The sequence below is a fragment of the Anolis carolinensis genome, chromosome 4 (assembly GCF_035594765.1).
Source record: "Anolis carolinensis isolate JA03-04 chromosome 4, rAnoCar3.1.pri, whole genome shotgun sequence".
Classification (NCBI taxonomy): Eukaryota; Metazoa; Chordata; class Lepidosauria; order Squamata; family Dactyloidae; genus Anolis; species Anolis carolinensis.
In genome coordinates this window covers 29,177,973-29,322,151 of record NC_085844.1, presented here as the reverse complement: position 1 = coordinate 29,322,151, position 144,179 = coordinate 29,177,973, and the positions used below count along the sequence as shown (strand labels likewise).

At 40.2% G+C, this 144,179-nt stretch overlaps 3 protein-coding genes across 4 annotated transcripts; 2 read left to right on the top strand and 1 right to left on the bottom strand.

Annotated features, from left to right (window-relative positions):
- Window positions 1-29,495: 29,495 nt before the first annotated feature.
- On the top strand, window positions 29,496-73,458 carry mtdh (metadherin). Its single transcript, XM_062980152.1, has 13 exons — window positions 29,496-30,204; window positions 45,333-45,437; window positions 47,046-47,130; window positions 48,530-48,706; window positions 51,392-51,460; window positions 65,262-65,507; window positions 66,766-66,852; window positions 67,184-67,282; window positions 68,479-68,606; window positions 68,924-69,043; window positions 69,190-69,306; window positions 70,209-70,365; window positions 71,709-73,458. The coding sequence occupies exons 1-13, from the start codon at window positions 29,728-29,730 to the stop codon at window positions 71,777-71,779; spliced, it is 1,938 nt and encodes a 645-aa protein (XP_062836222.1). The 5' UTR covers window positions 29,496-29,727; the 3' UTR covers window positions 71,780-73,458.
- Window positions 73,459-81,808: 8,350 nt separating this feature from the next.
- Window positions 81,809-143,768, top strand: laptm4b (lysosomal protein transmembrane 4 beta). 2 transcript variants are annotated; one of them, XM_003219520.4, is made up of 7 exons: window positions 81,809-82,069; window positions 106,684-106,795; window positions 111,797-111,870; window positions 115,024-115,146; window positions 121,801-121,899; window positions 129,005-129,100; window positions 139,587-143,768. In XM_003219520.4, the coding sequence occupies exons 1-7, from the start codon at window positions 81,968-81,970 to the stop codon at window positions 139,659-139,661; spliced, it is 681 nt and encodes a 226-aa protein (XP_003219568.3). In that variant the 5' UTR covers window positions 81,809-81,967; the 3' UTR covers window positions 139,662-143,768. The 2 variants fall into 2 exon arrangements, with proteins under 2 accessions (XP_003219568.3, XP_062836225.1); XM_062980155.1 differs by lacking the exon at window positions 81,809-82,069 and adding an exon at window positions 104,921-105,141.
- LOC134298816 (uncharacterized) lies at window positions 132,931-138,547 on the bottom strand. The gene is made up of 2 exons (XM_062980153.1): window positions 136,512-138,547; window positions 132,931-133,300 (listed from the first exon to the last, which is right to left on the bottom strand). Exons 1-2 carry the CDS (start codon window positions 138,126-138,128, stop codon window positions 133,217-133,219), a joined length of 1,701 nt encoding a protein of 566 aa, XP_062836223.1. The 5' UTR covers window positions 138,129-138,547; the 3' UTR covers window positions 132,931-133,216.
- Window positions 143,769-144,179: the final 411 nt, after the last annotated feature.

Below are 144,179 nucleotides of genomic sequence, written 5' to 3'. Positions count from 1 at the left end.
TTATCCAGAATTCCAAAATCCAAAATTTGCAATTGCCTACATGAGTGGCTGAGAAAGGAATTGTTTATATCAGTGGTTCTCAACCTGTGGGTCCCCAGATGTTTTGGCCTTCAACTCCCAGGAATCCTAACAGCTGGTAAACTGGCTGGGATTTCTGGGAGCTGTAGGCCAAAACACCTGGTTGAGAACCATTGGTTTACATTGACCCGATAACCCAGTATCAACAAGAAGTTGCTCCTCGACATTCAGATTATGTCCAGAGGCTTCCAGTTGGTAACATGGGGGATAAAACCAGGCTAACCAGTATTACCTTATGTCAGAAGAAGTCATGAAATGCCCCATAGTTTCTCTGTGTGATGGCATCGAGTCATGTGGATAATGAACTGGTACAAATTATAGCCAGTATAGCTGCCCACACTACTCCAGAGTATGGGGTTGCTGTGGAGTATCACATAAACTCTGGGACATCCCATGACTTCTCCTGGCATGGATGGACACCGGTTAACCTAGTTTTATCCCATATTAACAGTTGGAAGCCTCTAGGTGTCATCTGGATGTCCAGTTTCAACTACTTGTTGAAATTAGGGTGCAGAGTCAATGTAGACAAGCCCTCTCTCTGCTACTCATGTAGGAAATTGCAGATTTTGGAGGATATGGGAGTTCTAAATAAGGGGATGCTCAACTTGTGTTATGATTACAGCAGTTGAAAAGGAAGTTTTCTTACCTTTTTCTACTTACTTATTATTTTTCCTTGTTCTTTTTGTCCTTCTTTTTAAATTACAGTAGAGTCTCACTTATCCAACATAAACAGGCCGGCAGAATGTTGGATAAGCGAATATGTTGGATAATAAGGAGGGATTAAAGAAAAGCCTATTAAACATCAAATTAGGTTATGATTTTACAAATTAAGCACCAAAACATCATGTTATACAACAAATTTGACAGAAAAAGTAGTTCAATACGCAATAATGCTATGTAGTAATTACTGTGTTTATGAATTTAGCACCAAAATATCACAATGTATTGAAAAGATTGACTACAAAAATGTGTTGGATAATCCACAACGTTGGATAAGCGAGTGTTGGATAAGTGAGATTCTACTGTATTACTTTTATGTGATCTTTTACTGTATCTGGGAAATTTAAAATACTAATAGACTGGCTAAAATAATAATTAAAAGTCTCTGCTGGTTTCTTAATTCATTCGGGTGCTACCAACGATCGTATGAAAAATGCCTTTGTGCCAGCCCAGGTACTTCAGTACAAATTATAACTCTGATTACACCAGACAGAAATTGTCAGCCAACTCCACAACAGAACAAGCTGACATCTGAGCTGTTGTAATAGATGTTTTTCCTAAATGAAACTGATTAACCTACAACGTGGCTTAAGGCATGCCAATTTATACAGATCGTTGTTGAATCCTCTCTCTGCTGGGTAAGCATTAAATAAAACTGGGAATATAGATTAAAATCAGAACAGGAATAATAGTCACTCATTGTAATAATAACCAGAAATGTGCAATAAAAGTAGGATTATGTGTCCTTAAGTGATGGCTCACACACTCAGGAGCAAAATGCTACAGCTTGTGAATGAATGGCATTAGTCAGCTCAATTCTGGTAGAAAGAATAAATGAGCTATTTAAAAATGTAAGGATGTGAAAGAAATAGTAGGTTTGGAAAAAAAAGCAATTTTGTAAAATACATAGTTCCCCACAAGCAGGTGGTTCATAATTAAGCATAAAATTAGTATAAGCAGTTAATATAAGAAAATGCACCATTTGATCAAATGGAAATCCATTATTATAATAGAAATGCATCCTTCACTATTTTTCAGTATTTACATGCATTATGTATTACAGATTTGATTAAAAGTATAATAGTAAAAAATGGTTATAATGTGTACAAGGTTTTATTGTATGCTCAGGGGGAAAATAATAACTATTGATAAATATGTTCAATAAAATCAGAGATAATGCATACATGAAGTAAGCAAGCAAGTAAAACTTTATTTCTATCCTGCCCTATCTCCCCATGGGGACTCAGAGTGGGTCATAACATAAAAGGCTAACATTCAATGCCGTATAGTACAATAGATTAAAACAATTCAAAATAATTGGATAACATGAAAACAACAATAATAAATTACATGATGTTAATAAAACAGAAGTTAAAAGCCGTGTCTAAATTCTATTCCTTATTTCATAGTGCTGGAGCCCCCAGATGGTGTAGTGGACTAAGTGACTTGAAGGTTGGGTAGCTGACCTGAAAGCTGCCAGGTTCGAATCCCACCCGGGGAGAGTGCGGATGAGCTCCCTCTATCAGCTCCAGCTCCATGTGGGGACATGAGAGAAGCCTCCCACAAGGATGGTAAAAACATCAAAACATCCGGGCATCCCCTGGGCAACGTCCTTGCAGACAGCCAATTCTCTCACTCCAGAAGCGACTCAAGTTGCTCCTAACATGAAAAAAAAAATCATAGCGCTGGATCTTTAAATATTCACATCTCCATATGCCTGAGTACATAGGAATGCTTTTATTTGCTTCCTAAAGGACAGCGATGGGGCCATTCTGATCTCCTTCGGAAGGGAGTTCCTGAAGTAGGGGACAACTCAGAGAAGGCTCTTATTCCTACCAGCCGGGTTTGAGACAGGGGTGGGATCGAGAGGAGGGCCTCCCCTGATGTGTGCAGTGCCCAAGCAGGCTCATATAAGGATATGTGGTTTGCAGGAAAAAAATATGAATGTGAACTCCATAATAGGGTAATGTCTTTATTAGATCAATCCTCTAAAAACACAGAATAGCATGGAAACCGTTAGGGTCACCAGGCAAATTCCCTAGAAAAATGGGGTATGGGAAATTTTTAAAAGGCCAAAATAGACTTGATCTTAAAGTTCTTAAATCCACACCCAAATACCAGAAAATATAACATCATAAAATCATGATTTTATATGCAATGGCCTAATGACATTTTTTCCAGAATTTTTCACATGTAAAAACCAGAACAACAAAATGATTAAGCCAATTTTTCTGAAGACAATTTTCATTGATGAGATACAAGGTCAAAACACGATAACTTTGACCCTCAATTTATGCAAGATAAACAAAGTTAAGCAATAATACTAATTATCATTAGTTTTAACTTCATAGTCTTTGAAATGTTACCAACTGGATTTTTGGACTACCAATTATTTAAATTCCACTCAAAAAATGGAGGTATTGTCAGATAATGTGGAATGTTCCTAGTAGTATCATTTTTGTAATTGTGATCCTAAGGAATATTACATTGTACATTTACTGCACTATGATTCTACTTTAATCGTCATGGCTGCATTCCATTTGTAGTATAGAGAAAGGGATTTGTAAAATCTCAGCCCAAGCTTTCTATTGCTTCCCCAAACCAATAGATTGGTTTGGGGAAGCAATAGAAAGCTTGGGCTGAGATTTTACAAATCCCTTTCTCTATACTATAAATCCCAGCATTCCATACAATGCCACAATGCCAGTTAAAGTGGAATCATGGTGCTGCAAATCAGTGTAGCCCCCTGCCCATCTATAGCAACAGATATTTCATCTGTTTGGCTGAAATTGTGCTCAGAAAACTTATTACTGTACCATGGTTATTTTCTATTTTCATAGGTGCTGAATCACTATTTGTAGATCCTTATATTTTACAGTCTTTTCCCTCTCATTGTCCTCAATTTTCTTGTCTCCAGGGATTGCTATCTACGTAATCCAGACTGATTTAGCTGCAAAATGTCCTGATTCAGCATTGATCAATTTGGAATCAATCTCAGTCACCATGCTGAGATTTGGAAATTCAAACTTTGTCTTTCTCATGAGGTAATACAAGTGGTGTCTTCTGAAGGTGTCAAAGACACAACTTTTCAGATGAAGAGGTGCAGAGATCTTTGTGTGAAAGACCTCTTTCCATCCTAGATTTCATGGGTACCATTGTTCTGTATAGAGGAGACATGCAGGTTCTAAGGACAACATCTCAAGTATAAATGCAGCAATTGTTGTAGAAGAGGATAATCGCTTCCATAAAAAGAATACAGTGACCCAAATCCCTTTCCTCTGTTTTCTTCCCAGCTGGAATGGCAGTGGCTGGTGGCTTCCATGTCAGTGAGGTGCTCTGTGTTTTAATATGAACTGTAAAGGGAACTGACTAAGATGGTAAAAACCCTGCCATCATCCCCCAATAGATTCAGCACCTTGGAAATCTCCTTTAAGTTTACAGTAAAAGTCAAAGTAGATTTCCACACATATACACTATCCACCAGAAACATGGATTCCTAAACAAATCACTATCTCAAATAGCCAAAACTTAGCTACCGACTCTGGGTGGAGTGGCTGCACCAAGACAGTAGTATGTGATCAGGATCTTGCAAAGGCAGAGAAACAGGCATGCAAAGGAAACTGATGACCTGTGATGCCCTGTCAATAAAGTTCAGAAAGTTGTCTTACTCCAAAATGGTGGAGGACAGCCTACTCCCTCTGAATCCATGAAGCACCTATAGTGGAATTGGCAGAAGAAAGAGGCAGGAAAAAGTGAAAGACCTGGCAAGCAGTTGCCAGGCCCAACTATGCCTTAAGTTGTGAACAGTCCAGCACTAATTTGCATTGATAGGGCAGAAAGAAAGAGAGGCAAATGGTCCTCTAACTAAAGTAGCCTTCCTCCACTTTCCATATTCAGTTACCAGCGGTCAACTGAGGTCCAAAAATATTATGTAGTCTCTTCTAATCTGCAGGTTTGCTGTTCATAGTTTTGGTTACAAATGGTTGGCTGCAGAACAAAAATAAAGTCCAGTACTATATGTAACTTCAGTCATTCACAAGGAAGTCTTGGAATTTCTACTCCACAGATTTGAGGTAGCGGGCGGGCGAGTAATCAGAATTTAATTCTCTTGTCGTGTAAGTGTATTGAGCTGAGATGCTTACTTTGAGAGGAACCCATTAACCCTGCACACTTCACTCCCCTTATATGGAAAATGACACATCTGAATAAGAGAGTTTCCCAAACAAACAAACACCATCTGTACAATTGGGAACTCTAAAAAAATGTGGAAAGTGTTTTCACACAGCAGAAATGCTTCTATTCAGACCTCACCCTTAACTAAGATCTGGATTATCCCAGGCCCTGAGATTTCAGGGTCAAAATATGAAAGTCAGGGAGGACCCTATGTGATAGCACTGAAGGTTGATATCACTGGATGATGTTACAATTGGCAGCCCATAGTGATGTTATTAAGCATTAAACCCCAACTGCACAGATTGCACCATTGAAACAAAAAACTCCACATTGAACAAATGAAGAGAATATATATACATATTCAGTCTCTCACCCTCAGATTTCTCCTACTTACTCTGAAGGCCATAGAAAAGGGACCTGTGCCTGAGTCCTGTCAACTCAACTCTCCGTGAGTTCTTCCTTCTTTGCATTTTGATCCATGGATCCCATTCCCTTATCTAATAAATGGACAGAGCATGCTTGCACAGCAGTTGGTTTAAACCCCCTACCCATTTTTTTCCTGCTGTGGTGGGAAACAGTCTATTTCTATTTAATTTGTCATATTTTGTTCGTATCCTTGCATCTATACATATACATTATCGCATGCAAAATTTACATAAATCTGTGTCCTCTTTGTTGTTATTGTGTCTTTTTGCCTTTGAGTTGATGCGGAAACGGCTGCCCTTAGCAGGATTGGCACTGCTGTGTACATATAAAAAACAAAAACCCACTGTGCAGATGTAACACATCAGGAACTGGGTCTTTCATCCTAAAAGCAACACAGAACAACTTCTCATTTCTATCATTTCAACCTCTAACTGCTGATTATTCATTAGGAGGTTGACAACTAATCATTTGAGGACTCAACTATCAAACTGTGACAGAAACTCTTTTATCATCCATGTAAGGCATCTTTGAGCCTCTTGTTTCTTTCAGCAATGCCTCTTTACTTCTATCTGCATTTACTAAAACTGTATTCAGAACGCTGTTTACCTTCGGCTTAATTTGATCCTCAGGAATTTACATGCAGTTTAGGGTTTCAGAATAAATCCGTCAAGTAACTCCTCGTGACTTTTATGGTAAAAAGCAAGTCAGTTCCCAAAAGACTACATCGGCATAAATGCGCACACTAGTTTTTAAAGACTGCCCACATCCTGGCACTGCGGTCACTCACTTTTTAATGAAGACTAAATACCACAGCATATTTGCTATATACCAGGAATCAAAATGTTTTTGGTATGATGCTAGTTAAGGAATGTCTTTGAGGTATATTAAGTCCCCTCTTAAATTATCCAGTTCTTTGCATTTCAGACAGTCCAAAACCAGGCTGGAAAATTATACCCATCTCAGTCCTAATAAAAGAACGGAGAAAGAAGGGGTTTGAGTATAATTTTGGCAAAAATCACTGCAAGCAGTATAAACATGTAAAACTGGAAATGTTAAAGAGGAAATCCTTTTTCAGAAAAATGGCATTTGGTAGTTCATATTTTACTTAATTTTAAGCAATGAAAAAAGGCGTAATGTTTGCCACCTAACAGTCTTCATGAAACACCACTGCACTTTTCCTTGAGCAAAAGTCTCATATTAGCAAAAAGCTAGTAGAACTCAATTGCCTTATTATTATTATTATTATTATTATTATTATTATTATTATTATTAATTCATTCATTTCTATCCCATTTTTCTCCCGTAGGTGGGATTCAAAGTGGCGTACAACATATAAAATTCATACAAATACATTGAACAGCAATACATAATCAATTAAAACATATCCCGATTAAAACCCAATTTAGATATCAGATAAAACAATTTTAAAACTTACAACAAGCACCATATTAAAGATATCCATAACCTCCAGTCACTGAAGTTATTTGTCAAGTATTATCAAAACATTTATCAGACTGGCAGTGCCTATTTTCATTCGCCTGGGAAGGCCTGGCTCCACAGAAAGGTTTTAATTTGCGAACCATTACGGAGGGATCGCACCCCATTAGGGAGGGAGTTCCAGAGCTGCGGGGCCACCACATCACAATGGAAGCTTTGGGCAGCTTCAAATTTTATTTATTTGTATCTGTATTTTTTTTCCATAATAGGTAGGTGATATCAGAATAAATGGTGATTTTGCTGGTTTAAGAACTGGGGCTCAAACCACTAGGAATGTTGTACCATCTGATATTAAAAGCATTGCTTCTTAATCGCAGGTGTTGAAGGATGCAAATCTCTGTCAAGGAAAAAACCACTGTGTGTGTTTAGAGAAAATTTTGCTTTTTTGTTATCACTCACTGTGTTCCAAGACTCTCACCTCCATCTGATGGAAATAGTATGCCACTCTAGCCATAGGATGGTGATCTCCATGCTTATGGTTTAGGACTGAACTTTATTGACACCATCCTGTGATACTGTCCCCACTGACACCAATACTAAGTCACCTGATCTTTAAATAAATTGTGTTGCCTTGTTTAAGATTTGGTTAAGATCTCACACTCCAGAGTCTGAGCATTTTTACGAAAAGTCCCCACCATTCCCTTGAATTCCTTTGATTTTTAACCCAGGTGACTCCAAAACAATTGTGTGCAGGATTGAAGCCTGCTGTTTGGGCATCTTGCAGCCACAATGCCTCAAAACAACAAACAAGCAAGTCAATAAGAATTAACACATTGACATTTGTTTTCTGGTAAAAAGGTTGCCACTGTTACAGAGAGATCCCCAAGTGGGCATGGCAGATCTCTGTGCAAAGCAGGCAAAGCACCACAGTCTCCTCTCTTTCTCTCTCCTCTTTCCTTCTCTTTTGCTTGTCTCTCTCCACAGCAGTCCATGAACAGGCTTTCACAAATCCTCCATGAGGACATTACAGCCACCTTGTGGTTCAGAGACTTCAGGTTAGAAATCATTTATCTGTTCCTCTCTCTATAACAAATGATGTTCTCCGTATGATAACATTTGATGTGATTTTTCATCCTCTAATGCTCCAAACCTATGAATCCCACTGCCTCTATCAAAAGGATGCCAGGAATCTACCTCAAGCAAAAGAAAACATTAATATAATGCTAATAAATATGCTATTCTCCAGTGCAGAGATCCACATCGTATATTTGATATTTGAGTTTAGAATGGAAAAGGCCCAGACTGAACAAGCCAGAGCAACCTGGTTTTGATTTACTTGAAAACTTCACACTGACCAAACATTCTTTTTAAGCCGTTTCAGATTTTAATATGTGAAGCAGAACAGCTGGCATTCAAATGACGCAGGCCTTATCCCAGGGGTAGGCAGCCATGGAAGATCCAGATGGCTCTCTTGGCCTCTCCCACAAACCACAGTGGGCTCTACCTGGTCATTTCCCCTAAACTAGAAGTTATATTCCAGACATTGCTGTCCCCTCCCCTGCTGTCCGAGAACACTTTAGGATGCAACATTCCTACAACAGTAAAAACACTGAGAATCATATCAACTGGAAAATTCTGGAAGTATGATTCTCCATTTTTAATTCCCTCCACTTTTTAATGTTGAGTTTAGAGTAGAACTGGTATCCAGACATAAGTCTCATGTGACCTGGGGGAGTATGCAATTCCCAGTCCTCGCTAACCCAAAGTAGCATGAGACCTCCCACATCACATTTATTGGAACAGAAAGGCAAGCAGATGTTACCAGAAAAGGTGCAGTTGAGAGTAGTATTTAAAACTTTGGAAAAATTGCACTCACCTCCAGATTTAGCAAGTATCACCAAGACCACAAAGCTAATTCACTTTCCAGAGTACCAACATGGAGTACCAAGGAGGAGTACTGCTTAGCATCTAATTCAGAGGTTCTCAAACCTTTTTTTAGGCCAAGACATCTCTGAAAATATCAAGATAACTGTGGAACCCCTCCCCAGAAAGGAAGCACATAAACACATTTTCAGGTTGTACACAATTCAGCAGATTGCATTAGAATTTGATTACCACCACATAAACCTACACTGGAATGGGGGGGGGGGATACAATTGATACACTATAAGATTAAATTTTATCTAAGAATCCACTGCGACACAAAAAAAAATAAAAAACTGATGGGGTGAAAATCAAATAAAAAATATTCTCTTCCACTGAGATCGGGGGTTTTCTGAAGTGCATCAACAGACTTTAGAACAAGTGAGGAACCCCTGAACTAGCTGAAGGCTAGACATTCTCTCTCGTTTGGGCTTCTTGTTTCCTCCAGCACTGTATGTCTGCTTTTTTGTGCCTTCTATCTTCATATACTACTGAGAGGTCGTTGTCAGCAAACTTCAGTATACATTCAGTCAATCTCCATTTGCTTTATAAAGGACTTTGGTTATTTGTTTGCTTTTTAATTTGCTATGGATCTGGCTACATCCTCATCTATGGAAACTGCATCCTGTAATTCCAGATGTATGAGGGGAGACGGGAGAGGAAAGTATTGTCCTTAGTAATTAAAGGCTCCATCAGAGGTGTGCAAGATGACTTAAAGCAGTGGTTCCCAGACTTTGGTCTTCCAGATGTTTTGGACTTCAACTCCCAGTAGCTTGGTCATCTACCAGGAATTCTAGCAGATGCAGTCCTAAACACCAAACCATTGAATTAAAGCAGAGGTGAACATTATCTGTCTCTCCAGATATTGCTGAACTCCCATGAGTCTTGGCTTGTATAGCCACTACGGAGAAATGGTGGGAAAGGCAGTTTAAGAACATTGGGAGAAACACAGAACTCCCACCCTGCTTTACAAGATAAAATGGAAACTTCGAACAAGCATCATAGAGCCTTTCCAATGTCCAAGTCTGGGCCCCTTTTTCACCATGCAATGTTTGTTGTTGTTGTTGTTTATTCATTCAGTTGCTTCCAACTCTTTGTGATCTCAATAACGAGCCCGTGCCAGAGCTCCTGTTAGCCATCGCCACCCCCAGCTCCTTCAAGGTTAACATACGGTAATGATTTGATTTGACCTATTGAGGTTCTATCCTATACAATTCTTGAATTTGAACTTCTATGTATCTCTCCCTAACTGCAATCCCAAAATTCAAAAGGAGAAAGCCATGGTGATTAAATTGGAATCATGATATTTTATCTGTATAGTGTGAAAGAGGGTCTGACCTGTACATTGTGTCCCCTCTACAATCTGTGTTCCCTACCCCCATGGGTTTTCTTGAGGAAAAATTTATGCCATAGTAAATGAATAGAGTACAGAAGCTCTGGTTATTTACTGCTCTAACAGTGGTATTATTACCCAAATTTTAGTTTATAGAATTTTTTGACACTTTTCAGCTTCAGTTAAGCGAGAAAAAAGCAGGAAACCTTGGTTTAAAACCTTGGGTTAATCAGAACACGAGGAAGCCGTCCTCTTTAAGCCACAAACATTCTTGCCTATGATGGATGGCTCCAATTCCTGAAACCCTGCAGGCGAAGGATACACCATACTCTGAGACAGACTGTTTCTGATTATTGAAAATTCTTGTTCCTCTCCTGCCGGTGGCATGGTAGTTTGTAATGATCAGCCAAAGTCACATGGAGCAGCAAGGAAACAACATAGATCAACCAGGCAGAGCTGAAAGATTTGCTTCCCAGCAACCATCTGACAGTCTTGTACAACGCAGTTTGTCTTTGACAGTAAGTCACAGGAGTGTTCCATTAAGACTTATGCGATGACAGTGCTTCTGGAAGAAGAGAAAAGAGAATAGGGTGGTTTCCCTATACCGGCACAAACAACCCAATTAGCAGTGCAACTCCAGGCACCTCTGCTCAGCTGTAATTCCTACTGAGTTCAACAGGGCTTGCTCCTAGGTCACTGCATAGGACTAAATTAGATTTTAACATTGTCATTACAATATGCACTCCAAAAACATTGACAGTTTGTGCTAGAATGAAAATAAGGTGGATGTCATAAGGCAGGGACATACGACTCTCCCAGTGTTTTAAAATGTGGCATCTCTTGAAAAGAAAAACTACCTTGAGAAAACAGGCAAGGATCAAGAAAATGTACATTTGTTGCAATATAAATTGATTTGAGTAAATTTCACCCCTCCAGGTGTTTTAGACTTCAACTTCCACAATTCCTAACAGCTAGTAAGATGGCTGGGATTTCTGGAAGTTGAAGTCTAGAACACCTGGGGGACCGAGGTTTGCCTATGCCTGGCCTAGCGGAAATAGGGCTACTGGCTTGAGAGGGTTCAGAGGGATACTTGGAAATAGCACAGAGCTTGCAGGTTATGCCTTGCTTACCACCTGGCTGGCTCATCAGGAGGGTGGCTTTGAGTTAGAACAGAAACCAGCCATAAGCTTCTTAAAATAGTGTTTGGTACTGAAACTAGCATGTGTCACTCGTTCAAAATGACTTTCTTGTTGACTAATAGATGCAGCAGATGTTTCAAGTAAATAAGGGCTTTCAGTCTACCCTTAACTGACAAAACTCTGGATTTACCTTGCAGGAAAATGAGAGGCTATGTCCACATATCCAGGGCATTTGGGCCTTTGGTCCGTGGTCATTAGTAACATATGTTTCATTGCCTAGAACAGTGGTTCTCAACCTATGGGTCCCCAGATGTTTTGGCATACAACTCCCAGAAATCTTAGCCAGTTTACCAGCTGTTAGGATTTCTAGGAATTGAAGGCCAAAACCTCTAAGGACCCATAGGTTGAGAACCACTGGCCTAGAACATGCTTTTCTGACAATCTGACATGAGAGACAGACTTTTTTTCCCCAGTATATCGGGGAGCAGCAATGAGTTTGTACCCATCAGATGCAATTGTTTCTTTGCATCCTGGAACCTTGCCAAGGACCAACAGACAATGGCTTAAGGACCAGCACTAGTCCTAGGACTACCATTCTATGCAGCATGGCTCAAGACTAAAACCAAAGTGGGGTTTCAAGCACAAGTCTTTACTTGTGGAAATCTAAAGAAAATATTCATGAAGTTGTTCAAGCAGCAAAAAATAATATAATAATAAAACTTTATTTTTAATCCGCCCTCTCTTCCCATGGGGACTCAGGGCGGCTAAAAAAGCAAGCAAGAAAAAGAACATTTTTTTCCTCCTATTCCTTCAAGCTAGTGACATATCCTACATCAGTGGTTCCCAAATTCTGGCCCTCCAGGTGTTTTGGATTTTAACTTACAGCAGCCTAAGTAACTTTGATCAATGGTCAAAGATTTTGGGGAGTTGATATCCAAAACACCTGGAGGCCCAAGCTCTGTAGTAGATTTAATAGGAGGGCCCAATGGACAACAATGTGTTGATCTTCACCCCCAGAACAATGTACCATTATGCTTGGCAAAATGTGAGATTGAAAGCAGTGGTATAATAAAACCAGGTCTTGCCAGAATCAATGTATCTTTTTTGTTAGCTGTAACTGTAACATCATCTTCCAGATCTACCTCACCAGGTGTTCCAGTTCCCCAGGAGCTTAGTGAAATCTTCAAAGTGGTTTTTGACTTTGAGTCAATGTGGTGTACTGATTTGAGCACTGGGCTAGGACTCTAGTGACCCGACTTTGAATTTCTCGTTCAGCCATGAGGTGATTTTGGACAAGTCACACTCATCCTCAGAGGAAAGCAAAAGCAAGTGCCTTGTGAACAATTTTTGCCAACAAATGACTGGAACAACATTTTTGGCTGTGTGTGGCTATTACCACAAACAAAATAATTATGCCACTTCCACATATGTGTCTTCTTGCTTTTGAGGAACTGGGCTATAGTTAATGAAACCCTTGGTTGAATACAAGTGGGTAAGTCTTAAAGGCAGACCACAACACTCCCAATTCCTTCCCTTTTCATCCTGAAATAGATCAATACAGCCATCTCTTTAAAACCTATTCTTGCCAGAAGTGAGAACTGTGAGAAGAGTTTATTGCTACTGATCAAGGCAGTTGCTTGAATTTTTGGACTCTCTTTGGGAGAATGTAAGGACTGCTGTTGGTGATAACAGAGCTTTGAAAAGGATCGCAATACCTCTGGATGCAATTTGGCAGGAGAAATTGGAAATACCTGCTGACGAATTGGACCAAATGGCCAAACAAGTCTCTTTTCTCTTTCCTTCTACTACAAAATTATGGCCAGTGTCAATCATTATACATGATGGAGTTCTCACTCAACTAAAACCACTGGGAATTAACACAGAGAGGAGAAAATAGGATATCTATTTTCTACAACCTGTTATATTCTGCTACATATAGCACATAATAACTTATTTTGGTTTAGCTCCCTTATTTTATTGTCTGATGCTGTATAAACAATGATTTCCCCAGGGACCTCATGTCTACTGAGATAGATGGATGGAAAAGGACATATATATGCCAAGAATAGACTGATTTATTCTTTGTCTTTGTTTTCTTGAGTCTTATTTTTTGCTTTGGCTTTTTTTTACCAAATAAAGACAAGTCAAACACATCATATGGAATAAAAACATGTAAAACGAATGCACATTTAAAAGTTTGACTGCATCTGACCCAAAAGTTAGAAAACTATTAAAACTGACAATATGTTAATTCTCACTTTGCTGCAATGAGTGCCTTTAATTCATAATTCACAGAAAGCTATTACTGAACGCTGTTGTAAATTGGGGTCTTGAGTGCTTTTATCTGAAGCTAGGGATTAGAGCTGTGTTTCTCTCCAGCTGTTGTTGGACTGTAGCCTCCAACAGCCCTAGCCAGGATAGTAAATGGTGAGGGATTTCATAGAATCATAGAATCGTAGAATTGTAGAGTTAGAAGAGACCTCATGGGCTATGCAGTCCTACCCCCTGCAAGAAGCAGGAAAATCTCATTCAAAGTACCCCTGACAGATGGTCATCCAGCCTCTGTTTAAAAGCCTCCAAAGAAGGAGCCTCCGCCACACTCCAGGGCAGAGAGTTCCACTACTGAACAGCTATCACAGTGAGGAAGTTCTTCCTAATGTCCAGGTGAAATCTCGTTTCCTGTAGTTTGAAGCCATTGTTCACCATTGTTGCCCTGGCGTCCTAGTCACCAGGGCAACAGCAAACAAGCTTGCTCCCTCCTCCCTGACTTCCCCTCACATATTTGTACATGGCTATCATGTCTCCTCTTAGCCTTCTCTTCTGCAGGCTAAACATGCTCTTTAAGCCGCTCCTCATAGGGCTTATTCTCCAGACCCTTGATCATTTTAGTCACCCTCCTCTGGACGCTTTCCAGCTTGTCAACATCTCCCTTCAACTGCGGTGCCCAGAATTGGACACAGTATTCCAGGTGTGGTCTGACCAAGGCAGAATAGAGGGGTAGCATGACTTCCCTGGATCTAGACACTATACCCCTATTGATGCAGGCCAAAATCCCGTTGGCTTTTTTCGCCGCCGCATCACATTGTAGGCTCATGATTAACTTGTTGTCCACGAGGACTCCAAGATCTTTTCCACACGTACTGCTGTCGAGTCAGGCGTCCCTCATTCTGTATCTTTGCATTTCATTTTTTCTGCCTAAGTAAAGTATCTTGCATTTGTCCCTGTTGAACTTCATTTTGTTAGTTTCAGCCCATCTCTCTAGTCTGTCAAGATCATTTTGAATTCTGCTCCTGTCTTCTGGAGTGTTAGCTATCCCTCCCAGTTTGGTGTCATCTGCAAACTTGATGATCGTACCTTCTACCCTTCGTCTAAGTCGTTAATAAAGAAGTTGAACAGAACCGGGCCCAGGACGGAGCCCTGTGGCACTCCACTCGTGACTTCTTTCCAAGATGAAGAAGACGCATTGGTGAGCACCCTTTGGGTTCATTCGCTTAACCAATTAAAGATCCACCTAACCATAGTTTTGTCTAGCCCACATTTGACTAGCTTGTTTGCCAGAAGGTCATGGGGGACCTTGTCGAAGGCCTTACTGAAATCCAGGTACGCTACATCCACAACGTTCCCTGTATTGACCCATCTTTTAACTCTATCGAAAAAAGAGATCAGATTAGTCTGACATGATTTGTTTTTGGTAAATCTGTGTTGACTATTAGCAATGATTGCATTTGTTTCTAAGTGTTTGCAGACCACTTCCTTAATGATCTTTTCCAGAATCTTGCCTGGTATCAACATGAGGCTGACCGGACAGTAGAATCATAGAATCATAGAATAGTAGAGTTAGAAGAGACCTCATGGGCCATCCAGTCCAACCTCCTACCAAGAAGCAGGAAATCGCATTCAAAGCACCCCCAACAGATGGCCATCCAGCCTCTGCTTAAAAGCCTCCAAAGAAGGAGCCTCCACCACACTCCAGGGCAGAGAGTTCCACTGTTGAACAGCTCTCACAGTGAGGAAGTAGTTCGTGATGTTCAGGTGGAATCTCCTTTCCTGTAGTTTGAAGCCATTGTTCCGTGTCTCAGTCTGCAGGGCAGCAGAAAACAAGCTTGCTTCCTCCTCCCTATGACTTCCCCTCACATATTTGTACATGGCTATCAGTAATTGTTTGGGTCTTCCTTTTTTCCCTTCTTGAAGATAGGGACCACATTTGCCCTCCTCCAATCTTCTGGGACTTCTCCCATTCTCCAAGAACTCTCAAATTTGTGGGTTTAAAACCATATTTCATGAACCACATGATTCCCATCATTGCCTATATATTAAATGTTGATGCTTAAAATGGAAAAGTAGGGGCTTCAAAATCAAGGAGTGAGAATACATGGTCTTCCAGAAGTTTTTAGACTGTATCTCCTCATCACTAACTAGGGCTACAGCCCAACACTATCTGGGGGGAGTTCGTGTTTTCTACTTTCTGCTTACATAGTGTGATACACATATCTCTCTGCTGGTTTTATTTTTAACTAAAACAAATTAGAGCTTGGGAAAGTTACTTATTTGGACTAGAACTATGATCACAAATCACATTGACTGGAGAATTCTTGGAGATGCAATCAACTAAAGTCAACTATCCTAAGCTACTTTGAGTTTCCTTTGTGGAGAGAAAAAGCAGATTATAAATAAACACAAACATAACATCAACAATAATAGTAATCTCTAAAAATTATCCTTCCAATACTGTATTCCAATTTGTAGCAAATTCTAAAAAGGAAAGTCAGATTTGCGTCACTCACATTAAGCTTCCTATGTTCTTCATCTGTATTTAATTGTGATTTGGAACCAGAAGAAATTACATTCACAGAGTCCAGTGTCTCAAAAAGTAAGTACATCGGGTTTCAATATTTTGTAAAAATCTTCCAAGTTCTGCTTGAGGCTTTTCCCAGGATAATCTTTTGTTTTTTAAATCTCTGAGAGAAAATTTAGGCTCATTTGTCAATATCTTTGGTAGCAATAGCACATGGTTAACAAACAGGAAGCATAATCCCACAGATGTTCCGAACATTTTCCCATAGGAGAAGAGAACTTTTGTTGCTAAACAGAGACATCACTTATTATTACTTTGAATACTTCCTAAGTAATTTTCCAGGAAAACCATCCACAAGCAAATTTGCAGGGAAACATTCATCTGATATTTTTCACATATAAAGGGAATGAGCTTGCCATTCTTCACTCAAATTTATGGGGAATATGTTGCTGTAGTACATTGTTATCCAATTAGGAAATTCCATTGGCTCATATATTCCAGGCTCAGCAGTTGGAATTTTATTGAATAAGTAATGGCTGACATCTGCTGGCCGCAGATATTTTAGCATATTTTTAAGCCCATAAAAAGGGAACATGACCTAAACACAATTTCAAAATCACAGGGCAAATGAGATGCTTCAATGGAGGGAGCATGTTGCAACTCATAATAATCATAACTTTTCAGTTTCAAGGTAATATAAGTTCAGGATAGGAAGAATATATGTAAATATTTGAAAAGTGATCCAAAAAAACTTAACTGCCAAGTGTTGAGAAACCCTGAAAAGAAGAATCATGGACTGGTGATAATCTTTGCAATTTGGACTTATCTTATGCAAAATGTATGCATGGTGCTTTGGCATAAAATAATATTTATATTATAACATATATATACATGTATAAGTCAATGTCAGGTTTGGAGACCAATATTATTTTTATATGAGCTGATGGTAAGTCGCGGGTCATTCTACACAGAAGGGAGAGCACCAATGCTGTATGTAGTAAAGGTAAAGGTTTTCCCCTGATGTTAAGTCTAATTGTGTCCAACTCTGGGGGTTGGTGCTCATCTCAATTTATAAGCCAAAGAGCCGCCGTTGTTTGTAGACACCTCCAAAGTCATTTGGCTGGCATGACTGCATGGAGCGCCGTTACCTTTCCACCAAAGCAGTACCTATTGATCTACTCACATTTGCATGTTTTCAAACTGCTAGGTTGGCAGAAGCTGGGGAAAACAGCGGGAGCTTACCCCGCTCCCAGTATTTGAACTGCTGACCTTTCGGTCAGTAAGTTCAGCAGCTCAGCGATTTAACCTGCTGTGCCACCAGGGCCCCCCCCCCGATGCTGTACCTGGCCTTTATTGCCATTTCCCACATAGGCATTCAAAAAGACCAGAACAGCAGAGAGGGAATAGAGTGGGTCAGTGCTTCTCTTAGGTTCTCCCAGAATGGACTAAGCTTTGCCTTTATTTACTCGTCTCAGAGAAAAGGGTGGTTCCTTTTTTGAAAAGAATTAAGGTAAAGTATTCACGCTCATCCATGGATAAGTTGACCCAGGTATTTTGAGTTAGTTCTTTTAAGTAAAATTTCTAAAGTTATACATGAATATACAGAGTAATATTTTCACAGCATCTGAAATGCTTTTTTCCTATGGAAAAGAACTACATGCCAATTTTGTACAAAATAGAGCTTCAATTCCAAGTAGTTTATGAAAAATGGCACCATTTTTGAAAAGGATACTGGTGCATAATGTATTTGGTTAGGAAGCTGACAGCAGCGTACCTGAAAATTGAATAAATGACTAGCCAACATGAACAACATGAAATTCTAGTTATTTATACATGTATTTGTTTCACATTTTAATCCTTGCGACATGTATTCTAATATATGTATTTTAGGTTTTATTTTATGTATGTAATTTAATGGTATGTATTTTATGGTGATGTGTTTTAATTGTTGTGCCCCACCTTGAGCCATCATCCTGCATATATCAGACATTCCTTTATTTGGCCTTGAAAACAGGTTCAGATAACTGCAAAATATTTTTTCAGCAGTTCAGATGTAAAATCCAGTTTTCACAAAAATGACTATCACTATTCCATTATTTATATATTTCAATATCTTTTTTTTCAGATAAGATATAATTATATCCATACAATTTTTTTCTGAATTGGTATACCATCTGAGAAATTATTATGACACTTCCTTTGCACGCAATAGCATATGACGATACATTTAACAGAATACTTGTAAATTTGCTAGAACATAACTGCACTAAAAGGTAATGGAGGAATTCAACCATCTGTGTGTGACACCCTGAAGAAAACATTTATTTTAGAGCCTTCGTTTTTAAAAAAAATGTAACAGAAAAGACATACTATTTTCTTTTGGACTAAAAGTATTATGCCATTTGTGATCATTAGTTACAGTAGCTGGGCAGAAATATGGAAAAGCCTGTTCAAACACCTGCTATGTCTTTCCATGGTGATATACAAAAGACAGCTAAAATATGTCTTCTATTAATTGGAGGGCTATACGTCCAAAACATAATTTTACTAATTGCAATGGAAATTGTCATATTATACAGTAAAATACATACATTATATTTAAGCTTTTGTATTGTAATGTATTATACGTATTATATTTAATACCAGTTTGAAAATGTTTTTTTTATGGACTACGGCTCCCGAAATTTCCCAGCCAGAATGAGGCTCTGGGAATTGTCATACAAAAAGGTTTTCACTGCAAACAACAACAAGAATATACTTTATTTATATTCTGCTCTATCTCCCCGAGGAGACTCAGGGAGGATTACAAATACACATACGGAAGCATTCAATGTCATTATACAATTAACATGGACAGACAATGCACAACACACAGAGGTAAAGGCATTTCCCATCTTATTTCCAGCATCTTGGAGGCTGTGCTCAACCCTGGCCACGAGGGGGGGGGGTCGCTCCATCTTCCATGGCAAGCAGCTTTGTCAAACTTAGACGTCCTCCTGATTGGTGTCCTTAAAGAAATCTTTTATTACCTCCCCGCTAAAAGCGGTACCTATTTATCTACTTCCATTTCTGCTTTCGATCTGTTAGGTGGCCAGGGAGCTGGGGCTGATGGCAGGAGCTCACCCCAACCCGGGCTTGGTGTACTTTGGCAGGGCCCATGTTCATATAGAAGCATCTAATAAATTTGGGGGAAAGAAAACCTGGCACGGGATCTCAGCTTTTACTAATCACTGAGTTGAACTAAGAATGCTCTCATCAATCATGTCTAGAAATGCCATTTGCAGGGCATCACTATGATTTTAGCTATATCAACAACACTTAACCTGTTCTGAAATTTACCGGTAAGCAGAACTTATGCAAATGGAACAGTGTGAAACAGGTGTGCTTCCCTATCCCTATCTCTTAAAACTGAGGGGCTGGGGGTCCTTTGCATTTATCCATTAACCTGTATCTATTTAGAAATTCCTCTTGTCATCATCTGCTTCCTTGCCTCTCAACTTTTGAACAATAGTTCAAAGAGACCAAATTAGCATTAACAATTCACATTCACATTCCTAAGTCTTGAAATCTCAGAATTTTTAACATGGATTAATGAGCTGGTAGCTTAATAGTCTTTTAGGATAATGTATGAATATGGACAGACACACCCTATTTCCCTTGGAGATGAACACATACTTCACATTGTCACACATTATATTTTATATTTTGCTTTTAAATTACATATAAGGGATGACACATCTTATGACAATTGTAGATGAAACAAGCACACAGGCATTGCAATACAGGATGCATCTACACAATGTACCATTATTGCCACTTGGCACCACTTTAATTGCCCTAGCTCAATATTGTGGAATCCTGGGAGTTGTAGTCTTACAGGGCTTTTTGCCTTCTCTGCCCAAGAGTGCTGGTGACTTACCAAACCACAGCCCCCACGATTCTATAGCATTGAGCCAAGACAGTTAAAGCAGTCACACTGCATTAATTCTACAGTATAGCTGCACCCACATCCATTATATACTTCTATAAGATACATTTATCTCCTCTGACATGAGCAGTATCAATTCAATACAGCCTATTTAATGTTTAGAGAAGATGTTCCTTCTCCCTCTTACCAACACTGACCTTAGAACAATTCAAGCTTGAACTCTCCTTAGAAGCCAATATGATTGAACTGAGAAAGTACATTGAGCATATTGTTGTTGTACTATCATCAGCAGCAGCAGCAGCAGCTTTATTTATACCCCGCCTTTCTCCCTGTGGGTATTCAAGGTGGCTAACAATCACACGTTTGGTCATAATTTAAAACAAAGCAAATACAAAAACTAACATTTATCTTAAGAAGACATGGGTCATTAAAAAGGTAGAAGGCAGTACAAAAAGAGAAAGACACCTTAAGAGATGGATAGATTTTAAAAAGAAAGCTACAGCCCTGAATTTGTAAGAACTGAGTGAGTGTTTTGTTTATAAAGTCACCATAATGTTGTTGAGCCACGCTTTCCCCAGATTTAGAGACTCGATGGAAGATGTGTAATTTATTATAATAATGGTTCTCAATCTGTGGGTCCCCAGAAGTTTTGGCTACAACTCCCAGAAATCCCAGCCAGTTTACCAGCTATTAGGATTTCTGGGAGTTGAAGGCCAAAACTTCTGGGGACCCACAGGTTGAGAACCAATGGACTAGAGCAGTGGTTCCCAAACTTATTGGCCTACCGCCCCCGTTCCAGAAAAAATATTACTCAACGCCCCCTGGAAACTATTTTTTTAAAATTTTTAATAGCAATTAAACAGAAAGATAAATGTATTAATGCATATGGCAAATGTACCTGTGGCCATCACTGCCCCACCAGGGGGTGGTAGCGCCCACTTTGGGAATCACTGGACTAGAGGTTCAGGAACTGACCTAGCAGCAGCCCAGATAACTATCAGAATTTGTGTGTGTGTGTGTGTGTGTGTGTGTAGATAGATGATTCTCTTTGTCAACAAAATAAGCTCAGGATATTTATCCATTTAACTTGAGGTTGAGTCTGCCGCTCCCATGGAAGGGGGAGCCTAATAGATATGAATTCATTAACTCTCTATGCTGGCAGCCAAGGTCTTGATAGTCAAAAGTCACCACCTTTGTCTTTTGGGTCGTGCACTTTTGTCTCATATAGAACAGGACTTTTAAGTTAATCAGGGACTGATCAGCATAGCCACATCACAATCTCCACGTAGATTGCTCACTCCCAAGTGGCATCCCTGAAATGAATTGGCTCTTTAAACTGTCCAAGCACCAGCTGTCTTTCTTCTTGCCACAAAAGTTTCCTCCTGCAGACTGTAACGTCATGGGAACCCCTGGCCAATTCAGGCACAGATCCTAACCCACCTCTTTTTTCAGCCCATCAGGAAAGGAAGCAGGAAGCTGTCATGCTGAATAGCTGTCAGAAATATATAAGATATCATGTATTTTTCTGTGAATTTATGCCTGTACATTTTGAGACAAATTGCTTGTTTGCATCCTATTTGGCCAAATCATAAGCAAACCTTTGTAGCTCAGCCTTCAATCCGGAATGCCTGTACTCTGTTCTGGTTGCTCTGGTTTAGTGAAGGCTCACCAGGCACGGATTTCCCTAGATGAATACACTACAATAAATCAAATTCAATTTGATGGAATTAACAACAAATATATAAAAGCATCATAGAAAACAAAAATTATAATAGCAAACACAAGTATGATCTTTTAGTCTCAGACCAGAGTGCAACTCACTTTGGTTTCTGCACCAAATACAGGATTTCCCCCAAAGTTAAATGAAATGCCATGAAACAAAATTAAAGAAAAAAGGCCTGTAACCCTGTGATAGAGGGTATGCATGCAATAAACCAGTCTCCCTGCTAATGGATGTATCCCTGTGAACAGGTATTCCTCAGATCAATTCTTGACAATATTGCCACAGATTGCTCACAGCATATGAGTATCTAGTTAGATCCGCTTCTAAAACCATACATGCCGCAAACAGACTTTGGCTTTATTTGCTTTCAACACTTTAGCTTAGGGTAGGTTATTACTTATCATTAGGACTTAAGTCAAACAAAGGAAGCTTGAGAAGTAAGATTATGTTAGCTCACTAAGTAAATATTAAGTGTGTGCTGCAATAACATGCAGTAATATTTTACAATGCAAACTTACTCCAGGATGTAGAAATAAGTCACTTTCTTTTCAGTGTAGCTTACTCCCTTTTAAGCGTATAGAACAAAAGGACTGCATTCTTACTCTGTGTTAATGAGAAATAGTATAGCATTTAGAATATAGGTCATAGCACATCATTAGTTCTATACACCTACCAGTATTTTCAAGATACAGTAGAGTCTCACTTATCCAACACTCGCTTATCCAACGTTCTGGATTATCCAACACATTTTGTAGTCAATGTTTTCAATATAACGTGATATTTTGGTGCTAATTTTGTAAATACAGTAATTACAACATAACATTACTGCGTATTGAACTACTTTTTCTGTCAAATTTGTTGTATAACATGATGTTTTGGTGCTTAATTTGTAAAATCCTAACCTATTTTGATGTTTAATTGGCTTTTTCTTAATCTCTCCTTATTATCCAACATATTCGCTTATCCAACATTCTGCCGGCCCGTTTATGTTGGATAAGTGAGACTCTACTGTACCAGTATTTTCAAGTTCTATACATCTACCAGTATTTTCAACACAAGAAAGTGCTGCATTGGTTTTCTGTTTGTGAACCCTGGTCTTCATGTTGATCACTAAAGTCCCAATTTCTGGATTCAGTTTCCCTTTCTCAAGCTATTAAGACAAATTTGAATCTTTATTATGTTTTCTATGGTGATATTATTCAAAGTAATGGTCTGCAAACTCACGTTGGTCTGCCACCATTGACTGCCCATCCTCGCGAGTCAAAAAGAAAGAGAGTGTTGTAACCAGTCCCTGGGACAATTGTGTCACCACCACCACCCCACCCCCCACCCCATGAATACAGCTTAAAAAGAACTGTTTTATAGCATTTGGTCCCTCCCTGCTTTGTATATCTGCAAATCTGATGAGCACAGCCTCTCCTTTGTTTCCCCAAGTATTCTCTTAAAATGTTGGAAATTAGAGAAACCCTATGGCCCTTATCCCATGTGTGTGTGTGTGTGTGTAGGAGAAGGGAGCTAATATCATGTAACCTTGGTGTGATGATGATGATGATGATATTAATAATAATAATCTTTATTTATATCCCAGCACCATCTCCCTGAAGGGCCTCAGCGTGGCTTACAAAGACATTCCAAGGTACACATATAACATGCAGCAAGTAAAAATTGGTATATAAGTATAAACAAGTCACATAAAATTATAATAACCCTTGTCAACACATATAACACAAAATCAAAATAACACAATTTTAAAAACATCAGTAAATAAAACTTGCTGCCATCGATTCAGAAAGTGCCAAATGTCAACTTCATATGGGCCCATTCAATCTACTCAAGGGCAAAAGCCTGTTTGGACATCCATGTTTTCAGGCTGGAATTGAAGGGTTGAAGGGTGGGGGCTAATCTAATATCTTTTGGGAGGACATTCCAGAGCCGGGAAACCACCAGAGAGAAAGCCCTCTCTCTCGTCTCCACCAGCTGCATTTGAGATGGTGGTGGCACCGAGAGAAAGGCCTCCCCTGTCAATCTCAAAGCCTGCGCCGGTTCATAGAGAGATGCGGTCATGACGATAGGTTGAACTCAAAGCGCACTGGGTTTTATAGGTAACTAGCTGTGCCCAGCCACGCGTTGCTGTGGCGTTGTCTGGTGGTGTTGGTGAGAAATTTGAGTTAGTGGTGGTATTGAATGTCTGTTGTATGGTTGTCTTTATGTTTAGTATGTACAGTAGAGTCAGGCCTCTCTGAGTATACAGCTATACTTTTTCTATGTGAAAAAGATAAGCAAACACTCTAAAGGTTCCAAACATAAAAAGAGATGTGACATGTAAGGGCCACAGAAATAGTCAGGCCTCTCTGAGTATAGAGCTATCTTCTTTCTATGTGAAAAAGATAAGCAAACACTCTAAAGGTTCCAAACATAAAAAGAGATGTGACATGTAAAGGCCACAGAAATAGTCAGGCCTCTCTTAGTATACAGCCATCTTCTTTCTATGTGAAAAAGATAAGCAAACACTCTAAAGCAGGGGTCCCCAAACTAAGGCCCGGGGGCCGGGTGCGGCCCTCCAAGGTCATTTACCTGGCCCCCGCCCTCAGTTTTATAATATAATATTTTATATAATTTTAATAATATAATATATTGTATACATATAATATTGATAATAATACCATATAATAATATTAATTATATGTTATATATTACATATAATATTACAGTATAGTGGTATAGTTCAATATAGTAATATATAATGCTAATATTGTGCTATGCTAATAATATAATATATTGTATGTACATACAGCTGCTCTGAGTCCCCTTCAGGGTGAGAAGGGCGGGATATAAATGTAATAAATAAATGTAGTAAATGAAAAAATAAATAATTAGACTTAGGCTCGCCCAAAGTCTGAAATGACTTGAAGGCACACAACAACAATCCTAATTAACTTGACTATCTCATTGGCCAGAAGCAGGCCCACACTTCCCATTGAAATCCTGATAGGTTTATGCTGGTTACAATTGTTTTCATTTTTAAATATTGTATTGTTCTTTCATTGTTGTTGTTGTTGTTTTGCACTACAAATAAGACATGTGCAGTGTGCATAGGAATTTGTTCGGGTTTTTTTTCCAAATGATAATTCGGCCCCTCCACAGTCTGAAGGATTGTGGATCGGCCCTCTGCTTTAAAAGTTTGAGGACCCCTGCTCTAAAGGTTCCAAACATAAAAAGAGATGTGACATGTCAGGGCCACAGAAATAGTCAGGCCTTTCTGAGTATAGAGCTATCTTCTTTCTATGTGAAAAAGATAAGGAAACACTCTAAAGGTTCCAAACATAAAAAGAGATGTGACATGTCAGGGCCACAGAAATAGTCAGGCCTTTCTGAGTATAGAGCTATCTTCTTTCTATGTGAAAAAGATAAGCAAACACTCTGAAGGTTCCAAACATAAAAAGAGATGGGACATGTCAGGGCCACAGAAATAGTCAGGCCTTTCTGAGTATAGAGCTATCTTCTTTCTATGTGAAAAAGATAAGCAAACACTCTAAAGGTTCCAAACATAAAAAGAGATGGGACATGTAAGGGCCACAGAAATAGTCAGCCTCTGCAAACATTAGGATTGTATGATGTTGTTGTTATTATTATAATTGAGAGGCTGGGTGGCCATCTGTTGGGAGTGCTTGGATTGTGTCCTGCATGGCAGATCGTGGGAGGTGTTCGCTGGCCCTGATTGTTTAGTGTCTGGCATTCCCGTGTTTTAAGAGTGTTGTTTTTTATTTGTTGTTGTGATTTTAAGCTTGTTAAAATATTAGGAGTCAGATTGTGTTGATTGTCATGGTTCATAGCATATATTTAAAATATAGAGTATTAAAATGGGTTGGATATTGTAGAAGGTTGGAGTGGAGATAAATGGTTTGGATGATGGGCGGGCCCTAGGACCCAGGGGACAGCTTTTTCCCATTCCCCGCCTTCCCTGTTGCTGGCGGCCATGAGGGCTTCTCTTTTCCCTCCCTGGCATGGCTCCCGATGGGGCGTTGTGGGTTCTCTCCATGTGGAGGTGCGTGAAGTGATTTTGTGTTGTTTCAACCTTAAGGCGTGGATGATGAGTTGTGTTGTCCAATGTCGAGGTTGGGGGGCCCGTAGTTTAGTTGCTTTGCTCGGTGCCGCGATTCCATCACTCTTTTATATATATAGATAACCTGCACCTTGAATTGAGTTGGAAACTTTAGTTCTGTAGCATTGCAAATCACTATATTCCGTTATTCATTACTTATCACATGTTGTCTGAATTTGCTGGTTCAACCATTACTAACAGTTTTCATCCTTATCCCATGAGCGAGTGGATTTTCCATTCTCTTCCCTTTTTAAAAAAGAAATTAGGTATCACTGTACTTCGACATCCTGAGGAATCAAACTTTCACGGTATTGAAATTTGCATTTTTAAAGGATAGAAAAAAAGCAGAAAACCTTGCTATTATAGGAAAAGAAAAATAGTGATTTACTAAAGTATGGGTCTAAAGAAGTATCAAATTAATTCAGGACAAAACAGGGTTTCCTGCTTTGTCTTGAATTAATTTGGTTTTACTGGAGATGTCGTTTGGACACCTTTGGTAAAACTGTGGGAACTTCTGTGTAATGGACCCTGTCCAGATAGGCCCTAAGTTGGGCAAACCTTTAATAAATATACAAAAACACGTTGAAGTTTTTACTGCTTTAGCTTCTTCTAAAATGCATGTCAGGGTGATTTCTTTTTCTTTCTTTAATCAGCCTCCACTTTTGTCATGATTCACATTTTGGCAGCCCAAAGTCACACAGAGGTTTCAATATGCAATAACTGCTTTATGTTTTGCTTTTAATTTACAGTATCATAGCATCATATATAGTATAGCTAGGGAATAAAATTACATAACATGTACAATCTTTTCAAAAACATTTTCAAGAAGTTATTAAAACATCAGGCACCTTTGTGACTTTTGACCCACACTTTTCGATATGCCAGAATAGCTGGTAAGGCAGGTCAATCTGCTTTCTCCTTTCCTTGTTGTTTTGCTCTTCCCGCATGTTGAGTAAGTGACTATAGAAGCAGATGTTATCATGTACAGGTACACTAGGATCACCTAGAACAAAATCTCATTCTCTCTCAGGTCAAGCTTAATTGCATTGTTTACTGCAGACTGGCTGCTGCACCTCAACACTGAAAACCTGCCTTTCTCCAGCCCTATTTCACCATCCTCCCAGTGTCATTCCTGCAAAAAACCTTCCAGCTAAGACAGAGGACAACAAAAATGCAGCTGGGTTGCTATTAAAAGGCTTTGTAAAATGGAGTTTGTCAGAAGTTTTGTTAACTGAGGTGTACCTGCACATATGTATAAATTTAGTATATTCTCCAGAAGTGCCTTTTCATACCTTTCACACTAGGTGTAGCTCTTTGAAACCTTTCCCCAAATTTCTGGTAAATAAAACCTGTATCCTTTGCTTACTTCAGCTGAATATAAAAAGTTCCACTTTATCATAATACTCTACGTGGACATTTATATAATCTTAAAAGAAATTTAATAAGGCCTAAAACCAATTTCTAAGTCCAAAGTAGAGTAGACTGACTGTAGCAGTTAAGACTTGAGAAGCCAACATTTATCTAATTTTCTTTAATCCAATTGGTCTGTTCTAATTAAAGATTGCCAATTAGATTTAAGTCCACAAAATAGTAATATTCTTCATTGCCATGATATCCTCCTATGAATATTAAGCTATTTTAAAGCGGGGGCTAAATATTCTAAGAACACCATATCCTTCTGATCTTGGAAGCTAGTTTCCAATCTTTTAAAAATTCTGTACTGATTTTTTCTCTAATCAAAATTGAAAGGTTATCTATTTCTGCTAGTACATTAATTTTTAATGCCAGTTCTTCCATAGTTATTAGTATTTTCCTCAAATTTTGAGTATACCACAGTCTTGTATCCTTACTCATACTAAGGCAGGAAATCTGGCTTCCGCTACAATACAATGAAGATATATTTCATGGGATCTCTCCAGTTGTCCCATAAATCCCAAAACAAACAGCTCTGGAGTGACATATACCCTCAGATCCTTTGAAGATGGCAGCCACAGATGCAGATCAAACGTCAAGAAAAAATGTTGCTAGAATATGGTCATACATGGAGTGTATAACGTCTGGCTTATTTAAGTTGCTTTTTATCATTTTCTTGAGTTTGGTTTTGATTTGTTATGTTCTCCTTGGCATTTAATGTTTGCCATTGTGTTTTATTTTGTTGTAAGCCACCTTGAGTCCCTTTGGGGAGGTGGGATATAAATAAAGCATTAGCCTGGAAACCACACAACATCCCACCCCTGGTTTTAGTTGCATTTGTCAAATATAGATTTGAACCCGGAACTTTTCTATCTTTGCACAAGTCCATCACATACAATAAAATTTCCCTTTTGCTGCTGATGTTCCGAATATACTTTTAAAGCCCCCTTATACACTCTAAACAACTTTTTTGGAATTTGTGGCAACAGTACAGGATTTTAAAATGTTCTATTTAGCGTATACATTATATCTGCTACCCAGATATGGATTTTCATTGTGGCTCTTTCTTTTCTTCCTCCACTTCCCTCATACACCTTCCTCATTTTTCCTTCCTTCCTTCTTTCTATCCTTTTTCTTACCTTCTTTCCCCCCTCTATCTTCATTCTTTTTCTTTCCACATATGGTCCAGATCCATCAAGCCTTGTAGGAGCCTTTGCAGTTACCAAACAAACATGCAACATACATACGTTGACTTTTATATATGCAGGCAGCCCACAAGTTACGAACAAGATTTATTTATTTACTGTACTTATACCCCGCCTTTCTCACCCCCAGGGGGACCCAGGGCAGCTTACAAATTATGGCAATAATTCAATGCCAGATAATAACAGTATCAGTAAACCAAGATAAGTTCTGTAGGTTTGTTCTTACGTTGAATTTGTATGTAAGTCAGAACAGGTACAGGGTTGTTGTGTGTTTTCTTAAGCGGCTGAGGGGAAAAAGGAAAGGGCCTGTTAGGAATGGTGGGAGTTGAAGTCGAAAACACCTGCAGGCCCCAAGTTTGCCCATGCCTGCTATGTAAAGTTGTCCACAGCTGCATGGTATATAGTAGACTCCAGGCATGGGCAAACGTCGGCCCTCTAAGTGTTTTGGACTCCAACTCCCACAATTCCTAACAGCCTCAGGCCCTTTCCTTTTTCCCCTCAGCCGCTTAAATCTTGTTCGCTTAAGCGGCTGAGGGGAAAAAGGAAAGGGCCTGAGGCTGTTAGGAATTGTGGGAGTTGGAGTCCAAAACACCTAGAGGGCCGACGTTTGCCTATGCCTGGTAGACTCCTACAGAGTTGAAAGGATCCCCCTTGTCCTTTGCTGAAGGCCGCCTTTGTTGTATTTTGAGAGTATTCCTTACCTTTGAAAACTACAAAATTCATGGGTTTGCCACAAACTGCATACGTTTTTAAAACGGGTCTCTACACTTGCCACAAAGATACCTTGTCAATCTATCTACACTCATCCTGTGATTGGTGAGTTTGCGAGGAGTAACCCCGCCCTTCCCCCCTCCTCACTGCCACGTAGGGATTATTACCCCATCGCCTCCCTTGCCTGGCCAATCCCACACGAGGAGTGACGTACACCCCTCCGAGCCACGCCCCCTTTTGCTCTGACCACACAGAGCGGGAGGACTCCCGAGATCTAGCGCATGCGCAATGGGTTTCCCCAACCAACGGCTCCCTGCGTTGCACGTGACCTGCCTGAATTATACACGTCCCGTCGGCCCATGCGCGAAAGAAACCAAGAGAGAGAAAGAGAGAGGGAGGGAAGGAGGGAGAGGCGCGCGCATGCGCTGTAGGGACACGGCCGTGGAGGGGTGACGTTGCGCTCTTAGGCCGAGAGGAAGCGCATCCTCGCTGAAGAGAATCCTTCAAAGGAAGGGAAAAAAGAGGGGAGGCTTCGGCCTTCTCCGGCCCGGCCTGCGGAGATGCTCTCGGCGTGACGTGGTGTGAGTTTCCCCCTCGCTTCCTCCCTCCCCGACTCGAGCCATGGCATCCTCGCCCGGCTGGCCCGAGTCTGTGGCCCGCCAGGCCGAGGAGGTGTCGGCCCGGCTGAGGGAAGTCCTGTCGGCCGGCGCGGGCCTCTTGCGCACCGAGCTGGGCCTCGAGCTCCCGCCGGCCTTGGAGCCTCAGCGCCTGCCCGGGTGGCTGCTGCTCCTCGCCACGTCGCTCCTGCCGCTGCTGCTCCTCTTGGTGCTGCTGTGGGGCCTGCGCTGCGGCCGCGGAGGGAGCGCTCGGCCGAGGCGCCTCCGGAGGACCACCGCCGAGGAGGAGGAGGAAGACGAGGACGAAGAGGAGGACGACGACGAGGAGGAGGAAGCCGCGGCCACCCCCAAAGCGGGCCTGGCCAGAGGCGGAGGCGGCCCTCACAAGGGGCCCCCCCTGACAGGCCCGGCGGGGCTCCTGCTGAAGGCGGACGAGCAGAAGAAGCGGAATAAGAAGAAGGCGCCCGAGAAAGCGGGCAGGGTGAGTGAGTGGGGAAGACTCATATGGTGCCCCGCGTTGATTGGTTTCATATCTGACATTTATATAGAATCCTGGAGTTGGAAGAGAGACCCCCCCCCATGGATCATCTAGTCCAACCCCATTCTGTCATGCAAGAACACAAACAAATATTATAATAATAATAATAAAAACCATGAAAATTAACAAAATCTGGCTATCAGTATTAAAAACACTAAAATCGGAACGGTAAATAAAGAACAACACTCTGAAAACATAGGAATTCCAGACATGAATCAGTCAGGGGCAGCTAACACCTCAGAACAAAGGATTCCCCCAGGCAGGAATGAAGCTTGCAAGGCCATTAATGCTAACCATTCCTCACAACCTCTGAGGATGCCTGCCACAAATGTGGGCAAAACGTCAGGAGGGAAAACCTGTAGAACATAGCCATACAACAGGAAAGACTCGCAGCAACCCAGTGATTCCGGCCATGAAAGCCTTTGACAATTCACCAATCAAGGTGATTAATTACAACATTCACACTGACCTCCCTCGCTGGACCTTCCACATATATATAGATCTCCCTTGCTTAGATTTCCAATATACCTTACAACATCAGAGGATGCCTACCATATATGTGGGTGAAACGTCAGGAGAGAATGCTTCTGGAACATGGCCATACAGCCTGGAAAATGCACAACAACCCAGTGATTCCAGCCATGAAAGCCTTCGACAGCACAGTAATAATAATAACTTTATTTTTGTATCCCGCCTCCATCTCCCTGAAGGAGGAGATGCAATACAAAAAGTAAAAACAATAGCACATAAAACAACAATTTAAACTCAGAACAGCACCCGATAACCTATGGTGACAACTATCGTACAATATGGCCAAACTATAAACAAGAACAACGGAATGGGATAGTGCAAGTTGTAGCTAAGAAACAAGGGCATGGGATGAAAGTGCAGTGCTGTGTCATTAATTGCAGACCATTAGGGCTAGGCATTCACAAAGCCTTGTTTAAACATCCAGGTCTTCAAATCCTTCCGAAATGAGGACAGTGTGGAGGAGTGCCTAATCTCCCAGGGGAGGGCATTCCAAAGCTGGGGGGCCACCACCGAGAAGGCCCTCTCACTCGTCCCCACCAACTATGCTTGTGATGGCGACAGGACCGTCACAAAGCACTCCCGACAGATGGCCATCCAGCCTCTATTTGTTTAAAAACCTCCAGGAGAAGAAGACTCTGAGGAAGCAGCATCTTCCTACTTCACACAGCTCTTAGCCTTCAGGAAGTTTTTTCTCCCCTAACATTTTTTTTGTGGGGTTTTTTGGTGTATTTTTACTCCGCTGTATCTTAACCCCGAAGGGGACTCAAAGCGGCTTCCAAATTGACATTAAAGAACATATCCCCATATGAACCATCTCGGAGTTCAGGATCATCTGGGGAGGCCCTGCTCTCGGTCCCGCCTCCTTCGCAGGTTTGACTGGCAGGAATGAGAGACAGGGCCTTCTCAAAGGTGGCCCCTCGGCTGTGAAATTCCCTCCCCAGGGATATTAGATTAGCCCCCTGCTTCCTGACCTTCCGAAAGGTCAGGAGGAATCGCCAATACTCCAGAATTCAGAACTATCTTAATAGATTAGAGAGATGGGCCAACATTTAACAAAATGTAGTTCAACAGGGACAAATGCAACATATTCTGCTTAGGCAGAAAAAATGAAATTCAAATATACAAAATGTGGGATGTCTGGCTCAATAGGAGTATATGTGAAAAAGATCTTGGAGTCCTCATGGACAAGTTAAACATGAGCCAACAATGTGATGTGGCAGCTACAAAACAATTGGGATTTTGGTCTGCATGAATAGGAATCTAATGTCTAGATCCAGGGAAGTCATGCTACCCCTCTATTCCACCTTGGTCAGACCACACCTGGAATCGCTGTGTCCAATACTGAGCACCAATTGAAGGGATGTGTCCAGAAGAGGGCACCTAAAATAATCAGGGGCCAAGAGAACAAGCCCTACTAGGATCGGCGTAAAGAGCTGGGTATGTTTAGCCTGCAGAAGAGAAGGCCGAAAGGAGACCTGATAGCCATGTATATATATGTGAGGAAGTCAGGGAGGAGAGAGCAAGCTTGTTTTCTTCTGCCCTGGAGACTAGGATGCGGAACAATAGCTTCAAACTTCAGGAAAAAATTCCACCTGAACATTAGGAAGAACTTCCTCACTGTCAGAGCTGTTCAGCAGTGGAACTCTCTGCCCCAGACTGTTGTGGAGGCTCCTTTGGAGGCTTTTAAACGGGCTGGATGGCCATCTGTTAAGGTGCTTTGAATGCGATTTTCCTGGCAGGGGGTTGGGCTGGATAGTCCACGAGGTCTCTTCCATCTATGATTCTATGAGAGACCCCCCCCCATGGGTCATCCAGTCCAACCCCATTCTGCCATGCAGGAACACAAACAAAACACTCCTGACAGATGGCCATCCAGCCTCTGTTCATTTAAAAACCTCCAGGAGAAAAAAGACTCCACCACACTCTGAGGAGGAGGCATCTTCCACTGTCAAACAACTCTTTAACTTCAGGAAGTTTTTTCCCCTTAACATTTATTTATTTATTGTATTTTTACCCCACTCTATCCGAAGAAGACTCAGAGCAGTTTCCAAATCGACAATAATTCAGTGCCACATTAACATAAAACATACAAAATTACAATATATATTGATCATTAAAATCATGAAAATCATAAAAGAAACATATATGCTTTGAATAAGTTGTTAAAACAGTGCACATAGATCTGAAATCATGATCCAGAAGCCATTCCAATCACATTGCATTAACGTCATAGCTGCATATAGCCCTGTGCTACTCTCCAAACGTTTGGTTCCATAGTTAGGTTTTAACTTGCTTTCTGAAGGACAGGGGGGAGGGGGGCCAATCTAATTTCACTGGGAAAAGAGTTCCACAGCCAAGGGACCCCCACTGAAAAGGTCCTGTCTCTCGCCCTCAGCGCCCGCACCTGCGAGGAAGGCGGGACCGAGAGCAGGGCCTCCCCAGAAGATCTTAGCACCCGGGATGGTTCATAGGTGGAATCTCTTTTCCTGCCATAGGTGGAATTTAGGTGGAATCTCTTTTTCTGCCATTTGAATCCATTGTGTCATAGTCTCCAAAGCAGCAGAAAAAGAGCCTGCCCCCTCCTCAATGTGACATCCTTTCAAATATTTAAGCGTGACTATCTTGTCTCCTCCCCAAATGGGAAGATATTGGATCCCTTATTTATTTCATTCCAAAAACATTGCAAAAATAAACAAGTGTAAAACTGATAAAATAAAGGGAGCACATGCAGCTACATAATTTTAGAACAAAAAGGGCAACAGCACTGTCAGTAGCTTTAAACAAGAGGCAGGGCATTGTAGGCAAGCATTGAGATGCTGAGTTGTTTGTTTTGCTCCACAGTTGCACAAGGTGGAGGATTCTTCTAGGTAATGCCATTTTGCCATGTTGTCTTTTGATCTGCCAACATTGGATCCCCTATTGATGGGTCTAATCCAGGTATGGGCAAACTTCGGCCCTCCATGTGTCTTGAACTTTAACTCCCACATTTCCTAGCAGCTAGCCTAATCCAACATCCTTTACATTTCTATTCATATAAAGTGGATTAAAGGTCACAAAGACGCCTGATGGCTTAATAGCTTTTTGAAAACAATATACACATACAGCAACTATTATCTTTATATGTACTATGCTACTATAAATTAATAACAAATAAAGGGAGTTATTAAATATTGAAACCCCCTTTGTGACTTTTGGTCTATTCTGTATGTTAATAGTTTTTTCTTGAGCGAAGAAGCAGGTAACAGGGAGAAGCAGGTAACAAAATAGACTCTCAGATAACTGGAACTAAAGTTACTGGAACTCTCAAGCAACCAGCAAAAAAAAAATCAAAGAAACAATGCTTCACATTTTACAAAAGTTGTATTTTTATAACATAGGCAGTTCCCAAGTTATTTAGACAATAGATTCTGTAGGTTTGTTCCTAAGTTGAGTGTATATGTAAGTTGGAACAGGTACATTTTTAAGTGTGATTGCAGCTCGCTCTATAGATAGATAGATAGATAGATAGATAGATAGATATTAGTTTTTTCCCATGAAAACTCTTTCAAAAGAGAATTTACCCTCCTTGCAATAGATTTCTCTCACTTCCTATCGTCTCACCCGCGTTCTTAGCTATGAGTTGTTTGTAAGTCAGATGTTTGTAACTCAGGGACTGCCTGTACAGTAAAACTGTTACATTAAGTTAGTCTTTGTTTGCTTCTAATTACTGTATTTCAGTATCAAATCAATACAGAGTTTATGGTATGATGTAGTATGGGATATAGTATTAGTATAGATTATTTTTATTGAAACAAAAACAAAAAATGCTGAAGCAGCCAGAAACTACATTTATCTGACCAGTCCCCATGACTGCTGGTTAACTGACAATCTACTGCATTTTTATTATCATACCTAAGGCCCTGACCCAGCATTTTCAACATATCTCAAGTCTTTTTTTATTTTCACACAGTATCTTCACGTTGACATACCAGCTGGATATGTCAACGTGAAAGTATCCAAAATGCTTGAGGCCAGAAGTATTTTGGGTTTTTGAATATTTGCACATACTGGCATTAGTGTTGAACTATGGTATGACTCTGGAGGTCATATTTCCATTCCCTACTTGGCCGTGGAAACTGAATGGGTCACTGTGGTTGCGTAACACACTCTCAGCCCAAGAGAGCCCTGTATTAGGATCACCTTAAGTCATTGTGAGCGGTAACGTACAATTTTGTCAGAACTTGGCAAATTATTCAAGGTCTCGTTTTAGTACTTCTGTAAGTAAATTGTTTGAACTCAATTGCATATGCGATATAAGGAACCCTATGTTGATTTCATCTTTCGTACACAGAGAATGGAACATGTGAAGCAATAGTCCTTGGAGGACTCCAAGGTCATCTTTCTAAGTTTAGTGTACTTAGTGCCTCTGCATTTTTGCTGGTGTTAATCTTAGACATACATTGACTTATATGCTGTTCAATTCAGTGCAACTTTGTTCAGATTAAATATTAATTGAGTTGGTTAACTCGGCCATATTTTCACACAGATTTAATTGAGTAGAGTGATTATTCTCTCTGAGGGCTAATGTGCTTTAAGTTCTCAAGCCATGGTGATCACTCTGTATTTGTAGAATAAAGATGAAAGTTTGTTGGCTTTTAAAAAAACCTCACAGTATCATCTCATTGAAATATGAGTGGAGATTTCATTATTTTAGGAGTAGCATAAAAATTCAGAATTTTTTTCTAGGTATGTGGAAAATTCATGCTTAAAGGTTTAATGTTAAGTTAGCCTCCATAATTTATTTACAACTCCAGACAAAAATTATAAGCCGAATATAAATTCTTTTTCGGGCAGTGTGACAAATGCTGTTCAGGAAGATCAAGCACTTGTAGTACTTTTTTATCTGATTAGATTTCTTCCCATTATTCTCAGAATTCAGGATGGCTAACAGTGTATCTAAAAACACTTATACTTAAAAGTTGGAGCACAACTTTAAGAAAAATATTAATGAAGGGCAAACAGTACGTGAGCTGGAATTTATGTGTAATCTGTTAGAAATATTAAATATGACATTATCATTCTCTCTGGTTTGCTTTTAGCTTTGTGTGGTTTTGGATGGACTTTACACACTTAACTGGTTGAATGGGATCAAAGTATTTAAATGAGACCAAGTGTTTTCCTTAAAGCAAAGTATAATATTAGGTTCCTTAAACCAATGCAAGGAAAGGTAATTGTCTACATCACGATTGAAAAGTTCAGACTCAGTGCAAGTACTTTGAAATTGTAAGTTTCTTTGAAAGACAAGTTTTGCAGTTTGGATATCTTTGTAAGACTGCCTTTATTATGATGACCAAGTGGAACCTGTGAAGTCCACACCTTTCAGCTATTTCCTTTACTGGATGTTAGTCAATGTCTAGTAATCAGAGTTATCAAAATACGTTATATATTAACCTTCCCCCAACTTGCTGCTCTCCATATATTTTGTACTTTGTCATAAACTCAGCACCATAGCCAGTGTTCTGGAAGTCTGAGAGTTCAAAAAAACATCGAGGACACTAAATTATTTCATTGGAGCAAACGTCCATCAGTTTTTAAGAGACTTGACAACCATGTTTCTGAATAAATACAGGTTTTATTTATTTATTTACAGCATTTATATTCCGCCCTTCTCACCCCGAAGGGGACTCAGGGCGGATCACATTACACATATAGGCAAACATTCAGTGCCTTTTAACATAGAACAAAGACAAGACAAACATAGGCTCCGAGCGGGCCTCGAACTCATGACCTCCTGGTCAAAGTGATTCATTGCAGTGATTCATTGCAGCTGCTCTCCAGCCTGCGCCACAGCCCGAGCCCAATCATTCCAGATATCATTCCTAAGGGACTAAAGGTGAAAAATCAGCCATGGGCAACATATTAAATAAATGATTTTTGATAGGTTTAAACTCTCCAGAAATCACAGGCCTTTGCCTTTAAGCTCCTATACTTGCCAGGATATTTTTGAGGCTACCATCTCTCAAATAGGTCTTCCTGTGAGATTTGGTCATTTTTGGAGATTCTGCTTTAGGTGGAATGGTTCTCAATGACAAAGATGTGATGGAACGCCTTCAGATTTTTCAGGAGAAACTTTCTTGCAGTTGATCCTCTCCCAACTCCCCCTGTTTTATTTGTTTTTTCCCTAAGGTCCTGTTTCTTCATTCCTTATTGCTGTTTTTTTTAATACCATATTTACTCAAACCTAATGCTCACCTTTTTTGGCTAAATTACCTAGCCAAAAGTGAGGTGTGCATTAAATTCGATAGCTTGTTAGAATTGTGCATATAAACCCACCTGCACCCATCCATCTGGCCTAGACTGGTGAACTCAACAGCCTCAATCTGATGGAGGGGCACAACTGTCCTCATTCACAAAGCCATCAAAACTTCCCCCTCTGTTTTGAAGACCTTGTGAATGAGGCTTTAGTTGGAAAGCTCCCGCCCCGCCAGTTTGTCAGGCTGGCGAGTTTGCCAGCCTCGGCCTGATGGAGAGGCATAGCTTCCCCTTGCCTGTCAGCTATTCCATGATGGACAGCAGAATGGCCAACAGGAAAGGGGAAGCTGTACATTACATTGAACACCTTTTTTTCAATGTGAACCTTCTAAATTGAGGTGCACATTACAATCGATAATTATTATGCATTATACTTGAGTAAATACTGTAATTTCCTTCTCTTATATAATTCCTCTCTATTACCTATTTCTGCTGTTTTTATTTCAAGCCGGATACCTGCAGTGAGAGATTCCACAGTCTGTCTGAGGGTTCCCAATGACATTTTTGTGAGCCTCAGACCACTCCAGTCATGCTTTCAAAAATGTTTTCCATCCAAAAAAGAAAGAAAATAAGAAAGCCCTTACAAGTAGAGAGTTTGGATAGAAATGAGGCATCAAGCCTCTCTATGCCATGTTTTCTTCCACAGCTCCCAAAATGAAACCAGAATTCTGGTTTTGGTCCTCCTGCATTTTTAGGACTTTTACAACCTGCAGTACATTCTAGAAGCATAGAAATGGGGCCCATAGCCCTGAAATTTGTCTTACCCTATTTAAATCTTATATCTGACACTCCCTCTGGCCCTTTCTGTACAGTTTTGCCTCTTGACATTAGTTTTACATTTCTTGTAATGTTCTCTCCTCAGATAGCATGCTAAGAAAAATAGCAATCTTAGAATCTTTCCTTTCTTGCAGGAAAAAAAGATTTCTCTACTTTCTAAGATGCTGCTATAATATTTCAGTGAAGAGTTTATTGCAGAATTGTATTCAAAGCAGCCAGGACTTTCTAGAATCTTTTTTCATTGTAGCCTGGATAGAGATTGCCATTGTCATCAAAGATCCCAAATCATTCAATTATAGAACTGTCCCTAATAATGTTGTAGCTAGTGAACAGGACAAAAGAGGAGTTTATTGATCCCTGAAACAAATATTCTCCCAATTCTTAGATTTTGTTATTTTCATGCTGTTCAGTACACATCTATTCAAAGTAGGCACCATTGAATTTAGTGAAACTGAATTCCAGGTAAGTGACTACGTTAAGGTCGTCAAAATGAGCATTAGGAAAGAGAATTTCTTAAACCAGGATTTGTAAAGGTATACTATTAGTGGAATTGTGATTGTGGCCAGAAGGTGGAGATAATGTGGTCTAAATGTGCTCACTTCTTGTGCCGATTTCATCTCATAAATGATCCCATCCCATTTTAGTTCTTCTAGTGTGTCTGAGGCTTTTCACTGTTGTATCTTTTGTTGCAGTATTATTTATTTACTTCTGCAGAATAGCTCTTTAGCTCTTAGTTTCCTAAGAGGCTTCTATGCAAAAATTGTATTGATTTTTTTGAAGAACAGTGCACATTTTGACCCTTTCTATATTTTTGTGGGTTATTTTCCTTCCCAACTCTCTGATATCACCAGTTCTAGGTCTTCTTCATTTTTGTATCAACAACACATAGACTTCTTTCTTCTAAAAGCCTACATCATAATTTGTTTAGCTTCCTAATTGTGTATTAAAAATATGTGGTAGCAAAAGAGTTTAAAATATTAATTAAAATAGTTCAGATTTAAGAAAGCAAGGTATCAGTATAAGATTTGAAAATTTGTTTGGTAAGCATTAAGGATATCCCGGGCTATAATTTTGTCATGCTCAAATTGGCAATTTGTGGACCAATTCTGGTCCATGAGCTTTTAGCTTTTGGTTTGTGGAGAGTTTCCAGGAAGAAAAGAAAAATGTATTGTTAGTGTGTTTGTATAATAAACACTAACTTATTTCCCACTTTCTACCCAGGATTGAGACCCAAAGTGTTAGCAATGTAAAAAACAAAACAAAAACAATGCACTAAAACAATAGAAGGTAAATATTAAAAAAGAATTAAACTAATTCAATTATTAAAACAATTCAATTGAAATACAATTATAATAAAATAAAATAAATTCTACTAAAACAATGCAGCATCCCCAGCATGTTTATGTTTTAAAAGCCTTCCTGGATAAAAATATCTGCCATCCGAAGGACAAGTAAGGGATAATTCTTACTTGTTCCAGGTTGTTCCAGAGTTCAGGGGCAGCCACTTAGAAGTCTCTCTCATAACCCTACCAACCATACTTGCAATTGTGGTAGGACTGAGAGAAGGGCCTTTCCTGTTGATCTCAGAGCCAGGGTAATACAGCCTGCCAAATAGGCTGGACTTGAGCCATATAAAGCTTTATAGGTCATCAGCTGTACTTTGAATTGTTCCCAGAAACAGCCAGTGGAACTGATGCACCAAGGGAGTTACATGAGTCCTGTAGCCAACCCCAGTTAACAATTTGGCTGTAACTCTTTGGACCAGCTGAAGTTTTCAACACTCTTTAGCTAACTTGAGTTCTTATATTGGGAGAAAGGTGGGATAAAAATAAATAAATAAATAAGGATATCCTCAAGTAGAGCATGTTACAGTTATGCAAATGGATGTAACTAAGGCATGTACCACCATGGCCAGGTCAGGTATCTCAAGGTTTTAGCCAGTGAGCACAAATCTAATACCATTTTTGACATATAAGGGAAAACATTGCTGTTCCGTCACATCAGACAGCCTGAGAAGCATTGCTTTACTTCTTTTTGTACTTTTCATTCTGCCCTGTATGTCATATTGGTGGGAGATGTAGCATTGTAGTTCCTAACCTGCTTGCTTTTGCAGTAGTATAAGCAAGGCTTAACAGTCAAAGCTCCTATAATGGGATTCTTCCTCTGACACAGGTTCCTCCCAGTCATTCAACTCATGTGCATGAACTCATGCTATATATATTAGTTTGTGGATATGAAAAGAACCAGTTATTAAGGAGTGGTTGTATCATGTTTCTTTTTAATATCTTTGTATAGTACCTTAATAGAAAGGCCAGATAACTTGCATAGTTTATCTGGAGATAACTGACCTTGTTTGTGTTATGTATGAGAAATGGGTGTTAAGGACATTTAGGAGTGCAGCATTTTGTGTAAAGGTTACATTCCTTCCACCATTTAAATCAAGGGTTGTAGGTAATCGTAGAAGGGGGTGTTTTGCAACAGTGGCCATTTTCAGCCTCTCATGTTGTAAAGTGAGAATTTGAAATGACCTAAACTACTGCAGTTATATTTAGAAACTTGATTTTAGGACACTACCAACTTGGGAACCCCTATATTTGAAAACACAGCAGTTTTGAATTTATAAAGCTTCTTACAGTATAAAAATGTTGGAGGAGTATAGGAAATAATATCCTTTTGTTAGAAAAGTGGACATGAGTTAACTGTTTAGGATTTAACAAACAACCTTAAGTTTTCTACAATCCTTTTTGAAACAAAGAAAGAAAGAAAGAAAGAAAGAAAGAAAGAAAGAAAGAAAGAAAGCTGCTATCAGAAAATGGGTGAAAATGACTGTATCAGTTCCCTCAAAGTATTTTGAAAATGCACATCAATTATTGAACTGTTCATTTTAAAACACTGAAAAATCTATTGAAAGGATACAGTTTTACTGTTCATTCTCTCTTTAGAATGCTCATGTTCTTTTTGGAAACAGATATCTAAATAGTGTGTTTCCATCTTCATAATGTTGTGAGTTTTCACTTTTCTATTTACTAAAGATTAAAATAGCAAGCAGAGAGAAAAAAACGCTTACCTAGCAAATCAAGGCTGCAAAGGAACATGTTGATACATTTGCTAGGATTTGACTTAAGGGATAGGGAAGGACCCATCCTCATTCTAGCCCTTCTCATCATGTAGAGCAGTGATTCCCAAAGTGAGTGCTAGCGCCCCCTGGTGGGCACTGCAGCGATCCAGGGGGGCAGTGATGGCCACAGGTACATTTGAATGTTTTAACTTTTTTGTATTACCTTTCTATTCTGAGTTCAAAAAATAGTTTCATAATTTCAAACTTCAATGTTTCTAATGTACACCTTTCTTTACTATATTTTACGAAAAGGTAGAAACATTAATACATATAACTTTCTGTTTAATTGCTATTAAAAAAATTTAAATTAATTTCCAGGGGGCGCTGAGTAATATTTTTTCTGGAAAGAGGGCGGTAGGCCAAATAAGTTTGGGAACCACTGATGTAGAGCATGAGGTTACAAAACACCCTCCAGGTGTTTGGAACTACAACTCCAAGAAGCCTTAGCCAGCCTTTGCAATAGTCAGAAATTCTGGGAGCTGAAGTCCCAAACAAACAAAAAACATTAGGAGGAATTTAAGTAAAATATTCTGAAGATTTAGATTATTTAGATTTAACTCAGATTTATTCCGGGTAGCACTTAAGATGACTAGATGGTGAGATTTATATACTGAAGACACAATATAAATATGCATGATCCCAATTAATTCTTTTAATGTATGCATTACGCAGTGTGTATTTATATAGCTTTTTAAAGTACATCTGTTTATAAGCTACTTATTTTTCACAAATGTGCCCAAAGCCTTACAACATAGTGAAATAGAATTCAAAATGAATAATTATAAAAAAAAATCTGAAAAGTTGATTTGAGACTCTTTAAGAGAGAATAAGCAGAATAATAACAACAACTGTGAAACCCTCACTCAAATGTTCTCTTAGGCCTGAAAGAGCCTAAATGTCAATACTGAAGAGGATTTATCGGGCCTGCCCAGCGATTTGACTTCTGATGTAGGTGTGACAGTAGAAATTTCCCAGACCAACACCCTGAATCCATACTTTGAAGGATATAAACAGTATTGCTTTGAAGGATGTAACCAGTACTATTAATTGGATTTGGAAACATACTGACAACCAATGTAGGTCAAACAGCATTAGAGTAATGTATTCCAAATAACATGCTCCCATTAGCATGCTGCCTATCCAGCAGTTTTCTAGTGCTGAACATTTTTCAAAGGCATCTTCACACAGTGATGAAATGGTTCAGCCTGTATTGATGGCCAAATCTGCCTGAGGAAATATCCCAGATGATATATCAGAAAGGTATGCAGAAGTGGTCCTGGCCCTTAGCAACAGCCTTGACTCTTCATAAGTGATGATACATAGTACAGAACATTTTCATACACTCCATCTTTGTTCTGTTTATGAATCTGTAAAAAATACATAGAAATGGATTTAGAGCTCAGGCATACTGATACTGGAATCAGAATATGGTTGTATAAGTCAAAATCAGCTAAGCTTTGGTGTCTCACTGACCTGAGTAGAATCCACAAGCATATACTTAATTCTTTTCTGTGCTATCAGAAAATGTTAACTAGGTCATGCCCATTGTTGGTGTGCATTGCTGAAGCTCATTTTTTCAGCTGTTAGAGATGAATTCAGTATTCTTGTGGCTACTTAGTTACTTGTTACATTTACATAAATTGTTATCTCTAGTCACTGGCCATAATTCCAAATGCAAGTTGTTGTAATGTAGGCATTGTTCTCTCCAGTCACTGCCCAGACCCAAAACTCCTTAGATTTCACAACATTTTGATATAACATCACAATTCTTTCTATATCCAGTTGGAGTCATTCAATATTTGTGTGAATTTATCCAGCAGAAGATGGAAAGTAAAAAAAATGCTGTGGTTAATCGCAGGGCTTTCAAAGATACACAATCTTATAGAAGATCATTCTTACAGGGAACTTCTCTCACACCCAAACCATTCATTTGGAGCTTGGAAAGTTATATCCCAAGCTAATATGCACTCAGTTGTAGCTTCCTAGCCTTGCTGTTCTTTTAATATCTGTATTTTAAAAACATTCTTAATCTAAAAGTTGCTACCTTCATTGTCCAATTTTCCCCAAGATCAATTGGAGGAGTTGAGGACAGGTCACTTAAGGTGCGATGTGGTCAAGGGCGGTAGGAAACTTGGTGGGGAGAATATGCAATGAATGGCTAGAAACCTGCATTCCAACCTGCAAGGAGCTGACTTTTGTATCCTGATACTTATTCAAGCTTTAATCAGGTTGTGGAGCTGGAACCAGAATGGCTTCCTAAACAGAAACTAGAAATGAATCTATAACTCTTGGGATGGTGTGGTTGTTGATGACCAGAGGTAGGAAAAGAAGAGGAATACAGGTATCAAGGACAGAAAATATCTTGTTGCCTGCCATAGCTTGGCTCACACTGGTAAAACAAATCCTAGTTTCTTTGATTTAGCCATATCTGTACCCAGTTCTCTATTCTATGTGTTCATTGTTCCATGCATGAACAGGCAGGCATCTGATAAAGGAGGACTGTATTGGAAATAACTGCACCCAGTCTCTGGGCACATATCCTTTTAGAAATAAATGGCAATCATAACCTTATTGAAAAGGGGAAAAATCCAAAAGACAGCCCGAAAGACATACCACAACCCTGGAAAAAATCTGTTTGGCAAATGTGGATCTCCATAAACATGTGGAGAACACATTTTGAAAACCACTAGTCAAGAAAAGCATGACCTTGTTAAAAGTCAAGTTATATAAGCATTCATGTAATGGCACACAGGTAACTCAGCTATTAAACTGAAGAACCATGTCTTTGAACTGCCAAGAACGAAGACATGCCACTACAAAATATATTTGGTTAGCAGAGGATGGTTGTTTCTTTGAAGTTGAAATTGCAGTTGCAATTGTAATTTCCCAAAAGATATACACTCCCTTGAAACCTCTTAGTTTAAAATATGCACACAGAGATTTAAAAAAACAAAGTTTTCTTTGAAAAATAACATATCTTGTTTACTCACAAACATCTTGTATTAATTCACCATACAGGCACATTTCTTATTTAAATTCAGTTATAGATAGGATGTAGTTCTCTGTATGTTGAGTACGCAGGGTATCAGACTTAATCAATACTCCATAGTCTTTAGGTATTAACTGAAGTCCATAAGTCATACTTCTGTACTGAAGTCCAAGCAACAACATGCATACACCTCCACTGATGTGTAAAGCAGACTGAATAAAATGGAGCCCTGAGTCTCAACATGCCCAAAGCAATTACATGTCTAGAACCCCTCCCACACTTCTTGGGAGGAGAGCAATGGCCAACCTTGATAAAATAGTGAAGAGCAGAGACATCACACTGGCAACGAAGGTCCGCATAGTGAAAGCAGTGGTATTCCCCATAGTAACCTATGGATGCGAGAGCTGGACCATAAGGAAGGCTGAGCGAAGGAAGATAGATGCCGTTGAACTTTGGTGCTGAAGGAAAATCCTGAGAGTGCCTTCGACTGCAAGAAAATCCAACCAGTCCATCCTCCAGGAAATAATGCCCGACTGCTCATTGGAGGGAAGGATACTAGAGGCAAAGATGAAGTATTTTGGCTACATTGTGAGAAGACAGGAAAGCTTGGAAAAGATCATGATGGTGGGGAAAATGGAAGGAAAAAGGAAGAGAGGCCCACCAAGGGCAAGATGGATGGACGGTATCCTTGAAGTGACTGGCATGAACTTGAAGGAACTGGGGACAGCGATGGCCGACAGGGAGATCTGGCGTCGACTTGTCCATGAGATCACGAAGAGTCGGAAACGACTATGTGATTGAAAAAGAAGAAGAACCCCTCCCACACCAAAGAGATACAGTTAAACTGGCAACTATCATTTAACAGTCTTGTTTTGGCATATAAATTATTAAATAGTGTTAGTTGTATTTATTGTAACTGTTTCCACTACCTATAAGGAAGGGACAGATAGGATGTTTTATCTTTCTTAGAACAGAAAATCCAAGCAGACTAAGCAAGTAATACTCCAGATGCGTGAATACTCCAGTACGACCTCAGTATCCACTGGAGTTTGGTTCCAGGACCCACCAACCCCCCCATGGATACCAAAACCTGTATATGCTTGAGTCCCATCATATACAATGGTGTAGTAAAACAGTGTCTTTTGTAACAAAAAGCAAAATCAAATTTGCTTTTGGGATTTAAAAAACCTACTTTTGAGCCATGGTTGGTTGAGTGCATATTCTGTAAACACAAAGGGTCAACTGTATACCTTCCAACTGGTGTAAACTGTGAAACATTGACTGGTATGAATAAATCTAAATACTTGAATTGCGGTTCTATATTTGCTGTCTAATTACACATGATTTTATTTTCTTGAATTCTAGCTTAATGGTCAACCTGCTCATGAAATTTCTGAAGAGGAAATAACGCCTACAGTTCGGAGAGAGAATCTAAAGCAGCCATCAGATGTGGAAAAGAAAACAGAAAAGGTTAGTTACTAATTTGTAAGTGATGGAAATCTGCAGATAATATTGGTTCTGTTTTTGTAATGGCTGAAACAAATTTTAGACCAAAATAGCAAAGCATTTGGCTAACTATAGTTGTAAATCACTACTTCTGCCACTAATCCTCCCACCCCCAAGGACTGGTACCAGTAAAATCCAACATGACTGCAGAACAAACTCTTGTGTATCCAGAACTATGCGGCTTTTCCTGACTTCACACTAATTTGAAATGGATTTGTTAAACAAGGGGGCATTTTATGCTTCCCAAAGTTAAAAAAGTTTTATTGTGATTGCCTGGGCTTGGCCCCATGTTAGCCACTCTGAGTCCCTTTGGGGAGATGAAGGCGGGGTATAAAAATAAAGTTGTTGTTATTATTATTATTATTATTATTATTATTATTATATAGCAACAGTGCTGAGCAGAAGGCACTTTGGGATATGGTCTGCTTATTCTCGGTGATCTGTAGTAGACCTGTCATTTTTCTCAGTTCCCAAGGGGGAACTAGTGGCCCTCCCGTTCTGTTAAAAAGTACTCCTATCCCTCACAAGTGGTGACATGTGTTGATACTAATGGAACAGAGTTTAACAAAATCTGAAATAACAGTCCAGATTTAACAAAAATGGCTACAAGATTATTTTATTTCTAAATTAGGCTAATTTGCATGGTAATATTTGTCAGTGCATTTTAGACTTTAGTAGCATATTTATGTTTGTCTGTACGGTAAACCTTCTTTGCCTAAATCCATCTGCTGGATGTTTCAAAAATTGAGGCCCTTTCCACACAACTGAATCAAATCCCACATTATTTGCTTTGAACTGGAATATATAGCAGTGTGGACTCAGATAATCCGGATCAAAGCAGATAAATATTTATTTATTTATCATTTCAGAAGCAAACCAAGGGTACAAGTTGTAATGTATTTGAAAACACAAAGTTTTTTTTAAAAAAACAACAACTTGACATTATACTAAATGTTCTTTGACATTTTCTGCCTTGATATTCTGGGATATACGGCTGTGTGGAAGGGCCCTGAAGCATTTTGTTAGTATCCCCAAACTGTATCAAAGTGTTTCAACAGATTTATTTTTTTTATTATAAACATATTTTCTGGCACGCTGTTGATTAGCCCCAACTAGACAAGACCTATTAAATCAATTGTTCAGTGGTGACTCAACACAGAAGTAATGCCATCGATTGAATGGGTGTACTGTTGTCAGGATAATTACAAAATTTAGGCCACAAACTGGGAAAAGGCCTAAAATATATAATTATTGCTATTATAATCACAATTATTATTATAAATATATTTAAAATTAGAAAGTTATTTTGATAAATGTGTTATTAAATTAAAGCTAATTTCAGTAATCATAAATATTTAATTGTATATAATTCAGTATTTAATCTGAGCTCTTCCTTAGGGTATTTTTAGGCCCCAAGACATATTTGTACTACTCTACAGAAATCACTGCTAAATTGTTAATCTAAAATGACACCTATTAAATTTAGCTTGTGTTCCACTGTAAATCTCATGTCTAGCCTAAGGTATTTTAATTGCTTGAATACTGAGAGAAGATTTTTGTCTGCTATTTCAGTCAAAGAAGAATAAGAAGAAACAAAGAGGAGATGCTAAAACGGTTCAGGATCAATCACGTGCTGATGGAAAAGAAGCTGATGAAGGTATTAAAGGGGTGGGGAGGATTAAGCATACTGGTCTTTATCCATCTCCTGTTTACTGGATGACAGTGGGAAGAGAACTGGAGTTTGTATTGACATCCCTCCACCTTTCTTTCTAGATGTCAGAACTGTCTTCCCCACTGTACTAGAGGAGATCTCAGAGTTTTCTGAGGCAACTTTAATAGGAATATAGAGGGCAGTCAAGGAATTGGGAAAATATAACATCAGTATGCCATATGTACCTATTCATGGGCATAAGTTGTATGATAGGTTATACTTCCCCAGGAGAATTTGAGCACAGCTGGTTCCATCTTAAACCCAAACTAAAATATAATTAAATAATGAGTAACATCTAGAAGCACCTGTAGTTTCACTGTCATAGATATCTCAAGAATGTACCCCAAATCAACAGTGCTAGGAAAATCCAGTAAAAGGGAGTGTTTCAACTGACGGTAGATATTTCAAGTTTTGCCCCATTTTTCACACTTAAAGTCTGCAGCTGGAGTAAGGCTATTCAGAAATGTATTTTGAAAACACAAGGACTATATATGGAAGCTGGAAGCTATGGGGGTGCTCTTTTGTATAGCCAACACAACTTGTAGCTAATCAGTGAAAGTTCAATTTATCTGTGCATTTTAACTGTATTATACCCTGCCTCAAACTGTAAGGAGTTGGTATTATTATGTCAAAGCAGCTTGTCTACCATTTGCTGATTGACCATGTTGACAAGCTCCCCATGGTTCCCTTCTATATTCTTTATTTACTTTATTTTTAACTCTCCTTGTCTCCCTATACAGGAACTCAAGGAAGCTTAACAATAAATATAAAATAATGCTAATTAAAAACAATATGAATCTACTCACACACACACACATATATATAGACAGAGAGTTACTAAAACATTAAAATGTATTTAAACTGTATACAAGCAATCTCCAGGTTGCAAACATCCAGCTTACAAACAACTCATTATGACGAATGGGTGTGAGATAACAGAAAATGGGAGAAATCTATCCCTAAGAAGGGAAATTCACTCAAAAGAGTTATGGGGAAAAAGTGTCTCAACTGAAGCTTTCTTGCCAGTCCTTTTTTCCACAACAAACCATTTTTTTTCCAAAATCCAGTTATCACAAGAACAGAAAGTGAGGTGAAATTTTCTGAACTGGGCACAGACAGCAAAACAAACATCACAGGGATGTTAACCCTTCCCTATGATATCCAAAGCTAAGAAATTGTGTGTGTGGCTGGAGTGACACTTAAAAAATGTACTTGTTCCGAATGACATACAAATTCAACTTAAGAACAAACCTACAGAACCTATCTTGTTTGTAATGGGACAATTTGAAAATCAAACTGGGGTAGGTTTCTTTGTGGGATCTAATATTTTCCATAATTCTTTTAGGAGCTTGGGAAACAAAAATCAGTAACAGAGAGAAACGACAGCAGCGTAAACGTGACAAGGTGTTGACTGACACTGGGCCAGAATCAAATATATCAGCTATGGAAAATTCAGTCTCTCTTTCCACTGAACCACTGACTTCTTCTGCATCCTTTTCAGTTGGTCCTAGAAAAAACAAAGGTAAGTATGTGTCTTTATGTAGTACATAGCATTTGTTTCTTCAGGTAGGGCAGTTATTTGTTTAAAAAAAACCAGCAAAGCAGTTTTAAAACATAACATTTCAACTGTTTGGATTTGATTAAATATGTTTTAAAATTGTTTTGTGGGTTGACAAAAACATTGAACATAAGTTTCCATAATTGATGAGGTTGACATCCAAGGAGGAGGGATAATCCAGCCTCAAAGAAACACCTTCATTTCTGTTTGTTTTTTAAACTGTCTTGCCTTGAAGAAGGAAGATTCCCCCTCATAAAGGCCCTGCAGACTAACTCAAGCAAAGAAGTCAGCCATAGCAGAGCACTTGATGAACCAACCTGGACACAGTATACTATTTGAGAACACAGAAATGCCGGACCATTTTAACAGCTATCATGTCAGACTACACAGAGAAACCATTGAAATCCACAAGAAGCATGTGGACAATTTCAACAGAAAGGAGGAAACCATGAAAATGAACAAAATCTGGCTACCAGTATTAAAAACCTCTAAAATCAGAACAGTAAATAAGGAATAACACTCTGAAAACAGAGGAATTCCAGACATGAATCAATCAGGAGCAGCTAACACCTCGGAACAAAGGATTCCCCCAGGCAAGAAGAAGCCAGGACATGAAGCTGGCAAGTCCAATAATGCTAATCAATGTGATTAATTACAACAGTCACACTGGCCTCCAACAGACAAGAGTTCTCCCACCCTGGACCTTACACAGATATATAAACCTTCCTTGCTTAGTTTTTCCAATATATCTCACAACCTCTGAGGATGCCTGCCACAGATGTGGGCTAAATGTCAGGAGAGAATGCTTCTCGAACATGGCCATACAACCCAGAAAACTCGCAACAACCCTGTGATTCCACCTCCCTTCTTTCTTTTTCTGAAGGCAAGTTAATTAACAAAATCTGAAATGAAGCTCTTTAGAGGAAGGAGGGAAGATACTCAATTTCAGGTTTTTACACTGCCTTGCCTTCAGAGAAGGAAGGAAGGGAGGGAGGGAAACAGCCCCAAATGACTCTCTGACAATTATGCAAGAAACACAAAAATGCTAATTTTGCCATCCCCAAAATGGGGGTATGACTATTACATGGTGGCCACTATTATGCAATGAAATACATTAGATATGTGTTCATCATGGATATCATGTACTCCTAAACTCTTAATTGGCAGACCAATCTCAAACGGGATGCTGAAATCATCCAAGATCAAAAGTCTGAGCAACTCTTAACACCAACTCCAAGACCAGTTTGAGAAATTTAGCCAGGAAATCTAACAGACCACAGTGTGGGCAGCTCACTAACAGAATCCCCAATCTGTCCCTGGTCTTCAGGCTTAGATATACACTTTCAATGTAATTCACATGCCTCATAGATAATATCTTCAGATTAATATGGAACTCTGCTCTGCTCCCCTGTAAGCTACATTCCCTGATCTGCTCACTAACACAATATCCACATCATGCTTCTACTATCTCTCAGCTAAGTTTCTGAAAAGCATGCCAAGTAAGCCTTCTCATCTGTAAGGGGATCATAGATTGTGTGTACTTTATTTTTATCTGACCTGAAATTGTATATGGGCAAGGTGAGGTTTTGTGGGTGAGTTGGGTCGGCCTCTAAATTCCTAAGGATGGGAAGGATGACTGGAAGGTAACACAGGTATTAAGCATCCCTCTGCAGTGACGCATCGCCCTGTCATCATCATTTCTCTCTATGTCCTGGACAACTTATATTGTTGTTCCATTTTCTTTACATATTATTCTCATATCAACAATAACCAAATGCCAATAAATACAGATCACACAGTTAACTATAACACATTAAAACAGTTCTAAAACCTCAGAACGACTCCAAATTTGTAAATATCAGGTTTATAAAACTGAACATTTGGCTAGTCGAGCATAACATTCACACTAAGATGAAGTCTTATAGCTAACTAAATGTTATTAAGCTGTTCTTCCATCACAACCTGGTGTTACAGTTGCCACTCTCACTGCCAGTTGGTTTATCTATAATAAATCATATATACATATAGGTATCCAGTCACAAAAATTATCTCACAATGTACTGGTAGGATTCCATATATTCCATACATCAATATAATGCTCATGAGACACAATTAAAATCCCTCTTACTTCAGTTTCAGACACTCTTAGACATCTGGTTGTAATCTCGATATCCCAGTTTTTCCTCTATAATTCCATGGCCTTTGCTTCCAGCTTCCCATCAGTCACTATGCCATTTGTGGCTGTAATAAGACACATTCAGGATACCAAACAAGTGATTTCCTTTCCTTCTTCCCTGAGCTTCTGCTTTGGTTATAAAGCTGCTTGACCATGCCTCTGTAAGGGCAGTTGGTGCTTGCTACGAGCAAAGTAGCTAATCTTATAGGTTCTTTTCTATTCTTCTTGCCAACACCAAAATACTGTATTGGACTTCTGCTAGTGATAAAGCTGACAGTAATTATGGGTTTTTTCTGGGTTTTGTATGTTTCTTTCCAAGCCTTTTTTTAAAAAATCTTAATCCATAGCACTTGGACTGGACATTTATAGGATGCTTTGGATTCTTTGTCTATTAGTCTGTCGACATAAACAGTGGATTTATTTACATATTAGCAGGCTAATTGATCACTAATCTCTCTTCTTTTCTTAATCAGGTGATACAGTTCTGAATGTTCAAGTTAATAATTCTAAATCTGGAAAAGGTGATACTACTCTTCAGCAAGGTGAGGCATACCTACTTTGCATAATACTCTCATTGAGGTTCTAGTACAAGTATTTTTATTTGTACAAGTATTTCTTTGTACTCACTTTTACCTAATTACGAGGATCAGCAACATCCAGCATGGATGGCTTGCATAGCTGTAGCACGCTTCCTTCCTAGCTTACTGTTATGATTGAGCCTCATGGCTCTGTTACTGACAGACGTGGGCGTAAGACTCCTCGGGAGTCAGATACTCTCGAGGAGCGAGAGAGAAAAAGACTGCGAGACATATTTGCAGCACCATCTGACGAAGAATCTTTCGAAGGGTTTACGGAGAGAATGGAGGAGGGGCTGGTTAGCTCAGAGGAGGATGAGATGGATTGGACTCGGGTAAGGGAGGAATTGGGGGCCACTGGCCATGATGGGGCAGAAGATGAATGGGGACCTTCAGGATTAGACCCATGGCTTAGCTGGAGGGATGGGACGGGATCCACAGCTGGAGATGCTGTTGGGCGTAGTCAGAGGTGTTCCAGCTCTGACGAGGAAAGTGATGAGGAAACGCCCGGGTTAAGGAGGACAGCTGACAGTGATGAAGATTTGTAACTGGCATAAAATGGGGCTTGGGAGCAATTGCAAATTGCGTCAGGCAAGGTAATCTGGGCAAACGCTTGGGATCCGTGTGTGTGTGGGACGCTTCCCTGAAGACTTGTGTACTTTCCTGTGCTGAGACGTAAGTTGATTGGAATCCAGGGTCAGACGGCGGGAGGGATTGTGTGGGCATTTGTTTGTGCAAACCTGTGCTTACTCTTATTAGCTTGACCTTCCGTCGTCTTTCTGACGGACGCCATCTCCTGCTTTGAGAACCCGGACTGAACTGACCACGGCTTGTCTTCCCCCCTTCTTGGACTTGGAAAAACTACAAACGTCTGCTTCTGGCTTTGATCTACGGAACGGAACTGGTCTACTCTACTTCTACAATCCTTGGCTGAATTGCTCGTGTTGGAGATCTTGTCTACTGTGTGTGTGTGGGAGCGACGCAAGTTACTCTAAGCACAGTGCTGGCAGCAGAGAGGAATCTGCTGCCAATTAGTTGCATTCTTTGTATCTTTTGTTCCTTGGCTTTCGTTCTGTTAATACCTAGGCTGAAGCAAGCAGTTTGTTTTTACCCGGATTAAACTCCGGTTTAATCCGGTTTATCTTTTGAACATTTACTTTTGTCCCCTTTTTGCTCCTAAAGGCAAAAATTGCCTGGCCCTTGTGTTTTTACGGGCATTTTTGAGTTCTGTAATCTAATAAACTCTGTTACTTTGAATCTTGTGGCGTTCTGTCCTTGACAGATTGCCTGACGCCCATAAAAAGTTTATTGCAGCAATAAACCCGTCAGGAAGACGATGGATGAGTTAAGAGCCAAAGTAGACCAATTGCAAACGGCCTTTACCGTAAGCCAAACAGCTTTTGCTGTGAAAGGACATGTTTTGACTCCTGAACGCTTTGACGGAACCAGGTGCAAGTTGCCAACCTTTTTGGCACAAGTGGAGCTTTATTTTTCCCAGCTCAGTGCTCATGCTTTTCCTACTGACACTAGCAAGGTGGCTTTTATTTTGAGTTTGTTGACCGGTCCCGCAGGACAATGGGCCACTAATTTAATTTTGGGAAATGACCCAGTCAAGGACAATTTGAATAATTTCAAAAAGTTGTTAACTGATACTTTTGGGGATCCTCTCCGCACGGAGAACGCTGGGTGGGCTCTGTATCGGTTGAAACAGGGAAAGGGGACTGTTTTGGATTACTTAAATAAGTTTAACCTGTATCGCCACCAGCTGGATTGGGGGGAGAATGCATTCATGCTTTTATTTACTGCCGGGTTAAGTGATATGCTCCAGGATGAATTAGCACGCTTGGAGCCGGCTGAAAGCTGGGACGCCTTAGTAGCTAAGGTGCTGCGTTTAGACGCAAGGTTCGAGGCTCGTAAACACTCAAAAGCAATGTGTGCGCCACCCATGCATGTAACCAGGGCACCTGTGGTGATGGGGGAAGAGCCCATGGAGCTTGGGGTCTTTAAAAAACTGTCTACAGAGGAAAAGAGCCGTAGGAGGCAGCTGGGCTTGTGTTTGTACTGTGGGAATGCTGGGCATTTTGCCAAAAATTGTAATGTGAAACCTTCCCAGCTTTCGGGAAAAGGCCAGCCCTAGTGCGACGTGAGTCCAACGCACTAGGGCTCCTCAAGCAGTCAACTGAGGGGAGGAAGCATGTTTTCGTACCCATTACATTATCTGTTGGGGGAAGGGAACTTGTTTCTACTCTGGCACTGCTGGACTCAGGAGCTACGGTCTCCTATGTAGATATTGAGTTTGCTAAGAAGCATGGCATTCCTAGAGTGCGCAAGGCATGCGACGTGTGGGTGGAGGGAGCAGATGGGAGACTGCTGGAGACTGGGGTGGTTAACCAGGAAACCTCAGCAGTAACGTGGGAGGTGCAGGGAGTAACGGGAACGTTTGTGTGGGATATTACGAGCTTGCCTCGATATGATGTGATCCTGGGGATGGATTGGCTAGCTGTAGTAAACCCACAAGTGGATTGGGCAACACGTAAAGTGATCTTAAAGAGGCAGGATTGTTGCACTCTAAACGTTACTCATGCTGATATGGAGGGAGTGCCTGCTGAGTATGGGGAGTTCTCTGATGTATTTTGTAAAAGAGAAGCGGACAAATTACCACCGCACAGGCCATATGATTGCGCCATCAAGTTGGCAGAAGGTGCGAAACTGCCAGCAGGGAGGCTGTATGCCTTGACTGTACCGGAAAGGCAAGCTTTGCGGGAGTTTTTAGATGAAAATTTAGCCAAGGGGTTTATTCGCCCATCTAGTTCTCCAACTGCGGCACCAGTATTCTTTGTAGCCAAAAAGACTGGGGAACTTAGGCTGGTCTGCGACTATCGGATCCTAAACAAATACACCATTCGGGATAGGTACCCGCTCCCTTTAATCTCGGAACTGTTATCAAGGGTGCAAGGGGCTAAGGTCTTTACCAAGCTTGACCTGCGGGGGGCCTATAACTTAATCCGTATACGGGAAGGGGATGAATGGAAGACGGCATTTAACACGTGTTTCGGATGCCACGAGTTCCGAGTCATGCCTTTTGGGCTTTGTAATGCTCCTGCGGTCTTCCAGAGGTTCATGAACGATGTGTTCAGGGACCTAATTGACCAATTTTTAGTGATTTATTTGGATGATATCTTGATTTTTTCTAAGGACGAGAAAGAACATCGTCAACATGTCAAGCAGGTTCTGCACCGACTGCGGGCTAATGGGCTTTTCGCCAAGGCTTCCAAATGCGTCTTTCATGTGCCTGAAGTGGAGTTCCTAGGTCATGTAGTGTCAGGTAGGGAACTTAAAATGGACCCACATAAGGTTGACGCCGTCAACTCATGGCAGGAGCTGAAAACTAAGAAGGATGTACAAAGGTTCTTAGGTTTTGCTAATTACTACCGGGAGTTTATTCCGAATTTTGCAAAGCTCACGGTACCTTTGACGCAGCTTCTGCGCAAGAAACAGCCATTTGTGTGGGGGCGGGAAGCTCACGAGGCGTTTCTACAACTTAAGTCTAGTTTTCAATCGGACAACATACTAACCCATCCTGATGTTGACAAACCGTTCGTGGTAGAAGCGGACGCTTCTAGCTACGCGTTGGGGGCTGTATTGTCTCAGAAGGATTCCTCAGGGACCTTGCGTCCCTGTGGATTTTACTCGCGGCAACTAACACCCTTCGAGCAGAACTATACCATATGGGAGAAGGAGTTGTTGGCGATTAAGGTGGCGTTTGAGGTGTGGCGGCACTGGCTTGAAGGGGCACGGCACCAGATCGTGGTCAGATCTGATCACAAGAATTTAGAGCACTTGCAAACAGCAAAGAAGTTAAACCAGCGTCAAATCCGATGGGCTTTGTTTTTCTCCAGGTTTAACTTCAAGGTGCAGTTCGTAGAGGGGAAGGCAAACTTGCGGGCCGATGCTTTATCCCGCAAGCCGGAGTTTAAGACCAATGAGCAGGTTGTATGTCAGACCATCTTGCCTACTGCCTCTCTGTGTGTTGTAGATAATGAGCTCGGGTTACATGACCAGATCCTTGAGGCTCAGAGGGATGATGTGTGGACACAGGAGCAACTGATGCTGCTCTCAGCAGGTAACCGTACCATACTGCCGCATCTACAAGATCAAGACGGAGTATTGGTACGCAGGGGGCAGGTCTACGTACCAGTGGGGGCCCTCAGGTTGGAGGTGATTAGAGCCCACCATGACGAACCCATGGCTGGGCACTTTGGCAGATTCAAGACCGTGCAGCTCATTACCAGGAGCTATTGGTGGCCAAAGATGCGGCAAGACATTTTGCGCTTTTGTGACAGCTGCGCCGTTTGCCAGCAGAGTAAGACGCCTGTTGGGCGCCCTAGAGGGTTGTTGTCGTCTTTACCTGTTCCGGACAGGCCATGGCAAATCATTTCCATGGATTTCATTTCAGATTTGCCTAAGTCTGGGGGTTATACTTGTATTTGGGTGGTGGTGGATTTATTTAGTAAACTGGCTCATTTTATTCCTTGTTCAACCATTCCGGCGGCCCCTACGTTGGCCTTACTATTTACTAAGCACATCTATCGTTTGCACGGAGCACCCGAGGTGATTATTTCAGATAGGGCTCCGCAATTTGTGTCACGCTTTTGGAAACATTTCCATGAGTGCTTGGGGACTAAGTTAAACGTTTCTTCAGCCTTTCATCCGCAAACGGATGGACAGTCGGAACGGGTTAATGGGCTCTTAGAGCAATACCTGCGTTGTTTTTGTTTAGATCAACCCACGGCTTGGGTGAAGTGGCTACCGGTGGCGGAATTTGCTTACAACAATGCGGTGCACACATCTAGTCAGCATACGCCATTTGAGCTAACTTATGGTTTTCACCCACGGGGAGGTGTGGCGCCGTCGACCAATGTGGTCTCTTCGGACCCTGTGTACCGCTCTACGGAAATGGCTGCATTGCATGATGTTGCCCGTCGCTTACTGTTGGAAGCTAAGGCAACGCAGAAGACTCAGGCTGACCGCCACAGGCAGGCAGGGGAGGAGTTGGAAGAAGGGGATTTGGTGTGGTTATCTTCCAAACATATTAAACAGGCTGGGGGAAAGTTTGCGCCTCGGTATTTGGGTCCCTTTCCTATCGTTAAAAAGATTTCTTCCGTTGCGTTTCGTTTGCGTTTACCGTCTAGTTTAAAGGTCCATCCAGTCTTTCATCGTTCGCTGTTGAAACTTGATACCTCTAGTCGTCGTGGTGCTATAGCGGAGGGTATCACTGCCACTTCTCCGCCATCGGGGGAGGAGGCCTTTGTGAGAGGGGATAGTGTTATGATTGAGCCTCATGGCTCTGTTACTGACAGACGTGGGCGTAAGACTCCTCGGGAGTCAGATACTCTCGAGGAGCGAGAGAGAAAAAGACTGCGAGACATATTTGCAGCACCATCTGACGAAGAATCTTTCGAAGGGTTTACGGAGAGAATGGAGGAGGGGCTGGTTAGCTCAGAGGAGGATGAGATGGATTGGACTCGGGTAAGGGAGGAATTGGGGGCCACTGGCCATGATGGGGCAGAAGATGAATGGGGACCTTCAGGATTAGACCCATGGCTTAGCTGGAGGGATGGGACGGGATCCACAGCTGGAGATGCTGTTGGGCGTAGTCAGAGGTGTTCCAGCTCTGACGAGGAAAGTGATGAGGAAACGCCCGGGTTAAGGAGGACAGCTGACAGTGATGAAGATTTGTAACTGGCATAAAATGGGGCTTGGGAGCAATTGCAAATTGCGTCAGGCAAGGTAATCTGGGCAAACGCTTGGGATCCGTGTGTGTGTGGGACGCTTCCCTGAAGACTTGTGTACTTTCCTGTGCTGAGACGTAAGTTGATTGGAATCCAGGGTCAGACGGCGGGAGGGATTGTGTGGGCATTTGTTTGTGCAAACCTGTGCTTACTCTTATTAGCTTGACCTTCCGTCGTCTTTCTGACGGACGCCATCTCCTGCTTTGAGAACCCGGACTGAACTGACCACGGCTTGTCTTCCCCCCTTCTTGGACTTGGAAAAACTACAAACGTCTGCTTCTGGCTTTGATCTACGGAACGGAACTGGTCTACTCTACTTCTACAATCCTTGGCTGAATTGCTCGTGTTGGAGATCTTGTCTACTGTGTGTGTGTGGGAGCGACGCAAGTTACTCTAAGCACAGTGCTGGCAGCAGAGAGGAATCTGCTGCCAATTAGTTGCATTCTTTGTATCTTTTGTTCCTTGGCTTTCGTTCTGTTAATACCTAGGCTGAAGCAAGCAGTTTGTTTTTACCCGGATTAAACTCCGGTTTAATCCGGTTTATCTTTTGAACATTTACTTTTGTCCCCTTTTTGCTCCTAAAGGCAAAAATTGCCTGGCCCTTGTGTTTTTACGGGCATTTTTGAGTTCTGTAATCTAATAAACTCTGTTACTTTGAATCTTGTGGCGTTCTGTCCTTGACACTTACACTGTATATTTTTAGTTTCTCTGTTTTGTTATTAGTCCGATTTACATTCTGCACCTCTGACACTAACCTAAATGCATTATACAGACTTGACCCTTGTCAGTTCGTTTAATTCAGAGACAAAAGTTAACTTTATTAATAGGCAAATGTATGCAGCCCGACCTTTTAGCTGTTGACGTGGAATTAAGTCCATCTCAGTTCATTGGAACTTCCTCCCAAGTATTCATAATAGAACTTGAACTGTCAAGGACAGAACGCCACAAGATTCAAAGTAACAGAGTTTATTAGATTACAGAACTCAAAAATGCCCGTAAAACACAAGGGCCAGGCAGTTTTTGCCTTTAGGAGCAAAAAGGGGCAAAAGTAAATGTTCAAAAGATAAACCGGATTAAACCGGAGTTTAATCCGGGTAAAAACAAACTGCTTGCTTCAGCCTGGGTATAAACGAAACGAAAGCCAAGGAACAAAAGATACAAAGAATGCAACTAATTGGCAGCAGATTCCTCTCTGCTGCCGACACTGTGCTTAGAGTAACTTGCGTCGCTCCCCCACACACACAGCAGACAGGATCTCCAACACGAGTAAATCAGCCAAGGATTGTAGCAGTTGCGTAGACCAGTTCCGTTCCGTAGATCAAAGCCAGAAGCAGACGTTTGTAGTTTTTCCAAGTCCAAGAAGGGGGGAAGACAAGCCGTGGTCAGTTCAGTCCGAGTTCTCAAAGCAGGAGATGGCGTCCGTCAAGAAGACGACGGAAGGTCAAGCTAATAAGAGTAAGCACAGGTTTGCACAAACAAATGCCCACACAATCCCTCCCGCCGTCTGACCCTGGATTCCAATCAACTTACGTCACAGCACAGGAAAGCACACAAGTCTTCAGGGAAGCGTCCCACACACACACGGATCCCAAGCGTTTGCCCAGATTACCTTGCCCAACGCAATTTGCAATTGCTCTCAAGCCCCATTTTATGCCAGTTACAAATCTTCATCACTGTCAGCTGTCCTCCTTAACCCGGGCGTTTCCTCATCACTTTCCTCGTCAGAGCTGGAACACCTCTGACTACGCCCAACAGCATCTCCAGCTGTGGATCCCGTCCCATCCCTCCAGCTAAACCATGGGTCTAATCCTGAAGGTCCCCATTCATCTTCTGTCCCATCATGGCCAGTGGCACCCACTTCCTCCCTTACCCGAGTCCAATCCATCTCATCCTCCTCTGAGCTAACCAGCCCCTCCTCCATTCTCTCCGTAAACCCTTCGAAAGACTCCTCGTCAGATGGTGCTGCAAATATGTCTCGCAGTCTTTTTCTCTCTCGCTCCTCGAGAGTATCTGACTCTCGAGGAGTCTTACGCCCACGTCTGTCAGTAACAGAGCCATGAGGCTCAATCATAACACTATCCCCTCTCACAAAGGCCTCCTCCCCCGATGGCGGAGAAGTGGCAGTGATACCCTCCGCTATAGCACCACGACGACTAGAGGTATCAAGTTTCAACAGCGAACGATGAAAGACTGGATGGACCTTTAAACTAGACGGTAAACGCAAACGAAACGCAACAGAAGAAATCTTTTTAACGATAGGAAAGGGACCCAAATACCGAGGCGCAAACTTTCCCCCAGCCTGTTTAATATGTTTGGAAGATAACCACACCAAATCCCCTTCTTCCAACTCCTCCCCTGCCTGCCTGTGGCGGTCAGCCTGAGTCTTCTGCGTTGCCTTAGCTTCCAACAGTAAGCGACGGGCAACATCATGCAATGCAGCCATTTCCGAAGAGCGGTACACAGGGTCCGAAGAGACCACATTGGTCGACGGCGCCACACCTCCCCGTGGGTGAAAACCATAAGTTAGCTCAAATGGCGTATGCTGACTAGACGTGTGCACCGCATTGTTGTAAGCAAATTCCGCCACCGGTAACCACTTTACCCAAGCCGTGGGTTGATCTAAACAAAAACAACGCAGATACTGCTCTAAGAGCCCATTAACCCGTTCCGACTGTCCATCCGTTTGCGGATGGAAAGCTGAAGACACGTTTAACTTAGTCCCCAAACACTCATGGAAGTGTTTCCAAAAGCGTGACACAAATTGCGGAGCCCTATCTGAAATAATCACCTCGGGTGCTCCGTGCAAACGATAGATGTGCTTTGTAAATAGTAAGGCCAACGTAGGGGCCGCCGGAATGGTTGAACAAGGAATAAAATGAGCCAGTTTACTAAATAAATCCACCACCACCCAAATACAAGTATAACCCCCAGACTTAGGCAAATCTGAAATAAAATCCATGGAAATGATTTGCCATGGCCTCTCCGGAACAGGTAAAGACGATAACAACCCTCTAGGGCGCCCAACAGGCGTCTTACTCTGCTGACAAACGGCGCAGCTGTCACAAAAGCGCAGAATGTCTTGCCGCATCTTTGGCCACCAGTAGCTCCTGGTGATAAGCTGTACGGTCTTGAACCTGCCAAAGTGCCCAGCCATGGGTTCGTCATGGTGGGCTCTAATCACCTCCAACCTGAGGGTCCCTACTGGTACGTAAACCTGCCCCCTACGCACCAATACCCCGTCTTGATCCTGGAGATGCGGCAGTATGGTACGGTTACCTGCAGAGAGCAGCATCAGTTGCTCCTGAGTCCACACATCATCCTTCTGAGCCTCAAGGATCTGGTCATGTAACCCAAGCTCATTATCTACAACACACAGAGAGGCAGTAGGCAAGATGGTCTGACATACTACCTGCTCATTGGTCTTAAATTCCGGCTTGCGGGATAAAGCATCGGCCCGCAAGTTTGCCTTCCCCTCCACGAACTGCACCTTGAAGTTAAACCTGGAGAAAAACAAAGCCCAGCGGATTTGACGCTGGTTTAACTTCTTTGCTGTTTGCAAGTGCTCTAAGTTCTTGTGATCAGATCTGACCACGATCTGGTGCCGTGCCCCTTCAAGCCAGTGCCGCCACACCTCAAACGCCACCTTAATCGCCAACAACTCCTTCTCCCATATGGTATAGTTCTGCTCGAAGGGTGTTAGTTGCCGCGAGTAAAATCCACAGGGACGCAAGGTCCCTGAGGAATCCTTCTGAGACAATACAGCCCCCAACGCGTAGCTAGAAGCGTCCGCTTCTACCACGAACGGTCTGTCAACGTCAGGATGGGTTAGTATGTTGTCCGATTGAAAACTAGACTTTAGTTGTAGAAACGCCTCGTGAGCTTCCCGCCCCCACACAAATGGCTGTTTCTTGCGCAGAAGCTGCGTCAAAGGTACCGTGAGCTTTGCAAAATTCGGAATAAACTCCCGGTAGTAATTAGCGAAACCCAAGAACCTTTGTACATCCTTCTTAGTCTTCAGCTCCTGCCATGAGTTGACGGCGTCAACCTTATGTGGGTCCATTTTAAGTTCCCTACCTGACACTACATGACCTAGGAACTCCACTTCAGGCACATGAAAGACGCACTTGGAAGCCTTGGCGAAAAGCCCATTAGCCCGCAGTCGGTGCAGAACCTGCTTGACATGTTGACGATGTTCTTTCTCGTCCTTAGAAAAAATCAAGATATCATCCAAATAAATCACTAAAAATTGGTCAATTAGGTCCCTGAACACATCGTTCATGAACCTCTGGAATACCGCAGGAGCATTACAAAGCCCAAAAGGCATGACTCGGAACTCGTGGCATCCGAAACACGTGTTAAATGCCGTCTTCCATTCATCCCCTTCCCGTATACGGATTAAGTTATAGGCCCCCCGCAGGTCAAGCTTGGTAAAGACCTTAGCCCCTTGCACCCTTGATAACAGTTCCGAGATTAAAGGCAGCGGGTACCTATCCCGAATGGTGTATTTGTTTAGGATCCGATAATCGCAGACCAACCTAAGTTCCCCAGTCTTTTTGGCTACAAAGAATACCGGTGCCGCAGTTGGAGAACTAGATGGGCGAATAAACCCCTTGGCTAAATTTTCATCTAGAAACTCCCGCAAAGCTTGCCTTTCCGGTACAGTCAAGGCATACAGCCTCCCTGCTGGCAGTTTCGCACCTTCTGCCAACTTGATGGCGCAATCATATGGCCTGTGCGGTGGTAATTTGTCCGCTTCTCTTTTACAAAATACATCAGAGAACTCCCCATACTCAGCAGGCACTCCCTCCATATCAGAATGAGTAACATTTAGAGTGCAACAATCCTGCCTCTTTAAGATCACTTTACGTGTTGCCCAATCTACATGTGGGTTTACTACAGCTAGCCAATCCATCCCCAGGATCACGTCATATCTAGGCAAGCTCGTAATATCCCACACAAACGTTCCCGTTACTCCCTGCACCTCCCACGTTACTGCTGAGGTTTCATGGTTAACCACCCCAGTCTCCAGCAGTCTCCCATCTGCTCCTTCCACCCACACGTCGCATGCCTTGCACACTCTAGGAATGCCATGCTTCTTAGCAAACTCAATATCTACATAGGAGACCGTAGCCCCTGAGTCCAGCAGTGCCAAAGTAGAAACAAGTTCCCTTCCCCCAACAGATAATGTAATGGGTACGAAAACATGCTTCCTCCCCTCAGTTGACTGCTTGAGGAGCCCTAGTGCGTTGGACTCACGTCGCACTAGGGCTGGCCTTTTCCCGAAAGCTGGGAAGGTTTCACATTACAATTTTTGGCAAAATGCCCAGCATTCCCACAGTACAAACACAAGCCCAGCTGCCTCCTACGGCTCTTTTCCTCTGTAGACAGCTTTTTAAAGACCCCAAGCTCCATGGGCTCTTCCCCCATCACCACAGGTGCCCTGGTTACATGCATGGGTGGCGCACACATTGCTTTTGAGTGTTTACGAGCCTCGAACCTTGCGTCTAAACGCAGCACCTTAGCTACTAAGGCGTCCCAGCTTTCAGCCGGCTCCAAGCGTGCTAATTCATCCTGGAGCATATCACTTAACCCGGCAGTAAATAAAAGCATGAATGCATTTTCCCCCCAATCCAGCTGGTGGCGATACAGGTTAAACTTATTTAAGTAATCCAAAACAGTCCCCTTTCCCTGTTTCAACCGATACAGAGCCCACCCAGCGTTCTCCGTGCGGAGAGGATCCCCAAAAGTATCAGTTAACAACTTTTTGAAATTATTCAAATTGTCCTTGACTGGGTCATTTCCCAAAATTAAATTAGTGGCCCATTGTCCTGCGGGACCGGTCAACAAACTCAAAATAAAGGCCACCTTGCTAGTGTCTGTAGGAAAAGCATGAGCACTGAGCTGAGAAAAATAAAGCTCCACTTGTGCCAAAAAGGTTGGCAACTTGCACCTGGTTCCGTCAAAGCGTTCAGGAGTCAAAACATGTCCTTTCACAGCCTGAGCTGTTTGGATAACGGTAAAAGCCGTTTGCAATTGGTCTACTTTGGCCCTTAACTCATCCATCGTCTTCCTGACGGGTTTATTGCTGCAATAAACTTTTTATGGGCGTTGGGCAATCTGTCAAGGACAGAACGCCACAAGATTCAAAGTAACAGAGTTTATTAGATTACAGAACTCAAAAATGCCCGTAAAACACAAGGGCCAGGCAGTTTTTGCCTTTAGGAGCAAAAAGGGGCAAAAGTAAATGTTCAAAAGATAAACCGGATTAAACCGGAGTTTAATCCGGGTAAAAACAAACTGCTTGCTTCAGCCTGGGTATAAACGAAACGAAAGCCAAGGAACAAAAGATACAAAGAATGCAACTAATTGGCAGCAGATTCCTCTCTGCTGCCGACACTGTGCTTAGAGTAACTTGCGTCGCTCCCCCACACACACAGCAGACAGGATCTCCAACACGAGTAAATCAGCCAAGGATTGTAGCAGTTGCGTAGACCAGTTCCGTTCCGTAGATCAAAGCCAGAAGCAGACGTTTGTAGTTTTTCCAAGTCCAAGAAGGGGGGAAGACAAGCCGTGGTCAGTTCAGTCCGAGTTCTCAAAGCAGGAGATGGCGTCCGTCAAGAAGACGACGGAAGGTCAAGCTAATAAGAGTAAGCACAGGTTTGCACAAACAAATGCCCACACAATCCCTCCCGCCGTCTGACCCTGGATTCCAATCAACTTACGTCACAGCACAGGAAAGCACACAAGTCTTCAGGGAAGCGTCCCACACACACACGGATCCCAAGCGTTTGCCCAGATTACCTTGCCCAACGCAATTTGCAATTGCTCTCAAGCCCCATTTTATGCCAGTTACAAATCTTCATCACTGTCAGCTGTCCTCCTTAACCCGGGCGTTTCCTCATCACTTTCCTCGTCAGAGCTGGAACACCTCTGACTACGCCCAACAGCATCTCCAGCTGTGGATCCCGTCCCATCCCTCCAGCTAAACCATGGGTCTAATCCTGAAGGTCCCCATTCATCTTCTGTCCCATCATGGCCAGTGGCACCCACTTCCTCCCTTACCCGAGTCCAATCCATCTCATCCTCCTCTGAGCTAACCAGCCCCTCCTCCATTCTCTCCGTAAACCCTTCGAAAGACTCCTCGTCAGATGGTGCTGCAAATATGTCTCGCAGTCTTTTCCTCTCTCGCTCCTCGAGAGTATCTGACTCTCGAGGAGTCTTACGCCCACGTCTGTCAGTAACAGAGCCATGAGGCTCAATCATAACATGAACTGTGAAAAAAGAAAACAGATTTCTTTTTCACACAATAGCTAAATTCACTGTTCTCTGAATTGCTAGTTTATGCTTTGAAAAATATAGCTAAATGCAGCAAAGGTAAGTGTGAACTGAGTGATGGTATGTCCATTTAGTTAATATTGCAGCTGTCTCCAAATATTGGACCCAAAATGTCTTGAAATACATCTAAAACAATCATAATAAAAAATTATTGAAGAAATTAAATAATAAGTCTATTAAAAACCCCACTCATTTAAAACAAGTTTAAAACATGTAAAGCACAACACTTAGTAAATACAACCACCCTAATGCGATGACTCTCTCTAACAATCAGTTAATAATAACATCCAGTCTGAATATAACAGCCTTTGCCTCCTGGTGAAAATAGAGCAAAGGAAGGCTAATCTAGACATCTGCAGAAGAGAGTTTCACACCATTGGAGCAGACAATAAGAAAGATATTTCTGTTTATTAAGTCAAGATATTCATGTTTTGAAAGCAGACAGTGTGTTGTTTATTGTAATAAGATAATCAGATTCTAAAAATAACTAGACAACATTGGCTAGGAGGAAACTGGTATTAGCCGTTGCTTTTATTATTTTTAATGAGTGTATTAATATATTATAAATTTCCCCTTTTAAAAGTGGAGAGTAACCTGCTACAGTTACGTACCTATGGTATTGCTTGTGTTTGTGTTCAAAGTTCCTTCTGGACTCAATGAAGGCCCCACAGTAAATGGAGGCAACTGGAATGAAAAGCCTGTAAAGATTTCTCCTCAAATTAACACAAGTGAAGAGAAATGGACTCCAGTGTCATCTGCAGGTGGCAAGAGGAAGAATGAGACATCAGCTTGGGGAAAAGATACTGGAGATAATGGAAATGGGAAGGATTGGGGAGTGTCTCTGGTGGGCAGAACCTGGGGTGAGCGCACTTTGTTCCCTGGTATCGGTAAGTTGATATGTTTGTTTCTCCCGATATTTATTTTCTGTCAAGAAGACCAAGGGTAGACATATTTTTAAAACCTGAACTTTTTAAATACCCTTCCCTTGTGCACTCAGCAGTGTTATTTTTACAGCCAGTTGTCATCCCACTTAATTTCAGTAATAATTAGAAACGCTTAGTCCTTTCATAAGCATCAGTTATGCTGTAGAAAGGTATTTGAATGTCCATCTGTAGGTTTGCACACACCCAGAAGGCATTTTTACTTTTCAGCAATCGGGAGTTCCCAAAACTTTTCATGTTATTGCCACTCATCTAAAAAATGTTCTTTATGTCTTTGATCATGGCCTCCAACTCTAGCCCAGTGTGAGATGTACAAATAACTCATCTTTATTGTCATTACTAGGAAAGGGACAAAAATGTAATATGTAGATTTGGTGTGAATGTGTGTTCACAGGGTTGTTGTATGTCTTTCGGGCTGTGTGGCCATGTTCCATACCTCACAACCTCTGAGGATGCCTGCCATAGATGTGGGCGAAACGTCAGGAGAGAATGCTTCTGGAACATGGCCACACAGCCCGAAAGACATACAACAACCCTGTGATCCCGGCCATGAAAGCCTTCGACAACACAATGTGTGTTCAGTTTGACTGTTTCTGTTGTAAATTTGTTTTTATAGGTTATTGTTTTACATATGTATATTGTTTTGTATTGTCTTTTATATAATGTTGTAAGCCACTTTGGGTCCCATTTGGGGAGAAAAGTGGGATACAAATAAAGATTTATTATTATTATTATTATTATTATCTCACATATTCACCCATGTTCATATAAATACAATTGGGGTTATTGTGATTGGTTTGAAAAGTGTCTTTTTATTTTAAACAATATCCAAAAAGTTTTGTAAATGTCTGGGATGTTGATAAATGTTGACATTGCAATTCCAGAGTGCTATTCCACTGCTCGGTTTTAGTCCAACAGAATGTCATAGAATGATTAATGATACTGACCAACTATAACAATATATAGTAAGAAAGAAAGTAAATTTGAGACCTCGTTTTGTTTGGCATATTACTTTTGCTAAAAAGAAACAAAGTTAAAAGTCATGGATGCAACACTGCAATTGTCTTTATACTTCTGTAATGAATCTGCAATATTTTGGATCCAAAGTTCACATGAAAAATGATTAAGCATTATCTTACAAATGTGTTTAAGTTTTAAAAAAAACACTTGTATCTCTTTTTGTTTTTGCTCTATCCCCCAACAGCCTGGTCTGGAGTGGATGGAAGAATAAACACACCTGAACAGAGTTCTCCTTCATTTTCTTCTTTGGGATTAAATCCTAAAGTTTCTGGTATGTCTTTATAAAATAATCTGCTTGCACTGTGCAGTATTCATGTTACATTATGTTGTAAATTTCATTCCTGCTAAGTGTAAGAGTAGTTGCACTTACATTGGACAAGACTTAACAATACACAAACTTCTGGTGTTGGTGGTCACAGTAAATGCTAAATAACAAAATGTCAAACATCACTATTGTTTTATCAAGATGAATTTGGAGTTTTTGAAGGAATTTCTTTTGGCCATCTCCATACTGAGCTATTTCATATGAAATAACAGAGCTATCAGCACTGCATTATTTCTGTAAAACTTCACAGTGTGTATATATTTTTTGTTCTTTTCAGGATCCAGCAGTGAGCCCGTTTCCCAGCCTGGAACTACTGATTTTCAGTGGGATTTAAACCGTAATCAGGCACATGTTGATGATGAATGGTCTGGGCTAAGTATGTACCTTTTTCATCTTTGTCTAATATGGTTTGACTTGCAGCTTAAAGATTTGTCCTCATCTCCCTGTTCCCAATAAATTTAAGTTTTTTCATTGGAGAGAAGAGTTTTATAGTACCTTAAAGACTAATGTAGCACAAAGCTTTTGTGGTACATAATTTTTACTATATGAATTGAGGTTTGTTGTTGTCAACAATAGTGTTATCCTGGTTAGCAAACAATTTTTTTTCAAAATATGGTATTTTTATTGTTGGTGCTATTTAGCAATTTTCTATTGTAAGATGATGCTGATGTTCTACAATAAAATCTAAGAATAGGAAATAGTTCATGCTTTATAGATAACTTAGTGGGCATTTTTAAAATCTAGAATCCAAGTATTTCCCTTTAGACTCGACTCTTTCCTCTTCATGGGTAGTAGTGTGGGACTGAGATCCAGAAGAGGCTTCAACTAGAGAACTAGTTAGAAATGGTACTTTGGCAGATTCACAGACTCCAACACCACCTTCCTTCCTTTAAAAAGCTGCTTTAAAGGAGGCAGAAGGAAGAACCCATGAATTCCCTACCTTCCTTTTACCAAGGGACAAATCTGATGAACAAAAGTCTGTCTAGGTTCAGCCATTGTAATTTGAGGACAGTTTCTAAAGACAGTTCCATGGTTTCCAATAAACATAACTAATTTGTGTTCTTGATCACTAACATTAATGACTACCTTAAAATACCTTTTTATTCTAATAATTCAAATCATTTAATAATTCTAATAATTCAAATCAGAAATAATTCAAATTGTTTCTGACATGGTGACCATAAAGCAAACCTATATAGTGGTTTTCATAGAAGATTTCTTCAAAGGGGATTTGCCTGTGGCTTCCCCTGGTGGAAAGGGTGTGACTTGCCTATGAAAAGGATCCTGGTTGCTGGAATCGTAATCCAATGCTCTACCACTACACCATGCTACATCCTTATTCTAATACAAATACTTGTTTAAAAATATTGTTCATTATTTCAAAAAAACCTTGGAAATCCACATCATTATTTTGAATTGTATGGTTTAACCTTTGTTTTATGCACTAATAATAGATAATAGATATTAAAGACATATATTCTGAAACTATATATTTAATGCACATGAGAATTTTAAAGTTTAAATCTGTATTTATTTGACTAGATTATCTAAAACTTATTTAATATTTCACAGATGGGCTTTCTTCTGCTGATCCCACTTCTGATTGGAATGCCCCAGCAGAGGAATGGGGAAACTGGGTTGAAGAAGAAAAGTCTCCTTCCATTCCACAGCTTGAAGAAGGATTGTCTGAGGCTCAGAAGGTATTTGAAGAAGCTTGAGTAAAATGAACTATTACTCAGATCCATAGTGGCAGTTCTTACTGTACACAAAGATAAGGGTTAAGAAAAGATACTTTCATACAACGTGGCTTCTTTCTTCCCTTACAACTGATTTCAACTTTTGGTAATAAAAGAAAACACGAGTTTAGGCAATATCAAATGCATGCTGCTTCACGATGTCAAGCCTGTAATTGAAATAGATTTCCAAACTAAATTGCATTTAATGTCATAATTGAAAGGAAATGTGATATATCCTGGTCAAATATAATACCCTTTTAATCTTTTGGGATTTGTGTTAGGCTACAGATGATGAGAAAGAGAAGACAGAACCAACTCTGCAAAATACTGCAAGTGGTAAATCCAAAAAGAAAAAGAAGAAAAAGAAAAAGCAAGGGGAAGAGGCTACCTCTCCTGTTCAGGTAAAATAACTTAAAGATTAATTTCTGCAGATTTGCTGAATGTTCTAACCCAGAGAACACTCAGCAGAGAACCAAGTTGCATGCCCCAACTTAGAAAATAAGATTTGATCAAATTATTCTGTCGTGTAATTTATTCATTCACTTAGGATGCTGAAGATCCGGATAGACATGCTGGAGAAGAGTTTTCAGAAGATACCTCACAAGTTCAACAAGAGCAGATACCTTTCTCTTTAAAAACCATCAGCACTAGTGAAAAAGCTGAGGTATTGATAAATAGATCTAATTGAACATAAAACCTATATTCGACATTTACAAAATTAACAGAACCGAGGGGCTGAAAGTTAAATTTTACAGATGTTAAATTCCTGTTCTCAGGGCCTATTTTGAAATAATATGTAATGGAGAACCACCATGAGTATGTCCATAGTTTATTCCGCTGGAGAAGTGCATATTTGTGTTTGGAATTTCTTGTAATGTTTACAGAATTAAATAGTTTTCCATTTATGACATTCCTAAGACCCTGAAGAAGTACTTATTTGTGTATTTCCTTCCTAATATTGTAGATTTCAAAAAATGATTGGTCTTTAAGTCTGTAATATTGAAGTTTAGCATAATTTATTCTCACATATGCTTTCATTGATGAGACAGATTTTGCATATGAAATAATTTTATGTTTCTTTGTCATTTTAAATGTTACCATTTGAGTCATAAGTGTTGTTCAGCTCTGATCCTTTTTTTCTGGCTAGAACCTTAGAAAATTTACAACAATTAAAAGACAATGGGGTGTTGTGTGGCTTTATGGCCATATTCTAGATGCATTTTCTCCTGACATTTTGCCTGCATCTTTGGCTGGTATTTTCACAGGATCTAATAATAGTAAAGCAAGTGTAATGACAAGTATAATGTGAATGGATACATTTTTCCACTTCTGTGCTGTTCTTGTATTTGGTGGAATAATTTAGTACAACTTTCCCAGTATCTGGCATAAAGCATTTTTATAGTCATCTGAAACACTAAAAAGGGAATCTTGTGACAATCTGTGTGTATTAAACATTTGTGAAATATGCTCAGTTTCATCAGAGGTGTTACCCTAAGTTAAAAAGCACCTAAACCAGCATGCTCCATTAAACAAACCCACTGAAGTGTGTCTGTATTTTTTGTTTAGCCTGAGGAGATGTCCTCATTTGCAGTTTCTACTGAGCCATCTGTAACTGTATCAGAGAGTGAATCTGACAAGATACCTTCCCAAGTGCCACAGATGTTACAGGAGATAGAAGTTCCTATTTCTAACGTTAAGCAAAACAGTGTGCCTCCACCACAGAGTAAGTGTTATGTGTTTATAAAGCATAGTCTTGAGTATTTGTAACCACCAATCAACTTTGTAGTGCATGTGCTAGAATTTAAATGTGAAACTCTTCAGGGTGGTCTCAAGAAGATTTAAGGGCTGCTATCTATATTTTTCTTATAGCACTAGTGTAGGAAAAATATTGGTTTGCCTTTGAAGGATATGTGGCATTGTACCTGAGGAAAAAAGTTTCTGAAGTGAAGTTCAGAAAGAGATAATGTTTCAAGTGTGTCCTTTTTTTCCGGTCTGGTACCTGACGTGGCTCATAACAGATTTAATCTAAAAATGTTTAAATGTTAAAACAGCATTATTTCCAAACAACATCAAATAATTTAAAACATTGCAGTAAGGTTAGGTGAAAGTACAAAATGCATGCACACATCAATTATTTGCCTGCTGAAAGGAGGAATTAATCTTAGACTCCTGGAGGAGCTCCACAGCTGGTGAGAATATGAACCAAGCTGTAGAGATCTTACAGGTTATAACCAGTATGTTCATATGTTTTCATTTGAAAGTCCAATCGCCAATTAAGCTGGTTTTATAAAAAGCTTGTAATAAAGAGCTGCAATCTGGCTGCAGCTCATGGGGACAGCTAAAGTTTCTGGATACGTTTTAAATTCACTCACATGCAGAGCACGTTGTAGTAATCCTAATAGAATGATATTCAGGTATGTGCCACTGTAGCGTGAGCCAGTATAAGAAGGAACATGCACAGTTGGTGCACTAGTTTTAACTGCAAATGCGCTTCTGGCCATTGCCAAGACCAGCACAGGGTGAATCCCTATATAAAATGTTTTAAATGGGTGAGATTATCTCCATGTAGAAGGGAAAAAAATGTTACTTTAGACCACGGATGGGCAGACTTTGGCCCTCCAAGTGTTTTAGACTTCAACTCCCACAATTCCTAGCCGCCTGTAAAGTTTTTACTAGGTGGCAATTTCTCCTTTTGACCCTGGCTCTTGCCAAGTTTCTCTCTGAGGTAGACAGGATAAGACAACTTCCTGTATTACACCCAGGTTGAAACTTGCCTTGTGTATATTTGCAGTGTTTTTATTCTTGTTCATATGCATCTAGCATTGCACTCATTCTGCTTTTAAGTGGTCCTATCAGTTTATGAATCTGCTGTGCACTTTTTCTGCTGAATAAATTGGGTCTTTGAACCATAATAAAGATTGATTGATTGATTGATTGGTAGTACGATTTCACAATTCCTGGTGTATTTCCTGTGACTCAGTAGGATGAAATGTATGGAATGGACTGCGCATGAATAACATGTACAATTCATACTTTCCTTGTTTGTTTGTTTAAAAAAAACTTTAGCCAAGTCTGAAGAGAGCTGGGAATCCCCGAAACAAATCAAAAAGAAGAAAAAAGCCAGAAGGGAAACATGAATTTTCTGAGATGGACGTGTGTTGCAGAAACACTTGTCGTGAAGATTATGCTGTTTATGCAATAATTTGTGAACCTGTACAGAATTTTATATAAATTTCAACAGATTTTTTAAAAAACAAACTGCTTTGAAAACAACCTTCTTTAAGAACAGGAACAGAAGGAGATTGAGTTGGTGACATACTTTTAACAGGAAATCTGACAATACTGAAGATGCATTGAAGAGTCTGTATTTTCAACCAGTGGGGAAAATAATTTTTGAAAACGTTGGTATTGCAACAGTTATCTCTCTTATTTCATGTCAGTTGGATAAAATTGATTGGTCTTAAATTCCCTAACTGTCTTTAAACCTAGTGTGTCTCTTTTGAATGGTGCCCATTCTGAATTTGTTTAATGTATAAATCAAAGTCTGGTTAGTAATCTGCCATATCTTTCTAATAATTAAAAGTATAAAAACTTAAAAAGTTGTAAGTGCAGAGAGTGACAGGGATTCTGGAAGCATTTTCTCCTGAATAGTGACCTGATTTGAATGGTAGTCTTCTTCAGAGATGGTGTGTACCAGAATTGTGGCTAAAACCTTTCAGCAAAATTATTTCTCTAGTTTAAAAAATGATGATGATGATGATGATTGTGGTTTAGATGCAGAACTGATAGAAACTGGTCAGAACTTCAGCATGATTCATAAAGTTCCTCCTTGATAGTCTACTACTTGAATTAGTCAGATAATATATTTTAAAGAAACTGGGCAGGATGCTCCAGATCTGCATCATGTTTTATTCTTTTTAAAGATAATAGGTTCGTTCTTGATAATTTTTCATCTCTATAATTCTTAAAAGTCATGTTTCATTTCTCTTCTGCCCACTTTCCTATTATAATTCCCCTTTTTGGTTGATTTAATGTCTTTTTAAGAAAAGTAACTTCCATAAACTCTTCAAAGGTGTAGTGGAGATGAAAGAGAAATAATGGCTTCAGACAGCTTTAATTGATATTGAGACCACCTGTATCAGGAAGTGCTTTTTTACTGCCTTAACCTATGTAGAATCTGCATCTAAAGTTCTTAAATGGGATATATGTTGTTGTTGTTTTTTGTATTTTTAAAAAATCATGCAAGTATAATAATTGTAAAACAACTTTCCTCTTGGAATAATTGATTACAATGGGAGTTGAGCTGCATCATTGCCAGGCACTGTGTAATTACATCACATCAAGCAGGCAGGTATCTATCTATGAATAGTGCATGCTCAGCCATGTACACTGTATATAGCCTTTACAAATGTTTGTGTGTGTTTAAAGGACCATAATTAACATAACTTGGTGAACATCTATTAAAGAGAAGCCATGATTATTTGATGTAATTGGCTTAGCATTTTTCTTTTCTTGTGGCAGAGAAGTTGTAACAGCTGTAACCAATGGTACTTATTGACTCTCCCATAATGTCTCATTGTATACATCTGAAATTTTGGTAAAATTAACTTGCAATGCAAGAACAATTAAAGCAACAAACTGGATTTAGTTGTATTGAAGACAAGCCTTATTAATTGATAGTGTTCCTAATGAATACTAATGTGCACAGGTATTCCTGTTTCACAGGAACATGGCAGATGTTTACATGTTCAGATGTTTTTGTTTAATTCAGTGACATTTCTAAATTGATTTTGTTAAAATAAAGTGAGCAAATTGATAGCATTGTGTTATTTATGGGAAGAGAGTTTTACTTAGTACTTTTAACAAGAAATAAGATGTCTATGAAAATATGAGTACTGAAATACAGTTTTCAACAGTGTTTTTAAAGAGTATTGAATATGTGAAATTATGTCTTTTTGAATAAAGTATTTCCCTTCTTCATAGGCAGTGACAGATTTGATATATTTCCAGTATTTAAAAAAATATCCAATTTATCAGATAATAACCTTCCAAAAATTAGGAAAATAGTAAGCAGTTTTCACCACAGCCATAAAACAGGAAGTTGACAATTCTTTTGCCTCTCCTGGTGGAACTAATTATGTGTGCATACAATAGGGCCCTTAAATAGTATTTCTTCATAAGGGCGCTCCATCATATCACTCCTCTGTGGAAAGCTGCATAGTAGTAAATATATATATATATCCATAATGGTGTCATGTTAGAAGCAACGGTATGCTGCTGCTGCTAAGTGATGTCAAAGCTAATTTCTGATATAATACCTGCAAAAATTAACTCTGCTTAAACCTGCTCCTATAGGCTGCATTTCATGATGTCTGTGTTTCTTGCCTTGAACAGTTGATACAAAAATTGTTTATATTGCCTAAGAAATGCTTGGGAGTAATTTGATGGTCTCCCAGTCTTTAAGAAGAAAAACTTTATCAGGCCAGAATATTTATGTGTATAGAAACTGGATGATAACAAGTATGGGATACTTTCATTTTTTAAAAAAAACAGTACTTTCATTAGTTATCTAATTTTGCTATTGTTATATCCTTTGCAGGGCTAAGTGTGTCCCAAGTGTCCTAGGATTCATGAGTTTTCACATTGGCTGTCCTTTTGTACCTTTAAAGTGTCCTTTGACCAAACCCATCAAGATTGTGGTTTCACTGATAATGGATAATAAATGGCAGCCTTTGGCTATACAGGTGGTACCCAAGTTACAAACATCTGACTTACAAATAACTCATCGTTAAGAACGGGGGTGAGATAGCAGGAAATCTACCCCTTGAAAGGAAAATTCACTCCTGAAAGAGTTATCATGGGGGAAAGGTGTCTCAACTGAAACTTTATCACCAATCCTTTTTTAAAATCCAATTATCTACAGAACCTATCTTGTCCGTAACTTGGGGGCTGCCTGTACTGATACCCCCCCCCCATATAATGAAAACGTTTAAGCTTTCTCCACTTTGAACTACAGATTTTGCCCAAATCTTTGGTACTGTCCATTTGTTGTAGCTGGGGCTGAAACTACATCTTGGTCATTCTTGATTAAAATACAGTAGAAGTCTCGCTTATCCAAGCTAAACGGGCCGGCAGAAGCTTGGATAAGCGAATATCTTGGATAATAAGAGGAATTAAGGAATAGCCTATTAAACATCAAATTAGGTTATGATTTTACAAATTAAGCACCAAAACATCATGTTATACAACAAATTTGACAGAAAATGTAGTTCAATACGCAGTAATGTTATGTTGTAATCACTGTATTTATGAATTTAGCACCAAAATATCATGATATATTGCAAACATTGACTACAAAAATGGCTTGGATAATCCAGAAGCTTGGATAAGCGAGGCTTGGATAAGTGAGACTCTAGTGTAGTAATAAATATCTAGTATTTTCTCATAAGGCAATTGAGCAACATATGAAAAAGTAATAATTTCAGTCCAGAAAGCATGGTGTTGCCACACAATTAGGAAAGCTGACAAGCCAACAGTTGTTTTTTTGTTTGTTTTTTTAATGCAATAAAGCAAATTTCTATTCAGAATGTGGATAAAATGGGAGACGACTAAATTGCACAACTGAGGTTGACAGAAAAAATCCTAAATAAGATGTTAGTGTATAGTGGAAACCAAGAATATGAAACAACATCCATATTTGCACACAGTAGTTGACAAAAGCTGCTGCTGTTATAAAAAAAATTTGATTCACTTATATCCTGCCCTTCTGATAATGGCACTCAAGGCAGCTAACTATAATTAAAATAATCCAAATTAAAAACAATAGAAAAGCCAGAATAAAAGTCTAAAAAATAATTAATGTATTACAAACACTAACATGCATAAAAAGACTTTACAAGCCCTAGCAAAGCATTAAAAGCCCAACCTCGTTAGTCTGAAAAAGTCTGAAGACATAAACATGTTTTGCCCACTAACAGAAGGAGAGGAGGATGGGGTCATCCTGGTCTCTAGGGAAGGAATTCCAAAGGCCCGGAGCAGCCATTGAGAAAGTCCTCTCCCTTTTTCCTAACAAACAAGCCTGGGAAGGTAATGGGACAGAGAGAAGAGCCTTTCCAGACTATCCTAGTGGGTTCGTACAGGGAGATGTGGTCCTTCCAAATAACCTGAACCCAAGCCATATAGGGTTTTATGGGTCGAATTGACCCCAGAAATAGACCAGTAGCCAATGAAGCTGTTGCAACCATCGAATTGTGTGCTCCTTGTAGTCACTCAAGCTAACAACTTGGCAGCAGCTCTTTGGGCCAACTGACGTTTCCGGTCTTTTATAGTAGGGATGAACTACTGTTTGTAAATGTTTCATCTCTGCTGTTCCCATAATTCCCTACTATTGACTCTTTTTTCTTACAGCTAATGGTAGACTCACAAATCCCCCCCCCCCCCCCCCAATGACTACATGGTGGTAAGAATTAGCCCAGCTAAATCTATCTCCGAAATGAATGCACAGAACGTTTTCCAAAGAGTCATGGGTTTTGTAATTTTTGAAATTGTTTGTATGCACCCCTTTACAAAAAAAATGTGTTATGGAATTTGGATAGTCATTGCATGCTTTAATCTGTCATTTTTATTTAATAGTTTTCTTAGGAAATGTGTGTAGTTCAGACATGTTTGTTACAGAGTTGGTACAAAGTGGATTGAAAACTGTATTTCTGATTTTTATTTTAATTTAAAAGACTTATGGTAGATAGACATTATTTAATTTACTAAGGAATGTGTACATTAAAGTAAATTTTCAAAACTTTGCAGAAATATCTTTTTAGTGTCTCTCTTTTTCCCTTTTACTAATGTTTACTTCCTTATGCCTATTAAATTCTATCCGGCCTAGATCTTTAAGCTTTCCATGTCTAGAGGCCATAAATAGAGCCCTGTATTGGTAGTGATGGTCAACCATATTAATTTTCACAGAATACCCAGCATCACTTTGCTTAAGGGCACTGGGGTAAATTAAAATAGAAGCAAGTGTCACATCTTGGCTGTCCTGACAAGACCTTAACTTCAGGTTACAACATCAGTTCCGTGTTTCAATTTGTTTCTTGTGTCTTACAGTGTATAATAGGCCCTCCACATTTACACTTTTAACATTAGTGGGTTTGATTATTAAACCTGTTATTATCAAGATGAAGAGAGCGATCATAGATGCTTAAGCTTGTAAATAAACAATGTAATTGCTTGGTTTCCAATAGGATCATCTTCTCATGTTCCATCACTGTTGGCCTTTTAACACGTTTGGGATCCCCCAGATGTTTTCCCTATTCCAATAACTTGAATGCTTTCTCTGCATTTTTCTTCCTTCTTCCTTTTGGAGTGATATATTAGCAGGTTATCTTCAGGACTTAGTTTTAACCTTATTAAAACCCATACACTTGAAACAGCTTGTGTGCAGGTTTATAGATCTTGGCTATAAAATAGCAAATGAATTATCTGTCCTCTGGATTGTGTTTTCAAGAGCATCTTCTCCCATGACCTTCACCTTGATTTTAAGTAACTTGAACAGTTTTGTCTTATTTCCACATATCTGGACCGAGGCAAGTCTTGTGAATTTTCGTAGGACGAACCTACATTAATACGCAGAGCTTCTACCTATTGCTACTGTCAAAGTGCATCTTTTCATCTTATGTTACAGCACATGAATCCCATTCCACAGCCAAGGATAACCAAAAGATATCTATCTCAGAAGTTTTGGCAATCTGGTATCCATGTGACAGTCAAACTGAAATCCTACCATGCACTCAATTGGGAGCAAGTCCTGTTGAACTTAATGGGACTGCTGTTTGCTTAGACATGCATAGGATTCTGTAGTAAATTTTCCAAGACAGCAAGCACACTAAAGTGATGCACCACATTTTGTCTGTATAGTTTTAAATGGACATTGAAATGTTGCCAAATAGAATGCTATTTCAGTAGAATTAAAATGGAATTTATAGCATGGAGTGTAGTAGATCTTTTAAAATGAGAGATGGAAAATTAGATGGTTTTATTTTAGCAATCAATCTTCCGTCATGAAAGGCTCCTTGAATGGAACCGGGAGGAGAATCAGCTAACAATGGAGGAAAGCCAAGAGCTTTCTATAACGAGGGAAAAAAGCATTAGCCGGACCAATCCATTCAGTCTTGAGGAAGCTTCATAGTAATTAAATACGTCAATCTGGCTTTAGGACAGGAAGCTGTAGTGCCTGTCTTTGACCTTGAGTTCTTGTCTGAATTTATTGGTGCTGCAGGGAGAATATAAAAAGTTAATGTATTTCAGCAATGCTTAGAAAATTCAAAAGAAAGCTTCATATGTGCGGCAGGTTTGTGAAGTTTTTTACTCTTAAGAGAAGATGTACATTCAAGTACTACTGGATGGAATCCTACTGTTGTTCCTATTTTACAGATATAGAAATGTGTCAAACTGTAACTTGCCAAGGGCTACCATAATGAGACAACATTTTAAGTTCACTGAGCACAGAAACATTTGTAATGATTATGAAAATAATACCCAAAAAAGTCTCTGATGAAGTGCATGGAGTCCTGAAGAGGAAAATTGTGACAATGTGTTTCAAAATCCTTGTTTCTAAAGAGGAGAGTAGCTATGGTTATGATTAGGACTTCATGGGAATAATTTCTGTTGTATGAACATTCCTGTGTAGTGACCTACTTAGGTGCATCTGCACCAGGCATGAGCAAACTTCGGACCTCCAGGTGTTTTGAACTTCAATTCGCACAATTCCTAACAACACTGTAAAATTCATACACTTTGACGACATTTTAATTACCAAGGCTTGATACCATGGAATCCTCGGGTTTGTAGTTAGATGAGGCACCAGGCTCTTTTGCGGAGAAGGCTAAAGACTTTGTAAAACTATTAACTCCTATGATTCCATAACATTGAGCCGTGATAATTAAAGTACTATCAAATTATTAACTACAGAGTAGATGCATCTCTTGTTTTTATGAAATATAAAGTCAGAAAATACATCAAAGTGGGTAGAAAATAAATGTGAATTTGCACAGACATGGGACCATGTGTATTACATAGTCCCATGTTTGGGACATTTGTGTCAAAATCTCAATTGTTACTCATAGCTAGAATGTGTTTACTCTGCTTGAGATGACAACTAGATTTAAGTTTTGGCCTTTGAGATTCTTTTCCTTTCTAGATCAGGGATGGCCAAACTATGGCTCAAGCCACATGCAAATCTTTGGCATGCAATGTGTAGCTCAGGGAAAAGCATTGGCTTAGGTTTTTGCGTTACAATTCATATAAAAGGTACACATGTTTCAAAATTTGTAATTATTTACTGAATGCCTCAGGAGATGATAGACTAGCCTTTAAACAAATGTTGGGTGACTACTATCTTTCCAGAATTGTTTGGTTGTGTATCTCTGTATGGCTGTAGGTTGGACTAGGTGGGCCTTACACTCCCTTATAACTCTATATGATTCTTTGAACTGCAAAGTGCAGGTAGCTTCCCCAACACAGAGATGTGCATGTCATTAGATGCCCTTCCAGATGCCTTTCTGCCATATACATTCTAAGAATAGATAACTGATATAATTGTAGATATAATTGGTAGCATTGCCACCAAATTCATTATTAGCTCCTCCAGCCTGAATTCATTTTGCGTCTCCTTTTAAGCGATCAAGGTCAGAATCACCACAAAAGCATGCCTATGGAGGCACCTCCCAGTCAAGACGCCACATCACTCTCGCCATTCATTGCAAATGCAGTTACGTTTCTACAGCAATTCAATTACGTCCACAGCCAGGAGGGAACGAATCCATATACGCACAGCAGTGGGCTGTAAAAGGGATAAGCTAGGCTGTGACTTAGCAGGAAAGCACTGAACAACAACAATCATAAATAATAATTGTATTTCTTACCCGTCTCTCATGGCTCAAAATGGGTTATAAAACAAACATAACAATCAACAGAGCAGCAAATCATAGACGCACAGAGTTGGATACTCCAAAGAGCCATCTAGTCCAACCTCCTGTTATGCAGGAATGCAGAATCAAAGCACTCCCGACGAGTGGCCATCCAGCCTCTTGCAACATCAATAGACTAGAATTGCATACAAATACTTTTGATCTCACTTATAGCATTATGATTTAGTTCAGGCATAGGCAAACTCCGGCCTTACAGGTGTTTTGAACTCCAACTCTCTGTTAGGAATTGTGGGAATTACAGTCCAAAACATGGGAATTTGCCCATGCCTGATCTAGCTTCCAACTATTCCCACCAGAGTTCTACAAATCTTTGTGCATAGGATGAATTAGAACAGTGTTTCTCAAACTGTGCTCCTCCAGATGTTTTGGGTTTCAGTTCTCAGAAATCCCAGCCAGTTTGCCAGCTGTTGGAATTATGGGAGCTAAGTCCAAAACATCTGGAGGAGCACAGTTTGAGAAACACTGTTCTAATTTGTGTTGTCGAAGGCTTTCATGGCCGGGATCACAGGGTTGTTGTATGTTTTCCGGGCTGTATGGCCATGTTCCAGAAGTATTCTCTCCTGACATTTCGCCCACATCTATGGCAGGCATCCTCAGAGGTTGTGAGGTATGGAAAAACTAAGCAAGGAAGGTTTATATATATCTGTGGAAAGCCCATGTTGAGTCAGCTCCACTGGCTGCCGATATGCTACCGAGCCCAATTCAAAGTGCTGGTTTTGACCTACAAAGCCCTAAATGGTTCTGGCCCATCTTACCTGTCTGAACGTATCTCCCCCTATGAGCCTTCTAGAACTCTTAGATCATCGGGGGAGGCCCTGCTCTCGGTCCCACCTGCCTCGCCGGTAAGGCTGGTGGGAACAAGGGACAGGGCCTTCTCGGTGGTGGCTCCTCGGCTGTGGAACACCCTTCCCAGCAACATACGGCAGATACCAACTCTCCTAGGCTTCAGGAAAGCCTTAAAGACATGGTTGTGCACACAAGCTTTTAATGAATGAGAACATGGACTTTACATGACCTGTACGAAGACTTGAGGATTCTGGATGAATGGATTTTAATCTTGGACATTCTTAAATTTTTATATAATGTGACTTTATTTTGTAATGGTATCTGTTTTATATGAACTGTTGTTTTGTAGATTGTTTTATATGAATTGTTGTTTTTACATTGTTTTTAGGCATTGAATTTTTGCCTATTTACTGTAAGCCGCTTTGAGTCTCCTCGGAGAGAAAGGCGGGGTAAAAGTGATGTAAATAAATAAATAAACTCCCAGGATTCTATAGCACTGTACCATGGCACGGGATTGCTGTGAGTTTTCTGTGCTGTATGGCCATTTTCCAGAAGCATTCTCTCCTGACGTTTCGCCCACATCTATGGCAGGCATCCTCAGAGGTGGTGAGGTCTGTTGGAAACTAGGCCAGTGGGGTTTGTATATCTGTGTAAGGTCCAGGGTGGGAGAAAGAACTCTTTGTCTGTTGGAGGCAGGTGTGAATGTTTCAATTGGCCATGGCCACCTTGCTTAGCCCCGGTGGAGAAGTACGTTAAAGCGCTGAGCTGCTGAACTTGCAGACCGAAAGGTCCCAGGTTCAAACCCCGGGTAGCGGCTTGAGCGGCCGCTGTTAGCTCCAGCTCCTGCCAACCTAGCAGTTTGAAAACATTTTAATGTGAGTAGATCAATAGGTACCGCTCCGGCGCTCCATGCAGTCATGCCGGCCACATGACCTTGGAGGTGTCTACAGACAACGCCGGCTCTTCGGCTTAGAAATGGAGATGAGCACCAACCCCCAGAGTCAGTCACGACTGGACTTAACGTCAGGGGAAACCTTTACCTTTACCTTTTACCTTGCTTAGCATTGAATGGCCTTTCAGCTTCGAGGTCTGGCTTCTTCCTGCCTGGGGGAATCTTTTCTTGGGAGGTGTCAAACTGCATTTCTTATACAATGTGTGCACGCATCTAGAGCGACTTCCACCGCAGCAACACCCGAGTGCCGCACAACTGGTCCAAAGCTAACTTGGAAGGGCGAGGATTTTTTTTTTTTTTAAAGCATCCGGTGGGTGGAGCTACCACATAGGCCCCGCCCACCAAGGGGGGCGGGATCTTTTCCTTGCACTCGGCCTGGTTGGGCTCGAAGGCTCCGCCCCTTTTGCGCCAAGGAGGGGTGAGGCGGTGACGTCATGGAACAGAGGTCTGGTTTTGCCCCGCCCCTTTCTGCTCCCTCTCAGCTGGTGGGCCGCGCGCCTGGCTCTGCTCATTCCTCGCCTTGCTGCGTCGCTGCGCGGTCGTTTCCTCTTCCTTCTCCTTTGGGGAAACCGCGCAGGCTGGAGGCCCCTCAGGCGCCCGCGATGAAGCTGCTGAGCTCCCCTTGGGCTCGCTTCTACTCCAACAGCTGCTGCTTGTGCTGCCATGTCCGCACCGGCACCATCGTCCTCGGGATTTGGTACCTGGTAAGTAAGCTGAGCAGCGAAGCCCATCCCGCCTCTGGGGAGGAAGCAAGCCCTGCACAAGGAATCCATGTTGGGATTGCTTTCGCTGCCTGGGGTCGATGCAACGGAATCCTGAGAGTTGCAGGTTGGTGAGGCCAAAAGAGAAGGCGGAGAGGCCTTGCAAAGCTACAACTCCCAGCATTCCATAGCAACGAGCCCTGGAGATTAAAGTGGAGTCACGTGGTATTAATTAATCCTGCCCTGAAACATTGCCACCGGGGCCTCCCATGCATGATGGAAGGGAGATGTTGGCAAGCTGGAATGTGCGACTAAGATGATCAAGGGCCTGGAGAACAAGCCCCATGAGGAGCGGCTTAAGGAGCTGGGGATGTTTAGCCTGCAGAAGAGAAGGCTGAGAGGAGACATGATGCAGATCAGGTATAAATATGTGAGGGGAAGTCATAGGGAGGAGGGAGCAAGCTTGTTTTCTGCTGCCCTGGAGACGTGGAATAACAGCTTCCTTCTGAACATTAGGAAGAACTTCATTATGAGAGCTGTTCAACAGTGGAACTCTCTGCCCTGGAGTGTGGTGAAGGCTCCTTCTTTGGAGGCTTTTAAGCAGAGGCTGGATGGCCATCTGTCAGAGGTGCTTTGAATGTGATTTTCCTGCTTCTTGACAGGGGTTTGGACTGGATGGCCCATGAGGTCTCTTCCAACCCTGATTCTATAAATCTATGATACCCACATAGAAGGGAAGGGTGGCAGGCGCATCAAAGAGGTTGAGGCCAGGGCAAAGGGGCAGCAGGGTGGCAAAGAAGAGCCAGGAGAGGCGGCCCCAGGTTGTGCCCTCATCCTGATCCCCTTCTTGCACCCCAGCACCCCAACTGCTTTCTTGAACAGCAACCCAAAGCTTACATGTTACTCTGCCCAAAGAGAGAGAAACGTGATGATATAGACTCATAGCGTTGCAAGAGACACTAAGAGCCACCCCCTCCAAGCCCTTTCCATGTTAGGAATTAATGCACTCTTGACAGAGGGCCATCCAGCCTCTGCCTTAAAACCTCCAGAGAGGGATAGTGGAAATAACAGCACCCAGTCTGTGGTCATATATCCCTATGGAAATAAATGGCAATCATAACCTTATTTGAAAAGGAAAAATGATGTCATGCACGTTTGGCAAATGTGAATTCCATGCACATGTGGAGACCACCTTTTGAAAACCACTATTCAAGAAAAAGCATGACCTTGTTAGAAGTCAACCCTCTGAACAAGTGATATTCATAAGCATTCATGCAATGGCGCACAGGTAACTCAGCTGTTAAACTGAAGAACCATGTCTTCAAACTGCCAAGGACAAAGACATGCCATTACAAAAATATATTTGATTATCAGAGAAGGGTTGTTTCTTTACAGTTGTAATTGCCCAAAAGATATACACTCCCTTCAAACCTCTTAGTTAAAATATTCACTCAGATTTAAAAAAAATAGTCTTCCTTGAAAAATAACATATTTTGTTTACTCATAAATATTTTGTATTAATTCACCATACAGGCACATTTCTTATTAAAGTTCAATTACAGATAGGATGTAGTTCACTCTGTGTTGACTACACAGGGTATCATTCTTAATCAATAGTCCATAGTCTTTAGGTATAGTTTTACTCACTGAAGTCCATAAATTATACTTCTCTGCTGAAGTCCAAACAGCAACATGCATCCACCTCCCTTGAGGTTTAATGCAAACATGCATCCACACAGAGATGTGATGTAAAAATGAACACAAAATAGAGTCCTGAGTCTGAACATGCTGAGTTCAATCACATATCTATAACCCTTCTCACACCAAAGAGTCAAACTGGTAAATCAACATACACATAGAATACAGGTTAGGAAATATATACATATAAATAGTGAAAGGTTTGGGAGGTTGCTATTTCCAACAAGCAGCCTGCAAGGCTGTTTATTCCACTATTGGATAGTGGAAGTTCTTCCTAATATTCAGGTTCTGTTTGAATCCATTGGGTCCAAGTCTCAAGAGCAGCAGAAAACAAGTGTGCCGCCTCCTCAATGTGACATCCTTTCAACAATTTAAACATGGCTATCATGTCCCCTCTCAGCACTCTTTCTCCAAGTTAAACATACCCAGCTTCCCAAGGCATCATAGGGCTTGGCTTCCAGACATTTGACCATTTTGGTAAGTCTTCCTGGGACACAGTCTAGCTTGTCAATGCTCTTCTTAAATTGTGCAGCCCATAACTGGACACCAGAGCAGGTCCCCAGTATGGCAAAAGGATGCCATCGCATTGAGAGGAGGAGACATTGAGTTTTTAAATACTTAAGGCCTGCCATAGGGAGGAGGGGGATTTAAACTGAACATTAGAAGTAAAAGCAGTTCAGAATGGAACCAATGTCCCAGGTGGAGTCTCCTTCTCTGGGTGTCTTCAAAAAAGAGGCTGGGCAGCTAGGGATGCTTTACTGCAGTGGTTCCAAAACTTTAGTCCTCCTGGTGTTTTGCATTTCATCTCCCAGAATTCTCAGTAATTGGAGTGTCTGGAAGTTGAAGATCAAAAGACATGAAAGTTTCGGAACCACTGCTTACAGCTGCAGGTCTTGCAGTGAGTAGGGGCTGGACCCAATGAGTCCACACCCAACTCTGTTTGCTCAGCTGTGCTCTCCCGCTCAAGGACACTGTAAGCTTAGATTGCACTAGCAATCTAGTACAACGAGAGGAGGGCAGGATGGGGAGCAAGAGGAGCCCCAGAATTGGCTCTTGTTTTCCAATATAATTCACCCTCTTCTTCCTGTGTTGCCCAAGGAATGAAGGAAGAGAGAAAGAGAAAATTCCCAGATTAGTCAGAGAAGCGCCCCACCCACTGCATTGCCATTTGCATGTTCATCAGATGTATAGGGATGCAGCATTCATATTGGGGTGGTAATCCATAAATCCTCCTGCCCACAACTAGTGTAGTTCATCTTCCTTCTGGTAGTTTTCAATTCAGTGGGGTGGGGAATTGACTTCAAGTGCTGACCTGAATTTTAAAGAGACTACCCATAGTGCTGAAATGCTGTTCCCCAAATCAGATTGGAAAACTCTTTTAAAGTTCAGACTAAGACTAGGAACAGATTCATTTCCCTGCTGATGTAGTAGCCACTAGTGATTCCATAAGTGTTGATGTATACAGCTCGGAGTGTGGAGTGGTCAGCATCTATTGGACTGATCCCAAATCTCTCTGGATTGGTTACTCTTCAGAAATGTGGGGTTTGCCCTAATAATTCATGTCATCCATGCTTCTGCATCAGCTGTCTTGGCCTCTTGATTTGGGATGTTAATAATTTCCTTTATTGTTAATGCTCCTCCTCCCCCAAAGAATTGGGTAATTTCTGTTGCTAGGATTTTCTGTCTTGTGTCCCCAGAAAGCTGTTTTTGACTGCTGTATTCTGCACCCCAAACTATTGGCAGCAGGTTGTTGCTCCTCAGAGAGCTGCTAGATTTCAAAGCTGGCTATTTAACACCATGTTCCTTATATCCTGTGCTTTTTCATCCTAGTGCTGTAGATTCCTTCAAAATTGTTGCAGTAACAGAAATACGCTTACGAACCCATTTCCATAGAACAGGTGCAAGGGAAGGGGGAGTGGCCTTGCTGCTTGTTAGGGTGAACTAATGAGGTGCAAGCCTCGGCTTCTGTGTCTGTTAACATTTGTAGATACAAGGGAAGATTTATGGGCCAGAAATCAATGTGTAAATGTACATGAGAGATGGTAGAGGAAAGCAGCATTTGTCAAGCCCCATGACTTTTAATCAGAGCTTGGGAACTGCCATGCTGGTGGGTGGATTCTAGGAGCTATAATCCAAAAAACAAAAAAGCTGTGTTGTAAACCCATTAAAGATCCAGGACTTATTTTTTTTGTGCCTGAGGTCATTGTTCTGGAGAACGGATGACCTTGCTGCCTATTTAAGAGTGCCTAAATCATTATTTAAACATTTGCAAGGACACGCATCTAGGAACACAGAACTGCCTCCTCTCTTCTGCCTTCACAGGGCGTACCACCAGCTAGGCCAGTTATTGTCAACTTGCTTCTCCAAAGTTTCAAGCATTTTTGCCTTCCTTTGTATTCCTTGAGGGTTTCCCAGCTGAGTACTAAAAAGGCTGTATCCTGCTTAGCTTCTGAAATCAGAGGCCATTGGATGTGTCCAGGATGGTGTATATTTTCACCTGCATTGTGCTAATCTTGAATGTAATGGAATCCCCTCACCCCGTTACTCTATTTGTTTTTCTATTTGTTTTGGTTGTGGCTTGTTTCCTCAAGTGCAAGAATATGCAGACTGGTAATTGGGTGTGATGTGTGTGTGTGTGATATTTGCTGTTCTCTCTTGGGCAACAGTTGGCTTTGCTGCTATTAATGATGAATGTTTCCATTCTGGAGTAATGCATATACAGTACTTCACTTTGCAACAAAATGAAGCAAAGAGTCTCAAAGCTTCATAGATCTCTTAAAGTGGGTGTACATCCAGTGATGTCAAGCACTATCCAACAAAGTCCCACCACCTTTTCACCTAGAATTCATAATCTGTGAACATGATTCGGCCTCTTCCTTCCCTTCCTTTCTGCCTCTGTAGCAATTCAGTTGGCCGTCTTCTTTTCCTGCTGATGCTCCCTTTCAAATCTTGGCCCATTGACTTTTTTCATTATGCTTCCTTCAGCAGCTTGTGTTGCTTTTCAGAAGAGTGGTTATTTTCGGAGAGGTAACTCTCTAAAGAGATGTATTATTAGCAAAGTAATTCTCTATAAGATGCGGTAATTCCCTTTGGCTGCGACAATTTATAAGCCCTTGGGTGTTTTTCTTTAAAGATGGGCCATTATTTGGAGTACAGCATGCAGACTATACAAACAGTATGAAATACTGTATATATAGATCCAGTTAACATATCTATCAATTAATTCAAACCAAAAAACTGAAAGAAAAACTCTGAACTTCATCATATCTCTTTCATGCAATAGAAAAAGTAATATGGTAGAGAATATACATTTATTGACAAATTGGGTTGCCAGATTTTCCTTATTCTAAGGCAGGGGTCCCCAAACTAAGGCCCGGGGGCCGGATGCGGCCCTCCAAGGCCATTTACCTGGCCCCCGCCCTCAGTTGTAGACTTAGGCTTGCCCAAAGTCTGAAATGACTTGAAGGCACAATACCAACAATCCTACTTGATTATCTCATTGGCCAGAAGCAGGCCCACACTTCCCACTGCAATCCTGATAAGTTTACAGTATGTTGGTTAAAATTATTTTTATTTTTAAATATTGTATTGTTCTTTCCTTTACCAATATTGTAAATGAAATATTGTAAATGAATGATATGGTAATAGTGTAATATATTGTGTATACATATAATCTTGCTAATAATATTATAATGTAATACAATATAATATTTATTTATTTATTTATTTATTACAGTGTTTCTGCCCCGCCCTTCTCACCCAATAAGGAACCCAAGGTGGCTAATAATAATAATACAATATAATAATATTGTATAATATAATAATATTAATTATATATTATATATTAAATGTAATATTGCTAATAATATTATGGTATAATGGTATAGTACAATATAGTAATATATAATGCTAATATTGTGCTATGCTAATAATATAATATATTGTATGTACATACAACTTGCAAGCCACTCTGAGTCCCCCTCGGGGTGAGAGAGGGTGGGGTATAAATGTAGTAAATAAATAAATAAGTAATTGTTGCTGGGTTGTGTTTTTTTTTTTTTTTTTTGCACTACAAATAAGACATGTGCGGTGAGCATAGGAATCTGTTTGTCTTTTTTTTTCAAATGATAATTTGGCCCCTCAACAATCTGAGGGGCCATGAATCGGCCCTCCACTTAAAAAGTTTGAGGACCCCTGTTCTAAGGTATATCCTTTATTTGAGCACTGGTAAGCTTGTTCCTTATAAGTCTGATGGGGTTCCATATAAGAGCAATATCCTCTTAGGGTTAGAAAGCTTTCTGTTTTATATAGTCTGAACAAGATGCCAAAAATCTCATATAATGGAGTGTGGACACTTCTCAAAGACATAAATGTATATATCATGCAATTTAGTAATGTGGACAGAATGTTAATTTTTCGGATACATACTGGCAGTCCCCAAATTATGAACAAGATAGGTTATCTAGGTTTGTTCTTAAGTTGAATTTGTATATAAGTACTTTTTTAAGTTTAGCTCCAGCCAAAAATATATATTTGTTAGCTTTGGATAGCATAGGGAAGGGTTAAAACCCCTGTGGTGTTTGTTTTGCTGTCTGTGTCCCTGGTCAGGAGATTTCACCTCACTTTCTGTCTCTGTGATTATTGGATTTTGAAAAATTTGGCTTGCTTTGGAAACAAGGATTTGTGATAAAGCTTACATGGGGACACTTTCCCCCATGATAACTCTTTCAGGAATGAATTCCCCTTCCCAGGGGTAGATTTCTCTCACTTCCTGTTGTCTCACCCCTGTTCTTGGGAACTGCCTGTATATGGAGTCAATACTTCTATTTAATATTTAGGTAGAACACAAGTCTGTTAATACTGGTTATCAACCCTGTATGTCTTGCATTTCAACTTGCTTTTTGGAAACCTGGAAACATTATTGACAAGCTTTAGTGAGAATGGATATCTGCTTGCACACTTGGCCAGATGCACAGTCTTAAAAGATTTATGGCAGGAATCTTCTATACACTGAGCCATGACCATTCTGGCTTACTTGGCACCTTCTGCGTTTAGACAATTTGGAGATTAAAGACAAGGTGCTTAACCAATGAGTAATTTTTGGGAAGAATTGAAGGATACATTAAGTAATGTCTTCCAAGAACCACTTCCAAGTCATTAGAAGTATATTTCAAGAACAGATTAATACTGATAGGTTTTAGAAGACAACAAACATTTAAGAACTCATGGTATAGCTAAATTGAGAGTAAACCGTGTAGGTGTTTAACTAACTCCATTGCAGTGGAAGATAAATGCCAGCCTAAAATACCATGAATTAGTCTGTGAATCATATGTTCTTTTTTAGCAAGTGTAAAAAGGAGATGTTCAGCATGGTAATTTTGGGACTGGAGGTTTTCAGGGAGTGAGAAGATACACAGAAAAGGTGGGGATAGTCTAATGATACAAATGAAGAGGCTTCAACAGGAAGCACTAAAAGTGGCTTGGAAGAAGGGCAGATGTTAGGAGATAAGGTTGTGAAAAGCTAAGGAAGGAAGTTCGTGAAGAATTGTTGAGGGTTGGAAAAAGTGAATCATAAATATGGCTTGTGTTGTTGAAGGCTTTCATGGCCAGAATGGCCAACTCCGGTTGCTCCTGACACGAAAAAAAAAAAAAAATGGCCAGAATCACTAAGTTGATGTGAGTTTTCCAGGCTGTATGCCCATGTTCCAGAAGCATTCTCTCCTGATGTTTCACCCACATCTATGGCCAGCATCCTCAGAGGTTGTGAGGTTTGTTGGAAACTAGGCAAGGGAGGTTTATATATCTGTGGAAGGTCCAGGTTGGGAGAAAGAACTCTTGTCTTTTTGAGTCAGATGTTAATGTTGTAATTAGCCATCTTGATTCACATTTAATGGCCTTACAGCTTCAATGTCAGGCTGCTTCCTGCCTGAGATAATCCTTTGTTGGGAGGTGTTACCTGGCCCTGATTGTTTCTTGTCTGGAATCCCCCTGTTTTCTGAGTGTTGTTCTTTATTTGCTGTCCTGATTTTAGAGTTTTTTAAATACAGGGAGCCAGATTTTGTTCATTTTCATGGTTTTCTCTTTCTGTTTAAATTGTCCACATGCTTGTGGATTTCCATGGCTTCTCTGTGTAGCCTGACATGGTGGTTGTTGAAGTGGTCCAGCATTTCTGTGCTCTGAAATAATATGCTGTGTTCAGGTTGGTTCATTAAATGCTCTGCTGTAGCTGACCTCTCTGGTTGAGTTAGTCTAGATGTGGGCGAAATGTCAGGAGAGAATGCTTTATGCATTTATGCAAGAGGAATAAAATGGAATAGAATACCCAAGAGGAAATTTTAAAGCTATAATAGAATTTTTTTCATAAAGGATGAGGGGGGGTGTTGCAGTCTATTGCCGCATAAGTAAGAACTCAATGGCACCTTAACAAACCCATTTATTTGCAAAAGCTTTCACAGACTCCAGCCCGCTTCATCAGATGCATTTGATAAAGTGGGCAGGAATCTCTGAAAGGTTCTGCCAAAAAAAAAATAACTTTTTAAAAGAAAAAGAACGATGGTCTTAAACAAAGGGCCTCACATGGGTGAGAACACGATGGAACTTATTTTTCATTTTTTTTTCTAACAAGCTATAAATAGGTGTAAAAATGTGGGAGGCTGAACAAAGGAAAGTTGCTTAACAGTATTCAAAGAAGCTGCTTTGTTAATTGTGACTTTAGGTTTTTCCCCTCGGACAAAGTAACAAAAGAAAGATTTTGGAGACAATGACTCACAGACAGAGGTGTCTGAGAAAAGTCATCTACGCAATTTTGTTTCTAAAATGTGCATGGATTGTACATACTCTAATTTGTCCTTCAAGATCAAACTACAGCCTTTTCAAACTGCCTGGTTGTCACTTTCAGATTTTTATTGGGCAGAATGTGAGAACAAGTTGCAACAGCATAGTGGTTCTTCAAGTTCTCTTGCATTCATTCTAATCTATGGTGTGCACTTGTGGAATAAAAGAATGATTGCATTTTTAATTTGTTGCATTCACATAACCTACCTTTTTGGCTGAGCTTAGGACACAGATAAAATTACAAGTCTAAATCAAGAGCTTTGAAATGTTACTTTTTGGAATAGTAACTTCCAGAACACACACACACACACCCTTCAGTGTGTGGTTGGAGCTTTCTGATAGTAATCCAACACACACACACACACACACACACACACACACACAATCATTATCTACTAATGATTAAAACACATAAACAAAGCAATGCTTCCAAGCTCTCTTGCCTATATAATCTTACTTGGGAATACTGTATGTGCATTGATTTCTGAGAGATTTATTTATTAATTATATTGATATTCTTCCTTTCTATCAGAAAAATCCTTTTCTTATTAACCAAGGTTTGAAATAAATTGGGAATCAATATACCCTAGATTAATTGGAAGCCCAATGTCATATTGCAATTTGAAGGGGGTACTATGTGTTGGAACAGACCCAGTTTCTGTTACAACCTGGCATACCTTTCCGGCTTTTAATGAAATGTACTTCCCAGAAGTCAAGAATGGCATTTTTTGAGAGTCACAATTAAGTCCAAGTAGTGCCTTTGTCACCTGCAATAGAAGATTAAATCAAGCTGGGAGCCAAGTGGCATAAGACTTTGCATTTCAGGAATGAGATCATGGATCAATGCAGATTGCAAATGAATTTATTCACTGAAGTTTTTTTTAAAGTAGATTTTCATTACAGGAAATTCTGCATAAATATTTGCAATGATATACTTAGGAGTATACTTAAGCCAAAGAGTTAGCATGGTGTAGTGGTTTGAGCATTGGAATCCAACACAGGAGAATAGGGTTTAGACCAGGCATGGCCAAACTTCGGCCCTCTAGGTGTTTTGGACTTCAACTCCCACAAATCCTAACAGCCTACCAGCTGTAAGGAATTCTAGGAATTGAAGTCCAAAACACCTGGAGGGCCGAAGTTTGCCCATGCCTGGTTTAGATCCCCACTCTGCCTGGAAACCCACTGGGTGACTTCAGACAAGTCACACAATCACAGAGAGACAAAGGTTCACTCCCTCTGAGCAGATCCTGTCAAGGAGACCCCATGACAGGTTCACCATAAGTCAAAAAGGACTTGAAGGCTACTACCATACTTTAAGCCTGCAATGAACCAGCATGGTGTGGTGTTTGAGCATTGGATGATGACTTTGGAGAACACAGTTCAAGTCCAACATTGATTATGGATATCTCCTAGACGACCTTGACCAAATCTCAGTCTTTGGTCTCAGAGAAAGGCACAGACAGGTCCCCTCTGAATAAGTCTTGCAAAATCACCACTTGGGGTGTAACTTGAAGGCACACAACAATAGTAAGCCATCAATGATATACCAGTACAGCCTTTACCCAACTGATACCCCTGACATTTCAACGCCAGTTCAAATTATAGGAGAGGAGATTCCACCTGAACATTAGGAAGAACTTCCTGACTATAAAAGTTGTTCAGCAGTGGAACACTCTGCCTCGGAGTGTGGTGGAAGCTCCTTCCTTGGAGGCTTTTAAACGGAGATTAGAGGGCAATCTGTCTGATTGTGCTTTTCCTGCATCGCAAGGAATTGGACTAGATGGCTCATGTGGCCTGTTCCAACTCTATTATTCTATGATCCCATCAATGCGTATCAGGCTGTTTGATAGAACCTGCAGTCCAGAATACCAGGGAAGGGATGTCAGGATGGGTGCGAAGCATAGAAGTCCTGTAGAAGGTTTAGCATCTCAAAAAGCATTCATTACACTACAAATTGAATAGTAAATTGCTCCATATTTGCATAGTTGAATTTTTGATTAAATCTAAAATCATTAATAAGACACATGCATGATTGGGATTCTTCTGGGCTGGAATGGCTTTCTGTTGGGGTACTTTGATTGTGCTTTTCCTGCATGGCAGGGGGTTGGACTAGATGGCCAATGTGGTCTCTTCCAACTTAATGATTCTATTATTCTACTTCTACATCTGCTTCATTTTGTTAATGCACTTCTGTTGCAGCTATAAAGCCATAATTTCATATGGAAGAGATTTTCTGAGGGTTTTGCTAGAGCTGCATTTAGATGAAGTCTCTGGCCCAAAAATAACTGCCCTTGAAACCTCTTTCTAAAAAGCTTTTACAAATATTTATGAATGAATATGTCAGAAATGAAATAGAGAGATGATGGCTACATTAACAATGCACTCGTGTCATGGTGGCTGATGCTAAGAGTACCTTTTAGTCTGGAATTCATCTCCTGTGAATATTAATTCATGACAGAATAATGGAAGTGAGCCATTTTGAAATCTGTAGTGGGTTCTTCCTGATGTAAATGGAACTTACAGGTACAGTAGAGTCTCACTTATCCAACATAAACGGGCCGGCAGAACGTTGGATAAGCGAATATGTTGGATAATAAGGAGAGATTAAAGAGAAGCCTATTAAACACCAAATTAGGTTATGATTTTACAAATTAAGCACCAAAAACATCATGTTATACAATAAATTTGACAGAAAAAGTAGTTCAATATGCAGTAATGCTATGTAGTAATTACTGTATTTATGAATTTAGCACCAAAATATCACGATATATTGAAAACATTGACTACAAAAATGTGTTGGATAATCCAGAACGTTGGATAAGCGAATGTTGGATAAGTGAGACTCTACTGTATTTTATATATAAAAAAGCATAAGAAGCCATTATCTTGCTCCTGCATGTAGAATAATCTTGTTCTTCATGTAAAACCATTAATTCATTTACTAATGCAACCTGACTAGTAATAGTACCTGCTCTGTTTAGCCTTGTGTCCTAATAGTTGTACAGCAACAAGTGCTATCTCCTTTCTGAGAGAAATTAGATACCATTTTCTTTACTCTTGGTTACGTCTGCTGTGCGCACACAGACAGTTGCCTTGAGCAGAATTTTCCATTAAGTGAATGTCTAGAGATGGCTAGTTCACCAAAGCGTTTGTATTTTAAGTCTGTGTTTGTTGAACAGAGACCAAGGCTTCCCTGGGGTGAACGACAATCCAAGAAGCCAGGTTCTCAAAGGAGAATTGTCTGTTTTATAAGGGAGCATATTTTAGATTGTCAGGCAAAGTCCATTATACAACACCAAAGAATAATAGTATGTTACATCATATTAGATCATACTGTTCCCCTTGTATAATCTAGTATCAATGGCTTTGACGGGCAGCAGCTCTCATGCAATTTCAGGCTACCTGGTCCTTTTAAGAAAAGGTTGAACCTAAACCTTCTACATATGCCCCACTGAATGTACATTGAGCAATGGACCTTCTCACCTCTATTGATCACAGGATGATTATGGAAAATAAAGAATGTGATGGAACCCTCACCAGCCTGGCTCCCACAGTTCCAACTCTTGGATTCCTGCTGCTCACTTTGCCCTTTTACCTTGAGATTCCTCCTTGAGACTGACACTTCGCCCTCAAAGTGACCCCTGCTATAAACAAGCAATTGTGGGTACATTATGTGAGGCATGACCAGTCTTCTTGTCAATTCTTAGGAAATACATCCAGATAATTATAGAAAATAAAATCAGATTTATTATAATACAAATACATTAAACACAAGATCCCAAAATTCTTTCCTGAGTTATTGAAATCCCCAAATGCTATTCAGATCTTCACAGTGTCCCTGATGGTCCTAATTCTGTTTCATCTTTTCCCTACCTGATTCCTATCAGACTCTTTAGTCAGAAAGCCTCTACCTCCCTCAAAGGCCCCTTTCATGACATTCCCTGAACTGTGTTTGGCTGGTTCTTTCCAGGCTTCCCCACCTTCTCTCTTCAAAGAGGAGAAGTCCACAATCATTATTTTCTGTTCCCAAGTTTCTAATTCCCCTGAGTTTACCCTATGGTTAACACAATTTTTCTAAATAGTATCATGATACAAAGGCAGGGTCTGGCAACATATTTTTACACATCTGAGGGGACCAGGAAAGCATCAACTTATCAATTTATCATTTCTTATAATTGTACAGAGAACCAGTTTTTCATGCACATCTAGATAATTTTCCACCTGATAAATGATGAACTGTTATCCAAATTCATTGCTGCTTAGGTAAGATCCAGTGAAGTCCTTCTACTGGTGTAATTCTTTCCATCAATGGAATTAAGGAAGGGGGCAGTCTATTTTTAAAATTGGTTTTAACCCTAACTTTAAAGGTACTGTCCAAAGTGTTGATCCTGTTGTGTGATAAGGTCCAGCACATTGGTTAGCTCTTTACAATCTGGACTAACTTGGAGTGGGTCCACTTTCTCGTGGGCAAATCCCAGCTGCTACTGTTTCAGATGCAGTCCTTTGGTGGGATCCTTTGAAGCAAATCTGGGTGGGGCTTAGGAAGCTGTGGGGCAGGGGAGAGTAGGAAACTGTCATGTTGAAGAAGCAGACTTCTTCTGCAGTGTTTGATTTCAATTAGTTTATAGAGACACCTCTCTTTATTGGCCAACGTAGTACAAATTGTGTCTAGGACTTTCACAATTGCCCAGGCTGTTCTGTCACTGCCTTCATCACCCACCCAAATCCCTCCTTCCAGCTGAACCAGGTGTGAATTCCTCTGTATACTGGCTTTTTAGTATATCCCATGTAGAGCACTGAAGATCATGTTGCGCTTATACCCTTTCATAACCCAGATTGTGGCCAATCTAAGGGACAGATAAGTCTCCCTTGTGTCACATACCTCTTAAACCAAGATGATTGAGTTTGGAAAAATTACTGTGGGGACTACACATTTTGGAACACTCAGGACAGCATAACCAATAAACATAGTTTTTTTTTTTACAAGATCTTTCCCATGTGCAGTGGAAGACTTCTTTCCAATGTTGGTGTAAAGCTGAAGTGCAGACTTGGCTGGCTTTGCATGTGGAGCAGATTCAGTTGAAGTCTTCTGCTTGCTTTTTTACTTTGCCAACCCTGAGAAGGTTGTTTAGTAAAAAGATTCCTTGTCCTTGACTGTTTCCACATTAATGAATTAACCTTTCTTCAGTCATTTACAGAGGAGCACAGAGAGATGTTGCCAGCACTATTTAAGATTAGTTTAAGGGTCCCTATTCTGAAAGGGACTTCTAAGCAAGCTGGTATTATGAAAGGATATTGGCTGCAGAAATAGGCATTGCAAGGTAATATGGTTCAAGCAGTAATCGCTCTGTGGAACCACCTCAGTAGAACAGAAAGAGCCCTGGTCTTATACCATGGATGAGAATTGTGAAGCCCCCCACAGATTGTTGGATAGTTTTTCCAGCAGCCCCAGCCAAAATAGCAGATGGTGAGAAATGCTGGCAGCTGCCATCTAACATCATCTGGGGCACACAATTACTACCCCATCTTAGATCCAGTCACTAATTCCAATAGTTCAGTGGATCTACTCTTATAAGTCACAACTACTATAAATTACATTGATTCAATTGGACTACTCTAATTGGGACTTGATGGCCATCTGTCGGGGACACTTTGTGCTTTTCCTGCATGTCAGGGGGTTGCACTGGGTGGCCTGTGAGGTCTCTTCCAACTCTGTAAGTCTATGTTTTTAGTACTTGGATTTGGGTATCTAGAGTTGAAGGAACCACAGCTGTTTAGGGTTATTTTCCCTTCTGGATCTGTGGAGTCTGTCTCAGAGTTCATTTAAAGTGTGAAAGGAAGATATGAGAGTCCAGTGGCTGAACAAGTAGATCAATTATTTAGGTGGATATCATATGGATGCAAGAACAAGCTTAGGATTCATGTTGCAGAGCTTTTCATTTCACAGCTACTTGGATCCTTGTGTGTTGGGGTGAGAGGTTGGAGTGGTAGGAAAGGCTTATGATATTGATCCAGATAGATACAAAGTACAAAGTTCTTGATTTTTGTGTAGTGGTAAGTTGACAGCATTGTGCATTTGGGACTTGTTAGTCTTGTTAGAAATGATTGTATTAGTACTGTGTATATTTGTGTATATGTTTTTTAAAATGACCAAAAATTGTCACCAAAAAGACAGGGCCAACCTATTCATGGATGGAAATGCCCTGTGCTCCCTACAATATCTTTTAAGCCTGAATAATATTTTGAGGGCTCGTTTATGAAGGCTTAGCACTATTTCAGACATCCCCAAATCTGAATATCAGAATACAGTAAGACTTCCAGGAATCACAGAATCCATATCTACGGTTTCACCTGACGGAAATGGTCTCTCTAGAAATTTGCTAGATCCTCCAGGTGATTCTATGGTATATTTCCTCAAGAAGTTATCATATAGTTGTGTTACCTCTCTAAAATTCTCTAATTTCTTCAATTCAACTGATGGTATGCCAGGTCCAGAAGTCATGTTATTGATTGGTATGCAGTTGAATCCACAATTTCTGATAACCATGGTCTGGCCAGAAATGCGTCCTCTATGGATTTCTTGTGTGTGTGTGTGTGGGGGTCTTACTATACATACAGCAGCAGCACATGCCAGCCACCTGAGAGTACAGACCTGATATTTTCTGTATTATTGCTTCCATTTATATATCAGGACCATGGAAATCTATTTTGACAACTCATAAATGCATGGATTTGTTATTAAATGTTCTCCATTTACAAAGCAGAGTAAGAGTTAGCCTTTACTCTGCAAAGTTTGCGAGATAATGATTTATAATTCATTCTTTGTGTTTGCATTTCAAAGAACTCATTGTGATTATGTTAACAATGATTAAATATTTATTTTGGCAATTCACTGTTGAATATAGTCCATCCTGATCCTGCCAAGAAAGACTCACTGCAACTGTCTCTAAAATCTTTGGTGATTCAGAAAATTTTCTGTTAAGCAATAAAGCTTCATATTTGTGCCAGTAGCTGGCTTTAGAACTTAAGAAGGACTCAGGAAGTCTTAAGAGTTCTACTTGGATTCCTGTTCTTACTAGTATTGTTTTTTGTTTTGTTTTTTTTTTACAATTGTTTGCATTAAAGTTTTTATTGTTAGTGAATAAATGGAAGTAACAATCTTATGTCATGTCATGGTCATTTCATCTTATAAGTTTAAGCATATGGAAAATCAAAACTTGCTGGGAATTGGGTAGAATGGACTTAGATGGTAAAGGACTTTATTGGAGGTCCTACTGATTAGTAACAGTCTCCTCCTCCCACTTAGAAGTAGTGTGCAGATTTTTAGAAGTGGGTGAAGACATAGAGGATAGAAAAGCTTATGGTGGTGGTAATAACAGCAATTGTCATCATTACCATCTCACTTTTATCCTAGCCCTGGGTTACAAAGCAGCTTAGAAAAGTTAAAATTGATACATTCAAAATTCAGTTAAAATCTAGTCTTCACCTGCCTTGGGAAGGGTAGCAAGAAGAGTGCTGGTATTCCTTTTGGTTGTTTATTTATTTGGTAATATTTTAACATTTTTATTTATTTTTATTATATTATAATGTATATCCTTCCTTTTCCCTAATCTGGGACTCGCGCATATACAGTAAAAGTTTAAAATATAATTACAGTAGAGTCTCGCTTATCCAACATAAACAGGCTGGTAGAACATTGGATAAGCAAATATGTTGGATAATAAGAAGGGATTAAGGAAAAGCCTATTAAACATCAAATTAGGTTATGATTTTACAAATTAAGCACCAAAACATCATGTTATACAACAAATTTGTCAGAAAAAGTAGTTCAATGCACAGTAATGCTATGTAGTAATTACTGTATTAACGAATTTAGCACCAAAATATTACAATGTATTGAAAACATTGACTACAAAAAGATTGACTACTAAAAGGCCGACTGCGTTGGATAATACAGAACATTGGATAAGCGAATGTTAGATAAGTGAGACTCTACTGTAGATTGTCAATAGAATTAGGAGTTGAAAGCATGATTGTTAAAAAGAAAAACAACAAATGAAAACAGTATGACATATTATGGAAAGAGCTTTCCCACTAAATAATCAGTCCTTAAAGACCTGCTGAAATAAAAGTCTTTACCTTCCTATGGAAGGGTAGCAAAGAGGACAACCTGGGAGCAACAACCAAAAAGGCCCTCTTCTGTGCTCTTACAAGATATATCTGTGAAGGTGGTAGAACAGCAAGAAGGGCCTCCCCATAAGTCCTCAATTTGTGAGCAGGTCTTAGTAGATAACATGGCCCTTCAGGTAACCCGAAGCTCTTTAGAGCTTTATACTCCATTACTGGTGCAGGTCTATTTGTTTTAGGCCACTTGGTGATAATCTCCCAAGACTGCAACTCTCACTGCAGCATCAATTCTAAGCGAGCAACAACCCTGATCTTGTGTTCCTGAACCGAAGGGGGTTCACTGTTAGTCTGAGCAGATCTTTAACACAAGATGGTTTCACAAATGGAAAATGTTGCATTAGAATTAACTTTCTGTTGCAGGTTCTTTCTTCAACCCTATGCTTCCTTCATACCATCAGAAGGCTCAGAATCCAACCTTAACAGTGTTAGGAGGTCAAAAAGGCAAGATTCTGAAAAGGATTTCTTGATTTGTCTATGCAGCATTTGAGACATACCAGAGCTTGGAAATGTTACATAATTGAATGTAGCTTTCCAAATCCCTCAGTCAGCACTGGAGTTGAAGTCCCCCAAAAATGAATTTTTGAAGTTCTTGTTTTTGAAATTTTTGTTTTTCGATTCTATTGAATTACTCTCTTCAGAATCTTAAAACACAGAAGATAATACTTTTTTTCTAGTTACATTTGTCTGTAAAATTACATTCACCAGCTTTGCGGATGGTTTGAAGCCAGATGAGCCTGTCGGATAAATGGGAGCATGTCAGTTATCACTTTAGGGATTAGCGGACATGGAGCAACTGTGCTGTCTGTCATGCTAGCTGTTTCTTTTCATGTAATTAATTGAGGAAAGTGGGTGGGTGGTAAGATAGGCTCCACTGCTACCAAGCTCCATCTCATAAATGCATTGCTGACGGGACTTTCCCCGGGGATTGTGTAAGCACTGCAAAGAATTTCATTATAGCAAAGTCCTGCTTGGCATAATTAAGCCACGAGCTGAGATGCTGAATTTAGGTTCCAGCTAGCAGAAATAAAATAAAATCTCTTGGATGCCTCATATTGCTTTCTCCAAATCAGCTTAGTGTCTCTGGTAGCTTGCATGTGCACAAACCATTGAATGTGACATGGAAGGATTGTAATGAAGTTCACCATAGGACTAAAACCCTTTGTTAGGTAGTAGTGGAGGTTAAATAAGAATCCACACTGTTTATACTTTTTGCAGCTTTGTTAATCAAGTCCTGTCACTCAAATGAATTCTGTTTATAGATGCCTAAGTTTGTTTGTTGGGAAATATACTTTTTAATTCTAAATATCTGACCAAATCAAGGAAATTTTCTTAGGCCAACCAGTAGGGCTGTTCCTAAGCATGCTTCTACACTGCTATTTAATGCAGTGTGGGTTTTGCACAATGTATGCAGGATGTGATTTAACCTTGGGTAAGCTGCTTAATGCGGCTGCACCTTGTGTTAAAAAACACCGAGAAAAGTCCGGATCCTGCGCTAGGAGTTGGATCTCTCCTGTGTTGGGGGTGTAGGGGCAGCTATCCTGAATTGGACTCGCTCTTCCCAGGTTCTTTGCCAGTCACATGGTACAGAACCAAGAAAGAGAGACTGCATGCCATGCAGTAGGTGGGTTTTGTATCTTCTCTTGGGGAAAATTGGAAGGTGGAAACAGGGGCCATTCCCAGCCATGCCAGTGTCCCACTGCTTGGCAGTTCAGGACACTCTTGTCTGGACACAATACAGGCCATAACCAGCGTCTTTCATGCCATTTCCAAGCTGCGTTATGTACCTGTGTAGAACCGCCCTCCGACTTGGCTATTATGATCCTAACAAGGGCTATCTGCTTCATCCAGCTCCTTATCTGCTCTCTAGTAAATAGGTCCATTTGCTCTTTACACTCTGGGGAAAGAAGCAGTGTATTCAAATAAGCCTAGAGTATTCCCGCATCCCTTGCCATGCACAAAATGCTTTTATTTTAGACAGGGATACCATTATGTTTCTATTGCATCAGGCACAACGACAACAACACAATGCTTTAAAAGTGGTGTCTTATCTTTCTGTACACTGTTTTCCACTATATTGTATCTCAGATGTTACAGAGTATCTCTTCTTGTACTCCTGCTTCTCCACGAAATTGAACTTTGGATAAGATTGTCCATGCATGCTTGGGGGATTCAATATAAGAGTTAAGGCCACAATTCTTCCCACCTATCCCTCTCCACACACAGAAATGCCCACCCACACATCTGTTCCTGCTTCTTATCAAACTTCTCCCAGCTTCTTATCTAAAGAAGTCTGTTTGTAAAAGAAAATCAAAACTACTCCTGCTGCAACTTTGTCATTATCTTCCTCCTCTCATCTTACATCAAAGCAGATTATAAAGAGTGCTGTCATTTGCATATCAGAAATGTGGTGCGCTGAGGATTGTTTCTGAGCATAAAACTGAGCTGTGTTATGAATGTTTTTAGGGGAAATGTCCATATTGGTGCCATTCACCTTCAGTGTGCATGGTGGGGCAAAATGTGTTTGCAGTGTGAGAAGTAAACCTACTGCCATAAGAACTACATGGCAAAAGTAAGCTAAAATGAGTCAGTATGCATATTGTGCGCACTGACCCATCTAATAGACATTATCTACCATGCCTACATGTTCAGGATTGTTAGGAATGGTATTTCTGTGGATTTTGCCATGCTCTAAGGATATACTTAGTACCTTGAGCTGTATACGAAGTAGTCATTCACATCTAAATTATTGATAGTGGACTCAGAAAGCGATGTTTGATTAATTTAGAGCAGAGCTGGTCAGCTAGAATTCCATGAGTCGTATCTTATGTCCAGAGCAATTTAAAAAAAAATCTAGCTCCCAGTATCTCTAGCATGTTTAAATGAAAGGATAGGAAAGTGTTTCAGACCATTCACTTACAAGGCAATTGATGCTTTTAGAGGTTAGTATAAGAGACCATCAGCAAGTCAGCATTCTAATGTTATATCTGTCTTGTTTCAATGCCAAAGCTGTTCAGTTACATTAATGTTGCATTAGATCCTGCCCTGCTCAGAGATTTGGGCTTTGTAGCAAAATACTAATCTGAAGAACAAAGCAACTCCCAGGAGAACATAGATTTTTGGCATCTTAGATATGGAGCTTGCACATTTTGTTACAAGCTCCACTTGTTGCCACTTCCTAAAAGGATTACTTCAGGTGATGATGCCAGCTAGCCAACTATATGGCCTCATCCAAGATAATTCATTGTCTCCTCTTGATTTCCCCCACTGTTGCTCTTGCTTCATAGGCCCCTTCCACACAGCTGAATAAAATCACACATTTTCCACTATGAACTGGAATATATGGCAGTGTGGACTCTGATAACCAAGTTCAAAGTTGATATTGCGGGATTTTCTGCCTTGATATTCTGGGTTATATGGCTGTGTGGAAGGACCCTAAGTCAATACTGCATGGCCATATGAGTGAAATGGTTTAGCTAGGTCTTACCTGGATACCAGACATGCCATATATGGTTCAGATTCCAAGCTTCCACCATCTCCAAAGTTAAGTCACAGCTCTTGTAGTAGCCAAAATAAGGCGGATATGTCGAGGCACCCTTCTGTGGAATTGCTCTGCAAGAAACAAGCATAAGGAAAGGTAGAACAAATAGTGTAAGGAGCGACACATTGTCAAGGTGTAAAGTGAGGTAAGGAAAAGAAGTAGGTGGGAAGGAGAGTGATGAAGAACTAGAAACATTGGATCTATATGGCATGAGAGGTGGTGGCGGCTCAAGATAACATAATGAATTTCCAAACCAAGCCAACATTTGAACCGAGATCTTTGTATTCCAACACCTTAAGCATTATTCGGCACTGCTGCTCTTAGACCAGTTGTACCTGTAAACATAATAGGAAGGTTGAAACATAATGGACAAAAAAAGGAAAATGTAATTTGGCTGAATTGGCATTAGAATGCAAGTTAGAATAATTTGTATAATTAAGATATGCAAATTAGGTGTCTAGATTTCAGGAGGTAGAATATAGCAAACCTAGTGGCTACTAGACATGCAAAGACCTTATTGGATGAGGTTATATCCCAGGAATGGGCAAGCTTTGGCCCTCCAGGTGTTTTGGACTTCAACTCCCATAATTCATAACAGCCTACAGGCTGTTAGGAATTATGGAAGTTAAAGTCAAAAACACCTGGAGGGCCAAAGTTTGCCTATGCCATTTATATACCCTTCCTTGGAGATATATATATATATATATATATATATATATATATATATATATATATGCATGCTCAAATAATGTTGCCCACAAGCATGTTGATTCAAACTCTGATCTTCTCAACTCCATTTATGTCAGTATCCACTACTTGCATTTATTGTTAGTGTGAATGAGGTATGCAGCTTTGTCTGTTTGCCTGTAATGGGAAGCAGTTGGAATAGAGTCCAGACTGACTTTGCTCAATTTCAACCCAAGCCGGAACCTACTTATTGCTTTGCTTCTTTCTTTTTTTCCTTTCATTTTTTCTGATCAGCCAGCCTAGAGGCAGGACATTCCTTTTTTTAAAAACTTTGCATATCCTGTACCTTGCTGAGACTTAGAAGTTGTGTTCTTCTTAGTTTCAGATTTGTAACTTAAGCATTTTGCAGAGGATGAGCAGAATTGCTGAACTATATGCGAAGTGATTTGCTCAAGCTTTATCCTTTATGTAACCACAGCAAGGAGTCACCTTATTTTGCTTGGCATGCAGACAGCTTTGGGTCAGGCACCCTCCTTTAATCCATTATGTGCTAATACCGTCTGCTGCTGATTTGCTCATGCGCTCATGTCTGCTATTTCTATTCCTGGATATTTACCATTTCTCCCCTCTCCTCTAATTTCTAGATAGATAGATAGATAGATAGGCAGACAGAGACAGACTTGATGTTGTGCCATTGTAGAATCCATACAGAGACTGATGTTTTTAGCAGATATGCTAGCTGTTTGCTTTTTGCTGTTGTTATCTTTATTAATATTCCACTTCAAGACATGCAAATATTAGTTTGGTCCTGCAATGTGGAGATTACTACAAGAATTATTAATCTTTGCCTGTGGGAATAAAATAATGGACTAAGGTTTAGCATCCCTTATCTGGAATCCCAAAATCTGAAATATTGTGAAACCTCAAATTATCTGCATGGGTGACCTAGGGCTCTTCCGCACACTCATATAACCCAGAATATCAAGGCGGAAAATCCCACAATATCTGCTTTGAACCGGGTTATATTAGTCCACACTGCCATATATTCCAATCCAAAGCAGAAAATGTGAGATTTTATTCAGCTGTCTGGAAATGGTCTGAGAGAGTGACATCTTTGCTTTCTGATAATTCGATGTACACAAACGTCGTTTTGTTCCATGCACAAAATCATTGAAACACTGTACATAAAACTAACTTAAAGCTATGTGTGTAAGGTGTGTATAAAACATAAATTAATACCATGTTTATACTTGGCTCTCATTTCCAGTACAGTATATATTATTACATACATGTATTCAAATACAGGTAATCCAAAACTCTTCTATTCCCAAGTTTGGTGAGGCACCAGAGAAGGCTAAAGACCTTGGTAAAATTATACCTCCATAGTATTGTGCCATGGCAGTTAAAGTAGATTGAAATTGTATTACTTCTGCTATGTGGATGCACCCCAAATACCTGTGTACAGGAGTGAAAGTGCACAATAAGAAGCAGAGGACAGAAGCCATGTCCACTGCCACGTCATATCCCAAATAAATGTCTCCTCTGCCATGTAGTGTCATATGGCCTTGGGAGCACATGTGGGCAAGATGGCCTTGGCATTGGAGCCAGTCCTTGACCTGTAGCCATTCTCCTAGAACAGACATAGGTACACTTTGGCCCTGCAGGTGTTTTGGACTTCAACTCCCACCATTCCTAACAGCCTCCGGCCCCTTCCTTTTCCCCCTCAGCCGCTTAAGCGGCTGAGGGGGAAAAGGAAAGGGCCTGAGGCTGTTAGGAATGGTGGGAGTTGAAGTCCAAAACACCTGGAGGGCCCAAGTTTGCCCATGCCTGGCCCAGAAGCAAAGAACTCTGAGATGGTTGGTCTGGTCTTACTAGGCCTCATCCCTCCCCAGCTGGCGCATTGATGGTTGCCTAGCAACCACAGAAGACAAGGCCCCCTCAACGCCAGCTCTTCTGCATTGCCCAGATTAGTATCCTGTGAATTGAAATTCAGAAGAATATCAATTAGGATTATTATTTCCTACCCCCTCCCTCTTGGTTATTCAGCTTCCTAGATCTGAAATAAGCTGTAAATGGGGGATGAGGGGTTATAATCTACATGGACAAGATTCTTGAAGCAATATGCATTGAGGTGACTTGCAGTATGGCTGGCAGAAGGCATCTATCTGCCATCAGAATCTGTCATTCTCATCATCATTGATTTCATTGATTTCTTCTTTTTCCTCCTCCTCTTTATCAATTTTTTCTTCCTCTTTTTCCTCCTCCTCCTCGTCATCATAATCATTGTCTTCTTCCTCCTCCTCTCCATCATCATCATAGCTTCCTCCTCTTCATCATAATCAATTTCTTCTTCATTGTCTTCTTCCTCCCCCTCTCCATCATAATCAATTTTCTTCTACTCCTCCTCTTCCTCCTCCTCTTTGTCATTATCAATTTCTTCTTCATCATCATCATATTCCTTTTCCTCCTCTTCATCATCATATCTTCTTCCTCTTCCTCCTCCTCCTCATCATCATCATCAATTTCTTCATCATCATCTTTCTCCTCTTCATCATATCTTCTTCCTCCTCCTCTTTATCATCATTAGTTTCTTTTTCATCATCATATCTTCCTCCTCCTCTTCATCATCATCAGTTTCTTCTTCTTCCTCCTCCTCCTCTTCCTCTTCATCACCCCCAATTTCTTGTTCAACATTATCTTCCTACTCCTCTTCATCATCATCAATTTAGTCTTCATAGTCATCATCTTCTTCCTCCTCTTCATCATCATCAATTTCTTCTTCAACATCATCATCTTCCTCCTCTTCATCATCATATCTCCTTCCTCCTCCTCCTCTTCATCATCAATTTCTTCTTCATCATCTTCCTCATCACCATTATTAGTTTCTTCTTTTTCATCATGTTCCTCCTAGTTTTCATCATCATATCTTCTTCTCCCTCCTCCTCTTCTTCATCATCATCAATTTCTTCATCATAATCTTCCTCCTCCTCTTCTTCATCAATTTCTTCTTAATCATCCTCTTCCTCCTCCTCTTCATCATATCTTCTTCCTCCTCCTCTTCTTCATCATCAGTTTCTTCTTCAACATCATCAACTTTTTCTTCCTCATCCTCTTCCTCTTTTTCATCATCATCAGCTTCTTCTTTTCTTTATCATAGAGTATTGTTTTTCTTGTTGTTATTTGTTACTTGCCTCTCTTCATGATTCGAGGCAGTTAGAAGACATCACCATGAAATACATACAATAATATACATATATCAAAACACAGTACTATAAAAAAATACATATATCAAAATACGTGGTACATAGATTAAAACACAATAGTAATAGAATGTAACTTTAAAATTAATCTTTTAAAATTGACAGGGTAGGCATTGGGGAAGTGATGAAAGCATCTGTGCATACATCTAAATTTCACAAATTTTATTTGAATTATCATTGATGATCATCAGCCTCAAGGCCATTGGATTTTCTGTACATTCACCTCTTGACCCAAGGTTATGTATTTGGCAAGAGGAGAAGGTGCTGTTACTAATGGGGAAAGATGGAGGAAAAGTATAATTAAGAACATTCATGTGCTATTTTGGCCTGGTTATTTCCATTCAATGTAGATAGATAGCAGTTAACCTCAACACAGTTACGGTCATTCATTTTCTGTTTCTTTCCATACCTAGACCATCAATGCGGTGGTACTTCTGATTATACTGAGCGCCTTGACAGACCCTGGCCAGTATCATTTAACAACAACCGAATTAGGAGGTGACTTTGAATTTATGGATGATGCCAGTAAGTATATATCATGTCGTTGAGTGATTTACAACCTAGTCACAATTTAATTGAGATGGTATTGTGCCAAGACAGCACTCCCATGGCTGAGCTTAACATTGACACACACACAAACCTTCTCTGAAAAATCTTTTTGACATATAAATATGCATTAAATGTAATATCTATTACCACCAAGTTTTAAAACTGGCTGTTAACAATAATTAACCTAGATAATCGGTCTGGGTTTTATAGAGTATCTATTAGAGAGGCATATGGGTTGATCATCTCTTATCCAAAATCAGAAATTGTCCACATGGGTGGATCTGATATTATTATTATTATTATTATTATTATTATTATTATTATTATTATTATCATCATATCAACAACAACAACATTGTCAACTCCCCTGTGGCGCAATAGGTTACACTCTTGTGCTGGCAGGACTGCTGACCAACAGGTCGGCAGTTCGAATCTAGAGAGCGTGTGGTGAGCTCCCCTCTGTCAGCTCCAGCTCCCCATGCAGGGACATGAGAAAAGACTCCCACAGAATGGTAAAACATCAAACATCCAGGCGTTCCCTGGGCAACATCCTTGCAGATGGCCAATTCTCTTACACCAGAAGCGATTTGCAGTTTCTCAAGTCGCTCCTGACACAGAAAAAAAAATCAACATTATCACCATTTAGTTTTATCCTATCTTTGTCCCCATAGTGACTCATTGCTACAATAGTGATTTTTCAGGTTTTAAAATACTTATATTTGCATATATTGATATAACAGTATATTACAGTATATATTTAAATTACAGTATATATTTTTAAAATTTATATACTGTAATTTTATATTGTATTTAATTGTTTTTAACTGATTTTATGTACTGTTGATTGATTTTGTATAGGCATCTAATTGTGCCAGTGTTGTAAGCCGCCCTGAGTCACTTCGGGTGAGAAGGGCGGGATATAAATATTGGAAATAAATAAATAAATAAATAAAATAACGAGATGTCACTTATACATTATATATATATAGCCTAAATATAATTTTATACCTTTAGTACTTTTGGGCATAAAACTTACGGTTCAACATACATATGTTTTATGCCTCAAAGTATTAAATGTATACAATTATATTTAGGCTGTATATAAAGGTATAAGTGACATCTCGTTATATCAATATATGCAAATACAGGTATTTCAAAACCTGAAAAAAATCTGAAATCTTAAACACTTCTAGTCTCAAGCACTTTGAATGATTGTTACTTAACCTGTATTTGAATTATAGTGTGCAAATGTAGAACTAGGAAAAGCCATCTCTGATTATTCTTTGCTTAGGAAAATTTTATGAAATTCGTGAATTTGCCATAAATCATCAGGTGACTTGAAGGCACTTGCATACATAACATAGCAAACTGAGTTAGATGTACAGCTTTAGTTATAACTTAGTGTTACATATACTGTACAAGTTTCCTTTTTCCAGATTCACTTTTAGGATGAGACAACAACCTTTTGCGTATAAGTTTTCAATTGCCATTTTTTTTCTGAACTGAAAACTGGTTAACCTTCATTATGGCTTATGGCAGGAATGGGCAAAGTATGGTCAATTTGGCCACATGCAGGTCCCAGGGCTTCCTATGGTTTTTGCATCTCTCTGTCTAGTTTATATTGAGAACAGGCTTTTTTTGAAATAGGAATTGAACAGGAAGTGACTTCTGTTAACTTCCGCAAATATATATATAGGTGTGGTCCCCAGAAACAGATGCAGTGTCGTTTCTGTTTCTGGTCCCAATTCCCAATATCCATTTATTTAGTGAGGTTGAGAATCTTGGCTTTTCATTTTTAGGTCATCTGTCCGCTGGTATTTGTTCCAAGACTGTGTGTACAGAGCACAGAAAAATAATACTGCTGTAATGCTGTTTTTGGCTGAAGTATCTTGCTTTGAGTCTTATGCCAAAAGAGCAGTGGGACAGTATCATAACTGGCTGAGGCTTTAAGCTTTCAAAGATGGGAGATCAACTTTCATGTTCAAATACTCACTTCAACCATAATAATCTGCTTTATTTGGATGTCATTTGAATTTAGGTTTACACACCCACCCTCTATAGAGCATTGCATATGAGGATTGGGAGGCATATGCTCTTAGCGCACAGTGAGTCATGCTTTCCTCCATGTACAATATCTTTTCACATTTGTTGTTTTAAAGTTAGTTTCATCTACTCCTTGAGAGTAAGACTAGGCCATATATTTTATAAAATAGTAGTACTTAATAACAACAATGAAAACAAGAACTTTAGCTTTTGTACAGTTGGTCATAGATATTTAAAGCAGACCCATATAAGTTCCCAAATATTTTGACTGGTCTCTAAATATATTACAATCTAGAACAAGCATGGGCAAACTTCGGCTCTCTAGGTATTTTGGACTTCAACACCCACAATGCTAACAGCCGGTAAGCTGGCTGGGATTTCTGGGAGTTGGAGTCCAAAACACCTGAAAGGCCAAAGTTTGTCCATGCCTGATCTAGAAGCTATGTGGATTGTATGTGTCTTATTCTGCTTGGAAGCAGAAGTGATTTGGATTTCAGATTTATTTATTTGGATTTTGGAATAGTAATACTTTCCATATGCAGTAGAGTCTCACTTATCCAACATAAACGGGCCAGCAGAACGTTGGATAAGCAGATATGTTGGATAATAAGGAGAGATTAAGGAGAAGCCTATTAAACATCAAATTAGGTTATGATTTTCCAAATTAAGCATCAAAACATCATGTTTCACAACAAATTTGACAGAAAAAGTGGTTCAATATGCAGTAATGTTATGTAGTAATTACTGCATTTACAAATTTAGTACCAAAATATCATGATGTATTGAAAACATTGACTACAAAAATGCGTTGGATAATCCAGAATGTTGGATAAGCGAGTGTTGGATAAGTGAGACTCTACTGTACATACATAGTCAGATATCATTGAGGATGAGACCCAAGGCTAAACATGAAATTCACTTATGTTTCGTATACACCTTAAACACATAACATAAAAACCATTTTATACAATATTTGTAATAATTCTGTACATGAAACAAAGTTTGTGTACATTGAACAATCCAGAAGCAAACTTGTCACTTTCTCAGTCTTCCATATAGACAGTTTTGGAGTATTTTGGATTTTGGAATTCTGAATAAGGGGTGTTCAACCTGTAGTATTTTTTCATAATTTGTTGCACTTGTATTGCTGTTACAAGTCTTTAAAAGTTGATCTGTTGTTTATTCATGAAACAATGGCTGCACATTAACCAGATGAATCTATACAGAACTTTAGAAAAGACTACAGTTTTGAGAATCTCCCACAATGAGTGACCATTCAAGCTGGCAGATTCTGGTGATTGTAGTTCAAAAATCAATGCCTTTAAATTCAGTTCAAAACATTGATTTTTATAGTTCAAAAATCAATGTCTTTAAATATATCAGGCAATCTTTGTTAAACCAGTTCTCAGACTGAAGCAGGTAATGTTTCTATTAAGAAACAAAATAAATTGCACTGAGAACCTGTTTTCTAATATGAGATTTGAGAATTATCAACTTTGTTGTAATGAAAAAAATATCTTCATGAGTGCCATAGTTGAAGCACAAGAACTAGAATAATTAATAAGAGCAAAGTATTTGGAAGTGAGGTGGACCAAGGCCAGAAGAATTGGTATCCAGATCTGGTATGAGTCAAAAGTGAGATCAATGCAGTTAGGTCAAATCTAAAGTGTAGATCAGAACTTAGACTACAATTGTATGATCTCATAACTAGCAGCCATGATTGCTGGGGAAGAGTGAATGTTGAAGATAAAAAATGAACTTTTCTTAACTGTGATAAAGATCCTGTTCTGGCCAGAAGTCTTTGTGGTCCTTCATATCTTGGAAGAGTTGGACACACAATTGCAAATCAAGGAACACAGACTCTCTGGTCTTCCAGCAGAGGTTGCTCATGCATCAGAAGAGGGCCGAGGTTATATAAATAGACTCATTCAAAGTTTATGACAATATCAAGTGTTGTCCAAGGCCAGTTCTTGAATATTTTGGCAGCAAGGGAAATAATCTTCTTTAAGGAGATTGATATGCCCAGAAATATAAATACAGACAGTCTCTGAGTTACAAACATCTGATTTACAAATGTTAAGAACAGGAGTGAGACAACGGGGAGCAAGAGAAATCATTCCCGGAAGAGTTATCATGGGGAAAAGAGGTCTCCACTGAAGCTTTCTCTCCCATCCTTGTTTCCACAACAAGCCACATTTTTTTTTTCAAAATCCAATTGTCACAGGGACAGAAAGTGACGTGATATCTTCTGAACAGGTGCACAGACAGAAAAACAAAAACACAGGGATGCTAACCCTTCCCTATGCTATCCAAAGCTATATATATGTATGGCTGGAGTTAAACTTAAAAACATACCTGTTCTGATTTGCAAACAAATTCAACCTAAGTATAAACCTACAGAACTTTTTTTCTGTTCATAACTTGGGAACTGCCTGTATGTACTGAAGCACACTTTGCTTCTTGCTTTCAACAATGAAGTTATAATTTAGGGTTTAAAGCCAGTTCATTAGAAGCCAATAAAGGTCTAAGGGTTTCCATGCTACCTTGAAAATTTTAAGGATGATAATGTAATGGATAGTAGTGGCCCAATAAAAGCACCAGATCCTGTATGAACTTGGAAGTTGAGTAAAGTCAGCTCTAGTTAGTACTTGGATGGGAAACCACAAACAATACCAGGTTCTGTAGGCTATATTTTGGCAGAAACACCTCTTAAGTGTTCCTTGCTTGTGAAATTCTTGTGGTTGCCAAAGGTCAACTGGCAATTTGAAGACACATAGACACACCGGTAATGTAATGGAAGATGTCTAAAAACATGGATATTTTTTCACTCACACTGTTTGACTGGGCTTTTTTAATGGATGTGTTCAGATTCCCCACCTTGACAGACTTTCTAAATTCTTAACATTACTGCTGTGACTTATTTATTTTTTTCAGACATGTGTATTGCCACAGCAATTTCTCTTCTCATGATTCTCATCTGCGCAATGGCCACATATGGAGCATATAAGGTAATGCATTTCTTATTTTGCCTTAACCATCTTGCATAAACATTAATAAATAGTATTTGTAGATAATATAAATGAGGAGTTAAGGGAAAATAATAAAATTGCTCTTAAGATGCATTTGTCCTATTAAGTTGCTTAGAGGGTACTAGTGGAGAAGGCATTATCATGGTAATATAAACAAGTGCACATATGCAGATGATGCAATTTAATAGTGCCTAAACCAGGCACTATTAGTGCCTGATGCAGTGGGTTAAACTGCTGAGCTGCTGAACTTGCTGACTGAAAGCTTAGCAGTTCAAATCCGGGGAGCAGGAGGAGCTCCCATTGTTAGCTCCAACTTCTGCCAACCTAGCAGTTCGAAAACATGCAAATGTGAGTAGATCAATAGGTATCACTTCGGTGGGAAGATAATGGTGCTCCATGCAGTCATGCCAGCCACATGACCTTGGAGATGTCTACGGACAATGCTGGCTCTTTGTCTTAGAAATGGAGATGAGCACCAACCCCCAGAGTCGGACACGACTAGACTCAATGTCAGGGGAAAACCTTTACCTTTATATAGACCAGTGATTCCCAAAGTGAGCGCTACCCCCCCCCCCTCCGGTGGGCGCTGGAGCGATTCAGGAGGCGGTGATGGCACCTATTAGGACACTGGGGCAGGGCCAGAGGAGAGCGGGGCCTCTTCCCAAGTGCTGGAGACAGGGCTGAGCACCTGAGGCGCCTGTTAGGACACACAGGGGGTGGAGCTAGAGGTGTGGGCATGGCTTCTTCCTAAGAGCCTGGGACAGGGCTGAGAATCTATACCTCTCCTGAGGCTCTTGTTGGGACACAGAGGGCGGAGATAGGGAATGAGGGCGGAGATAGGGAATGAGACAGGGCTGAGCCTCTATACCTCTCCTGAGAGGCCTTTTAGGACTAAAGGGCGGGGGTAGGGGTGGGGGTGGGGCCTTTTCCCAAGAGCGCGAGACAGGGCTGAGTCTCTGTATACCTCCCCTTAGGCGCTTGTTAGAACACGGGGGCAGAGTATAGAGGTTCAGCTCCTCTAGCTCCGCCCCTCCTCTAGCCCTGCCCCTCCTCTAGCCCTGCCCCTCCTCTAGCCCCGCCCCCTGTGTCCTGGCAGGCGTCGCAGGACAGGGATAGAAGCTCTGCCCTGCCTCAGAGCTCGTAACTCCACCCATCCCAGTCCATTTGTGGCCCCGCCCCCTCCCCTCCCAGCCCTGCATCTTGGACTAGGGAGAGGCTCAGCCGGAGTCACGCCCACCCCTCTAAGCCACGCCCCCTTTCCAGGGGTGCTAATATTTTTTCTGGAAAGGGGGCAGTAGGCTAAATAAGTTTGGGAACCACTGATCTAGACCAGGGTCAGGCAACTACCTCTGCCTCCATTTTACTCTGCAGTCCCTCTTAAAATGGCAACTGGCGTCACATTATCTGCTATGTTGTTTTGAGTGGATGTATCAAGCAAACCTAAGGTAAGCGTAGTTTGGGTCAAGTGGTGTTGGTTAATGTATTTTCATGCATTTGGTGTCAGGACCCAGACTGCAGAGCACCAATAACCATGCGCAGAGACCAGAATCTAACTAATATCTTTATTAAGGAAATATATAAAGTCAATAAAAACAAGTGTAGAAAATAGTTCAGAAGTAGACCTTTCAGGAAAGGTCAAATATAGTCCAGAGAAATAATGTCCAATATGTGATATTAGAGTCCAAAGTTATAATCCAATAACCGAAACACACACTTTGCCAAGCAAAGTGTGGGGAAATGACAAGGTCCTTAGGTCCATAGAAACTTGACAATCCGGCTGGAAAGCAAACTTGATACTTGGCTAGAACAAGACTTGAAACAAGGCAACAAGAGTAAACAAGATCCGTGGCAAACGCGGGACAAGGCAAGGCTGGAAACTTGATCCGTGGGCAAACGCGGGACAAGGCAAGGCTGGAAACTTGGTCCGGGGAACAGGAAACTGGAGTACGAAGTCTACACACGATCTCACTCCTCCAGCTGATGAATTGACTCCGCAAGGATTTCTTTGCGGGCAAACACCTATATAGGATCTTGTTTTCCCGCCAAGGAACACTTTCCCTGGGGAACAAGAAACGAAACCCATACTGTGTCCAGATGCATGACTCCTTAAAGTTTCCCAAGGGAAACAGACTTAATCAGCTAATTGTCTGGCAGCTATCCTGGCGCTCCTGCGAGTCGCCTCCCGAGCGCTTCTATCTTGATTATAATAATCCCGGCGAGAAAATGGGGGAGATTTCTGCTCAAGGCTTGTTTGGCTGACTTCTTGTGGCCAAACATCTTGCAGGTGCAAGGGCTCCAATTCTGGCTGAAACGGTGGAAAACCCAAGTTTTCCTCTTCATCTGCCACAATAGTACTAGGAACGGGACTACATGGCCCATGAGTCATCACATTTGGGGGGATTGACTGCACAGTTCTTAACCAAACGTTGCCTTACAAACTATTAGCACTCCATGAAATGTTTAAATTGCCTGACAATCATGCTGAATACTTCTTTTAAAAATTGGCAACTTGTGGAGGCTATTTGGGAATTTCAAGGACTGCAAAGTGGCCTTCATTGGTTTCATGCAGCCCATGAGTCACACTCTAGCCATTGTGGCCTAAACAATGTAGGTGATCAATATCAGATTAAGAATTCCAGTCCAATCCTGTTTTCTGTGAGGGCACAAAAGCTCTGTGTAGTTGCAACCTTTTGCATGGCTGAAAATTCAAAATGATGGAGTGGGGAAAATGTGTCAGCTTAACACAGGAAAGCTCTTTTGGGGTTGGCAAAACTCTTGGTAGCAATTGTAACATACTGTGTGGTTTTGAATCAGAGGTAGGTAGGTTCAACACATCATGGGGACATTTTCCCATCCATTGGATCTAGCCAGAGTCCTATCAATACACCCATCTAGGAAGGGAGAGAGAATATATTTTATTAACAGAAATGTATCTTTTTATCAAAATAAAAGAAGAGATCTGGGGAGTCTGCAAGGTACTCATGAACCTCAAGAACATTCTGTTATGTAACATGTGCTCTGTGCTTATGACATGAAGTACAGTCCACCAATATCTTTTTTCAGGATTATGTCATGAACATATTGTAGCTAAGCATTAAGATTTCTCCCTCTTCCTCTCTCTTACATATATAGCAACATGCGGCTTGGATCATCCCATTCTTCTGTTATCAAATCTTTGATTTTGCACTCAACACCCTCGTTGCTATCAGCATCCTTGTGTACCCCAGCACCATTCAGGATTATCTGCGACAACTGGTAAAACGTTTTGTCATTTGTTCAAAACCTTTGCTTACAAACGTTCATCCTGTTTGGATTCCAGAATAGCATGCAGTCAAAATGTATGTCCTCATGTAGAATACAATCATCAAACAGCCAATCAAATGGGTTTGATCTAGGCTTAGTTTTATTTGGAGTGAGCCAATTAATATCGATTGGATTAACTTAAGTAACTATTGTTATGTTTCACTAAGCCTGGTTCCAATCCAGTACTTAAAAGTATTAATAATGACAGTAGTTTTAATGTGCCTGGGCTGTTTAGGCACAAAGTAAGCCTCTGCCAGGGAGAAAATAGCAGTGATCCCTAAGCTAATTGACAAAGCTTGGGGTAAATGGAAAACCAATTTATTTATGTAAGAAATACTCATTAGTACAAAAATGAAATGCCCAGGTCATTGCAATATACTGAAGATTGATTGGGACTGGTAATGAGAATGGAAATACTGTATATTATGTGCAAGCAGCAAATGGAGAGTTGCAAATGCAGCTGCATTTCCTCATTGACTTTCTCCCCCTCTTATTTATCATAAATGTCTTGTATATGGCATGTATTAGATAATACACAACACATTCCCCCTCCTGCCATCAGTGTCTGGAGCTGGGATTCTGTGATAATGATGTCATATGTTATCATGGGAGCAGGAATGGATTAATTCAAGAGAGACACAATACTGCTAGTGTAAATGGTCTTGTCTTTAGTTTTGGTTTAACACTTAATTGCCACCCTGCTTCCCATATGTGGATTTGCTAGAGCCACAACCTAAAGAATGGTGAATTAGGTTTTACTGCATGAGAAAACATTACAAGAAAGAAGTGAAGTTACTTTTGAAAAATCATACAATACTAATCCCTGTTTCATCACATCACATACAGCAGAGCTGAAGAAAATGTGAATAATTCACCCCAAAAATATTTTGAGATGCCAGGACTTCCTACCCCTCCCCCCCCCCAAATTGTTGATTTTCTTTTTATGTAAAAAAAAATGCCCCTTCTCCCAAATGGTACAGTTTTGCTGTGTTTTGCTCTGTATTTTGTTTTTAGTCTTGGAAGAAGCCCCTTCCCAACACTAAATAAACCACAAAGTCACTTCCTGGTTAGAAAAATGCCCTTTCTGGATCTAAAGCAGTGGTTCTCAACTTTTGGGTCCCCAGGTGTTTTGGCCTACAACTCCCAGAAATCTCAGCCATTTTACCAGCTGTTAGGATTTCAGGGAGTTGATGGCCAAAACATCTGGGGACCCACAGATTGAGAACCACTGATCTAAAGCAAGACATGAGGAGGACATGACATAATTGGCTCTATGCTAAGGAATGAGAGCCTTTTAGAACACATGCACAAGTGAAGTGGGTTCAAGTAAGGTGGTCCAAGCCCCCACCCCCAATCCTTAATGGTTGACAACTCTGTTCTGACAATTGACAACTTACCCCTTAGTTCTCTGCCACATTTAAGTCCCACTCTTTGTGGGGAGTGTGTTTAAATTCTTTCTATTGAAGTAAGCTGAGCAAAAGGAGGAGAAACTGGGGCTTTTTAAAAGCAGTTGAAAAGTAGAGTAACTGAGAAAGTCAGGTCTGTTCCTAACAAATTTTGACAGTTAGAAGGTATTTGCTGTATTTCACACAGGGATCCTGTGATCTTCTTCCAACTTTTTTTTTGTTTAGGGGTAGGAGTTATGTGGCCCTCCCAATTTTTTTGAACTGCAGTTCTCAGCATTCCTCACAATTGGCCGTGCTGACGGAGGTTGCTCGCAATTCCTTTCCAGCAATATCTGGAGAGCAGTACAATTTCTACTTCAGCTGTAATGAGTAAGGGCTCCATAACACTATTTCCATTCATTTCAGTCTGCCTGGAGCAACTGAGGCAACTGCCTGCTAGCCTAGGTTGAAATGTCATGAGGACCATAAACAGAAATATAACATTTCTTAAGTGTTTTTGCAGAATGGACTGATATATTCTTTCATAATTCCCAGAGAGCCAAATTTTACTCAAGCCGTTTCCACACTGCCATGTTTCCAGGCTTGTGGGTCAATTCCTTATTACTAAACAGTAGCAGAGTTCAGAGTTTATGGATTTATTTTGCCTTAGCATTTAGCAGAGCTTTGCTGAGAATGATACATAAGGATCACATCGAGGTAACCTCCATTCTGTCAGCAGAATTGCCATGACCTAATATGGTACTTGCTCTTTCAATTGCAAGCCCCAAGTATATTGTCTCTTTTGCTGTGGCCAGTGCTGTTCATTCCACTTGTGCCTACTTCAGCTAAAGAAGTGAAGGAAAAGGTCAGGTGCTCTCAATATGCTATCAAGAACAGCTTTTTCAAACTCAGTTAATCTTCAGTTGTGTTCAGCTTCCAATCTAATCATTCATAGCTGGTACAATGCTGCTCTGGGCATGTGCTTTTACAGGAAAACCAAAATCCTGATTTTGGAAGGCTTCCATTTTGAGATGCAAAACTCATGGCTTGCATAACAAAATGACTAATTTAATCATATATCCCTGGTGTGTCAATCATTTTGAATAATTAGGCACTTCTTTATGTTTGAAACTTAACATAAACTACATTCCAGAGTGTCCCCAAGCTTCCTCAGTAGTCATTTTTATTTACCAGTTTGACCATTTAAAAAAATGGGGTAGAAGAACAATATAAATAGTCACAATGCGATAATTACCCCGATAATTGCTTTTAGCATAATCTGATTTAGGACATTCTGGCTGGAATCCTGTTGGATGAGTAGACTAGTGTATAAATAGAGGTACAAGCTGCTGCGCTTTTTCAAGCATTGTGTTAAGTCCAGCTGTTAATGCATCCAGTTGTTGTGCAAATGCACACACACCAAGGCAACCTCACAGGGATGGCTACCTGGACTGCCACAACTCAGGCATTTCCCAGGCCAGGCCAGCCACAATGCCTCTCAGGAATCCCTCCCCAAGAGAAACATTATTTGGGCCTATATCACCCAAAGCAAGAGGAGGGAGGAAGAAGCAGGACAGAGGGGTTTACAGACTGCTCCCCCAATTTAGCTAATGGGACTTCTTGTGCTTCCATTGAACCTACCCCTTCTCTCACTACTACATCATCTGTTCTTAAAATAGCACAGGCTTTGTAAAAGTGGTTGTATGTTTGTTGCAATTTTTAAAAAATTGCAAGCATGGAGCTTTCCAATTCATCTGCCATCCTAACAGCTGCATAGAACAGTCATGGGCAACTTTAGCAAGGGCAGGAAAGTTACTTTTTTGTCCCCTCCCCCCCCCCCCCCCACACACACACACACATATAGCAATTTAAACAAAACAAATTACTGTGAAACAGAATGAAGGGAGGCTGTGATCCTTTTAAAAGGTGAACCACGGCTTTCAGGAGAAGTAATGCGCCATTTCAAAAACAAGAAAAGATCCAACCTGGGCTACAGAATCAGCTGTGGGGGCCATTTAGGCCATGCCTTATTTGCCCATAGAGTTGATGCATAGTTGTTTGGGCCAGGGATGTCAAACACTTTTCAACTGAGGGCCACATCAGTCGTCATCGTCCTCCTCCTCCTCTTCTCATTATAGTTGCCTTCAAAGGGTTATTTGTAATTGTATAAATTGTATAAATGTAACTATATTGCCCTAGTATTGAAGACTCATGGGCTTTGCGTTTAACATGTGTGGTTTAGGTTCAGCAGCTGCCTCTTGGTTTCAGAATATGCCTTGGAATAAAGGAATGAGCTCTCCAAATTCTGAATTTCCCCATGGTTTTTCAACAGCGTTGCAAGAAGATAACATTAAACTTGTCATGCAACCTGCCATGTTTGATTTGTAGAGCGAGCAATTAGCTTAGATTTAAGGTTCACACATCCTTGAGTCAATCTGTCTCAGTGACTGTGTTAATAATCAGTGAAGTGTATTAATTAACAAAGGAAGGCATTGCCAGGAAGGGGGACCAGACTGACATTTTCCCTCTGCTTCAGTGCTGTGAAATGAAGACAACTACCTTTCTGTAAAAGCAGATATGTGTTCAGTTCACAACAAAACAAAAAGTGATCAAAATATAATTTTCAGCACAAGGACAGAATATTGTTTAAAGAAGCCAAAGGCATTGTTGCATAACATTTATCTCCAATCTGTTGTGTGCCATCTGGTGGGATTAATCAATCGGAATACTTCAGTGCAATTGCAGATGAAGAAAAAGTCTTGCATGTAGCCAGCAAAAAATAAATTCATGGAGAAGAGTATATTTGTCATGGTTTACACCTCTGTGAATTTGACAGCAATGCCAAGGAATTAATACTATTTTCAGAATATTGGGTGGGGGGGGGGGGGGGAATTATTTATCTCACTGTCCTTTCTAAAAGATAATAGAGCATGTAGGTTTAATAAGAAAGTGGAGGGAGTATAGAACTATTGGTATATGGCTATATGAGTCTCTCTGGGTTATGACATTGCTCTGGTTCCTATCCTGTCAAATAAGAAGATGATGCTTGTATCTATAATGGGATATCACAGATATCCAGTCTTTTTCCAAGAAATATAAAATCAGACACATTTTTATTTTCATAGCAGTTTTGCATGGGGGAGGGCTTAGCTAGGATTAATCGCATCTCCCTTTATAGAGCAACTTGGACACTGCGGTCATCAGAGGAGGTCCTGCTCTTGGTCCCACCCCCATCTCAAGCAGCTGGTGGGAATGAGAGAAAGGGCCTTCTCCATGATTGCCCCCACCTCTGGAGCTCCTTCCTTTTAAGATTGGAATCCATCCAGAGTCCCTTCAGGAGATAGGGCAGAATATAAATAATAATAATAATTATTATTATTATTATTATTATTATTATTATTATTATTATTATTATTATTATTATTATTATTAGCCTGATATGGTGTGACATAGGGTTGGTAGCTGAAGGGGAGTCTGAACCAGGGCAAGCCCTGCTGTACTCTGCCATTTTAATCATTACACCACACACATACACCAAACTGTACCTCAATCTTTACAACCTGAGAAACATTTAAGAACCTTTTAAAAGCTTAAATCAAGAGTAAATTTGTATTTATTTTATTGGAATTTCTTCAATTATCTTTCTAATGATGCTAAAGTTCTAATATGGGCCGTCACACCACAACAGCCATCTTCTGCTGTCCCATTATCTAAGGGCTTGGGAAATATTTCATTCAAACATGAGTAGTTTTTGAAAAGCTGTAACTAGGATTTCAAAATTGTTTCAATGTTAGATGCCAATAACTTAATTTTGTATGGATTATCATCTTTCACTATTGTAACTAATGATGTGATCTCTTCAGTAACTATGGTATTTAATTCAATGAATTCATTTTAGAAAATGTTCTTAAGTAATAGACAAGCATGAATACATTTCTGAGCAGAATCTAGTTCTGCACACCAAATGCCATGTAACTTGAGCATCTGCCCTTTCAGGGTTTCTGCTAATGGAGTATCCGTAGTTGGTAGCTGGATTTATGAATTTTGACTGAGGGTTCTCTATTTACTTGTGTTTTAATGGCCAGTATCTCTGTTTGTTTCCTAACCTACTGACTTGTCAAACCAGGTACTAAAATTTAGTTTCCCTAGCCAGGTTATCTTGCTTTGTAAAAATGGGGTATACCTAAAAGTTGGGGTTGGGCAAAAATCCATCTCAAAACCACAACTAGATATGAAATCATTGGGTAAGGCCAAATGATCTTGTCTACCTCGTGAAACTGCTGTGAGGTTTAAAATGAATAAATATGCTAATCTTGACATGAATGTGTCAGTGTCACCTCAAGCCAAAAGGATGACTAGTTTCTGTGAGCCAGAAAGCAGGAAGAATGATCCAAGTGGTTTCAAATAAAAAAAATTACAGGATATTATATGTATATGTATATTACGGTCAATAACCAGCACCACAGAACAAGATGATGCCGCTTCTTAAAAGGAAGGGGACACCAAAGCAGTTTTGAACCAAGGGTTTTACTCTCTTTGATGGGTGGGATTTGACTGTTGGCCAGTGGGAGATATACACACATTCTTCTCTCTTTGCCGTTGTGAGGCAGAGGGTGCCATTATCTTGTTATTGTAACATGTGGTTTCTGCAGATGCATTGATAAGCAGGGACAGGTCATGCAGGTACAGAAACTAACTGGATACACCCTGTTATCCGTTGAGGATCAAGCCCCTGAAAACAATCTTGTTTACATGAATACAGTTTTGCTTGCATGGGTTGCTTCACTGGCCAACACCCATTTTGGTGCCTAAACTGTTAGACCTGGGTATATTATGATTCCAAAAATGACACAAGTTTTCCTCTATCGGGTCAATTTTTTGAGATACAGATCATATGCCATATACCAGTCTTCATCTGCTCTCCCATAGAAAATCACGAAAATCTAAGAAACTAGATCTGATACAATCTATATGATTCAAATAACCCAAAGAACAGGACTAAAAATAAAGCACCAAGAAAAAAAATGTTGTGTTGTGTTATTGAATGGTGATCTGAAAGCATATCTTCCCAGTTCAGCTCTCAAATATATATCCAAGTAATAAACAAACAATCACATCTTGTATCTGTATGTACAATATTAAAAAAACAAGTGAGCATATATATGTGTGCATGTCAGGAAAACTCGTGATTACTAACAATATACATTTTGATTTTTCACAGCCAGCTAACTTTCCCTACAAGGAAGAAATTATGTCCATGAATTCCACCTGCTTAGTTGTGATTATTCTTCTTTTTATAAGTATCACATTGGCTTTCAAGGTAAGCATTTCTCTGTCAAGATCAAGATGCGAAATTGGTTTGAATGTTTTCATTTATGTTCCACACAATAGTTTTTGTGAGATGGAGAAAACTGTGAAAGGAGAAAGACATAAAGTGAATGTTACTTAAAAACTAGCATGGCTAACCGTTGGCTTGATTCCGTAGGACATTGAAAGCCAGGCATTGATACATGCCTCAATGAATCAAATGTATTTCACTCTATGATCAGCAGATACTGTTTGGACTACAACTCACAGAATCCACCTGAGGCCAATTGTTGTTGTGTATCTACAAGTCTTTACCAATTTATAGCAACCCAAAGGGAAGCCTTCCATTGAGCTTTCTTGGCAAGTTTTTTTTGGGGAGGGGGTAGCCTTTGCCTACTCTGAAGTTGAGAGAGTGTAACTAGTCCAGTTCATCCATGGTTTCCATGGCAGTACACAACACATCTACATACTAGAGGTTTCTGTGCTTTGGTTCAGATAGGATGAGCATAATTTCCTTTTACATTGAACTAGCTGTATGAGCCTTGGGCTTACTTGCTCCTCTTTGTCTCTCTTCTTATAGGGCCACAGGGAGGTAACTGGAAGCTTGCATAAATACAAAGCAACATTTTCATAGACTTTGTACTGCCCAGTGTATTCACCTTAAATTATTTATATTGAAAGGAGATGGAGAGTAAACACATAATTTGAAAGGTTTGTTCAGACACAGAAGTATATGCACAGCTTCTAAAATTTTCTTCTTGTCTGTCAGGATTCTCCCTCTAAATAGCATATGCTAGACTGCTATAGAGGATACTTTTAAAGTGCAATAGCCTTGAATTTCATAAAGTTTCTAAATGCTTCCAATAATGAGTTATAGCAGATCTTCATTGTGCATGAGATATTTCCTACCGCTTGTAAAAAGTTCATTTGGACTACAAATCCCAAAACCCCCAGCAAGCACTGGCAGTGTAAAAGCTATGTACAGTAAATGGATATGGAAGATTTCTTGAAGTTGTAGTTTTAAAAAACTTTGCCAAGGTTTGGGTTTGCGATGTAGCTTTTCAAACTGGAGCTGTGGGATACTGTCTTGAAGCAAAAATGTTATGATGGAAGGATGGCCAGCAAAAAAGATTAGAACATGGGATGGAACAGGTTGTCTTGTGGTGGGGCACAAAATATTTACCTTTCTTTAAGCCACTATCTTTTTTTCCCAGTCAGAGAGAAAGCCCCAGTTTCCTTAACGGTGGCTGGAGACCAATGATAGTTATATATATGTTGTCATGTAGATTCCATATAGTGAGCCACTAACTATGATCCTGAAGTTAGCTAATCAAGTAGAGTTGGATTTAAGTCCCATTTACTTCATGAGAATTAAGCTGAATTAAACAATTTTTCTGGTTGTACACTTCAAGCTGAAAGTAGGTCAGGATTATCTCATTTATTGGACTAACCTTTTGTTTTTGAAGATGAAAAGGATCTTCCAAAAAGCAACAATGGGGGAAAGCCAAAGCTGTTTTTTATGATGGAAAGATGGAATTTAGCCTACATGGTTGTTAAAATGCCTGTATCACTTTCATGGCTCTTATTAAGTGATAAAATACACATTTATTGCATAAGCCCATCAGTTCTGGTATTCTAATTTCAAATTTATTTGGTTTTACATAAAGCCTAAACCCCGAATTTATTAGATGAATGCAAACTGAATGCAACTGCACATATATCTAGTGGACAATTATCACTCATCATTGGTAGACACAGAAGCAAACAGCTACACACCTAGTAGCCAATGAGTCGCCTATGGGAATCCTATAGGCAGGATCTGACTGTAGTCAACAAGTGATACAAAAAGGCTTTGGAACCTCTTGCCAGGATTCATGACCATCCAGAATTCACTTATGAGAGAGGCTCCCTTTCATGTACCAACAAATATGTAACTTCACTAGATATACCAGCCAAAATATTCTAAATGTTACTGCATTTCAACCTCTCTCTGTAGTCTTACAGTCTGGTTGCTTTCATTTTTAAAAAGTAAAGAAAGCAGTAGTTTGATATATTTTGATGACTTTGTAATTAAACATATATCATTAATTACTGTCATGGAAGCTATTAGAACAAAAGTTGTAAATAAATGGATAGTTATTTGTAAATAGAAAGAGGAACTATTTTACAACTTATTTTTTTGCCTCCCACCCCACACCAGTACTCTGAGCTTTTCTCTTTCACAAATGCTTTCATTTCATTCTTTACTCAACTGAATTTTTAATCTGACAGTTGAGATTGGTTTTCATGTTTTTGCATGCCTTTTTAATTTCTCAAGATGTGTTTGGACCCCAACATTTGTCACAATGGAATAAGGCAGTATAACCATCTATCTGTCCAAATTGTGGCCATGGTACCTCCTAAATAGGATTAGCTTTCTTTGCAACCGTATTGCATTGCTGACTCATTCCATTTATGGTGAGGTATAATCTACAGCTCATTTTCTCAGCAGATCTATTTTTAAGCCATTTACAAATCCGTCCCCCCCCCCCCCCCCCATGTCATACACACTTTATTCTTGCTTTTCGATTTTATTCCTTCCTAACTTCACTCAATTTTCTTCCATCAGCAAATGTCATAAAAGCCTGTACACTACAAACTTTTTTTTGACTGAGTGGAATTTCTCAGTCATTAGGTGCTCCTGCTTTTGGGGTAAGAAGAATTCATATGTCTGAACAGGAACAAAAGACAACCACCCTCTTTAAACCATGTCTGTATTGCCTATAGGAAAGGTAAATTTTAATTTTGCCACTGTGTATGAGCCAACTAGTGAATCCCTGTTCTATGTTAGTATCCTTTTAAAGCCTTATAAAATCAAACCACTGGATCCTATTAATCTTTGGCAGGCAACAGGCACTCCTTTGTGGTTTCCTGTACATGAAGAGCTTTTCATGTTTGGCCATTTTGACTTTCTTCTGCTGCATTCTTTTTTTGTTGTTATTGTAATTTATCCACCAGATTGCATTTGCTTAAATCAAAATGAAATTACTTCCCCTTTCTTTCTACCCTTTGCATTTATTCTCAAAACAAAGAAGTAATCCATGTCTTATTAATCTTATACTCATCGTGACAATACAGTAATTTTAAAACGTGGAAAAGCAGGATAAGTATTTTTGTTTAAAAAGAGATGGCTTTGGAGTTAAATCCTGTAACTTTTAAACTCTGATCCAAGGCTTTTCCTTCACTCCCTGAAGAGAGAGCAGGAAAGTTTATTTTAGAATGGAATGTACAGACAATGCACACACATATTCATTTTTTGAAAAAGACAACTCAAAGAACCTGATTATGTTGAAGCTTCACATTCTTACTTTTATGTCACATTAAAGGGGCCATTTCACATTAAAGGGATGGCTCGATACCATTAACTTATATATTAGTGTTCCTAAACAGGTTGTTTGAGCCATGGCTGCTATGACTTTCAATCGAAAGACAAAAGTAGGATATTCATAAATGTAATAATAATAATAATAATAATAATAATAATAATAATAATAATAATAATAATACAAACCCAGCATCTCACTGCACATCAGCTGAGATCTGTAGCTTCTACTTTCAATTTCAAACCAACCTAAGCACCCTGTAAACTGAAGGAAGTATGGTTAATTTTAACCAAAGGTGGGAATTTTGCCACCCTTGGACTGCAGCTTCTAGCAACCCCAAACCAACATAAACAATGAAAAGAAATACTGAGGGCTGTAGTTCAGCAATATCAGAAAAGGTACACAATTCTGATTCTAATTCTCATTCAAACAAACCCAAATCCAACTGTATTTGATTTTCTGTATTATGATCTGAATCAGTTGCGAGCAACTGTGAGCCTCTTAGGAAACTTTGAGGGACTTCACCCCAACCCAACTAAAAAAAACCAAGCATTTTTGCCCCGAAATGTCCTCCCCACACACCCTCTATTTATTTATTTCCATCATTTCTACCCCGCCCTTCTCACCCGAGGGGACTCAGGGCGGCTTACAAAAATAGCAATTAATGCCAATACACCAATATACAGTAAAATAACATTAAAACAGTTAGGAACATTAAAACTCTAGGAACAATGAGGACATTTTCACTACATTTTATCCCTCCCTTGCCCCCATCCTTGGCCATTGTAGTCCCAGCAAAGGCCATTTTAACAAGATGTGCTCAGAACCTTAAGGTTTTTTTTAAAGCTTTCTCTGGACCTAAAACAGTGTGGATCCACATCCTTTAAAACTTGTTCAAAATGTGCTCTAAAAAGACATTGTGGGACAAAAAAAACCCTGTTAATTTCCTGAAAACTACAAAAAGAGCCCTGGAGAAGTATACATGGCCTACATTTTGCCAGCACCTGATCTAGTAGATTATAAAACAGTGGTTCTCACATTTTGATCATCTAGATGCTTTGTTCTTCATGTTTTTGGGATATAAATATAGTAAATAAATGAATCTCTCAGAATCTATTATCATTGGCCAACCTGGTTTCAGTTTCTGGTAGCTGAAGTCTGAAAGGCTAAAGGTTACCTGGAATACTGAGGTTTGAGAACCATTGTTATAGAGCACTTTGTACACCAAAAGGTGGAGGTGGGTTACAACATTTTTAAATTCTATCTATCTATATATTCTGGTTTCATGTGTTAAAAACATTTCACATGCATTATTAAGCTATGGCCTTTTACAATACTCTTATAAGGCAAAGAGTGCATAAATGGTTCCCTGCAGAAGCCTGTTATGTATAATCCTTGATCCTGCCCCCAAAACATCTCCACCAGTGTCTGCTTCAATATTGCTGAAACATCTCCCTCTGCCAGTGGCTCCAGTGTAGAAGTTATTGATATTTCCACATTACTCAAGAGAACATGCATACTCAGTATTGTTGGTCAGAGTCACAGGAGGTTTTAGCCTTCCTCTTGCTCAAATAATTCCAAACCAACGTTTTCTTCCTCTGTGTGGATTTGAATAATTATATATTTGCATAGGTCTCAACTGAATGCTGACTGCAGTCTTCTGGGAGAGAGTGGGGTGCCTGACACCAAATTTAAGAAGAGAACTCCTCCTCCAGCTGTTTCCTCTGGTTATTATTCTTATCCCCAATATTGCAGATAATGTGACTGAGACTAAGAGAGTTTTGTCCAAACGCTACCTAAGAGATAATATTCAAAGGAGGAATTTCCTGATTCATTGCTTAGTTTTTGAGCTACTGTGATATAACAGTCCTTTTTAAAGAGGGAACTGGAAGAATTAGCTTCCCATTCTATTTAGTGAAGTGTATATTTGGGCCATTTTGAAAATGCATTCCTGTGTTTTTGTTTTGTTGAGAGAGAAAGGTATGTACTGTAAAATAGGTCAGTGACTCAGTCCGATGAGAGGGGAAAGGCTTTTAAGGACAAATCCGTAGGAAAAGTGCTGGGCAACATGAATTTCCATTACAACATCTGTGTGTGTGTGTGTGTGTATATATGTGCACACGTGTATGTGTGTGTGCGAGAAAGAAAATAGAGTGACACACAGAGACTGACTCTTTCCAAGATACTTTGGCCAGCAGTCCAGACTTTCATTGCTCATATTCCCACATTCATGTGGGTGATTATTTTGGCAGCTGCTTGCCTGATGTGGGCAAACTGGCGACCACTTTGTTTAGGAAACTCCCTGAGCCTGGCTAATGGGAGCAACTTCCACTTTAGAAAACAACACACTTTGGGCACTTAGCCAAAAACTACTGATGGGTACACTGCAGTCTTGCAACTCCAGCCACAAAGGATTAAGAATGTTTGCAGGTTTCTATAATTTGAAATAACAATTTGGAATTTTACTCTAATACGTCAGATCAACAACAGCTTAGGCTTAAACTCCCTATAGCCCCTGTTATCATCTTAATTTACATTTCTTCAGAGAAATGCTAAAGGGAAATAGATTTGGAGTTTGTGAACTGTGCATTTTTTCATTTGGAAGCATTTATTTAAAAAGTTGTAAGATCTAGCTATTGCAGCTTTTGCGTTTAAAAGCTAATGTCACAAAATTTGTTAAGCCTTATAATAAGTCTGCCTGTTGAATTAACCCAACAAAAATAATAACACCTTGTCTGTCCATGGATAGGAAATGTGCATGTAATAATCCAACCGAGGTTCATTGAAGGGTGTTTCTCGTAAGAAGTAAGACTTTCATATCTGCCTGTTTTGACTACTGGGCACCCATCTTTTTCCTCTTCACCTTACAGTCTTCAGTGGAACTGCTCTTGTATTTTTTCCCCAAAGCACTGCATTCATTGCCACACTTTTAGGAAGAAGAAGGTGATGAGTTGATAATTTTGCCAGCAGCAGCCTATTGATACTGTACACAGCAGACTATTGTGTGTGAATCCGTTTCTCTTTAGCTTGAAAATCAACATGAAATTGGACTGCTTGCACTGGACAGCACCCTCCTCATTGTGTTGCCCTGAAGATGTTTGGATTTTAGACCCCTTACATCACTATTCACAACTACACTGGCAATGTCTAAGACAGTTTTTAGTCCAGTACCTCTAAAGGGCACACATTGTGGAAAGCTAAAATACAACTTAGGGGAAAGATTGGTGCTTCCAGAATGTCTCAGCCACTTTTATAACACAAGACTGTGTGTTTTCTTTACAGCATTCAACCTTAATAGCCTAGTCAAATAGTATGTTATTTTCAGCCAGTGGCAGCTGGTGGCTCTACTCTCAGTGGGTTTGTGTATCTACCCTGGGTTTTAGACTGAACTTCAAAGGAGCTGTCCGGGTATCCCCAAAATAGATTCAAGACACTTGGATAGCTTTTCTTATTATCAGAATACAATCCAGAACAGATTTACTGCTCCACTGTCAAGGAAGCTACAAACTTGTCACTGCTTTCAGCTGACAAAAATCTGTGCCTGATAGGTTGCTAGGTGAATCTGCTCTTTGGTACCACAAAGATCTCTGCCTTACTGCAAGACTAGCATTTTTTTTAAAAAATGATGGGGATTTTATTCTTTAGAATAAGGAGAAAACCGTTTCTTAGACATCACGTAACATGCCATGCCATAGTAAATAAATGTAATAAAGTAACTATTACAAATTTGACATGTTTTCTCTTCCTCTTTGGTAGGCTTATCTGATCAGCTGTGTATGGAACTGTTACCGATACATTAACAACAGAAACAACTCTGATGTCCTGGTCTACATTACTACTAATGACACAGCGGTAAGCATGAGGAGACTGAACAGGGCTCTGTGGGCATGTGATTGTGAGGCCTGCTTCGTCTTCTGTGAAATCAACCATGCTCAATTGTAAAACTATTAACCTAGCACTGCTATCTTGGTGGGAGCCACTTCCTAGAAGTGATCCATGTGAACATCATGTGCAAAGGGGGTATGTTGGGGTTCTTCGTGCAGATTCCTGGTAAGAAGTAAAAGCTCCCAGCCAAATCGGCCATTATTTTTTCTTCACTAACCTGGATAGCTTTAAAATTTGTTTAGACAAATTCATCCAGGTACAGCTATCATAGGCTGTCACCCATAGTCCCCAGAATACTGTCTTTAACTGTGTGAAAAGCCTTTTGACTTTGGGCAGAGTTTGTAGTAGCAGCACTGGTGACTGCTGGAAACAGGATGTTGTCTTAAGTGGACATTGATCAGAACCTACTGAAAACCTTGGAATGAAAACACAACAATCCATAACCCACAAAGTAGTAATACCTTTATTGACCATCCAAAATACAAAAAAATGCATCATGCAAGTTTAGAAGTTCCACTGGGTTCTTTGTCAAGCAAAAAATGTTTTTAAGAAATCATACAGGAAAAGACACATAATGGTGGTAGAATCGCAGGCCTACATTTTGCCCTAGAATTGTAATTCAGTTGTTCTGCAAGGATCTCAATGCAAGCAAAAATCACTCCCTTTCTTGGCCATGTGGACCAGGGGAAAGGGCGATAAAAGACAGGTAGTAAGATTTGAACTCAGTTAGCAACAGAAAAGTAAATTCCCTTGATATTTGAGGACTGAGACTTAATTTTGTGATTTTACCTCCAACAAAGGTAAAACTCTGTCATTTGAACTACAATTGGCAAGTCTCATTTATCAACTAAAAGTTTTTCCAGATGTAACAGATTTCTTGAAAATTCAATGTTTTCTGGCTAAGAAAGGAGCAGTTTTGCACAGGACAACAGCACCCTGTATTTCAAGAGAAATTACTTCTCTGTCACTAATGAAGTTGAAGTCTTTATGGCCCTTTGTCCCTCGTCTCCTATGGTCAAAAAGGAGACTTTTTTTCTAGACATCATGACTTTTACGGACAACAATAGAACATAGAATCAATTTTTGATTCTTCTGCTTCCTCCCAAGTCCTCATTGTTCAAAACACTTTCTCTTCTCAAAGAAAGTGCAACAATGATAACAACCTATCCCCAAATACTGAAATATTTTGCCATGTAATAAAGCATTGTTAGCAAACTGGAGCACTTTGTTTTTCCAAGGATCTATGGCTGTCCAGACCCAAATGAAATGTATTGGACAAATCTAAGACAGACATCCTTCCACAATCTCTGCTCTTAGTGAGTCTCTGAAAGCCAATTTCTTCAATATATCTTCCTAATGAGTCCCAGACAAAGTTTCTTATATATGACATATGCTTTATGTGGTTTCAGCTACCAGATGTAAGCTCTGTACATAAATACAACCCTTTAATTTTTCTTAAAACTAATAAATAGCTTCTATAATTGGAATCTCTCTCTCTCTCTCTCTCTCACACACACACACCATATATACAGCCAATGTACACAAATGTTCTTAGGAAAGTTTTGGCAGTGTAGGGAATGAAAGCCTATAAATTATCTTGGGGTGGACCAGATTCCATCTGTAACCATGATGTGTTGGATTCTAATGAGAATACTCATAGATAAACTTTTAGGTTGCTTCCTGCTCATATCAGGGGAGAGGAACCCTGGAAACTGCTTCTTCTTGACAGGTGATAAGAATAAATAATTGTGCTGTGCCTAATCAGTGAGTTTCAGATAGAATGTCTAGTCCTTGTTCTGAAACACGCAGCAATGTTTGTATTGCAAAAATGTGGTGCTTTTCAAACTGCTTGATATGGCAATTTCCCCCACTGTGATTAGTACCATATTAAGAACATACAGTAGAGTCTCACTTATCCAACGTTCTGGATTATCCAACACATTTTTGTAGTCAATGTTTTCAATATATCGTGATATTTTGGTGCTAAATTCATAAATACAGTAATTACTACATAGCATTACTGCAGATTGAACTACTTTTTCTGCCAAATTTGTTGTATAACATGATGTTTTTGTGCTTAATTTGTAAAATCATAACCTAATTTGATGTTTAATAGGCTTTTCCTTAATCTCTCCTTATTATCCAACATATTCGCTTATCCAACGTTCTGCCGGCCCGTTTACGTTGGATAAGCGAGACTCTACTGTATTTGCAAAGTCTCCTGGAAACATGCAGCTGAGAGTTCACAGAACTGCACCGTAACCCACCACTTTGGAGCACTGAAGTGGGGGCATGTACGTAACAGGAGCACATGAAAGGCAAATCACAGAGACTCTGGATTGTTCAAAGGTCTACTGTTGTGGGCAACTGCATCATAATCATTTTCCTTGATAGAATCATATAGTTGGAAGAGACCACAAGAGCCATCCAGTCCAACTTCCTGCCATGCAGAAGCACACACGCAAAGCACTCCTAACAAATGGCCATCCAGCCTCTGTTTAAAAAGCTCCAGAGAAGGAGACTCCAACACACTCCAAGGCAGCATATTCAACTGCTTAACAGTTCTTCCCATCAGGAAGAATCATGTCTATTACATTGGATGAGCAACTGTAAAGGACATGGGGGTAGTTTTCAGCCCTCACAGCACACCTCTCCCCTAAAATTATCCAAAAGTTCACCCAAAACAATACTAGAAGTAACTACTGGTTTCTATTGTTGTTATGTTGGGCTGGGAGGGATAAGGTTTTCAGAATGGTATTTTACCAGTTTGGGAGTTGTTTATCAATCAATGGAGGGGACTTGAGGGATGTGGGGCTGCCAAAAACCTGCAACCTATACTTCCCACTCTTGCTTTATTCTGTATGTCAGAATGCTTCAGACTAATTGTACAAAACACAGTTTGAAAATACCAAATTCTAATATTTCAATTAGCCACAAATACTTAGAGCTATATGAATATAATTAAGTTACATTTTGAAAGTAATTTAGCAGTCAGGAGTGAAGTTACTTTATTGGTGTGACTAGTAGTCCTTTCTGGGTTTTTTCCAGCAATTACTTCTAAATAGCATTTTCAGGGGAATTTTTGCAGGAATTTTACAAGTAGTATGCCATTCATTTACAGTTTTGAAGGTTGTCCTCTCAAAAAAATGTGATGGAAAAGGTGACAGAACAATAACAAACAGCTAATGAGTTGTTTTAAAACCACGTTGTTGTCAAGTTATAGCAATGGATTATTTGTCAGTAACTGTACTGATTAATGGAATGACTTGTTTTTAAGAAGTAACTCACTGCTCTCTGGTAGCTATCTTTGGCTTTTCAGAAGGCGTTGGGTTTTAGTTTTCCCTTCCCACTGAGCTACTGATCTTTCTAACTTTCTAACTGGTAGGTCCACCTAGATTTCTGGTTAGCCCCCTTTCTAAGTCTTGTTGACTAAAATTCCATAGAGTGAGTATGTAATCTTTGATATACAACATAGAAATAGTGGACATTTTGAAGGAAACATGCCTTCTAGCTTTGGAAGAAAAAGACTTTTAAAAATGTAAAACTATGAACAGGGTGCGGTTTATGTTCTTTTAAAGTGTGGCTGGACTTCTGGAGGGCATCATGCTTCTTTCTGGCATAAACAAACCAATATATGGTAGACTTCTGGGAGCCACACAAATGGATGAAGGGCCTCTGGGCCATGTGTTGTCCAGCTGTTTGCTAAATCTCTAAGCAGACAAATGCAAGGTACATATTGGCTACCCACCACTGTCCTGCTCACTTCAAAGGATCAGTCTGAACGCAGATCAGAGATAGCTGCTCTCAAATCCAATCTTTATTGAAGAACACATGACTTTGGAAAAGTCAGGAATGACTCAATGTTTACATACAACTATTTTTATAACTTTTAATGCTACGTAACACCACACGTAAATATCATCATCAAGTCCCACCCCCAATATCACATTACTACCATTTTCACACACTAGACCAATTATAATTGTTTATACTTTCGGCCCCAAGTTCCCAGGCATATTCTATCTTCTTCTGCCAGGTGCTCCTGGGATTGTTTATGTTATGACTCCCAGTTACAGGGCTGAATTACCAAAGCCCTGTAACTGGGTTCCATGACATGGTGCCCTCCTTTTCTTCGTCCTCCTCTTCGGTTCTTCTTTCATCACAAGCCTGAAACAAAACAATAATTCTATGTGTCCATTTTGTCCAAAGTACCCATGTATTTTTTCAGTAAGCTACGATGGAATACAGGGTGTATTTTCCCTAAACTTTTTGGCAATGCCAACTGGAAAGTCACCTCGTTGATAACACCCTGTATTCTAAATGGTCCAATATATTTAGGGCCCAATTTTTTCGAAGGTAGCCCCAGTTTGATGTTTTGGGTACTTAGCCACACTAAATCTCCTTTCTCCAATTTATCACCTTCCACCCTCTTTCTGTCTGCGAATACTTTATACTTTTTATGTGCTTCTTTTAAGGATGCAGTCACTTGACTCCAGCATTCCATCATTTGCGCTTTCCATTTCCCTGCCTCTGTTCCCTCATTCTCTGTCCATCTTGGCAGCTGGGGCAGAGGCTGTATTTCATACCCGTAAACTACTTCAAAGGGGGTTTTATTTGTTGCTGAATGTATAGTCGAATTAAAAGCTAGTTCTGCAAAAGCCAACCACCGAGACCAGTCATTTTGTCTCATGTTAGAGTACATTCGAAGGAACTGCCCAAGTGTCTGCTGAGTCCGTTCTACCGCCCCATTTGTCATGGGGTGAAAAGCAGAACTTAAACTCCTTTCTGCTCCTAGCATTTCCAGGAATTTTTCCCAAAATTTTGCTGTGAATTGTACTCCTCTGTCACTGACCACTCTACTGGGACATCCATGCAGTTTGTAAATGTGGTTTATGTACAATTCAGCTAGTTTCTCGGCTGATGGTAGTTTCGTCAGTGCTATAAAGTGGGCCTGTTTAGAAAACAGGTCCAATACTGTCCAAATATAACGATGTCCTTTGCTAACCGGTAGTTCCCCCACAAAGTCCATAGCTACACATTCCCAAGGTCTGGTAGGTTCTGCTACTGTTTGTAATAATCCCATTGGCTTCCCTCCTCTCGATTTATTTCTGGCACAATCATCACATTGAACAACATAATTTTTTATGTCCTTCCTCATCCCTGGCCACCAGCAATGTTTTGCTATTGCTTTTGTTGTTTTTGTAATTCCTGTATGACCAGCGCTCTGGTTGTTGTGAAAACGATGCAAAATCTTGATCCTTAATGTTGCTGGGATATACAGTTTCTTGTTCACAAACCAAAATCCCCCCTTCTGCTCCCCCTGTTCTGCATTGGATGCGATCCACTGGTCTCCTTCATAAGACTGTTTCAGCTCGTTTCCCCAATTATCTTTTCCGTCGAGTTCAACCATAGCAGTGTTCTCCTTTTGGGTTTGTGCTCTTGTTCTGACAGCTAAGCCCCATTGTTTGTCAGAGAATATTGTTCCCTCTTTTGCTGTGGGTATTCCTTCGTGTTGAGGCATGCGTGAAAGAGCATCTGCCAAGACATTCTGCTTCCCTTGAAAAAACTTTAATTGGAAATCGAACCTGCTGAAGTATTGTGCCCATCTAATCTGTTTGGGGGACAATTTTCGAGGGGACTTTAAATACTGGAGGTTCTTATGGTCAGACCAAATTTCAAATGGGATTCCGCTTCCTTCGAGAAAGTGTCGCCAGCATTCTAAGGCTTTTAATATGGCTAGTGCCTCTTTTTCCCAGATCGGCCAACATTTTTCAGTTTCGCTGAACTTCCGGGACAAATATCCACAGGGTTTTAAGTTCCCATTTTGATCCTTTTGCAATAGTACTGCCCCATACGCACAGTCTGAGGCATCGCAATGGATTATGAAAGGGCTCCTGATATCGGGGTGTTTTAGAATGGGTCCTTCTGTGAAGCATTCTTTTAGGGTTTCAAATGCCTTTTGGCATTCTGGCGTCCAACTTAGTTTGGCGCCAGGAGCTTTTACTTTTGCTGTCTCTCCTTTCCCTTTTGTTTTTAAAAGTTCAGTAAGGGGTGCGGTTATTTGCGCGAAGCCTTTTATGAAGGATCTATAAAAATTTGCAAACCCCAGAAACGATTGCAATTGCCTCCTTGTTTGAGGCACTCCCCATTCTTTTACATCTGATACTTTAGCTGGATCCATAGCTAACCCTTCTGGAGATATCCGATACCCCAGAAAGTCAATTTGAGTTTTATTAAATTCACATTTGGACAGTTTTGCGTACAGCTTTGCTTCTCTTAGTCTCTGCAACACTTCCCGGACCAATTTCACGTGCTTTTCCTTATCTTCAGTCACAATCAAGATATCATCAAGAAATATGAATACCCCTCTGTACAACAATGGGTGCAGTATTTCATTTATAAGCTGCATAAAGCACCCGCCTCCATTTTTTAATCCGAAAGGTAAAATTTTATATTCAAAATGGCCGAATGCGCAGGAAAATGCAGTTTTCCAAGTATCCTCCGGTTTGATCCTTAATTTATGATATGCTTCAATTAAATCAAGTTTAGTAAATATGCTCCCTTTTTTCAATACGGTAATTAAATCCTTTACTAAGGGCATAGGGTATTTATTGTCCTTAGTAATTGCATTTAAATTTCGATAATCAATGCACAATCTTAGGGAGTTGTCTTTCTTTCTCCTGAATAACACTGGGGCCCCGAGAGGAGAATTGGATGGCTTAATGAAGCCCCGCGCCAGGTTTTTATCAATGTATTTCCTCAATTCCTCCTTCTCCTGCACAGACATGGGATACACTTTTGGTTTTGGTAAGTTTGCTCCGGGGGTTATTTCAATTTCTACTTCTATATTCCTTTTGGGAGGTAATTTACTTGCCTCTTTCTGATTGAACACATCCACAAAGTCTCTGTATTCAGGTGGCAATAGCAGTGGGTCTATTTCACCTTCTTCATCTCCCTCGTCCTCCTCTTCTGCAATCTTGCTTATCTCCCATTGCGTCTGCTGTTCTTTAAATGCTAGGCTCTTTCCTCTCCAATCTACTTCGGGATTTGCCTGTTCGAGCCATGGTATCCCCAATATTACGTGGTATGTGGCAATAGGGGCTATCACAAAGGATATTCTTCCTTCCCATTTGCCTATTTTACATGGGACCTCCCGTATTTCCTTTGTAGATACTTCCCCAGTAGCAACTGATCCGTCTAGCTGCGAAAACGCAATTGGGGAGTCAAGCGCCATCTGCTGGCATTTCAACGCTCCTGCTAACTCTGGAGTTATAATATTCCTGGAACAACCACAATCCACAAATGCCTTGCAGGTGGCCCGATTCTCTAGCCCCGAGAGGCAGATTGGCACTACTATCATGCGTTTGTCCCGACTCACCAATTTTTCTGAAGATTCTGGGGCTTGCACCTCCTCCTCCGCACGCCTCCCGGTTGCTGGCTTGGGCTTTGAGGGTTTTGGCGGCTCCCCCTTCCGTGCCCAGCATTCTGCTGCTCGATGGCCCGTCTTCCCACATACAAAGCATCCCGGTTTAGGTTTGTTGTCGTCTCCTCTGGAGGGAATCCCCGGCCTCCCTCCGGGTCTTTCCTGCTTCCTCGTTTCTCCTCGACCTCTCGCCACCGGTCTTTGCTGGCCGCCGCTGCTCCTGAAGCGCTTTACTTGGGCCAGGGTGGATTCAACGCGCCCCGCTAGTTGAATCCATCCCTGGAGCGTTTCGGGGTCATCTCTGTGCGCTGCCCAGCTGAAAATCTCGGGGCGTAGTCCCTCTTTAAATAATTCCACTTTGGTCACTTCAGACCACTCTGGTACCCTTTCCGCGAGGTGGAGGAATTCCTCTGCGTACTCGGGTACCGTTTTGTCCCTCTGCTTTATTCCTTTCAGCTGGTCTCGAGCCCTCAATTGCTCTAGCCGGTCTCTGAACCGGTTTTCCAGTGCGGCGAGGAAGCGGGGCACTGACCTCAGGCATGGGTCCTGTCTGGCATGTAGTTGCACATACCAGCTGGCCGCTCCTCTCTTTAGTGTGTTGCCGATGGCCCGAACCCTGCTTGCTTCGGAGGGGAATGTGTGTGCATTGTCTTCCATGTATCCCCTGATGCTAATTAGAAAAAAGTTCAGTTCGGCTGATTCCCCTCCGTATTCTAGCTTGAGATCTTCCCTTCTTGGCATCCATTCAGCGGCCCGTTGATGCTGTCTGGGAGGCATGGGGAAGGGTTGCATCGGGTTTCCTTGGATCACGCCGCGCCCCACTCCGGTGGTCATTCTGCGCGGCTCCCGAAATCCTGCCGCCGCTGTCGGCCCTTCCCCCCATCCGCATACTGGCCTCGCTGTAGCCCCCGCATCTCGCCTTTCCCCGTCGTACGGCACATCCTCCTCCTCTTCCTGGATCTCCTGCTCCTCTCCGCCTTCGTCTGCTAATCCACTGGACCCGATCCCTGGCCCCAGTGGTCTTTCCACCCCGACGCCCATCCGGGGGGTTGGGAGCTCTGTTGGAGATGGCGGCCTCAGAGTTCCCAGAGCTCGCTGGCGCTCCACTTCGCGTGCCATTCTGTCTCTGAACTCCAGCTCCTGCCAATATTCCTCGTCTCCCTCGTCCCTTGCCGCCGCGGGACTCTGCGTTGAAGCTCGCTGTCCCCTCTGGCTCCAATCGCCTCCTTTGCTTGGCTCTCTCTCGGCGCCATATCGGATGTGCTCTTTTTGGAGATTCTCTTCCAATATTGGCACTATTCTCCCCACGGTATCCGACAGCCTGGATAAATGAGTTTCCAGGATGGATAACCGCAGGGCCACGGTCTCCGGCATGCTTCCTCCAGATCCCCAACTGGTTTCTGCCGCCGCCGGAACACCTCTTCCCCCTCTGGGAATCCTCTGGGTCACGCCGTCCGGCTTGGGGTACCCCGTAGAGGAAGCTATGGCTTGCAATGTCTCTTCTGCCAACGGCAGAGCTCCCAGCGGAGGCCCCTTTGCTCCGTCATGGCTTTGATCTCCTTCCCTGCTCATTATCACTTCACTGCAAATTTGCAGGAGGGTGAGAACTGGATTCCTGACTTAATTGTCCTGCTCACTTCAAAGGATCAGTCTGAACGCAGATCAGAGATAGCTGCTCTCAAATCCAATCTTTATTGAAGAACACATGACTTTGGAAAAGTCAGGAATGACTCAATGTTTACATACAACTATTTTTATAACTTTTAATGCTACGTAACACCACACGTAAATATCATCATCAAGTCCCACCCCCAATATCACATTACTACCATTTTCACACACTAGACCAATTATAATTGTTTATACTTTCGGCCCCAAGTTCCCAGGCATATTCTATCTTCTTCTGCCAGGTGCTCCTGGGATTGTTTATGTTATGACTCCCAGTTACAGGGCTGAATTACCAAAGCCCTGTAACTGGGTTCCATGACACACCACCACCACCTGTGCTTATTTTCATTTCACAGTCCATCCGGGCTTTCATTAACTGCTAAATTTTCCCTGGCAGAAAAGCAGAGTAAAATACATTTTGGTCCACCTCTTATTTGTCTTCTGGTTCCTTGAATTCAGCGGCTCCTTTACTGTGCACTTATATGTTGGTGGTCTTTGGTAGTGTGCATATTCACACATGCAATATCATGATAGAGCTCTAGAGAGTGAATATAAGTCAAGTGGATTGTCAGGTTACAGACCTGGCCCCTTATTTTCCCTCTAAGCTAGCTGTTTGCTTCCTTACTATTCTTGGCAGAAGTGATTCTAGTTTTGCTGCTTATAACAGTTCTTCATAGATATGCCTGTGTGGAAGGAATGTTTCCCAAGGCAAAAGAGGACTAATGAATAAGTATTTGACAAATAAAAGCCCATGTACAGTATTTTTGAACTAAATCTGTCTGCTTGAGGTCCTCTGCACTTACATAGAAGGAGGAGATACTGAATAGCATTGACAGACTTGCAAGCCGCCCCTCCCATAGTGCCCTGTCTCCAAAGACCCTTCAAAACCAGGCCTTCCAGTAATAGGCATGTAGAAAACAATCATGTATTTCTTCTATTGCCATTGCTGCTTCCTCCCTACAAGAATTTGGTGAATGCCACATTGCACATACTGGACAAGGGCTATTGGCCAAGCATCCAAGCACTATAGGAGTCTGGCTTCTGCTTGAGGAGATATGGCAGCTCACTCACTTGTTAAATTTCTTGAAACTTTTGTATCCTTTTAGCACCCTGCTTTTTCCAGTTTGTGTTCACATCTGGTTAGGAAGAAATGTGACATCAACCCATTTAGTATGATTTTAGGGCCAAAGAAGGTGCTTATGAAGATCTGGCTCATGTATAATAGCAGTTTTTCCAACACTCATCTTTTTCATCATCTGCAGTTGTCTACAGATTCATTTATTTAAAGGAATGTTATTACTATGCATATGTCATCATTATGAGACTATGGTGTTTTCTAATCTTTCCTTTCGTCCTTCTCAGGTCCTGTTGCCACCATATGACGATCCTGCAAATGGTGCCACTAAGGATCCCCCACCACCGTATGTTTCTGCATGAACAGCAGCAAGTGTGAAACTCTACCTATAGCTTTACCCTCCAGAACATCTGAGCAATAGATTGTTTCCTTTTCAAGAGATGGATGTATACTCTCCCAGATTTATTTATTCCCATTTTGCTGTAGACAGTGAAATAAAATGTTGTTTGCCTAAAGCAGCATTGAACTGGCTTCTGAGAACCATTTTGATTTACCTGCTGAGCCATGTTATAGGGTTTTATTTTCATGTCTTCTCCTGCAAGTCTAGAAAAGATGTACTTTCTACTTCCAACAAATACAGATTGGGAAATATTTGGTTTTTGCTTTGTTCAGAACTTTTGAGCAATAGGAATCAGTTTCTAAAATAACCTTCATGCAACAGATTGTAAGTCTGGATTGTATCCAGTCTGTTATAAATGGACCTTTTTGCTCAATAACTGACTGAGCTCCAATATAATCTCCCTGTCAGAGAAAAGAAGTCTTTTCCCATTCCTTCCACCTCCTGAAGGCTCTCTTCCACAGATTTCCCTAGCCCTCCACAACAACTTTCCAGGGAACTGCAGAGAAAAGGATGAGTTCCTCCAATGAGAGAATCCATGAGTAAAGGCCTGGTGCTCACAGGAAATCTGGACTCAACCTTCAATTCCTACCCCTGCATTTTAAAACATAAAACCAATGGAGCAATATATGCTGGCAGACCATTGTTGATAAAAAAATTCTAGTAGTATTTCTGAACTGTATTTTTCATCACAGAATATGATTAATAATTCTAAGCAAAGTTCTCAGGTAAGATAATGAAAGCTTCAGTCTTCAAATCTCAGGCTAAATATGGTCAGATTTGAAGAAATGAATGTTCATTATTGCTACAGTGGAATTGTGTTAAAATATTTTAAACATTTAAAAATCTCTTTCCTTGAAAAAAAAATAGGCTTAGCAATTAAATTAAAAGACAAATTTACTACTTGCACTAAGCTTTAAGCAGAAATATGCTTTATCTGAGTGTCTAGTTACAGACTGGTTCTGGTCATTGAGTTATTTTATATACAGTAATATTCTAATATAAGAATTTGAGCCTTGAAACCAGCAAAATGTGGTTTTTCTAAGCATTTGGATCTATCTAAGCCATTACATTCCTGTGTTTCGGAGGACCATCTCCGGGATACATCAGCCTACAGACTTGCTTGCCCTTCCTTTTTGCTGTGATCTTTATTGGGGTCATCACAATTTTTGGAACAATGTCTACCAAATCTGGATCCTAGAGTCACTTGTTCTGGAGATTATAGAGCTGCATAAATATGGCTCTCTCAAGAACAGGGCTAGTACACCCTGTATCAGGACCAAACCCTCCAAAAACCGACAGGAGCTGCTTTGTCTTGGAGGGTTAGATCACAGGTGCACCTGACTTCACCCCCAGGGATCTGAGCTGCCCCAGGGCCTCACCCTGAGGAACTGTCCTTTAATAGAGCAAGGTGGCCCCAGAGAACACTTGTGTCATTACTATTTGGTGACTTGGCTGTATAAAGATTCTTGATACAACAAAGAAGTATTAATACTATTTCTTAGACTGTCTGTGGCCATTTTGTATTGGCTGCCATTATGCCACATTCCCTTAACATGAGATATCATGTACAAGATCATGGTCCTAGAAAGGAAACTTAAAAGCAGCTTTGAAAACTGAAAGAAGTAACAGCAGCAGATGGCACTGTCCGGTCTGCCTCAGGGACTAGGAGATTTGGATCCAGCATTAACCAGAACCCTTTTTAAAAAACAACTCTTTTCTACACTTGCATGTCTTACATTGGTCACTGTGCTGTATCTGCTGCAGGCCACTACAGTCACAATGTTTTACAGTATACCCATAAAATAGTTTACATTTACAAATTAAATGTGAAATGGAAGGGTTTGTCACACTCACTCTCCTGCCTTTTTCAGATTCTTGTCTGTTACACATACAAGCTCCAGGGGATTTGCCATGCAATGGCAAACTTGTTTGCTGCTATTTGAATGTATGTAATAGCCCTAGGATATGGCGTGACATGCAGAATGGGAAACATGTTAGCCAGAACATTGTATCTACCAGGTTGTCTAGATAGTAAATTTAAACCCCAACTATAAGAAATTAATTTGCAAGTGGGAAACAGCCACTGCCAGCATTTAATGTTAAATTATGTACTAGATGTAAATTATTTGAATCAATCTGAGCTCAAGTAGTTCATTTTACTGTTTTATTTTTTGCTGTCTGATATTCGTCTTTGTGACTATTTCTATTACTAATATCCAGCAGTTACAAACAATGGTCACAAACCACTTTTGAATCTGTTTGATTTCAATGGGAGTTAAATAAAGTGTTCAGCCTAACCCACTGAAATTGATGGTAATTTTAAAATGCCTAATTTTATATGGAATATTGTTCCCAGTGTGAATTAAGATCATGCCATCCATCCTTTTGAGTCATTTGGTGTGGTAAATGATAAATACCTCTTGAGTATCCAGAATGTGAATGTTTTGCCATAAGAGCTTGCTTGTAAATATAGCACTTTGGGGGGAATGTTATGTTAAGGTATAAAGCTACTGAGGCAAACCCTTTCTTTCAGAGGGAGCCGTCAGGATATAACTCAGAACTTGGCCATCCAGGCTGAGGGGTACTGAGGCCATAATCCAAAAAATAATGTTTCCAAATTTTTCTTCATGTTTGACAGAAAAAAAATATCCTGCTGTCTGTTTTAATGTAAGAATAGTGCATCCTTGTTTTTGCATTTAAAACCGTTGTAGTAAGTTAATGCCCAAGCCTGTTATTTACTACTGCTACAATTATTACTACTACTACTAATGATAATGATAATAATAATACTTAGCATTTATATAGGACTTTCAATACATTTCACAGTCATTATTATGGAAGTTTTCAACAACCCTGTGGGATAAGTTAGTATGATATCCAAGTTGCCATTATGGGGCTATGTTTGAGTGTGGCTTGGCCTGTGGTTACCTAATAAGTTCAATGCAGAATCAACATTCAGGACTTCCCTTATTTGGCTCAAATTACATGGGATTTCAGTTCATTCTGTGTGAACAAGCTTAACCAGCCCACTTATAATTTAAAGGGGAAAAAAGCCACAGAATCCTGATTTGGCATATTTTCCAAATCCATAGATAGGGAGTCCTTGCCAATTTTCTGTTGAACATTGGCTGCTTTTATGCCTACAATTTCAGGGGCTAGAAGCAGCTAGGTTAGTGATGACTAAGAACTCTGCTGATCATTTCCCTTCCTGCCTGGCTGCTCAAGTTGTCTGGCGTAGGTCAAAAAACTCACATTGCAGATTACTTTAGAGAGTTATGGGGAGCCTGCGGCACACCAGTTCCTATTATTCTGGATGCCTCTTCCCGTTCCTTTGTTTGGCCTGTGAGTAAAATGTACTCTTGCTGTTAACTGCTACCTAGAGTCTCCAACACAGTGGCAGAGCACATGGGCCAAGATCCTACATTGAAATTGGGTGGCATAAATCCCCACAAGTGAAGTTAAGCATTGATTGTAAAATTTAAATTAAGGTCTTTTGTGGAATGGCAATATTGTGCAACGAACTAAACAACCAAAAGTGTGCTACTGCTAATTTCAGAAGGAATGGATCGGTATCAGCTAATGTTCATATATAGTATGTTCAACTCCACTTCTGGGGGCGTTGAACTACCGTTCTCAAGATCAGCTTCCCAATTAGTCATGCTGTCTAAGAAATTCTGAGAGTTGTGCACCCAAAAAGAAACTTTTTCCAACTCTGCATTGAGTAAAACTATGGTTGTTTACAGACTAGGCAATAACGTGTCCCATAATATGTGCTCACGCCCTTACTTTGGCATGTTACCTCAATGAGTTTAGGTAGATTTGTATTTGTTTGCTTGTTTTGCAAGGCAACATGTATTCTGGAATAGGCCTCACAGTCATGCTGAATTCTAGACTTTTCTTTAATTTTGGTTTGCTTGGATTGGGTGTGCTGCTGCTAGCCTTTGCTTTTGTTGAACTACTTAATTTTGTGGCATTTTAAAATGTCTGTATGGAAATAAGTTATTGTACATATTTCTCATTCGATTCTTACGTGTAAACAAAGCTATCTAATAAAAGGGTTATTTCCTCATGCCTGTGATTATTCATTCTTTGTGCATTGTTTCACTAAGAGGTTTTTTAATAAATTCCTCCATTTGAGATTTACATTAAAATGTTATAAATGTGTCAGTTGTTTCACAGTTAAGATATACCCGCCCCCCCAGTATGTCCTTCCTAGATGTAAAAGAAGTCTAACTTGGACTGTACTCCTTCTCATGGAAATGAAAGCTGAGAACACTTGCAGAACTCTCACAAGGAATATAAGGGTCCAATGTGTACCGCCATCATCATCATCATTATTATTATTATTATTATTATTATTATTATTATTATTATTATTATTATTATTATTATTATGTCGCTTTTCTCTCCTAAAAGAGACTATGCAGAAAGCATCTATAACTGAGCAGTTGTAGGACAATGCTCAGGATCTGTGTTTTCA

Excerpts from the sequence above, each read along its gene's own strand:
- mtdh (XM_062980152.1), top strand. The coding sequence starts at position 29,728 with ATGGCATCCTCGCCCGGCTGGCCCGAGTCTGTGGCCCGCCAGGCCGAG. Across the intron at positions 66,853-67,183 it reads ATTAAATCCTAAAGTTTCTG|GATCCAGCAGTGAGCCCGTT; the intron begins GTATGTCTTTAT and ends TGTTCTTTTCAG. Across the intron at positions 69,307-70,208 it reads GCACTAGTGAAAAAGCTGAG|CCTGAGGAGATGTCCTCATT; the intron begins GTATTGATAAAT and ends TTTTTTGTTTAG.
- laptm4b (XM_003219520.4), top strand. The coding sequence starts at position 81,968 with ATGAAGCTGCTGAGCTCCCCTTGGGCTCGCTTCTACTCCAACAGCTGC. Across the intron at positions 106,796-111,796 it reads TGAATTTATGGATGATGCCA|ACATGTGTATTGCCACAGCA; the intron begins GTAAGTATATAT and ends TATTTTTTTCAG. Across the intron at positions 111,871-115,023 it reads CCACATATGGAGCATATAAG|CAACATGCGGCTTGGATCAT; the intron begins GTAATGCATTTC and ends TTACATATATAG.
- LOC134298816 (XM_062980153.1), bottom strand. The coding sequence starts at position 138,128 with ATGAGCAGGGAAGGAGATCAAAGCCATGACGGAGCAAAGGGGCCTCCG. Across the intron at positions 133,301-136,511 it reads CAGAATCTTCAGAAAAATTG|GCTTGTGATGAAAGAAGAAC; the intron begins GTGAGTCGGGAC and ends GTTTTGTTTCAG.